The sequence below is a fragment of the Arvicola amphibius genome, chromosome X (assembly GCF_903992535.2).
Source record: "Arvicola amphibius chromosome X, mArvAmp1.2, whole genome shotgun sequence".
Classification (NCBI taxonomy): Eukaryota; Metazoa; Chordata; class Mammalia; order Rodentia; family Cricetidae; genus Arvicola; species Arvicola amphibius.
In genome coordinates, this window is record NC_052065.1 from 24,390,177 (window position 1) to 24,534,355 (window position 144,179).

The 144,179-nt window shown below is 40.8% G+C and overlaps 1 protein-coding gene across 1 annotated transcript; it reads left to right on the forward strand.

Moving 5' to 3' along the window:
- The first annotated feature begins 11,434 nt into the window (after positions 1-11,434).
- Tspan7 (tetraspanin 7) lies at positions 11,435-115,336 on the forward strand. Its single transcript, XM_038317451.2, has 8 exons — positions 11,435-11,560; positions 93,361-93,549; positions 99,107-99,181; positions 100,853-100,948; positions 102,251-102,406; positions 107,943-108,026; positions 114,009-114,084; positions 114,337-115,336. Exons 1-7 carry the CDS (start codon positions 11,480-11,482, stop codon positions 114,075-114,077), a joined length of 750 nt encoding a protein of 249 aa, XP_038173379.1. The 5' UTR covers positions 11,435-11,479; the 3' UTR covers positions 114,078-114,084; positions 114,337-115,336.
- Positions 115,337-144,179: the final 28,843 nt, after the last annotated feature.

The following is a 144,179-nucleotide window of genomic DNA, read 5'->3' on the forward strand; positions in this document are numbered from 1 at the left end:
CATCTACTTTATCAAAGCCACACCTCCCAATAGTGCTACTTTCTATGAGCTTATGGGGGCCAATTATATTCAAACTACCACAATTATTTATGTATTTCATGTCAAAGAAATATAATATTTATGTTAAGTAGTGTAGTCTATGTTCAGACATAACATGGTTTTAACAAAAGATCCCCAGTAATCCAAGATTCATATGCCTTTCGAGTGAATTAGCTGGAATTGGATACAAATAAGATATATACATCCAGAGGATGTTTATCTGGTTGTTGTCTAGTAAGGAGACAAGGTGGCTCAAAAGAGAGCGGACCAAGAAATATGTTGGAGGTTCCACTTCAGATGGTAGTACCTTGAATTACGGGGTGATAATAGGAAGGGCTGCACCCCAGCCAGGAATACTATTAGTAAAGATCAAGCCAACTTCTCAGGTCAGTTACTTGTTGAAAAAGAAACTGTGCTTTTAAAAATGTTGCTTGAAACAGAGTTACAGAGTGTTTTATGGCTTCCCCAAGTCAAATAACAGTCCTGAGGATAAGCACCAAAAAACAGATCTTTCCTGATTCTAATAGAATCACACGCTCAAAAAATCATTTAGAAAAATGTAAAAAAGGTTGATAATAAAAGACAAAAATCACACAATGGTGAAGTATTGAATCATAAAGCAATGATTATTAGTAACCATGTTTGTCCCCAAATGCATGCACGCACGCGCACGCACACGCACACACTGAGAGAGACACACACACTAGGGCATACTCTAGATACATCTGTCATTTCATGCTTCACTTATAAGCACAATTTGGGGAATTTCAGATCTTAAAAGAAAATCTATTATGCCATGCATTTAGTGTTTGTATAGAATTCCATTCTGTGGACATAATATGTGTGAATGAGTTTCCAGTCGGCCAAGCAGAAACTGCTTTATGGATTTGATGCAGGAGAGGGCTTGATGTTAGCGATTTGCCACAAAGATATAAAGTCTCAGCAAATTAGACCAGCGTTCATATCAGTTAGTTATTAGCTTGTAACAAACCATCCTAAACTTACTGAGGTAGAACAAACTTACTTAAAACCAATAGGTTTCTCTAAGAGACAATTCTGCAGTCCACAGTGTCAGTGGCGTGCTTCCGGCTAGTTCTCTCCTCTCCCTCGGGAGCTCTCCTTCATCTGTGCTTGATGATATGTTGGTTTTGCTGATCTTGGCTGGGATCCCTTCCATATCTGAAGCATCACTGGGGACAAGTGGGCTGGCTAGACACTGATGCACACAGTTAACTCATTCTCTACAAAGCTATTCTGTGCTTCTTCTCACAGGGCTGTGAGACAGTGAGCAGAAAAACACGATTTTTCTGAAGGCCTTAGCTTGGCACTCCCACAATGTCATTTTCATTGCATTCAATGAGTTGAAATAAGGAACAAAGCCAGCCCAGATTCAAAGAAAGAAAAAAAATAGATTTCACTTTTTGTGGAAATGGCTTGATCATCATCATGAAAACTCAGCAAGAAAGCAAATGGGGGGTATAATTTGGGAGGCAGAAGGGAACCGATAAGCACAGGTCAAAGGGGCTACAGGAAGACAGGGAAGGGAAGTGAAGGAGGAAAAAGTAAGATGATATACATGTAAAAACGAAGAATGAACGCCATTATTTTGTGTGCCAACTTGAAATTGGTTTTAAAGGACACAGAGAGGAATAATTTTCTAGTTTTGCAAACAGTGGGCCACAGTGTATATTGCCTAGCGAGCAGAACGCTACCACTACAGGGCTGGGGCCCACGAGGCTGTCTTAACTGCAGCTCTGCAAACGGTGCTGTGGCTACTCCTTTTAGAGGCACTGGTAGCGCTGAGTAGGAGCCCAGGGAGCTAAAGGCTTCACTGTTGTTAAAACTGCCACAGATGCTGTTGAGAATAAAGACTTCCCTGTAGTTTTGCTGTTGCTTCTGCTGGAAGGACCCCAGAGATGGGAGAAAAGGCTTCTCTTTCTCCCCATACTATAGTCTGTCTACCAGCGCTTCGCATTGGCAAACCTAACAGGAAGCCAGTTGGGAAGAGAGCCAGAAAAATGTACTTTGTAGGTCTCTTTATCTCTGTAATACCAAAAGGAGTATCAAAACTAATAGTCAAGAGCCAACTAAGATTTGACTATGAAATAATATCATTTTTAAATTGATCCTCTATTGCTAGATGTTTAGATGGTTTCTTGAGAGATACAATATAAATACATGCAGTAAACACATCAGTGGGAGTTCCCAAACGCAATGAACAATGACACCTCAGTTCCAAGAAATGCATTTAAGCATAGTTATGTCCTCCTAAAGCTTAGCAAGAAAAGGCTAATGGAAAAAGCGGGGCAGCCCTAGGGCTGTATACTCTGCCCTTCCACCAGTGGATTCGGGCTCCTTTTCAAAGCCAAAGCACTGGCATTCTGCCTGCTTGGGGTTTCAAATGCTCAGGATTTACCTCAGAAACTCTAGCCACACTTCCTTTGTTTCATAAGCCATGCTTGAAAGAAAAGATATCTGTAATCATTTTTCAAGAAGGAAAAATAATTTTATTACAAATGAAATACAACTTGAAAACTATCAAGTGAGTATTTTACAGAGGTAAACTTTCCTCCTAAGAACATTGACTTATGCACACTAATTAAATTCATGATTGTAGTTACTGAAGTATGATTTATATTTTTCTACTCGAACATCTGTAGGAATTATTTATGGTATATTTCATCTTAATAAGCCTTTTGATTTAATATAGTTAAATATATCTAATAATTGGGGCTTGCATTATACATTATATAGTATGTATAATTAAAATTTACTCCACTGTTTTTTCTTCTCAAGTGGAAGGTAAGTTCACCAAGGATAGAGATCTTGTTTGTTTGGTTCGCAGCTGTAATCTCTAGTAGTTAGTTTCTTGCAGATAGCACATACTTTTGTAGAATGGATAAATGTCCCTAAAATCATCATTGATGGATATTTTTTAAAGATAGTGTTGGCTTATATAGCCCTAGCTGATTCCAACTGAATATCCCCCTGCCTCGGCCTCCTGAGTCCTGAGATTATGGGCATGCATCACAACACTTGGCTTATGGGTTGTTAGTTCCAGTATTTCAACAGCAAACTCTGCAATTCGAATTCTTATAAATACATTTTATACATGTGTTTATTTTTTACCACAAAATTATAGGAGAGTTGATGGATCAAGAATCAAAAATAAGGGCTGGCAAGATGGCTGAGCAGTTGTTGCTCTTCCAGAGGATCAAGGTTCTATTCCCAGCCCCCAAATGGTGGCTCACAGCCATCTGTAACTCTTGTTCCAGGAGGTCTAACACCCTCCCCTGACCTAGAAGGTTCCCAGTCACATACATGGTGCGCATTCACTTATTTGGGCAAAACACTCACTCACACACACACACACACACACACACACACACACAAAAATCAAAAACAAAATTGAAAAACTACTTTCTCAAATCCCTCCCAAATTGTCTCAAATCCCTCCAAAACTGTTCAGGGATTCCTTGGTGTTCAGGGCGGTGACTCTTCTATTTACAACCCTGTGTCCCTAGCTATCGGTGACTGCTCTCATTCTGAGTCTCAAGATTACAGTCCTGTTAATGTTGTTGGCCTTTTACTTCTGTTAGGTTTGTTCAGTTTTGAAAGGTTGAGTCTCTTACATTCCCACCCCATGTCTAAGCCATTCAACTGTCACTCTGATAAAATAAAAACAGTACCTTTTGTCCCACTATTTGTTGTCAAGTAGGCTATATTAGGTACAACCCTTTTTTATGCTTCCAGTATTTTCATGACTTTTTTTAATGTAGGCTTTCAAATATTTCCTTTCTCTTCAAAGCTCATGGGAAGCCTGTAAAGGAATGGGGAGGACCTGCATTCCATGTCTATCTGTGTCAAGCTGTCTGAAGAACCCTATCCTCTGATATGTTGATCACATCCCTTTGAGCCAAGTTTCCCAAGCTTCATCTCCTATGCTCTCTGGTTGGCTGTTTTCCTGGGTGCTTTGTGTAAGCAGATCCAGTATGGACTGAAGATATTTCTTAAGTCCAGGGTAAAAGTTCATTTGGGAAGCCCAGGTAGGATGACCCTGGAGACACACAGATACAGTAATATAGAAATGTCAATAAATGAACATATATTGGTAATTTGTGTGTGTGAACTTGACCCAAGCTAGAGTCAGCTTTGAAGGGGGTCTCAGTTTAGAAAATGCTTCCATTAGATTGGCCTGTAGGGGTACTTTTTAAATTACTGATTGATGTGGGAGGACCCAACCCACTGTGGGCAGTACTACTCCAGGGAAAGTGGTGTTTAGGGATGTATAAGAATAGAGGACATGAGTCCGAGGGCAAGCCAGTAAGCAGTGTTCCTCCATGCCCTCTGATTCAGTTCCTGACTTCAGGTTTCTGCCTCGAGTTCTTGCCTTGACTTCCCTCAGTAAAGGATTGGAACCTATAAGAAAAAAAAACTCTCTTCTTCCTTAGTTGTTTTGGTTAACATCTTATCACAGCAATAGAAAGGAAACTAAAACAGAATCTATGTTCAAAGTTCACATAAGAAACTTTGCAAAACAGTTCAAAGATTTCTCCCTTTAAGCCTGAAACTGTAAAGCTGTAATCTATTGGGCAGAGGCTTCTTTTATAAAATATTATTTTCTGATTACATATATAAAATTTGGGAAACAAAAAAAATTTTAATGTATCATACTTTGTTTTAGAAACTGTTTTGCTGCATAGTCTAGACTTGCCTTAAACTCACTATGTAGTCCAGGCTGGCCTCAAATATAGGGCGATCCTCCTGCCTCAACACCTCAAGTGCTGAGATTAATGGGCATGCATCACCATGCTTAGCTCATACATAACTTTCTTCCAGTATCCTTCTAACAAGTCTTTATAGAGATAGTTGAGATGATATTGCATGTTCTTTACTGTTGTTTCTCAGTAGTATGCCAACAATTTCTCATTAAGTCTAAAAAAGTTCATTTGTGTATTTCCAAATGACTGCTAATATCTATGATATGCTATGGTTGCCCACCAGCCAGCTCCCAAATAAATACACGGAGACTTATTTTTACTAATGAATGCCTGGCCTTAGCTTGACTTGTTTCTAGCCAGCTTTTCTTTTTTTTTTCTTTTTTCTTTTTTTGGTTTTTCGAGACAGGGTTTCCCTGTAGTTTCTAGAGCCTGTCCTGGAACTAGCTCTTGTAGACCAGGCTGGCCTCGAACTCAGAGATCCGCCTGCCTCTGCCTCCCGAGTGCTGGGATTAAAGGCGTGCGCCACCACTGCCCGGCTCTAGCCAGCTTTTCTTAGTCAAATTATCCTGTTTCTCTTTAACTACATTTTGCCTCTGGGCCTTTTACTTTTCTTTATTCTATATTTCTTCCTTTTTTTCTTACTCTGTGGCTTGTTGTGGGGCTGGCTGGCTGTCCCTCACTCCTGCCTAGCTATTGGTCATCCAGCTCTTTATTAGCCCAATCAGGTGTTTTATACAGACAAAGTAACACAGCTTCACAGAGCTAAACAAATGCAACATAAAAGAATGCAGCACATGTTTGCATCATTAAACAAATGCTCCACAGCATAAACGAATGCAACACATCTTTAGCTAATATCCACAACAGTCTAGTGCAGGTGGAATGGAGAAAATGCTCCAACCTGTTCTTCCCAGCCGTGTTGCCATTTCCATAGGTCCAGACCTTCTCTTTCAGTTAGACTGTTAAAATTACCTCCCTACTCCTCTTCTGCTTCTGCACTTTTCTTCACATCCTTTGTACTGCTTCCCAAATTACTTCCCTAAACTTTGTAGGTTAAGTCATGTCACTAAAGAGGGATGCTCCATCATCAGATTAAGTCACACCACTAAGCGGGATTGCTCTGCTGTTCCAATTGCCTTGCACTAGACCTAATTTAGGGCCTTGGCCAGCATGAGGTCCACTGCCATCAGAGCAAAGCCAACTTGTTTCCCTTCCTTGGGTCTCCTAGCTAGCTACCTTGTTACTTTTCTGTGTGAGCTTTTTGCTTTTGTTCAAGCTGCCTTTGGTCATGCTCTTTCTAGCCTGTATTGAGGTGCTTCTGTAACCCTCAAAGACCATCATGATCTAATTTCTACTTCAAGGCCCATTTGAAATGTCACCCCCTTATCCAACCAGTTAGCAATCATCTATTGAGTCACTACTGGGCGTCATTCATTTGTTCAGATCTTTCTTTGTATCCCGACTGTATCTATGGGCTGAGGATACAACAGTGAACAAAACAGACAAAATACCCATCTTCTGTGTAGAATTTGCATTTTAGTGAGGGATCTGGTGGTGCTGGTGGTGGCAGTGGGGGAATCAACAAAAAAAAAAAAAAAAAAAAAAAACGTTTAAAGCACACACAAATTCAGAACCAAAACCAAAATCAAGTATATAAACAAGAAAATGTTAGAGAAATGCTGTCAGGAAATAGAACAGACAATGACTAGGTGACTGTGTTGAGGGTGACTGTGTTGAGTGGGTGACTGGTGTAAACCAGAATGGACTCTCTGAGGGGGCGACATCCTGCTTTGTCTATGCGAAAGCAGCTGAAACACAGGGCGGAGCAGATAAAGTTGGAGCCTGCTCAGGTGATCAGGGGTGCTTTCTAAGCTGAGGCAGTTGAAATTTGATTCCAAGGCAGTGATAGAAAGCCTTTTGAGGCTAGGGATTGAGCTTGAAGATTCTGCTAAGATGTTAGCCAACAGATTGGAGAGAGGACAGGTCGGGATTTTGATGGTGGTGCTCTTGATCTTCAAGAGATAACAAAAAGTAAATGCTTCCCTCACTTTAAGAGAAATTTCTTATCATCACTGGAAAAGGCCTGGAGAGCTGACTCCTCTCTAGCCTCCCACACTGGACTCCTCTTTGCCTCCAGGAAGGTCTTTCTGTTCACCAAACACACCCTTTCTTCAGGTGGCAGAACCTTTGGACTTGCTGTGGTTATATATTATTTCTGTACATGGTAAAGTAAATACAGTATAAACGTTACCATTTTACCTAGCTTAAAGTACAATTTAGGATAGCGCACATGAGTCGGGTAATTAAATCTGTGGCCTTTGTGTTTGGTTTCTTTCACCTAGCATAAAGTTTTCAAGGTTCATCCACATTCCCACATATAATAGGTTATCTATTCCATTTTATGAGTGAATAACATTCCATTGCAAACATATGCTACATTTGTTTATCCATGCATGATCTGACAAAACACTTGGGCTATTGTAAATAGTGGTAATGTAAACGTCCATATGCGAATCTTTTTTACATGCCTGTTTTCAATTCTTTCTTGATATATACATAAGAGTGGGTTATATTTTCAGTGGCTGCCACCAAAAAGCATGACAAACTGTGTATCTTTTAAAAATATTATTTTATGTTTAATTATGTGTATGCCTGTATAACTATGTGAATGTAGGTGCCCAGACGAGGGCATTGAATACCATGGAGTTAGAGTTACAATGAGCTGTGAACTACCCAATGTAGGTACTGGGAATCGAACTCCCTTCCTCTGCCAGAGCAGTAGGCACTCTCAACCACTGAGCTTTCTCTCCAACCCCCAAACTGGGTGCCTTAAAGCAAGAGAAATACTTTCTCTCCCAGGTGTGAAGGCTAGAAGCATGAGATCAAAGGGGCAGAAGAGCCTGCTCTTAACTCATACTCTGGGATGAGTTCTTCCTGCCCTCCTTAAGGCTTCTGCAGAGGACCATTGATCCTTAATGCTCTTTGTCTAGACGTTGCATTACTCTGATGTTTGCTTTTGCTGCCAGATGGCCTTTTCCCTGTGCAACTCAGTCTTCACAAAGACTAACTTACTAATCACTGTTTTAAAGGACCCAATCATTGTAGTTTAAGGGCCCCCAAAAGTCTACTATGATCCCATATTGACTTAATAATTGTGTTTGCCGCAAACTTATTTGAAATAAAGTCCATTCAGAGGTACTGGGGTTAAAACTTCAATTCATCAGTGACCTCCTGCCAGATATTTATCTGCAGCTAAATCCTAGCAATTTGAACACAGAATTGCAGTGTGATCTTGAGGTTTCACAACTTCAACAGACTCTCCTAATGGGTGCCAATGCTACTAGTTCACAACAGATGACATGATCTGACATTGGGCCATAGTTTGCAAACAAGACAGGCAAAGCTTTATTAGGACATTGGTCCAAGCTGACCAACATCACCTGGAACTGGAGGAAGACCACAGTGATCAAGAGGAGAGCCATATTGCTGCTTGTTGGACAAACTAGAACAGCAACTTTCATCTATTTGGCAGGGAATGGACTAGAATTTGGTAACTGTTCATTAGTCTCATGGGCAAAGTTTCAAGAGCTATTTCCCTGCTTGGGCATTGAAATCCTAGATTTGTACTTGGTGGGCTAAGGGGCCAGGAGGCTCACTCAGAAAGAATTGAGCTACTAGTGGCGTCATCGTGCCACATAAATATTCTTGGTTTACACAGAACTGAAGGATTCTCAGCGCTTGCGCTGCTGAGAAATCACAAGGGCAGAGCAGAAAAAGTGTATCTGCCCCAAGAGTCAATAGGCTGAGTTATCTCTGTAGTACAGTTTTGAGCCAAAAGTTTCTCAGTTAGTCATCACGTCACATGCAGAACCCAGCAGAGGCTGATGCCGAGGTTGAGGCAGCAAAGGTGAGAAAGTACTATGAAGACAGTTACCAAGTGTATCATCCCACTCCCATGGGATACCCGTCGACTCTCTTAAGGAAGCAGATTTTTAGCAAAGACCCTCTTTCAGGATTTGTGTATTAGCCTAGCCAACTGTTGTAATTCACATGGCAGATGCATGATCTCCAGCAAGCCAGTGGAAGCTTTTATATTGAAAACATGTATTCAACTTCGGAAATCAGTGCTATTTAGAGCAACGAAGAAGAAATGAAGCCAGAGGGCTTAGTTCAATTTGTCTTCAGTGACAGTTCCTTCTTATCTTTGTTTTTTTACTTGTGTTGCTTATCTCAGACCGCACTAATTTTAGCTTGGTTCAGTCTTAAGGGGCTCCTAGTCCGTAAACATTCTGGCCTTCTGGCCTTTGACAGAACAAAGCTGTTGACAACTTAGGAGGAAAAAGGCAGAAGAGAAGTTAATGGCCCTGAGGCTGTTTGCCTTCTGTCCCTTTGCAATGGTCCCTATCTTGTCTCATCAAGATCAATTTTGTCCTCTTTGGGGCAAGACTTTTTTGGATTTAGCAACGAAACTTGTGGATGCAAGGAAATTCCTCAGTCCTTACTGTAAAACTAGAATGATTTTTTTTAACCCCGAATCACAGATCACAATTTGTTAGCAAGGCTGTCTACAAAATATTTTAATTTACTTATTAGTTATGGTACTTAAGATAAGTACATATTTATCTCTGCATTTAAATAGTTTATTTGGGGTAGAATAATCTAAGTTTTCAAGAAATTAGACTTAATTAGACATTCCAAAATAAAGCTCAAAATTGAAATGATGAGCTGGTTTAAGCTGATGCTTTTCATCCGTAAATATCCTCTAGTCTGTATAAACTCATCAAATTATCTTTGAGGGGATGTTAAAATTTTTGACTTTACAGAGTCACTTATACACGGCCAAGGTATTTCTCAGCTTTGACCTTGAAGTCATTAGAAGCTTTTTCCCATTCCTCCAGGGAGTTGTAGGAATCAGTCTGCAACCTCTCAAGGTAAAGGAGGAATCTCTTTTGTAGAGACAAATTTAATTTCGTCACAGAAGGAAAACTGGCCCTCAGCTCTCACTTAGTGTTAGAACCACCTGAAGGGCTTTAAAGACTCCCGAGCCTTCAATTCGTACCAGATGATTGAGACTAGCCTGGACCAGGCAGGGGCATTGACTGTTGCCTTTCAGCTCTGAGCAGCAATCATTGAGAATCACTGCGAAGTCTCCCTTTCTTTGACACTATTTCTTATGATTGGTCATTTTCTTCACCAGGTCTTCTTTCTCATATGCTTCTTGTTTGTACAATGACCTTACTGACCTGCAACCATGTCTAATTCATTGCAGGTAATAATTATACTAGCTGCAACCAATCTTGAAAGGCTTTGCCAAGCTGTATTGACTCTATGATTGTACTCTTTCACAGAATGTATTCTTAACAACGTCCACATGGAGTTAGCCTATGATGCTGTTGCTTCCTACTCTACTTTTCCTGGGGAAGAAGATTCAATCTCTGGTAGACTCTATAGTATGAGTTCCTCTTTGAATTAGCCGCAGGAAATCTAGGTATAGAGTATATTATTTTCTATTCTGAAATAAATCACATGCCATAAAGGTCATTCTTGAAAATTATGCCGTTCATTAGTTTTTATTTTCTGGCTAAATCATGCAACCACCACCATTATGTAATTCCACAACCCTTTCGTCACTCCAAATATCAAAGCAAGCACCCAACCCATCAATAGTTACTTATTCCTTGTTTCTGTCCCCTACCAACCACTCAGTTCTTTTTTTCTCCATGGGTTTGTTTATTTTAGACGTGGCTCATTCGGTGTGTGATCTTTCTGTGTCCGGCTTCTTCCACTCTGCTTACTTTGGAAGCTCATCCACTTGGAAGCACGTCCCAGCAGCGCAGATGCACAGTTTTCTGTTGTATATGAACGAGGTCGCCATCCATTTGTCAGGCGGTTCCACTTATCACCTGTATGAGCTGGTGTTCACATCCCACACTAGTTTTCACACGGCCTTGTGCCTTCATTTCTCTTGGGTAGAGTCTAGGGTTGAATTCCTACGGTGCCTCTACAGCCCACTTTTGGAGGAACTACCAAGTTGCTTTCCTTTGTGCTTCCTTGTTGCAGTGTGGCTTCAGAGGCCTGAGAGATTCTCTTCCCTAGGGGAGGCAAGTGATTCTCTCTGGTAGTTTATTTAATCATTTTTTTATTGTTTTCTGTTAAACATCTTGTATATATGAATGTTGTTACATCTTGTGATTTAGTTTTGACATTTCCAAATGTGGGGAAATCTCGAAGTACGGAGTTCAAAGGGAACCTTCAAATTCCAGCGAAGTAGCAAGGATTTTGGGGTCTCTGAACTCCCTGGTTCCTTACTATCTTCCAGCTGTCTCTCTGGCTATCACAGTCTGTTGCTGGCACAAACAGGTGTGCTTATCGCCAAGGACATGACTCCTGAGTGTCCAAACTCACGAACACACTACACAGTCTTTATGTAGCCAGGGGCAGGCCCTGCTTTGTACAAAGCCGAAATCTTAATGCTGGAGTGGTCTGAGAAAGGTTGCCCTGACCTACGACCCAGCCTCCAATCAGTCGCCAGTCAGCCTGCTCCTTCTGCCAAAGTCCCGCAGGGTGCGCGCTCATGCACGCGCTTCTCCCAGCCTGCGCGCGCCCGGAAAACTTGGGCAGCACGCGCCCCGCGCCCCGCCTCCCTTGGCCCCGCCTCCTCCCCCTCCCGCGCGCCGCCCCACCGCCCGCCGCCTCTGCCGCCGCCGGAGCTCTGTAGTATGGCATCGAGGAGAATGGAGACCAAACCTGTGATAACCTGTCTCAAAACCCTCCTCATCATCTACTCCTTCGTCTTCTGGGTGAGTGCCCAAGCCTGGCTGCTGGCCGGTCCACGGTCCAGCAGACCGTGTGGTGATGCTCTTAGAAAGAAAGGTGGAAGGAAAAACCCAAACCCGAAAGCCAATCTTAGCCAGTGGATAAGGAGACAGGCGCAGGGTGCTGAGTCGGGGCTGCGGGAAGGTAGGGTGCAGGTCTGGGCTGCTTGGACCCTCGATTTTGCCTGACGAAAGCTGTAGTGAGCTACGTGGTGGCGGTGGTTGCAGATTTTTGACCCTTCCAAAAAATATGTTTATTTTTAATGCATTGATTTCTTAAGCTCCCAGGACAGGGTCAGCCCCTGGGGAAAGTTGGGGATTTGTCTGTTTTCTCTTCTGGACTCCTCTCTCTACCTTACCAGCCAGTTTTGGAGGACTGTTGGATCTAACCTGTGGCGGGCTGGGAGCGGGCGCAGGACGGCGGGGTTTGATCCCAGATTCCGACTCAGTCCCGACCCGGTGGGGCTGCGGGAGACAGTCGCCGGCAGCCTTCTGCCTGCCTGGACAAGGGCGATCAGTCTCTCAAGCGCACTAATGCGGGACAGGCGCCGCCACCGCGTGGAGGCGCACGGAGAGGGTCTTACATAAGCAAGGGGTTATCTATCTTTGAGCGTACAAAGTGAGTTGGTCTTACGACCCCTTTCTGGTTCCGTTCCACCATTTACTGTTTCCATTTGGTCATTGTGTTTACTGTGTGAACCCAATCTACAGTACCTAAGAGGAGGACCCCTACTACCTGGTGACTGCGGTAGCTCCCCAACTCTGTTCCCCACCTAATTGGTACTGCTACTAGTCCTTGAGCTCAATGCAGAAAGGTGACGTCAGCCGTTTAGCCCCGGCCGGCGACGGGCTGCTTGGTGCACCTCGCTGAGGGATGCTTCTGTGCGCAGGAGGAGGGGAAAAAAGGGGAGGAGGGGGCTCCGGGCTTATGCCTTACCTCATCCTGTTTGGCAATTCATGGAATCAGTGCAGCGTTGACACTGCAGTGATTCATTTGCAGAGGTGGGTGGTACCTAAAGACCATTCCCAGTTCTTTCACCATGTAGATGCCCCCCACCCCCAGTTCCCTCTTCCCACCTCAAGCCACAGCCACCCTGCAAAGGAATGAATATCTGCATCCCCCCATAATCTGGGTCATTCTAGCTTCCAACCTAGTCATTTTGAAACATGAAGCTCTTTTTTAAAAAAAAGACAAAAACTTGCCTCTGGTTGTTTTTTTCTTGCCTTTCCCACCCCAATATTAGCCCTGTTTTTTATTCAAATGTGGAGCACAGTATTGAATGAGGTACCTATACTCGGACTGATGGTAAACTGAATTGTTTGCAGTAGCCAAGACAAGAGCTGAGATTTATTATATATTTTTAGAAAAATCCCTAATGTGTCTAGGCTTTTCGTTGCTACTGATGTTGGCGATACTTCAGGTCTGGAAAGCCATGGAGTGTGGCAACAACGCATACCAGGGGCTCTGCAATGACACAGAGTAGCATGATCGAGACAGCCCACCACATGAGAGAAACATGGGAGTTGACTTTTTTTAGACTGGATTCAACACAGGTTGAATCATCTCAGTAGTGGGACCGTGGGCTAGCTATACATTCAAGGATCTTGCTATGTATGCCTGAAAAAAAGCAGTCATGCTTGATGACTATCCAACTTCGCAGTAGCCATTGCTGGGAAATGCTATAGCTCTTATATATCTCCTTCAATCTCTTTTGTTTTGCCCTTTGTTATATACACTTCCCATTTGTTACTGGAGTAAATCTATGAGTGATTATCTTAGGGTCCTGAAAAAGAAGGCTTATGCTTCATAGGGAGGAAGGAGGGTTGTTTTCTGAGCGGCTCTGAAGCCTGGTAAAGGAGGGGTTGTTCCAGGCTCCCGATTTTCATATGGATTATTTAACTCTTTGTTTCACAGCCTTCCCCCTCCCCAAAACATTTGAAATGATCACTGTGTTCTATGCCCCTGAAAGTTCCTCATGCTGGCATTTAAATTTAATTTTTGTACTTTCAAGATTTTTATATTCTTAAATATTTACCCAAAGTATTTTCAGGAGTTTAAATAGGATTTAATGATTTTTTTCACACTTTCCATACTTTACAATAAAAAAATGAGCTCTCCTTAGACAATAGGACATATTAAAGATGTTTTTAATAAGCCATAGTTCAACTGCTGAGTTTTTTTTTTAATGTACCGTGAATGTTGTTTTGAACAAAGCTGCTGTAGTCAGACATAATTCATATGATATATGTCATCCATTTAAAGTATGCTATATAAATATATTCTAAGCATATAAATAGTTTGCATTTTAGTGTGTTGTCATTTTAGTGTATTCATGGATACAATCATCACTACACTCCATTTGTGGTTGTCTCATCATCGAAAATAATGATAAGAAACCTTGTCCTGTCCTTAAGATCCCATTTTCTCTCCCACTTGTCCCTCTCCTGGTGCCAGCCGTAGGAAACCACAACTCTACTTTCAATTCCTATAGATTTTACTGTTCTGAACGTTTCATATATGAAATCACATATTTGCCCTTTTGTGACTGATTGGTTTCATTTGGCATGAGATCTTCATGATTCATCCATGTTGTTGGTGTGCGTCAGGACTTCATTTGGTTTTATGGTCAAATAGAATTCCGTTTTGTGAATATACTATAGTTCATCCACTGATGGATAGATAGTTGAGCATTTTGACTGTTATGGATGAGGAGGTTATAATGACTTATGTGCTATTTGTTTGGGTATGTGTCTGTGTCTCTGTGAGTGCCTATATTTTCATTTTTCTTGGCTATATACCTGGGGGTCTGCGTGAAATTACTAGGTCAAATAACTCTATGGTTAATTTTTGGAAGAATGGTCATTCAGAGAAAGTGTTCCATTTTTATATTACCTTCAACAGTTAGGGTTCCACTTTCTCTTTATGCTTGCCAGAATTTGTCACTATCTGGCTATTTAATTGTAGCCATCCTAATACCTGTGCATTTATACATCTTACTGCGATTCTTCTTTGAATTTCCTTAATAATTGTTAATGTTGAATATTTTAAAATGCTTAATGATTGTTGGTCATCTTTTAAAGAGATACCTATTCATATTGTTTGACCATTTCATTTGGGCTATTTATCTTTTTATTATTGCATTATTAATCAATCGTATATTCTAGGTACAAGCTCCATTTTTCCATTCTGTGGGTTCCCTTCCTCTTAGTGGTCTTTTGAACTATGAACATATATATGAAAAAATATGCATGTATGTTTGTCTCTCTCTCTCTATATATATATATGTACATATATATATATATATATATATATAGTGCAAATGGATTGGCTTCTCATGTGTTGCATTGTTCATGCTTTTGATCTTATATGGAAGAATCTTTTGCCAAAGATCACAAGAATGACCCTTTAAAAACTGTAAGAGTTATTTCTCAGTTCAGTAAATATATTTGATATATGACTATTTCTTGAATACCAAGTATTATGTCTGGCACATGGTAAGTACTCCAATTTTTTTACATTTCTGGAATTATGCCCTGTAATATAAAAAGGATGACTTTTCACTCTTTTAAGGGGAATATGGAAAGATGATTAGTCAGAATTATTTACATCGTGTTCTTTGTGAGTTGTCTTAATCAGACTTCTTTTACTTGAATTTAGGTTTAGGTGTGGAAGGTGTTTTATCTTAAAATTGGTTTTAAGTTAGTAGCATCAACAAGTACTTTGGCCTATACCAAACCAGAAGACTACTGTTATGAAAAAGAGATAATTGTTTTTATCTGTATTCTTTTGTTTGCAGTCACTCTCCCTGGCTGCCATATTTTGCTAAAGTTTTGATTCTCAACAGGGCACCATCTCTCCATATTTGGCCATGTCTAAAGACTTTTTTGTTATATCTGGGATGGGTTCCACAGGCATTTAGTGGATAGAGACCACAGGTGTTGCTAAGCCGCTACCTGATGACTCCTTATAGGGGTTGAGCCCTGCCCAATATCTGGCTCAAAAGGTTAATAGTGCCCATAAGAGTAGTAAGCGCTGTGAAGAAAAGAAGAGGCCTAAGGAGAAAGTCACTGTATTTTCCCTACCACAGCATGTTCCACACAATTACCTGTCAGAAGAAAAGCATTCCCTATGATGTGCCATAATGGTTTGTTTGAAGACTAAAGGTAAGTGACTCTTTACAGACTGTGAGTTCGTGGATAGGACGGTTTTCCTTCCAGTTCAATGACATCACCTGGGTGCTGATAACATCATCTTACTTTCCTTGATTTCTATGTTTTATTTTCAGGTTTGGCGTTAGAGGGAGAAAAACACCTAGGAGTAAGTTCTCCTGTGCTTTAAAAACTAGAAACAGTATTATATGGGAGTTTACTTGGGGAATATTTACATTCTTAATAAATGAATGAAAACTGAAACAGCAACACTCCTGGCTTAGTTCTAGAACACACCACAGCTGGGTAGAGCTATCCATGCGGCATTAAATGTGTTCTTTTTCTTCACATGTTGACAATGACTAGGGAACTTTACAAGGACTTGCTTACAATAAAGACTGTTAAATCACTATATCTTTGTGGTCTCTTTTATCAGATATTTTAGTGAATTGTTATTTAACTTAACTTTGGATAAAAATATCTGTCTTGCTCTAAATAAAAAGAAGTTTCTAATTTCCATGAGAAATGTAATTCAGAAGCAAACAAGAAAACTTTCTAAATATGTACTTACCAGAAAACTGTTTTGATTTATAAATTTTTATGGACTTGAAGTACTCATCTGAGTTCTGAGGTAAGATTTATGTTGACTATATCCGAGCAGTCTTTTGAAGAGAAATGTCCTTTGCTTCATTCTAGTGAATATTGCATTTGTTTATTTTATCATCTATGAATGTAATTAGCTTGCTAATGGTATTGTTAAGTTTTTTACTGGTGAAATATCAGTGATCTCTCTTTTTCTTTATAAAATATCATTAATTATTTGGGGGTCGTTAAAAATGATATGATTTTTCTCTCTTCTAGAAACTTTCAGTGATTAGATTTAATAAAGAGGGGAAATCTTAAAGAGAAGGCCCTAATATTTACAGAGTGTTTGAGATTGACACATATTCCTGGCAAAATTTTCGCATATCAGTTCACTTCAGCCAACATTGACTGAATGTCTGTCATGTACCAGATATCATCTATTCTATACGAATGTTTTCTGTTCACTGTGTGCTGCATTTGGCATGTTTGTTGGGTTTATCAGTGATACGATCACTTCCAAATTGTTCATTATTAGGTATTATCTAGTTGTTGTCACACTATAGAAGATAGAAATTTAGTTCCTTTGAACCCCTCCTTTTCTCTCACAGTCACATCTTGCAAAGATGTTATCAGTTTATCACACATCCTTTTGTTTAAGCAGTGGGCTGTGATGAGGTGACAAGAAAAATCTCTTTAGAGTGGAGCCAGCCGTGTAGTATAGATATTATGAATACTTATACAACTTTTGATTTTCCCTGTAATTAGCAGCCACCTTGATTTTTTTCCCCTTGCATTTAGAATATTTACTAAAATTTATTTCCATATTCTTTTCAAGAATTATATATCTTTGCTCAGGGTGTTCAAGCACTGCATGTATCATTTGTGTGGCCTAGTGTTTCATTTTGGCTTTCAACGTGAACTAATGTTCTCTGGACTTCTGCTATGTTGAATCCTCAAAGTTCCTAGATGTTTGTTTGTTCTATTTCTTGATTTTTTAAAATCTCTTCATTTTGGTAGAGCAAGCTTTCATTTAGTTTTCTTTCTAAAAATATATATGGGAAATCATATAGTGAATCCTTTGCAGAACTCCTACTTGATGCTTTTATTTGGCTTGATAGTTAGGCTGAATATATAATTGTAGTTTAAAAAACACTTACCCTCAAATTTTTACTATCTACTTTCTACCAAAGTCCCCTTATTATTAATGTTGAAAAATTAGTTATTATTATGATTCTTCTTGAATCCTGTTTTTCCCCTCTGGGAGCTTTTTGCACATTTCCAATGCTCTGAAATTTATCTCTGAAGATATTAGAATTTTTTTATTTTAAAAAATGTTTTTCTTTATGTCTTCTTTGTTTCTTCCAAACTATTTTGTTTTAGACCATGTTATAATCACAGATTTCTGGGGGATTCTGCTAATTGTTTCATGTTTGTTTAAGAGGGGGTCATTTAAAACACATGTGGAAGCTGTTAGCATGAATCTATTCCTGTTTGTTTTTAAGTTGTGTGGCTTTGTTGGATCGGGTGAGTTTTAGAACTAAGATCAGTATTTTCATGCCTTTGTTTTTTCTGTTGGTCTGATCATATGGCCTACAGGAGAATCCTTTCATTTCTGTCTGAATAAGAAGGTAGGGATATGAGAGACACCACATGCAGTAAACAAATGTCCATTGTTCTTCTGTTTCTGGCTCAGAGCCTTTCTGATATAGTCTCCAAAGAATACATCTCTGAACCTGTGGTAGAATGAAAGAGGGACCAGAGACAGGAAGTTGGAGATTTCCGAATTGCTCTTCAAAAAGTGTTTTACTAGATCCTTCTAATGTCAGCCTCTTCTCCTCCCTAACGTCAGCTGTCTATGTCTTCTGGAGGTGCTTGGGTATAAATATTTTACTCTAGGCTGTCCAAAGATACTGCCATATTTTTGTTAGCTCTCAGGATATCAGTATGGTTGTCTCTTCCACTCTTTTTATTTACTGTGGGTTTTTTAAAAGATCCTTTTTGTGTCATGTCAGTGGAATTTTGGGAGTTAGCCAAGATAAATGGATATGTTCAATACATCATCTTTAACAAGAAGTCTTTTCTATCTATATTTCTACTTTGCATGCTATTAATTACATGAGTTGTTGATTCTGATTGATCGTATAGAACATCTAAAATGGTAATAGTTGGATTATCATAGTAAGTATTGGTACACATACACACACAGGGTTAAAATGAACCAAGAGACTTAGGTGTCATAGGCCAGCAGTTTATCATATTAATATATTTTGAAAAAAAAAACCCTTTTGGATGAAAAGGAAAATATTCGGTGTTGGAATAGGCTTACTAAAGTCCATCCCCTAAAAGATCGTCAGGTTATCAGGGAGAGAACAAATAGGAACGAAGCCCTGAAGGTTTCTGGTACTTTGTCTTCACTTCTCATTTCTTTCTACTAGGAAATGGCCCGATGAAGTGTTTTCTGACTTAATTCAGACTCTACTGGACTAACTTAATGTAGTTGCATAAGAGTTTAGCATATGATATGTATGTGGTGGGAGAGTTGATGTTAAATCACTATTTTAATGCTATTATGGTTATGGGGCATGCATATGATAATCTGGAATCTTCTCTTTTTTTAGTCAATTTAATTCCCATATACAATGTGAAATTAGGACATGCATACTATCTTCTATACCATTTGGGGAACATTAAGCCCTATCTTACCTAGTAGTTGCTTAGAAACTAGCTGAATTTTTAATCAAAATCAAATGAAATTCATTCATCTTAATGCCAGGAAGAGTTATTGATTTGGCATCACTGTGTGATACATTATGATGACTCATTGGCTCTTCAGCATTATATCTTGTTTTAAGTATCTCAGAAGGTACTGAGAACTGGAAGTCATTTGTGACTGTTGCTTTGTTTAAACATACTAAATCCTTGAGATCGATGACTAATGTACTGCCAAATGTACTGGAAATACGCCTTAAAAATATATTCTTGAATTTTTCTACTTTGGTTCCGTTATGGCAGCTTCTGAGCTTTTCTACCACATGGTAGAAAGCAGATCAGTGGATTGATGTGTAAACTCCTTCTGTTGGCTGTTATCCCCCTTGCTGAGATAGATGCTTTTCATTCTTGGCAGAGCACTTGATTCTTCTCTATATTGTGCCTCAATATTCATTAAGAAAGGGATGAGTGTAGTAGGAAGCTGCTTGTTTGTTTCCAAGCTGCCCAGACTCCTGAGATAACCGCAGAGAAACTGTATTAATTATATCACTGCTTGGCCTATTAGCTCTAATTTCTTATTGGCTAGCTTTTACATCTTAATTTAACCCATTTCCATTAATCTGTGTATCACCATGTGGTTGTGGCTTACTGACAAGGTTTGGCATCTGTCTCTGGTGGCTGCTCCATGGCTTCTGTCTGACTCTACCTCCTTTCTCCCAGCATTCAGCTTAGTTTTCCCCACCTAACAAACTTCTACCTTGCTATAGGCCAAGCCAGTTTCTTTATTCATCAACCAATAAAAGCAACACATAGACAGAAGGACCTCCCACAGCAGATGAAGGGGGGAATAAAAGAGGAGTTTTTCCTTTCATTGTTTTCCAGTTTTGCTCAGTTGAATATGTAAGCATTTTAAACAATCTAATGTTAAAATCAAGGAACCTATTCTGCCTTAAAATATTTTCTGTAATGACTTTTGAGGGTGAACATTTCCCATCATCTATTTTAGAAGAAGACTGTAAGTATCTGTATTAAGAGATGATTGGTTGAGTTTGGAATAGATACCAATTGAACAACTTAAATCGGTGATTCTTAACCCAATTTGTTAAGCAGAAGAATTGCCTGAAGTTTCCTAAAATAATGTCTAAACTACATTCTAAGACACCATGATTCAGTTTGTCCAGATGGGGTTCTAGCATTCATAATTTTGAAATAAATATCTAGAGATTCAACTGTGCAATTAGGATTGGATTGTAAACCCGTGATCCTGAGAACACATAGTAGCTAACAGCAGGCCATTTCATCTTGAGTCTCCAGGATTGATGTGGAATTTCCCTCTGTATGCTGTGATTACCATTAATGAATAAAGAAACTGCTTTGAACCTATAGCAGGGCAGAACTTAGGTAGGCAAGAAAAACTAAACTGAATGCTGGGAGAAAGAAGAAGGACTTAGAGAGAAGCCATGTAGCCCCGCCAGAGTGTTGGTGATCATCAAGATATTCATGAATTTGTAAATGACGTGTAATATCTAGAGTTGGGCAGTGGTGGTGCATACCTTTAATCCCAGCACTTGGGAGGCAGACACAGGAGGATCTCTGTGAATTTCAAGCCAGCCTGGTGTACATGGTGTGTTCTAGGACAATCAGAGCTACACAGTGAGACCCTGTCTTAAAAACGAAAGAAAGTAAGAAGGAAAGAAAAGAAAAAAAGCAAAGCAAAACCAAACCAAATGTGTTATCTATTTCTTTTAGCAACAATATAACTTAGCATATTTAGTGTTACCCAAAGTTTCACACATGAAAATCATATTTCAAAAATGGAAAGTAATCTCATAATACCAAGAATTAGACTCTCAAGGCAACTGAAATATCTCTACAGCCCTATTGGGAGACAAAGATTGATTATTTAATAGATATGATGAGCAGCAGTAACCACCAACCTCAACAGTTAAACCATCATAATGGATGACAATTCAATTCAATTATGATGGCCAGTTTGTTTTGGAGAACATGCTCAGAATTATAAGGAAAAACCTCATTCAATTCAATACCAACCAATCATCAGCAGACAAACACACTTGACACAATCAAGAACAGCCTTGCACAATGACATGGTTCAATGCTCAAGGGCACTTGGCATCCAGTGATGTAAACCTGAACCTCCTATATGCACACTGTGTGTACCCAAGCACACCAAGGATACTGATGATGACTAACAATCTCATCAACGTGTGATGTTTGTAAGGTCAAGGGCAACAACTCATATCCCCATAGTGAAAACCTTTCAAATACCATGATACCCTCAAAAGATATGCTTTAGTTATAAACTATGATTTAGTTTAGTACCACCACTGCCCAGCTCTAGATATTACATGTCATTTACTAATTCATGAATATCTTGATGATCACCAACACTTGATTATGGTGGGTAAGCACAGATATTTTAAACTCTTAAGAGAGGACAGAGTGTCACAAAGATTATGTGATTCACCTAATATTATAAAACACATGTCCAAATCAAGACTTTACGATTGTCAAAAGAATAGCAAGTGTATGATATAGTAGAATATGAAGAAGAAATTGGGAGGGATAAGGAATTCTCCAAAGCTTCATCAGAGTTGGAGCTTGAATTCAAGTACAGACAGGGAATATGGATTCCCATTCAATCTCAGTTTTAGTATATGCTGGGTTCACTTCCAAGCCAAAGGAAGTCCGTGTCCAATCACTGGAAACAGGAAGCTCTCAAATGGTGTTTGTGGGCAAAGTTCTAGCTCTGTATTCTTGAGGAAGTACACCAATGTACTAACAGGAACATGTTAACATAATTTTAGTCAATCAGGAATTAGAAAAGAATTTTTTTTTTTTTTTTGGTTTTTCGAGACAGGGTTTCTCTGCAGCTTTAGAGCCTGTCCTGGAGCTAGCTCTTGTAGACCAGGCTGATTAAATGTATTTATTTTCTGACGTTGGATTTGGGAGACATGGTTTCACTGGCCTGAAACCCCATTGGACCAGCTGCAAACTTGTGTCTCGAAAGTGCTGGGACTACAGAAGCAAGTCACCATGTATCTGTGATTAGATTTATCTTTCAAATGCAGAAATGCAAAACATTAAGATAGAAAAAAGATAAAATTGTCTTTTTCTAAGTATAGTTTTTGTATACCGAAACTTCCTGGAGAGTCTCTTACAAAGCTAAGAATTTGATATGCTAGCTAGATAAAAGGTAAGGATAAAATATTAACTGTCTATCATTAGTTCATCATGCAAGCTTTATAAGAGAAAATTTGTTCATTTGCAGTACCATCAAGAATCATGACTGCTGCATAATAAAGTTAATAAGAAATGCAAAGAAGTCTCTGATATGATGGAATGGAACAGAAATTTCATTGAAAATATGACCTAAACAGATTAAAAGACACCTATATATTCTGTAGTTGGGAGATATAATATCATAAAATTACCAATTATCTGAAGATTTGTTTGATATGTATTTTCATATAGAACCCTGGTAGAATTTGGGGGAGCGATTAAATTATATTGCTAATGTAGGAAACAAATAACTGAGAATTTGGTAGGAAATTGGGAAGTGTGTACCTTACATGATAACAGAATATACTGTTTAAGGGGAGATAAAGACAGACCTATGTAATCCTCAATTCCTGGCACCCATGCCTGTGTGCCACCCCTTCTGTTCAGTGTCAGGAGCATCTATGGCTCGCTTCTCATAGAATATAATAAAAGTGATCAAATGTGCCATACAATTGCGTTATATAGGATTTTTACAGTCAGTCTTGTTGAGAGGGTCTGTCTCTTTCTGGCTTTGAAACCTTAAGCTGACTTGTTGAGAGCTTCTTTAGAGAGGACCATATAGTGAGGAATTCTGTGTTGGCAACCAGCAGGAAAAGGAAGCCTCCAGTTTGGCAATATGTAAGCAACTGCCAACAATTGGACGATCTTGGAAATGGATTCTTTTACCCACTTGAGCCTCCCAGGAGACTACAGTCCTACATGATTCTTTAATCATGGAAACCAAAGGCAGATGATATCAGTTAGACTTTACAAAAATCTATGGAATAATAAATGTATTTTGTTTCCTGCGTCTGTATTTTGGCATTATTAATATTATTATGAAATAATAAACAACTAGAAAGTCACTAAGTAATTCAGTATAATGTTGGTTTAGAAAGAGGTCAATAAATTAATAGGACACTGAAGAGTCCAGAAATAAGGGCGTGTGTATATTACTTAAAAAATGAAACGGTATGTTTTACTAGTTTTAAATGCTGCTGGCACTACTAGATTGGGAAAATTATTGGAGGTTTTGCTTAAATTACACAAAAATTTTCAGTTAGTTTAAGTGTTGAAATATAAAATAAAGCAAAATCATATTTTTATATATTTACAATAAAATATTTTTATCTAGAAGTAATAGATAGAGCCAGGCTAGTTGGTGCAAGCCTTTAATCTCAGCATCCAGGAGGCAGAGACAGTTGGATTTCTGAGTTCAAGGCCAGCCTGGTCTATACATTGGGTTCCAGGACAGGTAGGGCTACACAGAGAAACCCTGTCTTGGAAAACAAGCAAACAAAAAGTCATAGTTATAATATAGGTGTGAGAGAGACATCTTACTAAATTAGACACTCAACTCCAAAGCACGTAAAATATTGATGTATTTGGGTATTAATTTCTTAAAGGATGTAATAAAAGTTGCACTAAAGTCAACTAAATTATAGTGAGGCAAAGAACTTGTGTCATACTGCTTTCTTCATTGGACATCCACACAAAAGCTCTTATTTACCTTCTATTGGAAGTCTTCTCTCAATGCAGACCAATGACTCCGTTTTTCTGACCAGCACTAAGTATACTTGCGGAATCGCTACTTTAGAGAAACAGTTGGCACAGCTCTTCTGTACAGGGCCAAACACTAAATACTTTCAGTTTCATGGGCCATGCATCTTATTAGCAGCAGCAGTGTTAAATGAAGCCTGTGCAGCATAGATGTGAGTATGGATAAGTGAGTAACGCTCTATCCCAACCAAACTGTATGTACCCAACCAGATGGCCAGCCCGATTTGACTCATGGGCTGAAACTGATTGGCTCCTGCTCTATAGGATGCAGATATAAGGGAGGTCCAATCCTTTCCTCCAATAATTATAGTGTAAAATTTGCTATGGATGTATGGGAGTGGGAATGAAGCAAGCCTCACATTTTCTACCTTGAAGAGGCTACTTATTCTGTATCCAACAAAGTAACCACTAAATTACTTCAGATATGCATATTTCCAAGTAAAATTCACACCAAATTTTGAAGATTTAGTATAAAGTGTAAAAAAAACCAACCTCATTTTGTATTAATTGTATATTCAATTGGTAATATTGTAGATATATTGGCTAAAGAAAAACTTATTATTAAGATTAATTTTCTATGTTTTTTTATTGAGTGTCATTCAGATATTTAAAGTTATAAATGTTATCTGGGTGTGGTGGTTTATATCTATAGTGCATGTGCTCAGGAGCCCAGAGCAGCATTACTATGAATACAAGGCCAGCCTAGGCTACATAGGGAGTTCCAGGCTAACCTGGGCTACAATGTGAGACCCTGCCTTAAAAACATATGGCTTGCCATTCTATCTCTTTCGGATAGCTCTGGGTTAGAACTGTGGTATAGGTGTCCTCCTGTTTCGTGGGACCAGAATAAGGTGAGCTGTACTAAAGAGAAAGGTGTACGGTGGATCAGTCAGGCATAGGCTTTATCATGGGTCAGCTGGGACTGTTTGGATGGCACAAGGAAGACTCATTCATAGTTTGGAGCCTACAGATGAGAGCTGCACTTTACACGTCTAGCCTAGAAGTAGTAAGTTGTAATACAAAGGCAAGAGGAAGTGAGACCAGATTAGCTAGCTAGGAACTGAGATCTAATAATAGAGGGTGACAAGAATGAGCAGTGGAGAGCAGAAGACGGCTTCGTTAGGATTGGCAAGGACATTAGCAAGAATGAATGCCAGTGTTCTGTACTTCAAGAGCCTGACTGATGGTGATACCCTCATGACAATGCAGAACCCGAAGGAACTGTTTGGAGCCTGATAGGCTGGTCTACGTTTTGTATGTATTTAGTTTGAGATAGGTTGAGTCTCAGGAGTTTGCTGTATTTTCTGGCTGATAGGTTTTGGCCATCTCTGTACTGTGTGGCACTACCCCTCTCCCACCCTCCATGGTCACAGTTGGTTGACTGTGCATTGACTGGTCAGTGAAACATTTGATCAAGAGAGCAAAACCAAACAGCCTTTTTATGCTTTCGAGTGTGCAATAGAATAGAGAAAGCTTTGCGGCTGTTGGGCAAGGTAATAGCGGACGCACGCACGCTGGAGAGCTGGAATGGAACTCACGAAGTCTCAATTAGGAACTTGTGTAGGTTCCTGGACAGCCCAGGCATGCCCTTCCAGCCTGCAAGTGGCTTTTCACTTTTCTGGGGAGGCCTGTCCAACTTGGGAGTGACTCCTAGGCTCCTCGGCTCCTTTGCTCTAAAATTGCTTATCTGATGACGGAAGGTGATGAGAGGCGGATGTTTGAAGTGGTTAGAAAGACAGGGGCGGAATTTCAAGCGCACTACAAGAGCAGTGTGGAGTTGTCAGACAAGGTTGGGGAAAGCCCATAAGGTCATTTAAGAGGCATGAGATAGTAAAGTTATCCTTTACACAAATGTGCAGTACGCCCAGCATTCTAAGCACAGTTAATGCTACATTGCTTGCTGATAATAGGTGTAGCAACGCATTGCGCCACCCATTGCTAAAGGAAGCCTGTGTTTCCAGTAAGTCCTGTCTAAGGGATAAAGGTCCTCCTTCATGTAGCAAATTATTTGAGCAAGTTACTCATTAAGCTCCTTAATAGCAGCTGCTCTTTTGGGGGAGTGAGCTTTGCCGCTCTTTGAGTTTGTATTCTCCAAAGATGTTTCAAGGACAAACAAGTAACTGCTTTGTGTGGTGTGTTCTTCAAAACATGCAGGCCTAGAATACAATGGGGTGACCCACCCTGATGGCTTTATAAACGGTTTCAAAGGGCAACTTTGAGTGGTGCCTCAGTGGCTCCTCCTTGCGCTCTGGGGTGGCAGGTGGTAGGTGGATCTCATTAAAGTCTAAATAACCAATGGAGAAGAAAGGCACGTCTCCATATTCTCAGGAACACAGGTCAGAGCGTGAGATGTGGGAAGTGACTCTGGGTGCAGAGCATCTCAGATATCTTTTAGATAAATATAGACAAAGAGGGCCTCATAAATGAGTACTCTATTTAAGAAGCTATTCGAATGAGGTGTCTAAAGAAACAACATGTGATATGATTTGCCATGGAGCAAATACTGAACAGATCTCCACACAAAATGTTAACAGCTGTGGTTAAGAGGCAGAAGAATTTGTGAGTTCCTGTTTGGTGTATTTTCCAAGGCTTTAACGCTAAGTACAGGTAGAGTGTGTTACTTTTATAATGAAGGAAACAGGAAATGCTTCAAGAAGACACTACACGTTGTGTCGTATATGATTTTATTTCTCAAATACTGAAGAGTTTTAAATATGCATCATCTTGTTTATCCTGGAGCAGCTCATCAGCCCAGCCTGCGTTTGTGATTGGATTAAGTTAATGCACATCAAAACCAAATTTAACTTGATTTTTACTTTTTTTTAAAAAGATTTTTTTATTACGTATACAGTGTTCATCTGCATGTATGTCTACACGCCAGAAGAGGACACCAGATCTCATTGCAGATGGTTGTGAGCCACCATGTGAGTGCTGGGAATTGAACTCAGGACCTCTGGAAGAGCAACCAGTGCTCTTAACCACTGAGCCATCTCTCCAGCCCAATTTTTAAGTCTCACCTCTTCAAAATAAAGGCAAATGCCTGTTCCTATGGGACATTAAATTTCTGGGTTGGGAATAATACTATAATTGCTTGTTTGTCTATTAACCAATTGTATCAGATCGTACCATTATGCTGTGTTTGCCTTAAGCAATTAGTCCTCAAAGAAATATAAAAAAAATGCAGTTGGTGCTCTTTCCTGTCTACTATATCTTAAATACAATTCATCAGTTGAGTCCATTTTTACATACTTAATCATAGTAAATAGCCATGATTACTATAAGACATTATCTTTACATCTTTTAAACTCCACATGAATGAATCATTCTAAGTGTAGTGTCTTGAAACTTGGCGTTTTCTGGTGAGTTTCCATGTTGATAGACATGGGTCAGCCATAGGGAATTTTAAGCTACCCCCTGTGGGCCAAATCTACAACCACCTCTTTTGGAAACAAGCTTTATGTATTGTTTAATGGATGTTTTCATGCCATCACAGTTATCACAGAAGACTGTAGTAGGGAAGGCTGAAGAACAACAACTTAGCCCATCCTACTTCAGTAATGTGGTCTTTGGCTGAGACTAAGAACTCAGTCAAGTTGACACAAGGCAGATTAACAGGAGAATATATACACATTTGTACTGATTTTAAATATATGTAGGAACCTTCACAAGAGAGCAACAATCTAAGACATGACCAAAGCAAGCAGGAAGCTTTTAGACTTTTAAACCAAATACCAATAAATATTTGAATACATGATGGAACAAAGGAATCTAGACAAGGGATAGTGAATCCTGGTGATGTCATTGGAAGACATAAGGGGGTGTAAAGATGGTAGAAGGTAAGGGTTATTTCACTAAGTTTATCTGTATGAGTCCATTGTGGCATCAATTCCCAATATCTAGTGATTATGGGTTATTTCTTATTCTGGTTTGGGAATACTTCCCCCACCCTCCGCAAAGGAATCTTTATGGTTTGTTAGTTGTACAAAGAGGCAGACAGACAGATCTTCTGAAGCTACAGTTTCTCAGATTTTTCCAGACTGAGATGATTAATATAACCAGTGAGCAACTTTGGGATGATAGAGCCCCAACTTTTTCATTGTGTGCCATGAAAAATATTTCCTATCTGTCCCTTTACAGAGGTCTTTCAAGTCTTAGTTCAGTCTTTATATGGACATGCCATTGTTTCTTCTCTCCATTATTTATGAAAAAGTTATTTAGATGAAATTTGAGATACACACATGTACATGTATGTGCATATAGTGCATCTCCTGACTGTGAGAGTGTGAGGGTCTCCAAAGTAGCATGTTGAACATTAACATCAACCAACCCAAGTTTCATGCATTTTCATCCTATTTTTCAAAGTCAGAAATAGTAAATCCAAGATAGATATTGCTCTGTTAGCGTCTCGGTGTTTTATTTAGCTGTTTGGAAGGAGATAGTACCTTATTGTTGATTAGATTATTTTTGTCACCAAGTGAATCATTGTCATTTGAAGAGAGAAGAGGGTTGTTTTGTCCATAAGGTACAAGCATGAGAATCATGACTGGTTCTGGCAGCAACACGGAAATATCTGCTGTATAGAGTTCACTGGATTAGACCGAGCTGATATTATTGATCCGGATCAACACTGCTTCTGTATGATTATTGAACATTTAGTAAAGTCAAGGATAAGGTTGACCAATTCAATGTGAATTACTGCTCCTCATTTTGAGAGGAGCCTCCTGAGGTCCATCGTGTGGCCTACAGTCACGTCTGAAATGGGGTTTTGGTGTAGACGTTTTCACCCCAGCTGGGCCTAATGCCCAGCGTCCAGAAGCACATTTCTCCAGGGAAAGCCTTTGGAGATGGTTAAAGGGTACTCTGAGAATCCTTGCTACTCTTAGTCACCAATTCTTTTGCCCACAGCCTTGGCTCTTACGAACTGGCCGAGGCTTCCTGCACAAGAGAGGATCCTCCAATTTCCAGAATGGTCCAAGTTTACACTTCTAGTGGCTCTAGTATTTTAATTTATGTTTTCATAGAAATATTCACATTGTTTTCTGTCCCTTTAGCTCTAAGTTTCAGATTTCCTAGTAATAATAAATGATTTATAGTTTGGGGATATAGGCTAAGGGACTCTAATACCAGCAACCTAGCAACAGCTCCTGGTTCTCTTTCAAAAGTTTGAATATATAATGAACCTTTCTTTTTCCTTTTTAATTTCCTCTTTAATAGATAGGTAAGACATAAAAAGTCCTGAGAATTTCCATGGGGATAAATGATATTCCCACTCTGTCATTCAAGACAAAATTATCTTATGCCTATAAGATTCTAAACTGTTGCCCCAAAGTACATGAGTATTATTTATCCTGTTGCTATGAAACATGGTTCACATGTGAACATGACTACTATGGCAACAAGCCCCAGTCCACTTTGAACAAGCCCGAAGACAAAGCATTAAAAACTGCTAGAGATGCAAGTTTTCTCTGTGTCGTTGCCCTGAAGAATTCTAAAAGCATCAGGAACCATTGGGCATTTTCCTTTGGAGTTGACACTAGCTAAATGCTTATCTAATGCACACATGGACACGCAGATAAGGCTCATCTGCACAGTTGCCAACTCGGGGTTTGTCGGTTAATGTGATCTTGTTTCCTCTCCCTGAATCTTTTAAGGGAAAAAAAATCTGGCCATTCATAACTTCTGTGGATATTTATGGGAAGTTTTGCCTGTATAAAGTTCATTAGCTGTATTATCTCTGGGAAGAAGAATTTAAGGCACTACAGAACATTGGAGAAAGTCTAGTTCAAAAACAGAAATTTCCCAAGACTGCAAAAGTGCAGTTTCAAAAAAAAAATGACATTTGTAGATAGACCTTTCCATTTTCCGCTTGTAAGAGCAACTCCACAGTAGCAACAATGTTAATAACTCAGTATGATTTATAAACACAAAGCTTGATAGTATGAATTATTCTTTTAAATAATAGTAATGTAAATATGTTCATCACAGAATACTGGGACATTACCTTCCTTCTCCAGTTCCCACTTCATAGATAGTAAAAGGAAGTTCTGAAGACCTTAGGACTTGTCAGCTTGGGCCAAGCTTTAAAAGATCTGGCTTGAGGCAAATGTTCCAATGGAATCATGGAAATTGTATGTATATATATGTGTGTACTATATAAAACTTATATGTAATATGTGTTAGTATATATATTAAACATTCCTTTGTGCTTTGATCCCCCTGACTTCCCTCTGCATCAAGTCTCTATAATTTTAAAGGTTTCCTTAATATGGATTTTGGAATATGTGTATTTTTTAAAAATTCATTGTAGAGTCAGCTGAATGGCTCATCCAGTAAATGATCTGAATTCGATTTCCATGACCTATAAGGAATAGAGCTCTCTCTCAAAAGTTGTCCTCTGACTCATGCTTGGCATGTCCCCACCACCACCCAAAATAAATATGTGTAAATTAAAGCATCTGAAACTATTTGTAGACTGGGGTCATGGGCCAGATGGGACACTACATTCAGATTAAGCCTGAATTGAGCAGAGTATATGGAGTTGTGTTGCTTTTTTTATGTATACTAGTTCCCTGCACTTCGAGCAATAAAAAAAATGGAGTTTGTATTTATTTTTTCCCCATCTCATTTCTAGGGTCACCAAATCTCTCTTGTGTCTTTTGTATCCAGTTGCCTTAAACCAGCAGTTCTCAACCTGTGGGTCATGATCCTGCATATCAGATATTTATATTATGATTCATAACAGTAGCAAAATTACAGTTATGAAGTAGCAACAAAATAAATTTATGGTTGGGATAAGTACTAAAGAGTCTCAGCATTAGGAAGGTTGAGAACTAATGTTTTTTTTTCTTCTTTTTTCACATTTTTTTATTTTATTTTTTTAAAAAGCAAACGAACTTTTTTTTTATTTTACATACCAATCCCAGTTCCTACTCCCTCCCCTCCTCCCATTCCCTCAGCTCTCCCTACTCCCCCACCCCCCATCCACTCCTCAGAGAGAGTAAGTCACATTGATTTGTGGAAGATCCAAAACCCTCCCTACTATATCTAGGCCGAGCAAGCTATCCAAATAAAGAGAATGGAGAACCACTGCCTTAAATCCTAAACTTTAGTGTGGGTGTCCTCTCGTTCATATAACACAAATCACCAAGCCCTATTGAGTCTCAATCTCCCTCTCCCTCTCCCTCTCCCTCTCCCTCTCCCTCTCCCTCTCCCTCTCCCTCTCCCTCTCTCCCTCTCCCTCTCCCTCTCCCTCTCCCTCTCCCTCTCCCTCTCCCTCTCCCTCTCCCTCTCTCTCTCTCTCTCTCTCTCTCTCTCTCTCTCTCTCTCTCTCTCTCTCTCATATATTTGAGAGATTTCAATTATTTCTGCCCAAAGCAAACGGACTGAATTTTATCTGGTAGTGATCTCAGAAAATCTTTGCATCACATCCCTTCTCTCCTTCTCATTGCCACTAGCTTTAAATTTTTTTATTATTAATTTTCAATTCATTTCATTGTACAATGAACATGATATGTTGTATAACAATAAAATCAGTGCTCCCAACTTTTCTCTTGCTCTTGGACCATTCCAAGCAACTTGTATTCCCTACCCCAAGCCCCTCCTTTTACTGCTGTCTATTCTGCTGTGACTTATTCTAAACAAAGCAGCCTGATATTTTTCAAAAGCCAGAACCAAAAGAGCTACCATTTTTTTAACCTAGAAAAACATCTTCACATAGTTTTGTGTGCTGATAAAACATCAGGAGCCCTCCACACCCTCCCTCTCCTATTTTAGCTTCCATTCAGGTCACTGTTCCCAGTTCTCTGGTTACTAAAACTAACTAGTCTTCAGGATCTCTTTCAGCTGTCACAATCCCTGGGAAGCCATTTGTAACCTTTCCCTCCACGTGGCAGCAGTCTGTTCTTTTGAACTTTGCCCAGCTATAATAGTATTCTTGTTGTATAGTAATCATTTATTTACTTACCTGTCAGTGTTCCTCATTCACCCTCCGCTTTTATGCAGGAAATTCGATCAGAATACCGAGTGTCTGCTAATGCCGGGATTCAATTGAACAAAATGAGCAAGATGATCCCTTACAAAGGGAGGAAATAGACAATAAACAAGAAAATAAAGAAGATAATTTCAAGCAGCGAGAAGTGCTGTGAATGAGTAGTTCGGGAAGTAATGGTATAGGGTTGTACTTAATAGAGATATCATAAAGGAGGTGGCATTTAAGATGAAACCAGAGGGATACAGAGGCTCAGAATGTAGATTTAGATGTTTCAGAACCCAGTGTGATTTTTGTTATTTGCTATCCATTGTTAAGCTGATTACTCCAGTTATCTGAGCTGAAGCAAGTAATTTAGAAGTCAATTTACGGTTTGAATTGCTATTACTTGACTCCTATTGACAGCTGGGCTAGATTTGCCCTCCTAAAGATTAATTCTTATAACGTGAAAAACAAAACAGAACATATGAACCTAATTTTGGGTAATTGGTATCCTGCTTTGTAATGACAAGAAAAACATTTTGCTATGAAATAGAGTTGTCACTCAGTGAATGTTTATGGCTAATGCTTTTCATTTGTAGATCTGGCCCACATGGAGGCTTATGTACACAATCTTAAGTCTCTCAAATCCACCTTGCCTGTTTGCCATCTGAAATTGCCTATTAAACATCAGTTCAGGCTTTAATTATTCTAAACCCATTGTCAATTGAATCTCTTCTGTATATTGATTTTTTAATACCACCAGCTCTAGAGTTAATCTGTTATGTGACACCAGTCAAATTGTTTTGAAATTATGAACTTGAGCACTCCTACAGGAAAAAACACATTGTGATCTTGACCACCAAAGCACTTCCAATTCTCTTGTGGTCTTTGTTCTCATACCTTCCTAGTAGTACAGTTAGAACCATCCTGAACACATGGAATTCTGCTTTTCCCAGCTAGTGCTATTCAGGTGTGCATGTGGGTGTGACTAGATGGTTGGGTGTCTTGTTTTGTGTCTAAGATGAAGTCTTTATTTTGTGGGAGAAATGTAAAATATTTATGCCTCCTTAAAAATCAAGTAATAATGTAGTTAAATTATTGGCGCTTCCAGAAGTCAGCTAAGTTCCTGTGATATATACTTCTCTTCCCTCTCTCCAGTGTCTCAGGAGATTCTATGAAGTTGTTTTACCTTCTTCTTGATTTTCTCTAGAACTGGACCTTTTGTGAGATTAGAAGGCATGGAATGCTATTTAGTTTTCTTAGTGTTCAAAAATACACCAAGAGGATGGAAGAACAAAGAAGGAATCAAGAAAAAGAAAAGAAAGCGAAAAAAAAAAACCAATCCTGATTTTGAACGTAATATATATTGGTGATAATTGTAGCTCTTCACATGTTCTTGTTAATCTGTTCAGTATTAGTTCAGTCCAGCAGATATATAAGTCTTGTAGTGCTTTGGTTGTGTATCTTTCTGGTTGATAATGAAGTATACTTTTCATATCTTTGCTATCCATTCTTATATCAATTTGGGTCATATTTCATTTTTCCCTAAGGGACATCTTATTTTCCCTAATTACTATGATTGGAAAGATTTTTCAATAAGAAGCTATATTTTTAAGAAGGATTTTTTTGAACTGGAGATGGAGGTATACAGCTGCGATCTTGGGTGAGATGAAAGGATCGTGAGTTCAAGGCCAGTCTGTCCTTAGTGAGAACCTGTTCTCAAAACAAACAAGCAAGCAACCACCAAGCCAAAAAGGGCCGGTGATTCTACTATTCTAATTGTATTTGTATGCGGTGCTTGTTTAAATGCAGCTGTGGCGTGTGTCAACTGCAGTATCGGTATGACTAGACAACTGTTCATTAGGTCATCATCTGACTCAACCTATTACACTTGCAGCTGAGCCCCATTACCTAGAGTGTTGGCCTATGCATTTTTTTAAAGTCCTAAGAGCATGCTGTGTTGTCTTCTACTCCTTCAGATCTGCTCAGTGGCACAGAGACCTATGATGGGATAACATGGGTTGTTCAGATTCCTTCCAACCACCATTTTGTGTTGTCTCCATCTGCAGATCTGGGACTCATAGAGTATGTGACAAGCAGCAGTGCTTTGAACATTTTCGGTCTTGTTTTGAGGGAAGGTTATTTCCTTAAATAAATTTCCAAATGTGAAGTTATGTAACAGTTTATTTCTTTAAAGCTGGTATGGCATATGTAAAGAAAGAAAAGATCAGATTAGCTATTTATACAGAGTATGTGTCACAGGAAGCCTATTTAGTAGGCGTTTTGTGGCACAATTAGTTGGTAAGAGTACTATGGTTTTTAATTGGAATCTTGAAATTAGAGATTAAAAATTTAAAGAGCCAATTTCTTGAAAGTATATTTATTAGAAGTCTAAAATTCTCTCGTCAGTGTAGGGGATAGGATCACTTCTTTGAATTCCTGTGTGTTCTGCTAGAAAAAAAAAATGACCCATCTATGAAGGTACTTGGGAGAGGTGGTCAATGACAGTGATTAATGATTGTAAAATTTATCACACAAGCTTCGTGACAGCTCTTGGAAAGTATACTTGAGGCGTTTCCAGACTTGTGTGTTCGCATTAGCTAGAGGAGAAGCAGTGACTGCATTGATTGCCTGCCTTTGATGGTGTCCCAAATGACTGTTCAGCCATCCTCACTCTTCATTTATCTCCCTTTCTCAGAAATTGTTACCTTTCACCTTGGTCTTTAGCAAAGTTTACATAATATACGTTGCAGTGGGTGTCTAATGCATGTTTTTTTTTTTTTTTGGTTTTTCGAGACAGGGTTTCTCTGTGGCTTTGGAGCCTGTCCTGGAACTAGCTCTTGTAGACCAGGCTGGTCTCGAACTCACAGAGATCCACCTGCCTCTGCCTCCCGAGTGCTGGGATTAAAGGCGTAATGCATGGGTTTTTGAAGGGTGTTAGTTATGTCCCCATTCCGCTCCCATAGTCATTTGGCAGTGTCTGGAGAGTTTTGTTTCTCATGATTGGCGGAGGAAAGTATGAATAGCATCTAGTGAGTTCACACTAGGAATGCTCTGAATGCATGGATAGCAGCACACAGTGGCCATCACCTTTGTATGACAAAGAATTAAGTAACTCCAAATATTAGGAATGCTGAGACTGAGAAACTCCTCTCGAATGTAATAAGTTTCTCTCTTTGCTTTTGTTTTATTCCAGGTGTTATTTCCATGTTTTTGTGAGTTAATTATCAGTTCATAAGTCATGTTCTATGAGATGCTAATGAATATTGTTCAGTCACCTTTTTGTAGATTTTATGTATATATACATGCCCACAATCATATGATTTGGTAAATGAATTTTGACACAAACTCACATACACATGCATATAGCTATATTTCTCTCTCTCTCTCTCTTTATATATATATATATATATATATATATATATATAACACTAAATAAACATGTAATTGTGTGTACAGAGGTAAAACTTAAACACAGTGGTGGTTCCCTTGCCCGACACACTTAAGGCCTTGAACTCAATTCCTAGTTCTGAACAATCACAATATCAATATGTTTACATTTTAGTTCTGTAGTTTAAAGTGTATTTAAATGGCATTACATTCTAGATGAAAAGGATACTTATAGTCCAGGTACTGACTGATAGCTTATGAATAATTGGTATCATACGTATGGTAATTAATGAAAACACCTAGGAGGCAGTGTGGCATTTTCGCTCTCTCTTAATAGTAACTGGATGCTGTTTTATTTTACTAAAGGGTCCCATTTTGACATCGGGGTGATTAGCAGAGAAGATGTGTTTCACATTATAAAATAGAAACTCTACATTTAGCCTACCTCAGTAAATGCCAAATATTATGACCATGACCACAAGTTTCTGGGTTCTCATTGTATTTTCTAGATCCAAATGTCTTTCATGCAAGTATAAAATAGAACTAGGTATCTGATGCAGAAATCAGAGTGTCTAGTTCTTTCGGGAAGGTTAATTTCCAGAATGTTGGCTGTTTGGGCGGCTGAATTGGCTTTGCTAGGAAGTAGCAGCTAGTTGTCTGCGCTGGAGCAGATGGGAGTTCATGTTCCTCTAGTTGAACTACTTTCTTAGAGTGAGAGATTTTCCTTGACCACTAAGCACCGTAAATACAGTTGGGGAGGTGGGCTTAGATGAATCTTGAACTGTTAAGAGAGTTAAGTGAGTCTGCTTGTTTGGCAGGTGTTTCCTCATTCCCGTTCCCCCCCCCTCCCCGCAGTCAATGTGGAATTTACTTTCAGGGTTCTGGGGTAAGATTGATTGCTAATGTATCTGTAGAAGAAGATACAGAAAATTTAGAAGAAAGGTGGCTGGCAGTTATTCTTGATTTATGTTCTTCTATTTGTGCTGTAATGAGAATACACCAGTTCTCGTATGGTGGCAAAAAATGAGCTGCATGTTGGAGCACTGAAACGCTTAGAGGTATTTAACTGCATGTTAACACGGTTCTATACCTTGCAGTCATCGTGATGATGTTTCTGGTTTTATTTGGGCGACTTACTGTAGGCCAACTATCAACAGCACTAAACGGTACTGTGTGAAAAAGAAAAGAGAATGTACACAAGAGAAAATATGCTTGCTGTTTTCCCCCTCTTGAACTTACCCAGCAATTAAGAACTGCTGGAGAAAGAAGTCATACTGGAGTAATCCTGCCAAATCCACTCTGTAATCTTGGGATTGTTTGTGTGGCTCTACATGGTACTTTAGTATTTCAGAACATTCCTGATGAAAATAACCTAACTTGACAAAATCAGGACTACTGTGGCACAGTGTTTCAAATTGGTAAGAAAAGACTTTTGAGGGAGGGTCTGGGATTAAGAGCTTCTGTTACTCTTTCAAAGGAGCCAAGTTCATTTCCCAGCACCCACATTGGCGTTTCCCAGCTATTTGTATGGAACTCCGCTTTCAGGGGATCCAATACCATCTTCTGACCTCCATGAACACCACACATACATACGTGTATGCTGAAAAACACTTAAACATTAAGTAAATAAACTTAACAATTTTTTATAAGAAGAGACTTTGGGGACTAATGTTTGCTCTTAGTCCCATTTTCCTTGGACTCTGAGCCCCAGGTGTCATTTTTTTCCCTAGGCAGTTGAATTCCAAGAATGAATGTGTTATTCAGAGGAAGTGATCGTTTGAAATGAACTTCTTAAAAAAATAAACTCCAAACAAAATGATTTCAATTGTTTTACTGATAAGAAGAGGAAGTGGTCACAAAGTCCCATACTGAACCAAGAAACTATTTGTAATGGAAAGCTGCCAAGAGAGGGAAAAAAATCAGTTTTATTCAATGGGGTGACACTGGGTATATCAGCCATACTCCAGAACAGGCCTCATGTTCAAGAATCGTTTCCCAATACAAAATGCACTTCATGTTTGAGTGTGATTTCTTTTGTTACGGATTAGTGGGGTTTTGCCTTTGGGGGATTTTGTTTGTTTGTCTTGTTTTCTTGTTGGATTTTTTTTTTGGTGGGGGTAAAGAGAAAGAACATGAAGATGGATTGTGGAAGGAGTTGATTGGATTTGAAGATTTGGTTGGAGGAGGAGAAAAACATGATCAAAATATATTGTATGAAATTTTTAAAAATTAAAGAAATATTTTTAAGTTATAGTCTATGTTTCTGTAGTTGAAGTTCACTTACTTAGCCATTTCCCTGTTGTGAGTGACCCTGTGGGTGCTGGGAACCCAGCTCCGGTTCTCAGCAAGAGCGATACAGGCTCTTAACCATTGAGCCGTCTCTCCAGCTCCTTGTGGGAAGTCTTAGCAGTCAGCCTCCTGAGAAAAATAGCTCTTTATGGCCCTCAGATTCCTTGAAGACTTTTTTTATTTGTATCAGAAAATGGAAGGTTCCTCCCATAATTCCGAGTTAAGCAAAACCAAATTTGTATGGGGCTATAAGTAGGATTCTTGTAGTACTCTTCCTAATATCTAACATTTTCCTTTGAGTGTTAGATTTTAAATTATTTTCCCCTCCTTTTAATTATCACTTTTCATATAATTCTCTCACATTATGATATGTTTTTAGTTGTAGCTTGACCTGAGATTTACTCACAATTATCAACATTTTGTTTTTTTTTTTTTTAAATCGTGCCAAATGAAAACATAGAACACCAACAATGTTCCATTCTTGAGATATAGTCAGACGCAGACTGTTGCTTTTGTGGAACCACGTGTGCTGAAAGAAACTTGGTGTAAGGGAAAAAGACAGCTGCGGAGAGTTCAAACTGGCTCAAATGGTGGATTAGCCTATGTTTGATCTCTAGTTGAACTTTGAGTTTTTCAATTATTAAACACAAGCTATCAAGGTGAAGTCACTGATGTTAAAGGAAGAGTGTTAAGCATCCTGAAGGCCCTTCCTGGCCTCAGCCTCCCTCAGATGTCTGCCCATTTGTAGTTTCCATGAACACACCGTTCTTTTTGGCTGCATTGGGCTTGTTTTTGTAGCTCTACAAACCTTTGTGTTCTTCTGAATTGTATCTTATAGATCAAATTTCCACTGGGGGTTTGCTTCAAACTGCCCTTCTCCCAGGCTCTTTGGTGCCAGACTTCCTTGTGAAATGACAGGTTGCCTGAGCTGCACTTTACTGCGCTCATTTCCCCAAGTTGTCTTTGATTTACTATGTGTGTCTCAGGGTAAGAGCACCAAAGCAGTGAGAAGCAATGTCTTTATCTGCAGATAAGGGCTTTCTAATAACCCTAACCCTTATCTGCATCTTAAAACAGACAAGGGGTGTTTTTGCCTGTTAGTGTCAGCTGCCTGCACAACTAAGCATTCTGGGCCATTCAGATGGTTGTGCCTTGGCGCGCGCTCTCCCTCCCTCCCTCCCTCCCTCCCCTTCCCCCTCCCCCCTCCCCCTCCTTCCCTCCCCCTCCTCCTCCCCCCTCCCCCCTCCCCCCTTCCTCCCTCCTTCCGTCTTTCCCTCCCTCCCTCCTTCCTTCCTTCATTTCTTTTTGCTTTTTTTTTTTTGAGACAAGGTTTCTCTGTGTAATAGCCCTGGCTGTTCTGGAACTGCCTTTGTTGACCAGACTGGCCTCGAACTCACAGAGATCCTCCTGCCTATACCTCTTGAGTGCTGAGATTACGCATGTTGGCTTTCTAAATGCTAGTAAATGTCTGTTGTGAGAAGGAGGAGGAGAAGGAGAAGAAGGAGAAGGAGGAGGAGGAGGAGGAGGAGGAGGAGGAGGAGGAGGAGGAGGAGGAGGAGGAGGAAGAGGAGGAGGAGGAGAAGGAGGAGGAGGAGGAGGAGGAGGAGGAAGAGGAGGAGGAGGAGGAGAAGAAGAAGAAGGAGGAGGAGGAGGAGGAGGAGGAAGAGGAGGAGGAGGAGGAAGAGGAGGAGGAGGAGGAGGAGGAGGAGGAGAAGAAGAAGAAGAAGAAGAAGAAGAAGAAGAAGAAGAAGAAGAAGAAGAAGAAGAAGAAGAAGAAGAAGAAGAAGAAGAAGAAGAAGAAGAAGAAGAGGAAGAAGAAGAAGACTCTACATGGGACATGCTATTTTGAAAGCAATAATGAGATCCTACTGTACATTGTTATATTTTCTTTACAACATGGATAGATTTAGACAGATATCATTGTCTATTAAAGAATATTTTACTTGTATATCTGTTGATATTCTAAAAGCTTATTTTCAAAGTATATATCATGTTCTCATGAGCAGAAGAGATTTTTGTTTTCCCCAAGCAATTATTGTTAGTGGGACATATGCCCATGCTGGCACCGATAAATTTCTTGAGGGAGCTTGTGATATCCACACCTATTTCTCAAAGCATGTGCACCATCAGCATTTTCTGGGAGTGGGGTAGGAAGGCAGCTCCTCAGACATCACTTCAGACCTCCTGAGTTGGAAGTTAAAGAAGTTACAACATCCCCAAGGGAATGAGCTTAGCACAGTTCGAGAAAAACTCTCTCTCTCTCTCTCTCTCTCTCTCTCTCTCTCTCTCTCTCTCTCTCTCTCTCTCTCTCTCCAAACAGCATATTTCATAATTTTCTAGAGTTTTGATTTTTTTTATTTAAGTATCAACTGTAAGCTATTTTTTTCAGGCACATGGGACAAGAGTGAAGGACTCGGGTTCATGAGATCCACTGTGGACTCACTCAAGGAGAGCATATACCTAAAGAACTGATATAACAGCAGTTACTTTGCTCTGTGTGTCTACTAAAGCATATTTAGATACCTCAAGGCAGGCCATGATTTCTTGAAATGGAGTCAATCCTCACTGTTCACAGAGAGGAGAATTTGCCTACTTGCCGGAATTTTATTTATATCCCCCAATCAATATCTGCAATACACGTCGTTGTCACTCACAGACGTACATAGAGGTGAACAAAAATTGAATCACCTAATAAACGCATATTTGGGTATGGTCATATAAGACAGGACCTGCCTTATTGTTCTACCTCTCATTATGTAACACACGCCCTTTTCACAGCCTGTGTAGTACCCAGTTCCCAATCGTTTTCTTTGTGGCTTTTGCTATTTTCAGTAGCCTCAAAGCATAATGCTAAAGAGCTGTTTATTGTTTCTGAGTCTAAAGGGGTGGTGATATGCTTTACAGGGAAAAGATGTGTGTTGCATAAGCTTCCTTCAGGCCTACGTGATAATAGTAATGTCTGTGAGTTAATGCCAAGGAGCTAACAATATAAACAACATATTAAATAAGGCATGTTTAAACAGAAACATACATACAGGGTCAGGTATTGATCATTTAATGTGGTGACCACAGGTTTGCAGGACCCTAACTGAACGTTTTCCCAAGGAACAATGCCTTCATAGACACTTCAATATTTGCAATGACCTTGGAGAACCTAAGTGCTGCAAGCAATGACAGGGAACTTTATAGAAAGCAACTGGACTAGAATTTCAGTGCACAATCTTTTTCTCTTTGGTTCTTGATGTTGAGAAGGTTTTGCACAGTGACAACTAAATAAACTTTGTAATTTACAAGAGCATATTTTAGTATTTGTAGACGTTCTTGTGATAAAGCAGTATTTCAGCGAGGATCTTATTGTCCTGTGGATAAAATGACATTCTTATGGGCATGGTACTTGAGACAATTATATTGCTAGTATCCCATAATAACCAGTTTCTATGTTAAGCCCATTTTTTTAAAATTAGGATTTGTGTTTAGAAAGGTGTATATCAGCTTTGGTACATAAATATCACAGATCCCTCTACTTTCTTTCCTGTACCATGATCCTTACAGCTGCTTTAGTTCGGGTTCACATCGCTGCTTAACAGAACCCTAGACTAGTGTCCCAGCCACTCTTACTATGGTACACTCTGCACGGCCACTCATTTCCTGGTACATATTATCTTACCCTCTTCTACATGAAATGGGAGTACCCCTGTGGGATGATATTACCTTGGAGTAAAGTCCTAGATGATCTGAGATTTGACCTCAAGCTTGCTGCTATGCTTGAAGGTCTCTGACTGCTTAAGACATCTTCTAACTGTGTCATTTTGAACAATCTGTCCCTCCACGTGGTGCATCATTTCTAATTGCCGTCCTGCATTAGTCAGTGAGAGCGTTGAGGTACAGGAATGGTTTTGTTCGCCTTGCTTTCAACAGTCCCCTTTATTTTGTGTAGGCGTGTCTGTCTATAACATCGTAGGAGCTGCTTAGTAAATCAGAATTTAGGGATAAGTCTAACTTCAGTAATATTGAACTTCCTGTATTAGCAGCTTGTGTCTGCTGCGTAGTATAGAGCATATACCCATTTGCTATTGGGCAATGTAAAAACAGCTGAGGTTGAGGACATTCGCTATGAAGGACAGAGAAAGGAGTGATAACTTGTTTTCTATGGCCCATTATTTTCCAACTAAGGATATATACAGAGAGAGTGTGTGACACTTGTTAAGAAGCAGAGAGCATAGAGTAAACTGGTGTAGGAAAGTCTTGATCTCTTTTGCTGTTTATTTCGAGACAGGTTCTCACTGTATAGCTATGGCCGGCCTAAAACCATTACAATAGGCAAAACTATAGCCAAATGAAAAGTAAACCATCAGTGTTACATAACTGGATTGTATGAAAGACACACACATGATTCCTGATAGCAGCGTCTTAGGATGAAGGTAGGGTGATGAGACAGAAAGAATTACATAGAAGAAGGTGAGGTATTGCCCATGATCTAGTCTCTGCTGAACACTGGGTTTGCGCGTATGTATATATTAACATAATAACCACAAGTAATCAAGGTTATTGTGAGTGGATTATGCATCAGGGATTTAAGTCAATATGGTTTATTCAGTTCTCATCACCAGAACACCACATTTCGAAATCTCCCTCTCAGGGACTCTTAATGGGGTCTCCACCCGTTTACCCTACTGGGATGTTGAATTAATCACAGCCACAAGAAATTTGTGTGTTTTGTGTGTGGAGTGGGGAAGAAACAAAATGACCCAATATAAAATGTAATGTTAGTAGTGAATTCAAAGACAATGGGCATAATAAGAAAATAATGGGGGTACTACACAAAGAGCCGGCCTTTTTGTGTCAATCAGGGACTGGGGGATGGAGATGAATTGCAATCAACTGTAATGGAGTCCCATTTTGTGCTGCTCGTATTAGCTTGTCCTACATTTTCTTGGCAGCAGGGAGGAAGAAAAGAACACTATTCAAAGGAAAGCAACTGTGCGAGGCTTATAAGGAGAATATTCATCCTATTCTACATTCCGCATCATAAAAAGAAGCCCTTGCCTCCTAATTTTATGAGAAATATCCTTTATTGGGAAGCTGTTCTCCTTGCCATTTCTTCCAGCATTGCTCATTCTCTGCTTTTTCAATTCCTTGTCAATCATACATTCTCTTTCCATCTTGCATCCTTGAAATTGCTTTTTAGTATCAGTTTGTACAAGACAATGTGCATTTATTTTAGTGACAGCTTTTTCCAGTTGCCATGCCAGAGTGTCTGCCTTCACAATGAGCTGGGTTTAAGGCACTTCAGGTTTCTACTGATTCCCAGCATCAGCTAGGAATGGACAAAATTCTGTCTGGGAATAAACTCTCTCATTATGAATCAGGCATTTTAGTTAATCTCTTGACAGAACCAGAGAACCAGAGAGAGGAACTGGGTATTGTTTGGAGTCCCAGGTCACTAAAGACTATCATGGGGGTCTTCCTGTCTCTGTGGTGATGTGCAGCCGTTTTCTCTCTAGAACAGCTAACTCGTGTTTTTTTAGTAACAGCGGGGAGGATGGCTATTTGGGTGAGCTATCTACCCAGCTGGAAAATCTAAACATACAAAGGGTCTTAAGTTTCCCTTGATCTTGTTTTCCTCATCCTTTACTTTTTTTTTTCCAGAAAAGTACAGAAATGGCTGGTGCTTCTAAGTGGCGCCCTCCAGGCTTACTGGCTAGAGTTCTCTGCCCCTTTGTTCTGTTTCTTCTGTCACTGAAAGAAGCACATAAGCTCTGCCAGCTGTTCGTCACTTTCAGAGATATTATGCTGTTTCTGTCACGTCTGTCTGGCCAAGCGAAGAGGAGAATCTTATGATTTGACCAGCTATAAATAGCCTGAGCAGGGCATAATTTCACTTGGCTTTTATGTTTTCCAAACTTCTTTCTTCGTGCTTAGTTGTAATAGTTTTTTAATTAAAAGTGGTGGTTTTATTTATATCTTTTTCTTCTGATAAATAGAAAAGCCGCTTTGTTATTCCTTCTAATTACACCTGGGTGTGATGTTAGCACCTCTCCAGAACACATTCAGGACTTGGAGTAAACTTGATTTTTTTTATTTGTTTGTTTTGGAGGGATGGGTTTGTTTTTTGTTATGTTTTGTTTTGTTTTTGCTCTTGTTGTTGTTTTAATTTAAAGATGCTAGCAAGAGTATTTTTGTTTCTGGCACCTTCCTGATGTAGGAATGATGTTGTCCATTTGGGGCCACATTGAACATCACCATCAATGGATTCAGCATCAAGTTGTACTATTTGAATTTCCCTTCGCTGAGGACAGGGAGATATGCCCTGAGTAGATCTTTGGTTTGTCATTCTCATATCTCTTTTGCAGAGGGTGACATCCCATGAACACCCTAGGAACAGGGTCAGGAATAGTAAGTAAAAAATGCAGAAGAACATGCTATTCTTCAGCAGATTTGGAAATTGGAAGTGAATAATCTATGCAGTTGTTAATTATTAAAGCAGAGCTATTTCTCTATCTGGAGGTATACAGGATATGTCATGTAAATGAACTCACTTCACTTTGAGCATCTTTAATAATAAAAGTCTGCTTAAATAAGAATTGCCGGGTTCATTCCTGAGGCTACATTAGTTGAGATGATGCCCCTGCCATAAAATAAAGTATGGTTACAGGAAAAGCCACAGATTACAAGCGCTGCAAATCTGCCTTAAAGTTTTTCCCCCTGAAAGAATTTCAGTGTACAAACTGCAGGGGCATTTTATGAAAATTATCATAAACATATAGGCTAGTTAGTTCTGTGTAGTCTTTGGAAGACAAGGCACAAAGGTAATGAATACATTTAAAGATAAACACACATACTAACTAAGAAATATTATAAAGCAAACACCCTGACATGAATAAACAAGGAAGACAGAAACTGGGAAGGTATTGATGGCAGACAAATGAGCAATATTCTTAAAAATTATTGCCAGCGAGAAGGCAAAGAATATGAACAGATACTGCGCTGAAGTGTGTCTGCAAAAGCCAACCAACACATGAACAGTCCTTAATATTATTATATTAGTAATCATTAGGAAAATGCAAATCAAAACAATATGATTCAAATGTCCATAACAAACACAGTGTTTCTAGCAAGGATATGAAAAAAAAAATTCTGGATGGAACTTACAGTTGTGCAGATGCTTTGGAACCCAGTCTGGCATTTCTTTAAATGAATGACAGAGTTGCTCTGTGCCAACAGTTCTGCTGTTAGATATAGATTCAAGAGAATTGAAAACACTCTGGTGGAAATAGAGAGATAGCGCAGTGATTAAGAGCCTGTGCTGTTCTTCCAGAGGACTGTTGGGTGGGCACCCACACATATATGAACATGCACACAGACAAACATGCATATAAATAAGTCTTTTAAAACACTTTTTGTGGATGCAGTTAAGAAAGAGTTTACATGTTCAGATCATAGTTCTTCATAAAGGGAAATCCAGGCAAGAGTATTAGAAGCCTGTTCTTCTTTTTTAATTTTTTTTCATTTTATGTGTATGGTTATTTTGCTTGCATGTATGTCTGAATCATATACATGCAGTACCCGTGGAGTCTAGAAGAAGGCATTAGATCCCCCCCCCCATTGACTGGGGTTACAGATGGTTGTTAGCAATCATGTGGGTACTGGGAATTGAACCCAGGTCCTCTGCGAGAAGAACACATTTTCTTAACCCCTGAGCTAACTCTCCAGCTCTCAAAGACTATTCTTTTCTAATGAGAGACAGAAAGGGAGGAGGTCCAGAGGGGGTGAGGAGGTGGAGAGGAACGATTAAAACACTTTTATACAATCATTTGTATAGAAATGTTTATAGAATCATTATTTACAATAGCCCCAGAGTGGAAACAATCCAAACATTCACCAACTGATTATTAATAAAATTTACTGTATTTGACGGTTTAAAAGAATGGAATATTGACCTATGCTACATCATGGATGAACCTTGAAAACAGGCTCTAAACACTAGTCAGAAACCAGGAACCAGAAGAGCCAGAGCTACGTCATCTTGAGTGGATTAGGTCAGAGTTTCTGGGCTGCTAAGTGGTAGGCTGACTGTGCTCTCTTGGTCTTAAATCCTGAATCTTAAGTTCAGTAGTATCTGTGCTCTCCAACCTGGAGGCTATGCACGTAACAGAGTGTGCCTTCCCCACCCCCCCATCTCTGTCCTCTTAGTTACTGCTGTGATCCCATACCTAGCGTATGCCCTGGAGAAGCTGTGCCTTATCTGGAACTTGAGCATTTTCCCTAAGAAACTACATTTTTAAAAATGATTTAGATTGGTTAACATGAAAGTTTATTCCAAATCTAGTGTGATTTCAGATCATCTGTTACGTGGTATAAAGAATGTGTCTAGGCTTCAAATAAATGTCTCACATAGACTCCTCTTGGTGAGATGGAACCGCCTATATTCAGGGGAGATAATTTACAAAACTAAGACGAGGAACTTAGGTTATTTAGGTAAAAGCATAGTCACTGTCAAGTTCCCATTCCTACCTTTCTGGGAGTTGTAGAGATGTGCACCATAGCTTGTTAGATGTGATTTGCATACAATATTCTGTCTGTGTGCATGTCTGAAGGCCAGAAGAGGACACCAGAACTCTTTACAGATGGTTGTGAGCCACCATATGGTTGCCGGGAATTGAACTCAGGACCTTTGGAAGAACAGGCAGTGCTCTTAACCAATGAGCCATCTCTCCAGCCCCCTCGATGTGATTTGCATGCAGCTGACATCCAAGAACATCCATGCGTAATGAATTTCATGAATCCAGTGATTTGCTCCAGAGACCGCATTGAGGCGCCTGGGATTGGTCACCAGTTTCTCCAAATACAGTGAAAAGCTGAAGTGAAATGGCAGCTAGGGATGCAAGATGACTCAGAGATGTGGGCATGGCATTGCAGATCGTGGAACAGGGAAAAGAACTGTAACTTCATGTAGCTGTCCCATTTAGAATATCTGCTTTTGTAGTTAGCGTTTATGAGATAAAAAGTTATGCCCTCACTTGACTTCCGTTTCTTCTCCTGAGGCAATAATTCTTACAGATGCAGAACCCAAGCTCCCGGAAAGCTTGTATTCATGCAGATGCACAGACCCAACACTTGGTCCTGTGGTGAGGCCATAAAATGGGCATTTTAAATAAATGCCCAAGCAACGCTGTGGCTGATCCTCCTGCAGCTGCTAAACCAGCTGCTCATCTCTAAAATTTAGAAAGTTACTTTTAGCTCTAGGGTCCTTTAGTTTGTGGTTTCATGTTTGGGTATCTGAGGCACATGCTCGAGACTAAAGATGAGCGCTGAACATTTATCTTGCTCTTAGGAGTCATTGTCTTTCTAACCCAAAGTAGGACCATGGGTAATGTGGCAGAAAGGCTGCTCTCTGGTCTAATTTGGGTGATGACTGGTGAAAAAATAGGTGGGACCCAAGAGAAACTGGTTTTGAACAGAAATTAAGATTCTCGAGTGAATTTTGAATATCTTCCAAGGCGCTATCATTTTTCTTCTTTGGCATCATCTGGAATCTCCTGAAACATCCCTCATGTAGCTGGATCTCGGATAGGGAAGTACGGAAGCCATTAGGGAATGTGGGGAAATTAGGAGAGAAAATAAAGCAAATGCTAAGGTTACAGGCAGGGCTGGGAACTGTCATCCAGGTCACTGGGGCGGGCTTGTAAACGTGGGTTTCCTTTCATTTGAGTGTGCAGTGGCTTTCTGGAGATGGTGCTGTGTAAAAAGAACACAGGGAGGTAGTGCGCCTGATGACCTCAGTTGTGATCCAGGTGAACAGACATACCGAATAGTGTGTCTGCCCACCTGCACGGCAGCAGGCTCGAACCATGGTGGGTGCCTGTCCTTCCAGGAGACATAGTTTGTTTTGAAATGCTCAGTACTTCTGTTCTGGCCACTTCTCAGTGGATGAGCGCTAACACAACAACTTTATAAGATGCTACTCTTTGAGTTTGTTGCAGATAATTCCTGAGAAATGTGGGGGAAGTGTAGGAGTGCTCCCCTCCCTCCTCTTGTGACATTCCATATTAGTCAATGTATCTGTTATAATTAACCTAACATCTTGTTACATTTAACATTTTGCTGCACACTCATTTTCTTCAGTGCTTACAAAATGGAGCCCTGCTACTCAAATCATGTAACCACTCTTTCCTGAAAAGAATATTATATGCTTGTATTTCTTGCATTATTATGTTGACATGCATGGAGACCATTGCATAAACATATTTTCCTCTAGGTAATCAATGCTCTATGATATTCTTGCTCCCATTTTTTGCCATTTATGCTGAGTTGGAATGACCCTCCCTGGAAGTGCATTTTTCCAGGAGTGCCTCCTTATTTCTGCAGGAGAGCGCTCTTGAAGCTGAATCTTCAGGTAGAGAAATACATACTTTAAAATGATTTTGGTGCCCAGTGCCGCATTGCCCTGTAGAAGTGCGAGTCTTTTCATAAGCTCTTAGTACTGTCTGAAGCAGCCTGTGTGCTATAAAATGAGCGGCTGTTATTTTGAAGACGGGATGCCACAGCAGTAGAGAGCCCTGGGGTTGGTTTTTTGAATGAAAGTGTTAAGAAGCAGAATGTGTCTGAAGAGGTTCTGGGGGATATTATTGGAACTTTCTGTCGTCATCCAACCCCCTTGCATTTGTGTACTGCTGGGATAAGGAACAGGTTCTATTCTTAGTGGAAGCCAGTGTGAGAGACACCAAATGTTTCCCATCGGGGTTCTGCTGTGTTTAGAGCTTCGCCTGTGGAAATAGTTTTCCTTAAAGATGGTTTTATATTTGTCTGTTGTTGAAAAGCTTATGCAGCCAAGTATCTGCTCACACATTCATTTCAAGACTGCCTTCAGTTTTGATCACTAACTTTGATATCATTTAGAATTAATGAATTTCTGTACGCTGTGCCTGCAGGTTTTTTTTGGGGGGGGGGCGGGGAGGAAACAATTACAGTAAAAAAAATCCAGAGAACTCTGCTTCTTACAAGGATGCAGAGAACACTTTGAGGGGAAAACGTTCCTTTATTTTCCAAGTGAGGCTGTGGCATACACCTTTGAAAATAAAGCTCATGATTCTAAAGCTTGCCAATCCTTGCAACTGCCGTGCTCAGATTTCACGGCAAATTATTAACAAAGACATGGATGCCCGAAATGAGGAAGAGAAGGGTGGAGACAGCAAGAATGTCTCTGTGTGATGTTAAATTCCCATCTTGGTTCTCAAAAATACCCCCTTTGCCAGAGCTAAAATTCTTTTACATGAGGTTGTTCAAGAAGTTGGAGAGATTTTTATTCCCCGTGTGTGCATATTGTCTCTAAGACAATTCCATTTGATTCCATGATTTGCTGTTAATTCAATTGCTGGGTTTTTTTTGCAAATATTTTTATGTGTCTTAGTATCTGCCTGCATGTATATACCCATGTACATGTCTGGTGATCACGAAGGCTAGACGATGGCATTAGATGCCTGGAACTGGAGTTACATATGGGTGTGAGCCACAGTGTAGATTCTGGGAACCAATCCTGGTTCCTCTGCAAGAACAGCAAGTGCTCGTAGCTACTGAGCTATCTCTAGCCCCAAGCTACTTTTTTTAATAGTTTCTTATTGGCAGAAAGTAATGGTCACTCATTTAACAAACATGTCTGAGGTATATTACAGATCTTAGTCATTTTTTGAGAAGTTTGTATGTAATTATCAACCAACTTAACACTTCCTCCTATTAGCCCATTTCACTTATGAGGAGGCAGAGGCACAGGGTCCTTGACAAAGGGTTCAGAATCACCCAGCCAATGAATGGCAAAGCTGGTAATCTAAATTGTATGACAACCTGAACTGTCTGGCATCTATAGAGTTTACTACAACCATGCCAGGTTTAAAAAAAATCATAATTTACAATTTTTAATATATATATATGTATATTAATTTTGTTAACACATTCATAATATAAAGTACTGAATTTCATAATAACATTTTCATTCAGGCATAGCTTGTACTTTGACCATATTCACCCCATTACCCTCCCTGCTCCTCTTACTTCTACTAGTTTCCTTCCCTTGTTCCATGTGCATGGAACATGGAATACATGGAACTCCCCTGTAGACTTTCATGTCCTATACATGACATATTATCTAGCTTCCACATGAGAGAAAAGTGTGATATTTGTGTTCTAAGTCTGGCTTATTTTGCTTGACAGGATGGTCTCCAATTCCAGCAACTGTTTTCTTGCAAATTATGTTGTGGTAAGAGGAAAATGGTCACTCTTATTCCAAAAAAAAAAAAAAGAATCCTTGTTTTTCGCCTTGATTGGTTATTAGGTTTACCTTTGAAAAATTAGAAGAAAAAAGAAAGTAAAAGAAGGAAGAAAGGAAGAAGGGAAGAAAGAAAGACTCAAGTATCCTAAGCTGGCCACCGGCCTCCTATTGGGCCATTCATTCCAAGAAGGTAAAATCCAGACACTAAAAGTTTTGAAAGCTCCCTGGATGATTCTAGTGGCAGCCAAGATTAAGAATCTCCGATCTCCGTGAAGAGACATTTTCTGATGGCCTATCCTTGTCAGAATTTTCGATAAAAATTATAACTGGACTTTTGTCTTGGTGTATTTCACTGTGGAGTCTAAGAGGGGAAAAACAGGTTCTCAAAGGACAAGGCTTCTTCAAGCACAGGTGGGAGAACGTTGGGAAAACCATTCCTTCTGAAGATCCTGTTTCTGGCCGCATTGCAGAAAAGCCCGAATGTGGATCTCTTTGTGTTAGCAAACATCAGCCAGCACTTTCCATTTCTTATTTCGGTGACTGGATTAGGTTGCTTTTATTGATTTGAGTTTTCCATACCTGAACTTAGAGATGAATCTAAAAAGAAGAGAGCCTACCGATGGCGGTAGGACATGCAGGCCGTATTTCAGCTAGTCGAGGAGTGCTCTGAGGCACGGGCGTTTTCAGCCCTCTGCCAGTGCTCTACAGTTGACTGGCCAAGCTTTCAACACATGAACATTTTGGAAAGGAGTTTTCTACTAGAGCAACGAAGTAAACTGAAACAGCAAAATACCCCTGAGAAATGTAGTTCTTGCTCACGATGTGAGCACAGGATGTATAGCATTTAAAGAAGCCCTTCGAGCATGGTTCATTAGTTAATGCAAGGCATTCTTTTTCTCGACTCATCTCAATCATGCTGGGAAAGTGAATTTGTTGATTGGCGAATTTATCTTGGAATTACCTCTTGTTCAAACGAGGCTAAGTCGTGTTGAAGAAAATGGTAAGAGCAGTCCCCTTTGAACAGACAGACACTGATCTGTTGTTCTTAGAAGCCTGTCAGCCTGCAGGAGTCCTCCGGGTTAAAGAGCGTGAAGGCATTTTTATCATTATGGCCGTCCATGAAAGCTAATTACAGAGAACCCTGTTTTTGTTTGTTCCTGCCCAAAGTGTCCTCTAGACGTGTGTTTTGGTGACTGCTGTCTCTGAATTTGTGGCGATAAAAATATACTCCCACTGCTGTTTGTGGGGAGAATGGAGACAAACAGCACAGATTGTGATACACTTTGTGACATAATCTCTGGCTCAATTTGTATTTAAATTGTGAAATGTACTGGAAATATAAAAACATTAACAGAGATGCAGTATAAAGAATAATAAAATGCATGCTTGTGCAGCCAGTCCCCGTTTTAAGAAATGAAGCAAGGATTGGTTATTTAAAGGTGTCTGGTCTGTGTCTTTGCCCACTTGCAATACCCTCCCTTCCACCGCAGTTAATCCGGAGCTTGATTTATATTACTTGTTTTCTTGCGTTTTTATTTTAGCTTCTGCTAAACAGTATGGTGTTTGATTTTGAAAACAGCATCCGAGATAAATTCAGCTTTGTGAGGAAGGGGAGACATTGCATTCAATAAAAAGCCCCAAAGGGAAGGTGAAGTAAACCCAGTCTCCTAGAGACCCGCGACTTCAGTTTCCATGAGTTTATGTGTGGGGAAACTGCTGTGTGAAACTCTGGGTGCATCTGGGGAAGATAGGGTTCGGCACAGTCAGGACATCTGACCACCATGTAGAGTGGGCTGCGTATTGAGTGTCAGCAAGAATGCGGTCCCAGGCACAGGTCATTTCCCATTGCCTACTCCTGAGCTCTGAGACAACCCTTTCAGCTCTCAGGAATGGGTTAAAGCAGAACACTGAAGTGAAGGAAAAAGAGGACCCTCGCTGCTCCCAACAGCACAAAAGAACCGGAAATCACATCAGCCTAGAGCATAGAAAAGCCAAACAGAAAAATCTGGATCCAGTTTGCTGGGTCACCGTTTTACACTTCAAAGACAGCAGACTGGCTGCTTGTGATAACAGGCCTCGGGGCGCATATCCTTTGAGTGGCAAAGCTTCACTTAGAATTGACTTCCCTACTTTTGGTGCAGGTGTCCAGCCTTTACTCGTACGCATTGGTCCCCTCAACCTCTGCCTTGTGTCCAAGCTTATTTTATTGTGTGTTATTCATTTTACATTTTACTGGAATACATCCTCCAGGAACTTTCTGAGAAAGTATACATGGGAAATACATTTTTGAGTCTTTTACTTACTTCAAAAGATCTGGTCTTCTATCGTTTCCTGAGGGGTTGGGAGAATTCTAAAGTAGAAACCTGGGGATTGATGTTCAGGCATAGAGCATGTCCTTATCCTGTGCGAGCCCTGTGTTCGTCCCTAGCATCAAAAATGAAGTAGAAACCACATTTCTAGTAAAAGTTCACACATTGTTCTCTGGTATTTTCTGTTTTTATTTTTGTTAGTTGTAGGGGAATATGAAGGCATTTGGGTCCTTATGGGCTACATACGACCTGACTTCTTTTTCTTTGTCTGAGCATGTGACACCTTTTACTACCAAGGCTCTTAAATACCACATGGAAGGGCCATGGTCTGGGTCTGTTTTCATCCACTGTTTGGAGTTTTCTGTCATCTACTCTATGTTCTTTCATTCTCACACCTCAATTCCAGAAGGATTAGGAAAAAAACTCTCAAATTATTTTCCCCCTTTTCTCTTTCATCCTGAAGCTCACATCCAGAGGCTGAAGTCTCCATAGCACGTCTACTTTGTAATCTAGGCTGCTCTTAAACCCCTAATTCTCATGCTTCTCCTTCCCATATGCTAAGACCATAAACCTGTGCTCCCATGTTCAGCTTTTTCTCATATTTTTAATATCTTATATTTGCTCTAGCATTCTCATAGGGGTAGCTGTTATTATTTCTGTTGTTTTTGATTTCTTGGTATTTTTCATTTCTAAACATATATAGGTTTTTAAATTTTGTTTATTATGTTATGGATGCCATATATTATCTCTTTTAGACTGTAATGGATTTATATTTGTTTGTTTTTGTTCTAGCTGTGTAGTTCCTATTCCATTTAAGTTGCTCCCTTGTGAGCTTGTTTTGATTTGTCTTCCTTGGCAGAAACTTTTCTCAGATATCTGATAATCCTTGGTTGCTTAGAAACCAGATATCTGCTGAAGCTCTAAATAGAGGGGTGGAACTTTTAAAATTTGATCTGGGTTAGGCACTTATTGAGAAACTTGATGGTTAGTATCTTTAGGTCATTCTTTTACCTTAGGTCGCTTACGTGCCCCAGAGAAGCTGATGGAAGTTAGGTCTGCTCTCTGGTCTGGGAGACTCTTGGGACGAGAGGACTTGGCGAGTATCTCTCCATTCAGAAGTTGGCATGCACCTGATCACTTCATGCCCATTGTTCTAGCAGCGTGCTCATGGCCTGCCTCTGCCTCCCAGGCCTGGATGCTTTCCTTGGTGGGGATGGGCAGCCCCTCCATGGAATAAAATGGGGAAGTAGGTGGAATTGGCTTTCTTTTCAGCCCTTTTGCTTTGTCATCCTCTTCATCCCAGTTTCAGTTTCCCTCCCCTCTGGTGGGAGGTCGTTTTTTCCACACTGCCTGCTGGGCTGCTCATGGTTTGCCGTTTAGCTTCTAAACGGTGTTGCTGTCATGACCCGCTTCCACCTCCCGAGTTTATCTTGTTAAAAAAAAAAAAGACAAATAATTTCTCTTGGTGATCTCGGTGTAGTTTCAAGGGAATGAATTTATAAATATGTGTTCTGTCCATCTTGGTAGCTGGAGTTTTGTTTTCCTTTTTGTATTATGTGAATCCTGTTCAGATTTGGTGACTCAAAGTCAGGCTTCTGGGCCTTTGGGTGTGTAGAGAGTTCTGTTGAATGAATGCCATCCTTATCTTACAAAAGACAGCATTCACCATGGAATTTCAAATAAAGCGCTGCCCAAGGGTGGATCAAAATGTAATTCGATGGGCTGGAGAGATGTCTCAGATATTAAGAGCATCTCCCAGAGGACCCAAGGTCACCAACATGGCAGCTCACAATCATCTGTTACTTCCATCCCAGAGGAGCTGATGCCCTACTCTAGCCTCTGTATGTTCCAGGTACCCAATTGGTGCACAGGCATACACGCAGGCAGAACACGTATACATGTAGAAAAAAATAATAACGAAAGTTTTTAAAATGAATGTAGAGCTGTGTATGATGGCAGGTAGATCTCTTGAGTTCAAGGACAGTCTGGTCTACAAAGCGAGTTCCAGGATAGTCAAAGCTGGTAGAGAGACCCTGTCTCAAAAATCCAAAAGAAGAAAGAAAGAAAACAAGAAGGAAGGAAGGAAGGAAGGAAGGAAGGAAGGAAGGAAGGAAAGATGGAAGGAAGGAAAATGTATCTAAGATGTGGTTCAAACCCTGTGAAAGCAGCTTTGGCCTAGTCTGCTTCCTTTACCAGGGGCTGATTTGTAATCATGCCTGTCAATCCCATCAGTATCAGCGTGAGTTAACTAGGCCTTGAAGGAGAACCATTCCGATATGTTTTGAGTTGACCAACCTTGATTCCCCTTTCTGGAAGCAAAAAGGTTCCCCGGAAAGCACGAGAGGCATCTGCTTCGCCCAGCTGCAGGAACTCTCTCCCAGCTAGCTTGCCATGTGTCAATGTCATTGTAAGGCGATCTGTGCAGAAAACAAAACACACGATGTTCTGGCCCACCCAGTGGAGTACATGCCCTATAAGTGAGATCGTGTTCTCATGAAGGACTTGTTTTCTATATGAGTACAAGGCTAGGCAACTCATTATCTAGTCAATGTCATGGGTATCAGCATCTCAGTTCCCTGGTGAGGCTTTTGCTTTCTTTGTGCAGAAGTAGGAAACCATTGATGTCTAAAATAAATATAGCTATTCATGTGATCTTCAGAGGTTTTACAGATTTAATTACTTGCTATTAGGTATGTTGTGCAGACCTTTGTAAAACCGACCAAATGATGTATCAAAGCTACTTCGGCACTGAAGAGCCTTAAGTAGGGGCAAGATAAGTTTGTGTGTTAGAGTAGCAGAACTATTGACAGATGCATTTTTCTGAGTACCATGGATTTAATTCTTAGCTTTCAAACAACAGACATTTTTTCTATTCATGACTGCTTAGTTATTAACAATAAGATTCTGTATTCTTTCCCATGCCTATATTTGCTTAGAATAATATAGTATAAAATACCTACAAATAGCTGAAAATATAAACTATTATCGCCCTGCTGCTGCCTGTGAACCCTGGACATGAGCTGGGATTCCATTTCAAAACCAAGTCTTGAGCCAAGTTATTTTTAGTACCTATAGAGAGAACCCTTTTCAGTTAAAGGGATTAACCAAGTGCTGGACCAGTTTGAGCTGTTCTAAGATACACATTTGGGTCAAGTTCTAACAAAAACATTATAAGGACATGTGGTAAAGAGCCTTACTCTATTTAACTAGACCTTGGGGAGACAATGATGGAGAATGTGTGGTTTGAGTTTTTCTTTTTTGATAGCTATAACTTGACCTTGTATTTTAGTTTGTTGTTATTGTGGGGATGATCGCATTCATTCTTACCCAAAAGAAAAACAATAAGTCTTTCAGACTAGAAAAATTTGCTGTCTCAAAAGCAGATTTTGAATTCCAGAGAACATAGAAGATGCACGCCTGCAAGCCTGAGAGTTTTGGGGATATGATTATTTCAAATCGCTCAGGAGAGAGTGTGGATTAGACTTAGGAGTTAGACTTAGGTTTTGAGTCTACCTTTATTTTATAGTCTAAAAAAAATTCTTTGACCTCTCTAGGCTTATTCTATATCATAAAATGAGAGCAACTGGCAGTTTGAATGATTAATGTAAAATTTAGAAAAAAAACCCATGCCTGATGGGTATAGATGAACAACTATAGTGTAATGGGGGAGGCTCTAATCATAGGCTTGACACGGATCACCAGTGCTTTGTGCCTGTTAACCTGTGTTGTAAGAATGTTGTGTAGATTAACTTACCAGACCATCTCTGTGGTAGGCACTCTGCTAATATTCCCACTTACAGAGGAGAAAGCTGAAGCACCGGAAGTGTGGGTTACACTGCCTGGAAGCGGGAGAGCAGGTCTTTCCACTCAGAGAGTCTTCCTCCAGAACCTCTGTCTTTACTACTACACAGGAAGTGGCTAATAATGATGTGTTTGGTTGTGTTCATCAGCAGGACCGTGTTCCTGTCCTGTTCACTTGCCTACTCTAGGTGGTGACAAGCCCTCCCCAAGTATATAATGGATAAGTGGGGGAGGACATTTCCATAACCTACTGAGGCCGCTCCTGGTTCCCAAACCTGACCTGCTGTCTTCAACTTCCATGCACCTCTGCAAGCATCCTCTTAGTTCTGAGCGCTGAGTCAAACCTTGTGCTGATATTTTTACTAAGCATTCCAACCTAGCCGTAACTACCTTGTGGTGGTTGTGAAAGATTTGCTCGAAGACCTTTAGAAGCTATTTCCTAAGAGTGGTGGGGGGGGGTGGGGCAGGGGTTAGCCAGGTTCTCGAAAGTGCCAGATAGTAAATGTTTTAGGCTTTGCAAGACATGAGATCTCTGTACTACTCCACTTTAGCTGCAGAACAGCTGCAGGCAGGGTTTGTGACTTTGTGCCAGGAAAACTTTATTTACAAAGAGCCTGGCTTGCGGCCATCTGCCTGAGAGCTGTCTTTTGCTGACCCTGCCTCACAGTGCTGGCTTCCCTACTTTGTACTGCTGAAGAATCACCTTTTCAAAATAGACTTTCCTGAACTTGTCTGTGCTCAATGATAGTCGCCATAAAAAAAGCAAAGTCATTACTTTCATACAGATAAGACGACTTAAAGATTTCATTTTATTCATGTGAGGGAATCTGGCTGAAGCTACAAACAGTTCAGAGGGGGAGAAATCAGAATGCGCAAATTTATATTGAGTAAAAACCGAATTGCAAATGAAGGTAAAACTGATTTTTTCCCCCTTGCAGGGGAAAAATGGCAGTTTTTATATATTATAAAATTGTAATGAGGGCTTAGAACTTGGAAACATGGGTATATTCTTTGTAGAGATTGTCCAGTTTTCCGTTGAAGTGTGTGCTTTAGACAGCCCAGAGACTGCTTCATTATAATTGTTAACACATTGAGGAAGCAAGACTTGGTGAAGCAGGATGGCTCCATGCCGCACTTGGAGTAGCAGCGTCCCTCTCCCGCCATCAGGAGAGGTACGCCTCCTCGTACAGGGTCCTCTCCATCCTTTGTGCCCTGAAAACTTCTTCTCTGATTTTGGGAGAGCACCTCTTCATTGTGAAGCTTACCTTTCCATCTGACCGAATGGATGACAAGTAGTTTGTTCTTTTCTTTCTTCTTTGTTTGTAGGAAATAATGGAGACAGAGGAAGACCGGGTATTGGAGAAAAATCTCATCCTTTTATCTGTTTGCTCAAGTCAAAGATAAGGGCCAAAGAGATGGAAGGAGATGTAACTTGTATTGACTGATCAGAAAAATATTTTAGATAGACTAAGAAAAAAAATGTTTGCACTGGAGAGAAACTAACCCTTGTAAGTTCTTGGTGCAGTTATAAGAAGGAACAGAAGTGGAGGAGAAACAGTCTACCTCTGAACAGGACTGTCATGTTGTACAGTCTGGGATAGGAGCAAGCAGGGATTTGTAAATAGTACAGAAGACAGAGACTTCAGCAAATATGTCAAAGAATCAAGAACTCCTTTACTTGGCAGCCCCACATACATTTACGTTCTTGCAGAACTCTGATTGCAGCAGCTGTCCTGCAGTGTGAATACTATTCCTCCCTGGACAGAGCAGCAGATCTGACCTGTGCATTGCTGAGCAGATGGTGTTCAGAAAGCTCCTCCCTACCCACATTTTCCCTTCCTCACCTTGCTTCCCATGAACGTACAATGAACTTGACGGGTGGAGGAGTGGCTGTTTATGGCAGGAGTATTGGTAAATTATGGTTAAGCTAGGGTAGAGGGAGCAACATTTGCACCTCTGCTGTTATTCCCTGTGGAAACAACTCTCGTATGTGGGAATGCTGACAGAATAGTAGGGACGTTCAGTTCCCCCACAAACCTTTTGCTAAAGCCGTCTTCCTTCTCCAAGTCTACCCACTGTCATGGAGCTACCTGGAGAATGGTGTCATTTCATACTAGGCCAAGAACTTGGATGCGAGTCTCCTCGTCTGATGAGCTTACAGACTTCTAATACAGGCGTTTCCCCATCTTGTTCTGAAAGATATCACGCTGTGCTCAAGAGGTCCAGCCCAGACCGCGGGCTGGCGGGCTTGTGGGCTTGTAAGTGTAGAGTCTCTGTGGAGAGACATAAGAGGGGAGGTATGCCAGGGTGCCGAAGGCTGGGAGGCAAAGCCGTTGAAGCTTTACTGGAAGTTGGAGTGGGCAAGGGGGCTTTTCTTTCTGGAAGGAAACGTGACTCGAGCACATTGGGCTCCTATGTACCCGTATCTTGCTCAGGGTTCCATCCCAAGTGTGTCTTTTCCCCAACATGTGATCTTAGGCCCTGTCAGTTTTCCTGGAAATATCAATTCCCTATTCATTTTGAGTTCTTAGACAGGCCAGGCCAGACATGCAATTCTCAGTTAGGGTCAAGATCCTAAAGAATAAGGCTGCCCCTTCGCCACCACTGGCCACTGGTATTTCTTAAGCCTCTTGCTTAGTAAAAGGCAGAGGAAGCAGAAGCTGGAGCAGCTGTTTGCTCTCTTGGGGCATCAGGAATGGACACTGGAATCTGGCCTGCTGGGATTTGGTATGCAACCCTCCTGCTGGCTTCAGCCTGCTCTGAATACTTGGTGCTTCCTAAAAGAGCACAGCAAATGTCCGATATTCTTTTCCCACATGTTCTCATCTTGTTTAGATGCCAAAGTCTGTCCCAAGAACAGGATACTCATCAGTATTCCTTAGCTAAGGCACAGGCTTGTCCTTCAGTCCCTCTCTGAGCATGGCAGGAACGAACTTCTTGTCTCTGAAGCAGCCATTTGCTTTTAAAATGTTTTTCAAAACAGGATTTTAAAGTTGTGGCCACCGAGCCTGTAAGGGGACTTAGAGCTGGCATGCAAGAACCTGTTTTCAGGTGGTACTTGTAGCCACTTTCTACTCATAACCCCTAGTCCTAATTCAGACTGAGAATCTGAATGGCTCTGTGAACGCCATAGCCTTGACATTCCCAGTTTTGTGTCCGTGAGTTGCCCGCACAGAGCACGTTGAAACCAAACTGAATCTCTTTTTTGCTCTGTTTTTTAAATTTTGTTTTGTTTAAAATTGCAGATAATTGTGTGTGTGCATGTGCGTGTGCATGTGCATGTGCGTGTGTGTGTGTGTGTGTGTGTGTTATAGTGTAATCCTTTGCTATATGTGTGTATTTTGGAAGGATCGAGCCAGGTCAATTGGCATATCTATCACTTGGAGTATTTGTTGTGATAAGGGTAGAAAAGGTCCTCTGACCATTTGGAGATATGAAATACATTTTGTTAGCAATAGTGCCTGTTGTGTGCAATAGGACACAGGAACTCATTCCTCTTATCTAAGGAAACTTTGTTCCCATTAACCAATATGTCTCTCCTTATGCTGTCTATTCTCAGCCTCTAGAAACCTCCATTTTATTCTCTATTAATATAAATATGACTTTTTGATTCTATATCTGTATAAAAACATATGGTATCTGTCTATCTGTACCTACCTTACTTTACTTACCATGTCATAAGGAAACCCATCCTCAAACAGAGGCTAGATCTAGGGAAGCTGAGGTTGACTGCATTTTGGTACCCCATTTGGTAAAGAATAATGAATGTGGGAACATGTGTGGCTAGTCTCTGTCCCTTGACATTCAGAAATTGCTGACGCAAAGGGGCGGGGCATGTAGTTTTTACTGCTCTATTTCCAACACAATAGTTGCCACACAATAAACATACTTGGAACCTGCCAGAATTAGGGATGCTTTCCCATATGAATAGATTGGATCGTATGGATCCTCTTGACAGGTGTAACATAAGCAAAAACAACAACAAAACATATACTACTTCACTTTTCTTTTAGAGGCAAGACCTGCCCATGATACAGAATTTTGTTTTTAGTGATATCAACAGTGTTCTTTGTATGTTGTTTCATTTAAATATTTGTTTGACATAGTAGTTAATAATAAATTCTAAGTAGGAGCTGGAGATATGGCTCAGTGGTTTAGAGTCCTGTTTACTCTTGTAGAGGACTCAAGATCAATTCTCTTCACTATCTGTCTCCTTGTCTCTTTTACATGTTATATTGAACTTATTTCTGATCTTTCAGAAATAAATGAATTAAGAGCAAAACTGCCATGACTTCTTGATAAAAAGACAGAGTAGTGTCTATGTCGCGTTGCCTTTCAGAAAAATACGAGGCAAATTGCTGGTGGCTGTGCTGAACCACATCACTGGCTTTACTGATGTGGTTCCTGTTACTAAGGCTGGACCTAGAAACAGATAGATACGGAATTGGTTCAGTATATGCTGAAGTGATAAGGCACTTCTTCCTTTACAACCCACCACTTTCCTTCTCCACCCCCGCCCCCTTGAGTTTTCAACACAGGGTTTCTCTGTTGTAACAGCCCTGGCTGTTCTGAAACTTACTCTGTAGACCAGGCTGGCCTCGAACTCACAGAGATCCTCTTGCCTCTGCCTCTTGAGTGCTGGGATTAAAGACGCGTACCACCATTATCCACCTACCATTTGCCTCCTTATAGCTAATAGTTAGTCTCCAACCTAAACTAACTTAAGTCAAGAAGAACCCATTTAATGCAGTATGTTCATTAATTCCAGAGCCCTGAAGTGAGTCGGAAAATTTTCAGGTTTCTAGATCTTGGCCATGCAAATTATTGGCGTGGAACTTAGCTCTTTATGGCAACATGAAACTGTTGATGATTAGTTATCGTGTATAACATTCTTTGGTTTGTCCAGGCTTGAAAAGCTCAGAAGAACTGAGTTTCTTGGCTCTAGGTAAGTTTCTATGCCATTGATAAAGAGTCTGACTATCTGGCATGTGCTTTTTGATCCTAATTGGGCCGTGTTAAGAGTAGATTGATTATAAGCTTAGCCATTCCCCCTCCATGAAAGTAAAATAGGACCATGTAAGGCAAAGAAAATGGTGTGAGACCTAATGTCCACCATTAATTTTGGTTCTCCTAACTTGCTCAATTCAGACTTATTTTCCCCCTTTCCGTGATATTGACCATGCTGCTAATATGATCTGAAAGCGAGTATGCAAAATTCTTTATGACCAGCCATGGTGGCGTGTACTTGTAATTACAACATCCAGGAGACTGAAGCAGGAGAAGCATAAATTTGAGGCCAATCTAGGAATCATGCTGAAGCCTCTATGTCTCAGAAAAAAACAGAACAGGTTTTCACTGTGTGCTTATTTCCGTGTTTGACATGTTCTGGCTTGTCAAAGCTAAAAATCCGAGTTTTCATCATTTGTATAACAACTCTTCTGGTGTGAGTGGCAGGACCAAAGATCTAAGGTCAGAAGATCCAAGTGCTAGGCCATCTTTTCAACAGTCTGTGGTTGATCTTACCCATACACTGAGTTGTAGGTATTGAAGAATTTTCCGTCTTCACAACAGAAGCCAACCTTTCTCCAGCATGGGGAAGTTTCGCAGTTCCAAGGGAAGCTCTGTGAGGCCCTTTGTCTACACTGAAGTGTGGGCCTTGTCAGTTTTATTCACTCTCACTCTTGAGCTCTACCAGCAGCAGGCCCTTTGGTTTAGACGTGGTTTGATTACAATAATGAGACAGGCTGTTGAGGCTAATGTTATTGTATGGTAAGCTCAAAGGTTCCATTCCTCCAACCAAGCCAGAAACAGATGCAGCTTTAATCCCTGAAGCTTGTATGTGTCACCCTGTATTCTGGAGCTTTCTCTTCCTGACTTTGCAGAATATGTTGCTCCCTTCGTTTTCTTCTTACATCATTTGTTGTTCTTTCTCGGCCTCCTTACTAACTCTTCCCCTTTGCCCTAATTTCTCCCACTAGGGCAGCTCCCAGGCCTCGGCTCCTTGATGACCTCATCCAACCTTACGATTTTAAATACCATCTCCATCTTAAAAACTGACTTTCTCTTGATGTCGAGGCTTGTATTCCATGCTTTCCCGGCTTTGATATACGAAGCCAACATGTTCACAAACTCAAATGGTCCTTTTCCTACAAAACAAATCCACACCCAGCTCCTACCTACAGCTGTACCCTTCCTTAAACTGCCACTTCTTTCTCTTTCAAAACTATGCTCTCTATCCTCCTTCCTTCTTCTCACACCCTCATTCGGTGCCAAGGGCAAGACATTAGAACTGAAGCACAATACAGGTTGTGACCTCAGATTCTAAGGACGAAAAAACAGACCCAAGGCCATAGAGCCAAATTATGTAGATTCTTCTTCTCTCAGAAAAGAACTCTGTGATGATTTGGAGGATGATTTTGTGTTTCCTGAGCCATCCAGGATGATCCTTTATAAATATGAGATATCCCAGGCCGACTCCAAGCAAGAGAGATAATCAGTCCAGTGATATATAGCTATAATTTTCTTCTCAGCATTTTTCTTTCTACTTGGTAAGCTATAACCTCCAGCCCACAAAATTATATTATTAAAACACTGAATCATAGAGTTTAATCAGGCCAACCTATTGGAAAAATGCTGCCAGATTGGCTCTGAGGCCCTTGAGTCATGAGGAGAGGTGCCGTGGAACAGCAGATTTCTGTACTTAGGTGCAGCTCATCAAGTTATTCCGTTCGTATTTGAGAGGCTATTTTGATTTTTTTGGCCAATAAATGTCGTAGTCTCTTTGTTGGCTCCTTTTAGTCCTTAGTAATCTTATAGGGCACATAGAAATGGGATTCAGTTCTTGATGCTTATTTGGCTCAGAAGTATCACTTACAAATAGTTCCTAGAGCCTGAAGGATTAAGGAGCAAATGATTAAGGTAGGCTCACCTAGTCCAGTCATCAGTACCATATTTGACTTTTCTGCATGTTGCTCTCTTGAAGTAAAAGGCAAACATGTCAGATTGAATGTACTTATCTCTAAGAATGGGATTATCTACATTGGGTGCACATCCGCATCAGTGAAGGTACTTATGGAGGGTTGGTGCCTAGAGCTCACAACCAAAGAGTCTGATTTTATTGTCTTTGAATGTTGCACAGACACCTGAAGTTTCAAAGTTCCTCAGGTGATGCTAATATGGAATCAGTGGTGGAGAATCTCTACAGTAGTACCCTTATAAGTATGGGGCTCAAAAGGAGACCCAAGGGAGACGGTAGTTAGTGGTCACTGTCGGCGTTCTCGTCTACGGACAATGGGATTCACGGGAATTTGTCACTGCCAAGATGTTCTTGCCCAATGCTGTTTCTCCAGGGCTCTGTGTGATGCCAGTGAGTGGGCCGGCCATGAGTAGACAATTGACTGACTGATTAGTAAATATAGCGGCACTGAAGATGGGAGAGCTGGAACAAAACGGGGGAGGGCGACAATGGGCAAAAAGTGTGATTTTTTTTTAATTGGCTATTCTAGAAGTCAGCTAGTCTAGGTGCTCACAAATGATATGCTGTGGCCGTGGGACTAGCTGCCAGGGATGGAGTGGAGGTATAGATCATTGCCACTGGAGATCCTTTGGAGTGAGGCGCTGGAAAGAGGTGCCCTGGATGATAGGGATGGAGTTGTCAGTACTGACAAAATCATAAAGAGATTAGTAGTTGAAGCTAATAGAAACCCAGATAGATTGTGATAGATGGAATAGCCAGATGGTCTGAGCCTCGGGGGAGAAGGCTGGCTGTTAGGGAGTGGCAGGACAGTGGTCTAGAAGCTGCACCAGGGTACCAGAAAGAAGCCAACTGTATCTGATGGCAGTGCGTCTGCTGAGGCCAAGGGGAAATGGCATAGAAGACGCAGGACTCTCTGAGGAGAACTAACTGTGTTCTATAAAGTGCCAAGAAGTGAGTGACACTTTGAGAAGACAGGCACTTAGTCCTGAACAAAGGATCTGGTTTATGCTAGAACAAGGCCTTGGAGAGGGGATTCAGTATGGACCAGTATTTCTTGCCAGATGATTACTGCGTAACAAGAAACCATAAAACCTCCGGGGTGTACAACAGTAAGTGTTGATTGCATATTTATTGTCATATTTTTGTGTCAACTTTAGGAGTTGAATGGGAGTCACTTAAGCGGCTGTGGTGATTTTTTTGGCTGGGCTTAATCACATGCCTGGGAGTGAACTAGCTGTCCGGTGATCTCTGCTGGCTTGGCTTGGAGGCACTTGAATGTACTCTGCGTGCATGTCACCCACGCCCTGGGACCTGTGGACTTGTCTGGACGTGGCCTTATCAGAGTGAAGATGGGGGCAAGGTTAAGAACAAGTTCAAGTGCTCAATCCCTTGCAGGTTTCTGCTTGGGTTACGCTTACTAACATCCTGCTGTCTAAAATTGTAACTAGGCTCAGAGTAAATGATACGGGTGTGTGGCACAGGGTGGGGATGTTAGGCAGAGCAGAGAACTGCTGTCTGTCACATATTGGGAAAGAGGATAAGGAGAGAAGTTGAAGACTAGAAGTGGGGAAGTTCCCACCTTTGGATGAGCAACAGCTTCTATGGGAAGCAGGCATGCTGCTTGGCCTGCAGAAGCATCCGTTTCCATAGTCTTGGTTAATAGAGACAGACTGTCTGAGCCACTCACCAGATCAGGGGTCTTCTTACCCACTTGGCTTTTATTCTTCGCAGTAAATAGGGATTTTTACATTTTTCCCCAAACTGTTGGGTTACACCAAGATAATAACTTTACATATTATGAACTTAATACTAGGGGTAGAACATACCTCCCTCTCTTTTCCCGTATAGACAACTGACAGTTGGCTGACACCCAGGTATGTAAGCAGAGCCACTTGAAAGAATGCGGTGGCCAAATTACTACCTAATTTCTCTCTATCAAAGCCCTACTCATACTGCAGCGCCTCAAACCACAAATGTCTTGAAAAAAAAAAATCTTATTTCTAGGCCATCAAATTGAGTAGATTTTGTCCTTGGGGCAGATTACATTAATGGCTCTGTGTTAGTCTGTTCTATTTTATTGTAACAAAACTACTTGATGCTGAAGTTTTGTTTTGTTTTCTTTCAGAATAGAGGTTTAATTGGATCAGAGTTTTGGAGGGTGAAAGGCCTGAGCTGCTTGCCCTCTGGTGAGGCCCGTATGGCTCTGACCCAGCATGACTGATGGCCCCATAGTAGCATGTGTAGGTGAGAATAGAGCACGTGGGAAGAATTCCTATAATGAGAGAAGAGGCAAGACACCAGGCTAACTCTTTTACAATAGCACACTCGCAGTAGATTCACCTGGCCCTTTAAGCAATACATTAATGCCTTCTGAACGGGATAGCCCTGGATCCGAATCACCTTCTTGTAGGACCCTACCTCGTTTTTGATTTTTACTTTTATTTTATGTGAATTGCTGTTTTGCCTGCACATATGTCTATATGAGGGTGTTAGACACCACCCCCCCGGGAACTGTAGTCACAGATGATTGTGAGCTGTCATGTAGGTGCTGGGAATTGAACCCCGGTCCTTTGGAAGAGTAGCTAGTACTCTTAGTCACGGAACCCTCTTTCTACCCCAGGACCCACTTCTTGAACATCTGCTACTTTTCAAAATCATTCCATTGGCTTGTAATTACATGAACGTTTGAGGGACACACTCAAACTCATATCCGTAGACTACAGATTCTAAACCTTTAGTAACACCTATCTCTTCTAGAGGGCAGTGTTCTCTATACAGCCTCTGCTGGCCCATATGCCTCTAAATTAGTTTTCTCCAGAGAATCTACTCTTGAATATGGATAACAAATATATCTAACTAACTCCCAGAATGCTTGTTGGCTCAAAGACAACTTCCTTGCTGTCTAGACAGGAATTTCAGATGCAGAACGCCTGAGAGTTGTCCCGGAACAGGGTTCTGTTAGCATTCATAATAAGTGTTCTTATGCCTTGTCTCATGGCCCGCCATGTGTGAGAGGGCTGTGTTTGTAACTGGACACTGAGCCAGATGTTCCGATGATGCCTGGAGTCATCACAGTCATATCTGTGAACAAGGACATGCTTGTGACTATGAAGCACTGGGCCCAATCTGGGTTTTCCACCTGGGATACACTTAACGGTGGCCATTCTGATGGTTTGGTCTTACCTTCTTTCCTCTCTTGCTCAACAGGGAAAGAGACCTTTCCTGTGTGCTGTCTGCTTTGGTGCATGATATCCACTTGTGACAGCTTGCCAATGAATGGCATGCATTTTGCTTAACTGGCGTAGTAAAGATTGCACATGCTCACTTGTACTTTTTCTTCTGTGAGTCATCTCAGATCCATATTAGAGTTGGATGTTAAAGCTATGTGTTTTCTTCTCAGCTTGCAGCCAGCTGTTCTTGTAGTTCTTAATGTTTCTGATTTCTTGGTCATTCATTGATGAATTCTGAAAACTAGGTTACTGTAGTGAGGAGAGAGCAGGCCTGCTTATAGTCCCACACAGCTCCCGCATGGTTAGCTTTACACCCGAAATAACAACACACAAATTGTATTCATTTAAATACTGCCTGGCCGACTAGTTCCAGCCTCTTACTCACATCTTGATTAACCCATATCTAATAATCAGTGTAGCACCACGAAGTGGTGCCTTACCAGGAAGATTCTAGCTTACGTCCATCTTGGGCCGGAGCTTCATCGCGTCTGTCCCAGCGAGGAGAGAAGCGGGGCAATTGTCTGAGCCATCTAGCTCACTTCCTTCTTCCTGTTCTGTCTACTCCACCCACCTATGTTCTAACCTATTAGTCCAAGCAGTTTCTTTATTAATTAACCAATGAAATCATCAGATAGAAGACACACCTACATCAGGTTACTTCAAATATTCATATTTATCAAGTTGATTCTTCTTCATGACTACTAAACATTTGTTTTGGGGGGTTTTATGATATCATCCTAAAGAGGAGCTCTATATACTAGCTAATATGTGTTTACATTTGCCTTATGAAGCTGACATATGGGGTGTGTACATAAAAACTTGTATGAATTTCTACTGTGAGGCTTTACATTTTGGCTACAATCGAACCGATTTACAAATATACTAGAACAGAAACATATTATAGAAATATGGCAAACAATTCAGAAACTCAAAGTATAATTAGCCTATTTGCTGCTTGTGTGTTTAAGAAAATGTATCTGCCGTTGAGCGTTGTGGCCTAGAAGATTTCTGAGAATTAGGGCAGGAAGTATTGTCACTATGGTATCCCAAGAGATGGCTCAGTGCTTTCAGTCCCCCAGAGATATTGAAGTATTGTTCATGGCTTTCATGGTTGGAAGTCTACAGACCCTGGGAGGAGTTTGTCCTTGGTTTCTCTGTCACTCCGCCACCATGTTCTGCTAAGACTGATGGCTCTACTGTAGCCTGATTTTGGCCCTGGGCATTTTCTTCACAAGTCACGTAATACAAGCTAGTTCTGCCAGTCCTTTGTTTTTGCATCACCTACCTAGATGTTTTCATGTTTTAATGAGGAGTTGTATCGGGAGACACCAAGAGTGCTCCTTTGCTTATAAGTAAATCTGAGAAGCTCTGACATCAGGATAGTGCAATGCAGGGAGCTTTGCATTTGGACAGTTACTTAGAGTGGCCCGGACGTTTCAGGCCTCAAACAGTATGTGAGCTTGTGATAAGTAGCAGATATATGTATAGTCAAACATCATAGTATAAACTTCAGGTGTATGTGTTTCATATTTTTGTTTTCCCTTTAAGGAAATCTGAAGAAGTTTTAACTCAACAAGACTGTAATATATACTTAATGTTCTAGTACCCATATTCAAATATATAAAATAGGTAAGGGGGATTAGGTGTCTTGAATTCTTTATTTCTCATTCACTGGAATCCTATGTATGCCTTTCAGTTACAGTACATCCCGGTTTTCACCGGGCACGTTTGATGTGCTCAGTTGCCCCTATGGCGAATGGCAGGTTGTGGGTAGTACCGTGCTATGAAATTGAGACAGTGTGCATGTCCGGCACATTGGCACATAGCTGTAATCCTGTTTCTCGGAAAGCAGGGACAGAAGAATTTTTGGCTTCAAGGCCAACTTGAGCCACAGAGTGAGATCTTGTCTTTAAGAAGAAGAAAAAATCTGTGATACAATGTGGAGAGCCTTTGACCACAGTTCTTGTGGAGTATTATGGTATTGTTCTCTCATATTTTGGTTGTTAGCAGCAGCATCTTGATTAAGTTTGGGACAGTTCCCCTGAAGCACTTAAACTTCATCCAGAAGCGTCCCACCCTTCATCACCATGTTGCTTTTTGAATAACGTTTGAGAAAAATTGAGAACTAGTGATATCTGTAAAAAGGCTTTTCTAAAATTAGGATTTTATTAACATACACAATAATAAGTTTGATTATGGCACGATCATCCAGCTGTATCTTTATCCTTTGCTCTCAACACGCCCCATTGACCTCTCATGCCCTTTCCCCTCCTGCTGGTTCCGTTCCTACTCTCTCTGCTTTCATGCCATTTTTCAAATCTAAATTCCACATGAGAAAATACACATGTCTCCTCTTAATGGAAAAGTGAGGCTGAAAGTTTTAGGGCTAGCTGTAATAGGGGCAGCATAGACGTGATTGAAGTTTCTTAACATCAGCCACTCCCGAGGAGGAGGGCAGATGAGAGAAAGGCCGAAATGTCTAAGTACATTAGAGTTGGTTCAATTTCATGCTGATTTGGCTTGAGGCCCTCCAGCAAAAACCCGAGGGATGGCTACCACCACACATGTAATTAGGAGCAGATAGGGCTTTCAGACATTTGTGATGTCTCCTGACATCTACCCAACTCCAAACTTGTTTCATTTGAGGTCTGTTCAGTTTAGTATTTGCTATTCTTCAATGGTAGAGCTGCCTTCAGAGCCTCATCCGTCAACTCTGGAGACTAGTTACTTCTCGCCTCAACACCACTGGTTCCTTTGCATCAGCTCTGCCCAGTTGGATATTTGTGATGAGAATGTTTGGCTTCTATCACAATCTTATAGTATGGAAGATTTAAGACTCTTGTGGTTAGGCTTGAAAAGGAACAGTTTCAATATTTAGAATGTTACTAGGGGGAAGAGGGACAAATAGTGATAGTGCTAATTTATGAGTTTCATTTATTGTTATGTTAAGATATATTCCACAACATTTTAGGAAATGATCGTGTCCTTCACGTAGGCTCAAAAGTACTATCATACACTGCTCACTGTGATTTCTGGTTTTGATTTATTGCAAGATACGTAACCGTTGAGAGGAGATGATGTCTCTTTTTTCTCTCTTTTTTTTCTAGTTATCTTTATAGTAAAGTAACGCTTCTTGAAAATTAACAAGGCTTACAGAATAGGGACCACAGAGGCTTCTCGTAACAATGACTATTTTAATGGATTTACATTTAAAAATTTGAATTTAAATATTCCATTGTATGACTAAATTTATCTCTATCTAGATTCAAAGTTGGGCCTATTTGGTCTGGAGGTGACTAGTTTTTGGCAATTAGAGCATCCTTGCTGTAATGTCATTTTTAAAAATGCAAACATCCCGATGGGGCCAAATATATGTAGAGTGGCACTTTTGCATGTTCTGCTATTGCTACGCTTTATTTACTGTGTGCCTTCAGGGGATTTGGGGAGCTAGCAGGCCCTTTTTCATCTTCCTCCTGTTTTTTCTTCCACCTTTAGGAATTTCTTTTGGTTGCTTTTTATTGGTTTTGGGTTTGGGGTTTTGTGGTTGTTGTTTGATTTATTTGACTTTCGTTTTGGAGACCAGGTCTCTCTTGTAGCCCTGATTACTTCGAACTCCTGCTTTCCCTGGTGCTGAGCGGGATTACAGGTGTGCACCCCCATTCCCACCTAGGACTTTCCAGACGGTCTCCTTTTGTGTCTGAACTGCCGAATGAAGACTCCTGCAACAGAGCAACAAAATGGCATAGCAATATCCCATCTGTGAGTACAGATGCTGTTTACCGCTACCCATTGGGAGGGTGGAAACAGCACCAAGAACTGGACTGATATCAAAATCCTAGCCTTCTTGCTTGTGCTGCCCACTTAGACTTCTTTGGTGGGGTGGAAGGAAGAATACATGATTTTCCTCTTATATTAGACACTAAAAATTCAAAGAACTAAAGTTTTCTACTAACTAAAATATATTTTTAAAACTATGAACTGCTTTTAAATAAATTGCTTTCACATTTCTGTTCTATCTAACTGTAGGTACGTATTTTGTTTGCCTGTCAAGCTCTAGATTTGTTTTATTTCCTTATCTTCTTTCTCAGCACGAATTCACTATAGGAAGAATGGGCTTCAACATAGCATACGTGATGCATAAGAATAATGTACTTAGATCAGATGTACCTGCCCATTTACCTACCTTGACCCCCAATACCCTTTCCTCCTTCCTAAATAGCTCCCCTTTTACTTTTTAGCGTGCGTACACACACACACACACACACACACACACACACACACACTTTAAGTCTTGATAACACATAAGAATAGAACATTGGTACTTGTCTTTCAGAGTCTGGCTAATGGCCCTTAGCATGGTCATCAGCAGTTCTACTCAATTCCAAATGACACAATTTCCGCCGGGTGGTGGTGGCACACACCTGTAATCCCAGCACTTAGGAGGCAGAAGCAGGTGGATCTCTGAGTTAAAGGGCAGCCTTATCCTACAGAGTGAGTTCCAGGACAGCCAGAGCTACACAGAGAAACCCTGTCTTGAACCTTACCCCACCCCTCAAAAAATGATGCAATTTCCATTTTCTTTGTGGCTGAGTAAAATGTCATGTGTAGATGGCATGGTATCTTTATCTATTTATTTGTTTTCTTCATTTGAATCTTACAATGACTATGAATCAGATTTTAATTCTGACATACTAATAGGGATGCTTTCAGTACATTTTGGGATATTAAGTTCACAGAACACCTTAAAGCACTTGGGATTGGTGTAGTTGTGGTTTTGAATCACTCTGTTTCCTTGGAAATTTTACTTTGCCGCCTGTTTATATAAAGACTATTTCAGTAAGAATTGTTTTACTCTCTTATTTTTATATTTTTGTTTTTCCACCAGAATGTAAGGTTTAGAATAAAGTCATTGTTATTATCTGTTGCTCCCCTAATTTGAGGGATGTGGATTGACAAAAACAGTAATTGCTTCCGGACTGTTTTGCTTTCTTGGTGTGACACTATCCTATGAAAACATTTGTGTGTGTGTGTGTGTGTGTGTGTGTGTGTGTAAATTTTGAAAAGGTTTTCTCTACTATTCTCCAATTGAATATATAATTTGTGTTTATTTTTGTATTAATAGCTCTTATGTCCTGCCTCATGGTAAAGTATGAAGAAGACATATGACTTAGAGAACATCCTCTGGGGAATTGGGTCTAAATTTAAACCTTCTTTAATTGGTGTAAACTGCTCACCTTCTAATTGTGCTAATGCTATTGAAGTTTCAAGAACACTGAATTCCAACGCTGTCCCGGACTGTTAAGTAGCATTTTGTACCTATAGCAATGATTACACTAGTTAGTAAAATGCCCCTGGATTGGGCTATAAGATTCTTGGCAAGTGCATATTTTTTTTTCACTTTGCCTAAAATTCATGTTCTTTACTTAACTGCTCCAAAAATCCTCAGTATATACCAATCTGCTAACTTGGCTTTGTTATTGTATTCTTTCAGTGACTATTTTATTATAGTTAACATATTAATTGTGCTGATTAATGCCTCTCACTGTGATAGTTCCATAAATGTACATTTTCTGCTTGAATCATGCCCATCTTTTCCTTCTTGTGAGGAAATTCCCTTTGACACAGCTCTCACTCCAGTGTCCAGTGGTTCCTCTCCAGATCTCTTTCCCAGCCTCTCATAAACATGAGCCGCCAGAGACTTAGAGATGCAAGAGTGCTTGAACCTCAACCGGCTCATCCTCCTAAACTGCTTGAGTACAGAGACGGCGAAGAAGCCATGCTCAAGTGGGAAGCAGAAAGTGAACGCTCTGCGAAATACGAAGCTAGGACGTCTATCTAGGACAAGAGCCTCAGGGAAGCAGGATGAGGCACTCCGGGGAGAGGCCAAAGGTCTGGCTCCCAATCCATGCTGAACTTCCAGGCGGTGGCCTTGAGTGCTGCTCCTTCAGATTGTCCTTCCTGTCCGTGTCCTTTCACGGCTGTGCATTAGAGGAGGCGCTCTTAAGACTTACGACTTCCCTTAGCAGAAATAGATTACCTTTTCAACTGAAAGTTTGAAGATTATCCACCAGAAGGGCCAATCCATCCATCCTGAAATTAGTTTGAAATAAATTCTCAAGGAAACATTCACCATCACCATGATCAAGTTTGTATTTTCCACATTAGCTTGGGAGCATGGGATTCTAGAAGAGGCAAAGAAACCTGCCAAGGAAGAAAATGTTATGTAATGTCTCTTCTGTTAAATGTCGGTGAGACTTATGGGAACAGAGATGGTGTCATCAAAGGTTTTCTGTAAGAGTTTCATTTCTTTTTTTTTTTTTTTTTCCTCATGGTTTATTTTTTTTTATATTTAAAAATTTCCATCTCCTTCCCTCCTCCTCCCCCCTCCCTCCCCTCCTTCTCCCCTTTCTCTCCCCTCCTTCTCCCCCTTCCCTCCCCTCCCCTCCACCCATACCTCCCCTCATTTCTTGAGGAAGATTATGCAGACACTGGGTGACAGTTCTCAAGAAATAGATTCTATTTCCCATCTCTTTTGAGGAGTACTAATAATGTTTTGTTTTCAGAAAGATAAAGTTCACTCTGTAATAATCTAAAATAATGGTAGCGCTGTCTCTTGAATGTTTACCGTATGCCTCAGGGGACCTGGACATTCACTATGGAGTGAGAACATCTTTCTGGAGATCACAGTAATGGTAGTAATGCCATTCAATAGATGAGGACACTCAGGAAGAGACTAGGTCACTCGTGCTAGTTTCCACAGCAGCAGGCTGTGGAGTGAAACTTCTGTAGCTCTGTCTGTGCAGCTGTTAGCACAGCTGTGTGGGCTCCTTTGGTTGAGGTGGACGGTGGATCAACACGGACACTGCGTTTGGCACTTCAGAGATGCGATGTGGGCCTCCTTTTAGGAAGATGACCCTGTAAGTTTTGTTGCAAGCATCTCATTTCTACTAAAGTATTTAGTTATTCATGTTTAAACAGTACTTTGGAAATTCCATAATGGTAGCACCAATGAATTTCTTTATGCTCACTAATTAAGACTGACTGACTTTCCTTTCTTCCTTTCTTTTTCTTTCTTTCTCCCTCCCCCCTCTCTCTCTCTTTCATTTTTTCTTCCTGGAAATTTAAGTGAGTCACAAATGTAGACTCAAATGAGTGGACATGGATTTGTCCCCTATAACTTCTCCAATAAAGCTATAGTCCTATTGGGAAAAAAATGCAGGGCAGCTAGCCAAGGTACTACAAATCCTGTGGCTTTAAGATATAACCCCTTCATAATCCAGGCTCATTGGTTCATCCTGACTTTCTGGAAGGTGTTTCCTTACCCTGCCACACTGGAAGTTCCTGTGTCTGGCTAGGGTTTCAGCTTACTGCTGCATTTTGGTATCTTGAAAACTGCCCTTTGGGTGGCCTGATGGACCGATCTCCTTCCTGTAAAATTCCAAAAGTGTTGCTTCCATGTCATGTGACCTATGTATTCTTATGACTACAGTTATTCAAAAATCACTTTAGTCTTGTGACTTCTGGCAATGCTTGCTTATTTTAAGACTCCTTCCCGAGTTTGTGTCTGGCTTACATGCTTAAGGCTGGTCTACTCTGGTAATGTATAATCTGATGTCCTTAGTCTAAGACTTCGAAATGCCCTACCAGTTGTTGCTACAGTTCAATACCAGATTTCCTGGAGGGGTCAGGTCGACGGAGCTTCTCTTCCTTCATATGGTACTTATTGGTGAGGATGCTGAAGTCAGTTTTTCCTTCAAGCTGCCTCTTGAAATATAGCTGTCTTTCCCGAAAGAACAGAAAGCCCCTGCTGACAGGAAATCTTTCTGTGTGTGCACATGCACACAGCAGTTTGCCAGCATGGGTGGCCGTCAGCAGTTTTCTCCTAGTTGCAATGCCTTTATTTTCTCTGGACAGCAGTGCTATGCAGCCCAGGTGGCCAGCAACACACTAGCCTCCCATGGATAGAAGGTTCTTTACGGCGACGTGCCTGAAACATTCTTGGGGTTCCCACAGACATGTGTGACACTTGAGCGATGAAAAATATTTTCACATTGCAGTGGTGTTTGTTTGGTTTGGTTTTTGCTTATTCTGTGGCAAGGGATATGTCAGTATTACAATATGCTGCAGGTCTCTCAAGAGGTGATAGGTTGTCTAGTTCTGAAAACAGCCTTGGTGCCTCTGGAGAGGGCCAGGTACCTATGACAGATCTATTGAATGGTGCTGGTAAGAAAGTGGAAGGCATTGCTTGGCCAAATCTGTGAAGGGGAAAGAAGGAGCAACCCTAGACTCTGTCTTCTTCCCCCACCAACTGTCCAATTCAGGAAAATGTTACAACAACCTTCCTTCCATTGTTTTGAAGTAGCCTCTCAAGTAGCCCAGGATAGCCTAGAGATCCTTATGTAGCGCTAACTAGCTTGGAATTCCAGGATCTACCACCTTCAGCTTCCCAGTGCTTCAGTAGCAGGTGTGTGACTATACCTGGCTCTTCATGTTTCTATTAAGTGAACTTGTATTAACCTACCTTCTTTGCCTCTGGGATTACAGATCGGCCTCCTATGGTCTAATCCCAGGGGCTAACTGTAAGAAAGTTTATCAGACTCTGGAATACTAAAATGGATTTAGTAATCCATACCCATCCATTGAAAACTAAAATACATAAAGTAGAAAATACATACATGTTCACAGTGAAGCTAAGTATGGATTTAAGAAGCCTTCAATACATGCGTGTATATTAATGGATTCAGCATAAATCTCTATTTCTTTGTTGTTGTTTTTTTTATTCAACTAAGGTTTTCACACTCTAGCCCAGATTGACCTGCAACTGGCTAGTATCCCAGGCTCACCTGAGAACTCAGTGATCCTCCTGCCTTAGCTTCGTGAATGCTTATATCACAGACATATGCCAACATACCCAGCTAGACCATATTTCTTCTGTGGTTCACAGTCAAGTCTGAAAGCCCTAACTTTGAGGGCCCTGTCTTCTTTCTTTGTCTCAAATTATCTCCTTCGCCTAGCAGTTTGTTTTTGCAGTTGGTCCAGATCTTGATCTTCAAAGTGTCAATTATGTGGAATCTTCCTTAATTATCTGGACTAGCACTGCTTCGTCATCACAGATAGATGAAATTATGGCCACTCTGCATGTTATGAGGCAATGAGCATACACATGGACTTAAGGAATTTTTGAGTTAAGACAAATTTGTTTTATATTAATTTTTAGTTACTGTGAAAACTTAGCGAAACCCCTGTAAAGCATTTTTTTTTTTAAATTTTAGCTTCTCTCTAGAATATAAGTGTTTAAAATCAGGACCTTGCTAGAAAAGTGCTTGGTGCCTTTTGTTTGCCATGGTTTAATGGATAGGAGCTCTCTGGGATACATAGAGAAATAGCTTCTGCCATGAACGAACGGCATGGGTTACAGAATTATTGTAGCTAGCTTGTGTGTGTGTGTTTTGTGTACATGTATACAATCATATGGGTATGCACTTGCCTGTGTGCATACATGTGGAGGCCAGAGGCTGGTGTTGGAATGTCTTCCTTCATCCCTTCTCTACCTTATTTTTCTGAAATGAGATCTCTCACTGAACATGGTGCTCGTGGCTTTGGCTAGACTGTCTGATCATTGTGCCCATGGGATCTGCTTGTCTCCATGCTCCAGAACTAAGTTTATGGATGCACACTGCCATGCCCAGCTTTGATATTGGTGCTCGTGATTGAGGTGCTCATGAAATGTAAGTTATTTTTTAATAGGAACATTAAATGAGGAAGGTTTTGTCTAAGGTCACATGTGAGGGATTCTTGGGAGATGAGCTTTGTAGCTCCCAGTACTTGGCCTTTCTCTGAGGTAATAATGTTGTTTGTAAATTCCTCACCTTGGAGACTAAGGCACAGCCTCCCAGTGGGAGACCTCAGATGTGTCTGTACTATGACTGATGGTGACTGAGTACAGTACCCCAAGTATTTCTTGCTTCTGCCATTCTGAAGAAAGGCTTAAGACTTCTGCAAGTGAATGTTGGTTGGTCCTTTCCGATGTTTGTTTGTGGTTGAGGAACAAGGAAAATTATGTAAAATGAATAATGCCAGTTCCCTTTTCAGTTAACTTGCTGAACCCAGGTTCTCTCTTATCTTTACCTTCAAAGGGATGGTACCAGAGTTAACTGAGGAAATGAGTCCAAATGCCCTACCACCACCTCCAAAAGAAGCAGCTGTCCTCTGACCAGCTCCATGCAAAAGCAGGGCTCTGGTCATTATGTTTTCTAATGTTATCACAAGAAAAGGAAGAAACCATCCTGCCCTTCCATCGTTCCTTCTGTTTTCCCCTCTTACTTCGCCTTTTTATCCTTTCTTTAAATTTCTTTCACAGACTTCTTCAAGCTCCTATGAACAGCAAATTTTGAATGCTGTTAAAATTCAGGATGCCCTCCCATGTTGTCCCCCACGAAGCAAGTAGCTTCTTCATTTTACAGCTGGAAGGTTGAATCAGCAATGTTAGCCAGGATCACAGCAAGGAAGTGGCCAAGGGCAGATGAAAAGGAAACAGATAGGAGTCACAAGAAGAAGAAATACCTTTTTCCGTGACCTCTTCCTCTACACTAGGTTTTTGTCATCTTATCCCCACATTGTGAACTATCTCCACAGCTCAGCCTCACATTGTCATTGCCAGTTTAGTGTGCCTTACAAACTGTGAGCTAGTGACATCTCTCAGGTAGGAAAAAGTCTCCGTCCTTCATTTTCATTGAAAGAAGTTTTCATACAGTATATTCTGATCACTGTTTCCTCTTTTCCAACTCCTCCCCATCTCCCCGCCCATTCAAATGCATGCCCTTTCTCTCTCTCTCTCTCTCTCTCTCTCTCTCTCTCTCTCTCTCTCTCTCTCTCTCTCTCTCTCTCTCTCTCTCTCTCTGGCAAATAATTAGAATTAAAAAAAACTAGAAAAGAAACACACACTGTAAAAAATGGCAAACATAATATATAAACAAAAAACCATTTTTTTATCCTAGATGATTGTTATGTTTTCCTGGACGCCATCAGGTGTTTCTTTTGTTCTCTTCATGGGGAGCATTCGGTGTGGGGTGTGTTTTAAGAGTGGATCTGCAATTTATCTATAACTTTCTTGGTTATGATTCCCCAGGTTAAAAGGTACACACGTTAAATTTGCAAGTGCCATTCTATAAGACAGCTGTGGCTAGGGCATGTCAAGACTAAGTAGAACATTCTTGGTGGCTGTGGTTAACCGGGAGACTCAGAAACTGTATGCTGAATAGGGGAAAGTGGCTAAACACCATCCCATCTTCCAATGTGTATTCATAAAATACTTGGCTGCTCAGTGTGCTCACTACTGTGCTGGGGACTGGTGGGAGGTTATTTCTACCGGCCCCCTTTGCATGTCTAGGCCCAGAATGACATGATAGACTGAGGAAGAGTCTAGAACTGTTTGAATATTGTTGTGATGTCACATTTCAGTGTAAGACATTTAAGTCCTGTGAAAAATGTGACCCTGGTTAGACGTTAAAAGATTAGTGGAATAATAATCATTATTACTTCAGATTAGGGAGACTATATAAGCAAATAATTTTTTTAAAAAAGTATATCTGTACAGTAAAAAAGGTTGAGAATGGTTATATATTACTGCGTCTTTGATTGCTAAGACTCAGAGAAAATATTTAATACTATAACATGAAATTTGGCCTGTAATAAACTAGAGCTTCCTCTGTTCTGCTAAGAGAAGCAAAATTGCTGCCTAGGAAGCTGGATATGAGAGGGAAGGGGTTGTTTACAAAGGGACAAAGCCATGATTAAGGTTTTAAAGCAAGTTGGGAATTTATACCCATTTTCTTACGAAATGAGAGATGATGGGAATGAAGGACCGGGGACCTTGTGTATATTGTACAACTGCTCCCCCATTGAGTGACATGCTCGCCTATAGAGGCTATCTTTGCTGTAAAAGGCCAGGAGGAAACTCTGGAGTTCATGGGAGCCTATCAATAGGAACCTGTGCTTCTCTGGCTCTGATGTTGTAGGTGTTGCTCTCAGAATGGGACAATTAGCTCCAGTGGATATGAAAATTTAGCAGAGTCCAGCTCCCAGCCCTCAAGCCACACACTTGGCAGACTCTGCTGGCCTCTGTAAACTATGCTTCAGAGAGAGAGTTTACTTCCAGAGAATGAGCTATAGGCTAAAATTATTTCCAGCTGTCTGGTTGGAGGAATATTTTGCTGACAAGAACTGATGCTTCTGACCTCGTGTCAGTGTTGTTCTGATGGGATTTCCTGATATTAATTCTTATCTCAACATAGCATGACCACCAGATAGTGACTGAGAGTACGAGAAGGCACACTACTATGAAAATAAAATCTCAAAGCGACATATTTTAGTTTGTTTTCTTCAGTTATTTCATGTATCTTTTTGATTTCTAGTTTTTACATTTCCTTAATAAAGTGAATCTCAGATTATTTTCACGTGATGTTATGTGTTATCACCACCAGCAGTCCTGAGAACCCTGTCCAGGCAACCCAGAGAGTTTCTAATACAAGGCATCAGGAAACTTAAAAGCATCATTTTGATGGCATCTCCATGGACTCCTGAAAGGCTTGGGTTCTGGTTTTGGGAATGCCTCCAATTCACTGTGTCCTTGGGCAAGTACTTTGCTTCTCTGGACCCCGGTCTTCTCATTTGTAAAGTTGTAAGGATTCAACTAATGTTGATGTTGACAGAAAAATGGTGACTGGCATCAGGCAGACGCTTTCGATGCGCAAAGTATTATTTTGAATATTTGAGATGCATCAATGCATTTACTACTCCCACCGACACTATCAGGTAGATGCTTGATCCTAAGGTCAGCCTGCAGGTGAAGATGCTGACAAGGTCCCCTGCAAAGAGCTCATTTTTAAAACAGCTATCTATCCTTGATCAAGAAGAAATACTAGCAAGCGTTCTCCGGGGTAGTGAGCCAGAAGTGACTGTGCAGGAAATGGGGCCTTCAGTCTTCTCTCGCTCCAAAACAGGATGGATTATTTTCGCTGAAATCTGAAGCAGACCTCTGGATTCACAACTCCCTGTCTTCCTAAGGGAATAAAGACTTTTCTCCAGAAGCAATAGCATAGAAAAGGATTCTAGGTAGTACGGTTTCTCAGTAGTCAGCATAGCTATGGAAATATTCCGAAGTGCTCGATAATGTCAACAGGATAACAGTAAAATGACAATAGGAAAGCCACGGCTTCCATTTCAGATTTCCTGCTTCCCATGCCTGGCTGCCTGCTGAGTTTGTCAGCAGTTCTGTCTAGCTCAGCTGCTCGGCACTCATGGGAAAGAGACAGTCGAGCTAGTTTGCGCATGTGAAACTGAAACCCATAGGGCTATGGGGGTGGGGGGTTCTGGGTTGGTTTTGGTGTCTGCCTAACCTATATTTAAGTTGGTGTACTTCTTGCCAATCCCTGGTAATGAGTTACTGACCTGGAAAATTCCTGACTTCTGTTGGTCAAACAGACTTCAGCTTCTGTTTTTCATTAGTAACAGTTGGTGTGCTTTCTAACAAAGCCTGAAAAAGCAACGAGACATTGGGGAAAAGCGCCTCACGATGAATGCAGAGGCAATGGCTCCGAGCTTCTGCTCTTCTCCCTCTCCTGCATGAGTGCGGGCTGTGGCGATGCCTCTGTTCAACGTACTGTGTGGAAGCATGACTCGCGTATGTAATATGGATAGCTCTGGGATCGGGTAATGATGGTGGCTAGTTTTGCGCTTGCCTGGGTGTCAGCGCAATCAAATAGGAAGACGTAGAGGGATGAGTGGCTGTGAAATAGGAGATGTTTGAAAGCACAGTAGAGAGCTGGATATTCCGTGCCTAGATGATCTTCAAGGGGGAATGGAGCCATGATGTGTTTACAAGAGGAGAAGTTTGGAACTCAGAAGCCCTAGTTGTTTCTAGGTTCAAGGGCATAGATGCTACAAATATATGCAATTCCATGGGGTGAACTGATTCTGAATTTCACATTTTACATTAAGGTGATGAGATTTGAAGGTGTGGTTCAACTTTTAAGATTCAGCTTTTAAGAGAGAGGACAAGAGCTTAGGTAGCTTTACTGCTTTTCCCATTGACTTCTGGGATTTTTATGTCCTCATGATGCCAGGTATTGGTGGCCACAGGAGAGCAGATTGTTTTCTCCGTTCCCAGTCCCTCACTGAGCTCAGTGCTTGAATTCCCTAGTGTTCTACTTCGGAAGAACAGTGCTCACAAGGCTCTTGGAGGTAACTCAAGCTGAAAGCCACCTTGCTGCAGCGAGAACAGGTCTGTGCTGCAGGAGAAGGCCCACATCATAGTTGAGAAATCCTTGTTATGATGCTCAGTATGAAAGGCACCCATTTAAAACTGTTTCGAGTGTGCTCCAACACATTTCTGAAAGATAGTTTTGCTAATTGCACTACTTTAGTTAATATCTGTAAATGATTCCCCTACTTGGATGAAAGGGAAAGAGCCGACACAGTTAACTCATAAACCACTATAATAACATTGCCCTGAGTTTTACTGAAATCCTTTTTGTTCTATGATATCAAGTTTCATACCAGAGTACTATCTGCTTGACACTCATACTAAAAAGGTGCCAAATGTATTACAAAACAAGCATTTATTACTATATATATATATATATATATATATATATATATATATATACTCATATTCCTATATATATGGAAGGCACTATGCTGCATGTTCCCGGAAGTATAAAATGTTTGGTCTCTAACTTCAACTGATCACATGCTGTTAAGAGGACCAGATCAACATTCATGAAGCTATAACAAGTTGAAACTACAATCTACAAAGAGACACAATTGTGGTATTAATTTTTATTAATAGAATTTATTTTTAACCCATTGATTATCAGCTTTCAATACTGTAGCTTGATTACTGGATATGTAGTACTGAATGTTAGACCCAATGGAATGCAGTAATTTTTAGACTTGATCTATATATACTTAAGTAATGATGATGTTAATAAACTTATTGCTCAGGGACCTAGCCACTTAGAGAAAGACAGATCAGTGGAAATCAGATATACAAAATGCAGTGAGTTAAAGCAAGTAAGCAAACTGAATTTATAAATATTCCCAGCAGAGTGTAGTCCCAAGGACTTGGCCTAAGAGTCACGGTATTAACTTTTTATTCTTGGTCCCTTAGAGACTGTGGGACTTGGGTAGCATTTAATTCCCTGTGAGCTTGCTTCCTCGTCTTACAACCAGGCGTGCTAACTATGTGGACTTTGTGGGGGTCGTTGTGAGAAGTGGAATTTTGTGAGTGAAAATACTGTGCAAATTGTGGAGCACCTTAAAAATGCTACCGGATAGTTTAACGTGTTGCTGCGCATCCAGAGCCGCTTTCTCTCTCCTGTTGCCCGTGAGCATGTGCTAACATTTCTGCACTCGCTTTTCCTGCTTGCATGGTGAGGTCCCTTTCTCACAGCCCCACTTGAGCACATGCAGACTTTCTGCTTCAGCATTGTTTCATGAGCAATCGAGTACAATAGCTGTTGGCACCGCATTTGCTTTACATTAACTACTACAAATAGTCTGTGGATATTTCAGGCTCTTCAGGACAAGGTGTGCGGATTGTAAGGGACAACTACACCTTTTATAAAAGAAACTAGAACTTAGGAAACTTTTTTCCAAAAAAAAGCAATTGCAGTTCCAAATAAGTTATGTATAAACAGTATTCTGGAACACAACCCTGCTCTTCCATTGGAGCATGCTCAATAATGGAGAATGCCCAAGGAAAGGAGAAGGGACCAGATCAGTGTTCGGAACATCAGGCTGTAGAGGTATATCTCCCTACTCTGCCTTTCTTTTCCAGGATTAGCAGTTATAAACAGCCTAAGAAAATTCTCTATGGGAAATGGTTTAGAGGGCTGCCTTCCCCATAAATGACTCTTGGGAACACCTAAAAATGTGTGAAGAAACAGGGTTTACCTTTGTGGCTCTTCCTTAGCTGTTGGAGAGTGGGTGACTGGACAATATTGAATGAAGAGGAACTCAGCCCTCCACCCTGCCTGGATTTCCTTACCCAGCTACAGCAGGCAGAGGATCACAGTGGTTTGGAAGACTGCGTCCAGTTGGACAATGAATTTGACTCTAGGGTATACCATTCATTAGCTCCATGACTTTGAGCAAGTTATTGACCCTGGTGCCTCAGGTTTGCATCTGTGAGACAGAGATTGAGAGTACATGTGATGAGCCATAACAGGAACACAGTTTGCTCAATAAAAGCCATTTATCACACATGCACTCTGTGAAGCGTGTTTCTAGACTGTGGGCCCTCAGTTTGGAAAGAAATCAGATCCCACTCTAGGCCACAGGGAGCATAGATGTGATGGGACTCAACCCATTGCTTTGACTGAGAGCCTGACAGTTCTGCATGTTCAGGGTTTTCTTTCTCTCATTTTGCTATGAGTCCTTCTTTCTCTTCTCAGGGCTCAAACCAGGGGACTTTAGTTTAACATGTTTCCCCCCAGAATATGCTCGATGGAAAAAAGCACTCATGACACTTAGGTTTTTGTTTATATGTCCAACTGGACCGAATCTTCAGATTGATTATTCCATAGGTTTGCACCTGCTCCTTGTAATGTTTAACATCCCTAGTTTATCCCCACATATACACGAAGAAAATTATCCCTTGGCCTGGATTTTAAAAAATTGAACTATATATAGCTTGAAGTGGAATATATTTCCATTTCTGGAGATGTATGTACTAACAGACTAGTGCCCATGCCCGCAGATCGTAACTTTTAGTGGTAGCAGTCAAATTTTCAAGGATGTTTCATGATAAATCAGTACCAAGAGAGACCACACTGGCTTGTGAGTTCTTCACATAGGGATAAGGTGAAAGAGAGTCCTAGAGACAGGCTAAAGAATACATTAAGGATTGAGGGTCAGAAGATTTGTGTTCCTGTTTTCCTATTAGTGGTAAAGAGCCTGGGATAAAATTTTGGGCTTACTCAGTAGATTGACAAAATATTTGGCTTATCTAGCAGACTGGCACAGATGAAACACTGAAGCCATTAACATAGTGCCCAGCACCAGGTCCTGGTGATGCATTTTTAAGAAAAGAGAAATCTCACTCTTGCAAGCACTGTTTGTTCTCTAGGCTCCTGCCCATTAATTGCAGCCACTGTAGAGGATGAAAGATATTAGAGCTTCAAATGAGTTTTCCATGAGTGGGAATCAACTGTTGCCTTGCTTTCTCATTTAGGCCTCGTTGTGGCCGAAAGCAAACATTTAGAAAACATTGTGCTGGACTGGAAGCACAAGAACAAATTTGATATTTTTTTAGTTTTGTTGTTTTATTTTTATGGGAAAGTAGCTACATGGGTCATGGCAGTCAGTTGTCATATTTTGCTTTCTCAATATGGTGCTGGTGAAAGTATTATTCCTGGCCTCAGACCCTACCTACCATCTTGTATTCCAGCGTTTAACAAATACACACTGAACACTTCTTATAAACAGACATCTGTCTTGGGCCGGGGAAATAAACCGACAAATAAGATCAAATCCTGCCCTTGTGGAGCTTAGATTCGTTTCTGGAGATAAATCAAATAAATAGTGTTCAAATTAAGTCCAGCAGTATAAAATAAAACAGGAGCCTTAGTGTAAGGAAGAGCTCATAGAGAAAAACCTTGAAGGAACCGGAGATTTCAGAAGTCTTCCAGAAGGAACAGCAGATGTGGCGAGAAGGAAGTAGGGAGCTTGAGGGGCAGCGAAGATTGGATCAGGGAACGCAAGAGGAGAGCCACAAGAGGTCACACAGAACACCAGTGGAGGCTGCAGGTCAAAGGGCGCCAGCCCAGTTAGAGGAGAACGTTGGCTCTTTTTCTAGGAGATGAGACACTGGGCAAGAATCTTGACCAGAGGAGTGGTGCTGTTGAATGTAGGCTTTCCTGGAATCACCCTTGCTGCTTCGCTGGGAATGGAGTATGGGGACAGTGAAGGTTCAGAGAGCGACAGAGTCTTCTACCAGTGGAAGCTAGTGGCAGAGGTGCTGCTGCGCTCTATCACTTTTCTTCGGAAACAATATATTTCTTTTCTTTTTTTTTTTTCCTGTCTTTTTTTAGGGGCTGGAGAGACAGCCGTGGGTGCTGGGAACCGAACTCTTATATTTTTGGTTGTGAGCCTAGCCCTTAATGGCTGAGCCATCTCTCCAGCCCAATATTTCTTGTTTAATTTTTGTTTTATTTGTTTATTTAGTTGCCAAGAACATATTATCTTGGGATCCATTGTTTTCATAGTACTTTGTCAGCCTTAAATGTGTGCACTTTACCTGTATCACTCACGCTTACACATCACTTAACGGGGCTCTATCCTGAGAAATGCATTGCTGGGCAGTTTTCTAGTAAGCACTATCAGAGCAAGTGTATACAAACTTTAGATGTCCACATGTCATAGCAATATTATCTTGTGGGATCACCATGACGTAAGTGATTATTTGTTACTGAAATGTTGTCACCCAGTTCAAAACTATACATTTTACTTGGTGGTATTATCACAAATGTGTGCAAATGAACTTGTGAGTACTGAGGGAAACAATGAAATCGCCATTTTGTTGAGTTTTAAACTATCTCAGGAGAGAATTAAGGAAAAACTCTGCCTTGTTTTGTTTTGTTTTGTTTTTTATCAGGATCTTGCACTTGCATTTTCTTTGTCTGGTATTTCCTCATTTAATAGCTGATCCTCTTCTGAAAGTATGTCTCCCAGCCCCAGTTTCATTCAGAAGGAGACATGATGCTCCCATCCCACATACCGCCCATCACATTCCCAATATACCATCACAGAGAGTATGGGAACTGAATGACTACGGCTTGAGGTCTTCCTCTTATTTCCATATGTGTGTGTGTGTGTGTGTGTGTGTGTGTGTGTGTGTATACATACATATATATATATATATTCAGATAAAGTTTTATTTTTGTGACTTAGAGATGATAATCATGCCAAAAGACTATGCAAAATACAGTTTCCCTTTTGGAAATAATTAAACCCCAGAACAGGAATGTGTTTAATGATATAATCATAGCATGCATGATACGCTGTCACAGATTGTTGATTAGGTTCATATTTATGAGTAATTGTTAGGATGAGTTTATTCAGGTTTATTTCCATCTGATACCTCCGAAGGATACAACCCATGAAAGGAGCATTGCTAAGATTCATCCTGTATTTGTCAAATTTCCCATTATGGGCCCCAGAGGGACATTGCGCTATAGGCACAGTGACTGATTTTCACATTGAAAATTTGGACTGATAATCAAACAAGCAGCGCTTTTGCTGGACAGATATTAGGACAGAATGAATGGCATGTTGTCTTGGAAAATCAGACACAGGATGTGGCCGAGACATTGAGTGCTACAAAGAGGCAGAAGACTTTAGTTTCCTTCACATGACTCTTAAAACCTTGATGTGTATACAGTAATAAAACATGGGATAAACGTGGTTACAGGCATTTTCGACACACATTAATACCATTGTAGCTCTTGTTTATACACTTATTTGATGTGGTCTTTTTAAGAGGTCTCTTTTCCTTACTAATGTGGGATTCGAGCCATCTTCTGCTCACAGGGCTAGTCCCATGAGGAATGGAAGCCAGGGAAGTGGTTTCTCCCACAACTCGTCCTTCAGTGGTGGCTGGCTCCCCGCCAATGTCACTAAGCCTTTTAGTACTACTGACACTCATGTGGCCTCTTTGTGTGTTAAGCTGCACCAACAGATTTTAAAGACAAGTGATCGACTTAGGAGTTTCATGGGGGAGGCGTAGCATAGAGGGAATTCCCCCAACATTAAGCTTCTGCCACTTTAACCACTACAGCTGGTCGTGGATTCTAAGTACATAAATCTCCGTGTAAGTGGCTTTGTTAGCTCCAATTCCTAGTTCACCTGTATGGTTTCTATTTCCGTATCTGGGTCATCATGGAGCCACTCTGGTGTGAGCTCATTCTGGGTAGTCTCTTGCTCTGGTGTGCTTAGTTTTGTACTTCTGTTTCGGGGCAGTTAAAGAAGAGCAATACACTCTCTATGAGCTCAGGTCAAAAGCCTAAGGCTGCTCTTCAACTTTTGCAAGTAGTCAACAGTGCTTATTAGTATAAAACAATCATGCCACACAGCTCACAACGAGCTACCCTTGACATTCCTCCCTGGTGTTTCACGTCACCCTTCCAGGTGAAATACAGGGCTGGCTCAGTCTAGGTCCTTGGCCAATGCAGTTGCAGTTAGCAACTCAGAAAGCAATTGGCTTGTCCTTACCTCCCTTCCATCTTCCTCTCTCTCGCTCACACTCCCTCTCCTTTTACTGGACATAGATTTTTTTCTCACATAGTTTTTACTAATTGGTTTTCCCTCTTTTCACTCCTCCCAGTTCCTCCCCACCATCCCTCCCATCCAGATCCACCCCCTTCTGCCTCTCGTTAGCAAACAATGAAGCTTCTAAAGGGTAATAAATCATAAAATAAAAATTAACACATCGGTATAGGACAAAACAGAAGAAAAGGGGCCCAAAAAATGTACAAGAAATGAAGACCCACTCATTCACACACTCAAGAATCCCATTAAAAACACAGAATTAGAAGCCATTAATAGATACACAAAGTACCTATGGGGTAAAAGAGAGAGAAAAATATATATAAATAAAATAAAATTAATAAGATAAAATTAAAACCAAAAAAAGCTCCAATGCAACATTATGAGCCCAAGAAAGCGCCAAAGATGCCCCTGAGTTTGTTATGTGCTGACCCCAACTGCTGGGCATGCAGTCTAACTTTAAGAGTAGTTTCTTCCCCGAGTGAGCCCCCCTTGGCAGAAGCTAAACTTTCATTTGCAAGTGAGTATCAATAGGAAATGACTTCAGGATTAGAGATGAGGGCGTGTGTCTACTTTTTACAGCTCTGGGACTCCATCTCATGCAGATCCATGCAAGTCCTGTGCACACTGCCTCCATTTCTATGAGTTCATATGTGCTTTGAGGATTGGAGGAGAAGGTCTGTCTACATTATCCACTGGAGATGGGGGTGGGGGAGTATTGGTCAGAGAGGAAGGGGAGACCACACCAGGTGTTCTGCTGCAGAGCTGAAATGAACCTGGGTCAGTGGGTTTGGAGGAGGGGCGGGGGGGGGGGGGCGGACAAGTGAAGAGCTGCAGTTAATCTACCGACTTCTCTGACTGGGGTGACCTGAGAATTCCCATGGGACAGCTGATGGAGTTCAGTGCTACCATAAAGCAGTGAGCTGGGGAAGAAAATGTAAAGGCGAAATCTCTGTGATACACTGGAGGTGGGGTGGGAGGGGAGGGGGGCTCAGTAAGTGGTCTGGTACAGAACTGGGACGGAAACGGGTAAAGGATTTGGAGGAGTTGAGGAAGAGGTAACTAGCCTCCCTGTCTCCTTAGCTGGACTGGCCCGTGGTTCCCAGGGAATGCCGGCTAGAGTTGGGCACTGAGATAAAGCAATGGACGGCAGGAAGGTGGTTTCGAGGGAAAGATCCGTGCGACGCACTGGAAGTTGTAAGGTGAAGGGGGAGCTATAGCAGGTGTTCTGCTACGGAGCTGGGGATGAGACTGGGGGATTGCATTTGGAGGAGCTGTAGGAGAGGTGAAGATCTGCAATCAGCCTACCTGCTTCCTTGACCAGAGTGCAACCTTGGCCCCTTTGAGGACCTCTGGGCACCTCAAAGAAAAGGAAAACAACAGCAGCAGCAACAACAACACTCTAGTGCTATAAGGAGCCAGGTAGATGTCACTGGGTCCGGTTCTGTGACTTTATAGATGACAAAGTAAGGCAAATATGTGCATCCTGACTGATACAAGCTGATGGATTCAACTTAAAAAGATAATTGGAAAAAGAAGCCCAGTTTGCTAGTCTTACAACATGCCCAGAGCCATTTCCTGTGAAGTGGTCACCTGCTTCACGAAGCACATGGAAAGTCTATGCCGGACGCAGAGCCAGAGCTGAGTTTCTAACTCTTTGTAGTGTCTTTCAAAGCTCTTTCGGATCTTCAAAAGGATCCGTAACCTCTTACAAAATCTACGCTACAGAACTTGGCTGTATAGTCACAGATAAATTCAAAATAGTAGTTTGGATTTGTGACAAATTATTCTACACTTATGCTATAGCTCTGTAAATTTGAAGTCTATTGAATTGATATAAGATGAAGTGATATTTTAAGGCAAAGCATAGTCTTAGTGGGCTGTGGTGTTTTGAATGAGAATGGCCCCTGTGGGCTCATATATTTAAATACTTGGTCCCTAGTTGGTAGAACCATTTGGGACGGAATAGGAGGGTGCGCCCTCATGGACAGAAAAGTGTCACTTAGGGATGGGCTTTCTGATTTCAAAAGCCCATCCTTTCCCAGGTAGCGCTCTCTCTCTCTCTCTCTCTCTCTCTCTCTCTCTCTCCTACTTGTAGATGAGGATGTAAATTGCAGCTGCTGTTCCAGCACCATGCCTGCCTGCCTGCCTGTTGCCATGTTCCCCATCATGATAATCACAGACTCTAACCCTCTGGAACCGCAAGCTCCCACTCTTTCTTCTATAGGTTGCCTTTGTCGGAGTGCCTTTCACAACAATAAAAACGTAGCTAAGACGCAGGCTTTTCTGAATCTGTAAGTAAAGAATACCACAGCTGCTGATGAACATGGAACTATGGTGGTGTTTTGTTCCCCATAAGCCTGTAAAACGTGAGGCTTTTCCATAGCTCTTTCTCATATGTAGAGCCACCTTTATAGGTATGGCTACTTGGTTCTGTGTCTCTCACCATTTTCCGTCTTCTGGCATTTTCTTCTAGTGCTCTACTGCTCATCTACCTCAAGCCTTACCCTCTGGCCTTCTTACCATTCTCTTCTTCTGTTTCCAGGCAACATGATTCCCTCAGCTAGCCACAGCCCTGCAACCATTACTGACTCTTTACCTCAAGCCCCATGCTTGCAGCTGTCTTCTGAACATGGTACATATATGACCTTTGGTCCTATCCAAGCCCCACAGAAAACAGAGCCTGAGCTCTGGAGCTTTTGCTGGTCCTCTAACTCAGTTTGAGCAAAGCAATGATTAAGGTGCTCCCATTTCTCTTATTTCCCAGCTTCCCTTTCCTTTGTACTGATAATCTGTCAGCAGTGCAGCACATTCTGCCTTCCACATTTGTGCTGCTAAATACACATGCACGCGTGGGTGTGCATACACACTCACACACATACGCACATACACACATGTACACATGCATAGCTGTGCATGCACAAGATAAAGCTGAAGAATTGAATGGGCCAAAATAACTTATTTAGAAGGAAAGAGTTTGTAGTAGTGTGTTATTGCTGTTGAGATAACAACTATCTTCAAATAAAAGGAAAGGTGTGGTTATGCCAAGAAGCTCATGGATATTGGGATATCAGTATAAAAATGTAATTCCCTGGGCATTCTCCTTCTCTCTCTGATTGAAGAGCCTGGTGACTTCTAGAAAAGTGACAAAGCAGAGAGCTTTGCTTCTAGAAATGAACTGACTGGCTTGTCCTGTGCCTAATGGTTTGTCACGTGCAAATAGAACCTTGTAAACTTTCTTGTTTATTTTTCCAAAAATCACACCTAAAATTTATTACAGTTAGTAAACAATCGAAGTTTGAAGCTCAGGTCTCTCAAATCGGAACATTAGAGCTAGGTCCCTGGAAAGCCAGATTTGTCTCCCTCCTAGTTGTATTGGAGAGGGAACTGAGACCCTGAAAGCTTTGGTGATCTGCCCAAACTCACACAACTCTCTACAGAACTGCAAAGGCCTTGTCTCCTGACTTTCCAGTCTAGAACTCTGGCATATACCCGCCTTTTAAATACTCTGAGTCCCTTTCCTTTGCCTATCTTCCAGTGGGTTCCCAAGCCTACCAGAAACCCCATACATTCTAATTCCTAATCCATTTTAGTACTAGATACACAGATACATAACTCATAATAAGAAGCAAAGCTATGAATATAACGGGCATACTTCTCAAAGTTTAAAGAAAAAAGATATCTTAAGATAGTGGAGGCTTCTGGTTCTCTGCAAGTCTGGCTCCTATCAGTACTCTCCAGAGCCATGTCCCCAGTGTCTCCAGGGCTGCAGAAAATATGCAAACACATTCACCTAAGTACAGGAATACTTTATTGCCCAATTTTCCTCTTAAAATCTGACACCTGAGGGAACTGTATTTAAACCACTGATAATTGCCATAGACTTTCTGCATCCTGTATTTTTCTGAGTTACAGAGCCGTGGAGGTGGAAGAAGACTAGTCTAATATACCTCTATGTGTCGTCACCAAGAACAAACCAACCTGTGACATTCTGGGATGTTCGAGCCAAGGCTTTCACAAAGCATGTGATCGAGCTGACATTTCTGCCTGCTGTCTCTTTGGCATTTCCTTTTATTAGTGCTCAGATGCAGTGCCTTCTAATCCCACACAGCGTCTTAGGACGGGACTCTTAGTTATAGTGTATACCCCCATCACTTCATCCCCTGCTGCCTTTCAAAGTGTTCCTAAACTGTTGACATGCTAAATATGACCTCATGTCATCATTAAGGTGATTGGGCGTGTTCACTCCAAAGGTGGAGCTCCCAAGCTAGGTGTCAGGGAGTTGAGAGTGAAGTCAGTGGGGGACTTTACCCTTTCACAACCACATCGGTCAGATCTATGCTCTATGTAGTAACAGAGTGGGAAGGTGTCACATGGCTCTGGACTCCTGAGAAAGATCAAGATGGTACAGAATTGGCAAGGAGCCTGCCCAATATTACCTGGAATGACCTAATAGGAACAAGGAGAATCACTTACATCTGCTGCCTGTTCCCCAAATATCCAGTTTATGATGAAAATGAAGCCTAGTGAGTCTATTCCAGGAGCCTCTGGGAACACTGTGGCATATGGCCAAACTTCTCCATGACGCTTTTTCATTAGAAGTTTAAAGTAACATATGCTATTTTTTTTAAGTCTGATCTAATGTTTTGGGTTTTATTTTCTCCTATACTAGAGATTGCACTTAGATTTTCATTCATGCTGGGCTGTGTTGCGCTAACATTCCAGCACTGATATACCTTTTCTAATGCTAATGATTGTTTCCTTCAGCCTTGTTTCAGAACTATATTAATAGCAGCTAGTGGTATTCTGCTTCTGTTCGTCCTAATTCAGAGTTGTGCCCAGACTGTACTGACACTTCCCTCCCATTGCCCCCCGTCGTGTGTGTGTGTGTGTGTGTGTGTGTGTGTGTGTTGTCTGTGGCTACCACTGCAGCCATCCAACACACATGACAGCTGTCATATATACCCTACCTAGACCTTGCCCTTGCTATTGAACGTTTTAGAATCCAATTATTATGGAATTCTTTGTAGCTAATTTGAGAGTGGAAGGTTGGTGTCAGGCGTCTTATTTTACCAACCCGGTCTGTTTTTACCCCGGGTAACATAAGAGTTGATTCTAGTGGGTAAACATTGTTTTAGGTTTGTTCCTAATTGTCAGAGTACAGCTAAGCAAACTGTTTGGGGAAGGTGCTTTTTAAAAATGACCACCAGGTGTCAGCAGAGGATGTGAAACTCTTGACAACATCTGCAGTCTTGGTTTTAATTCAATGAAGCCATTCCCATAGGCAGTCAGCCTCCACTGGGCCCCCGCTCTTCAAAATTAGTGTCAAATTCTTTCTCCTCAAATCTGTATCCTATATTTACTCTTTTCTCATATAACATGTAATTCTGTCATGCACATTGATAGATCTATAAAAATAGGCTACTGGGACAAGACCGGGGAGTTATTACCATAACAAATCTCATATGCATTTTATGAAATTTCAAGCAAAACCTAATTATACAGCATGCATTGTTAACACTACTTTATGCCTTTTCTTCTTTCAAAAAGTAATGTGTGTGTGTGTGTGTGTGTGTGTGTACACACACGTGCGCACTTTGCTGGTTTTCTTGAAGTTCTCATCTTGTCTCTTCATTTGGCTAGACTGACAGAAATCTGAGATCTTTAATGTGGAGCATTACTTTAGCCTCGGTTGGAGAAGCAGTAGTAATTTGAAAACTGTCACTTTTGAATATGTCACCAAGCTATTAGTGAATTTAAGGATCTAGCAACTGTGGGATGGTGGGGACACAAAGCAACTCATGGCTTCACCAGCCCCAATTGCTAAGGCCTGGGATTTGCAGGGAATGGAAAGCAAGGCCTAACACACAGTCTTGAGCCTGCTACCCTAAGTAAAGGCCTTAAAAATACACAGGGCTAGAATTTAGACATGTTGTAAGGTTTCAGTCAAAATGGTTGATGATATTTGACAAATCACATTATAAACAATCTCAAAAGATCGATACTCAGACTCTTCTGTTGCTTTATAATGAATAAAGTATTGTGTGACAGTACTTCAATAGGGATTCAAAACTAGAATATTTTCTTCATAGAGATTTTGATGATAATGGACAAGAATGCCCTTGTTCTTCAAATGTTGTTCAGGATGGCCTTAAGACTTACTCTATCCTCATATGCCAATAAAGGGAGGAGCCAGCATTCTTTCTGGGATCATGCCTAGCTCAGTGCCAGACAGACACACGCTGGCAGAACACCTCTCACACGTGTCTTATGATATTCTTTAAGGGGCTTTTTTAAAATTGTCTTTATTGACTTGATTTCCAATTAATGTAAAAACTACATTTGGGATATGTAAGGGACAGGTCGGTCTAATTGCATACCAATCAATGTGCCTTTACTCTGTGACAGTTTTGGATAATGGCCTCTGACATTTCTTGCTCTTCAGGGAGACCTTCAACAAGTATGCCTTGCTCATATAAGCTTTATTCTTGAAGTGTAATCACATTGCTCTATATCTATGCTGGTTTGAATGAGAATGGCCCATGAATTTAGATGCTATGTTTATATATATATTCGTATTCCCTCTGTGGGTGAAACTGTTTGGGAAGGATTATGAGGTGTGGCCTTGTTAGAGGAGGCGTATTATTGGGGGCAGACTTTGAGATTTCAAAATCCCATGCCATTCTTAGTTCTTCCTTTTTGCCCGTGCTTATGGATCAGGATGTGAGCTCTTAGCTACTGCTGTAGCACTGTGCCTCCCTGCCTGATTCCATGCTCCCTGGAATGATGATCATGTCCTCCCTCTGGAACTTTAAGCACCAAGTAAACTCTTATGTAAGTTGCCTTGGTCGCGTCTCTCTTCACAGCAATAAAAGAGTAACAGAGACAATGTCCATTCTCACCTCTTTTGGCTATAGTTTCATGCTGTCTTCTCTTCCATTTGCAGATCACTGGGGTGATCCTGTTGGCTGTTGGAGTCTGGGGAAAGCTTACTTTGGGCACCTATATCTCCCTTATTGCTGAGAATTCCACAAATGCCCCCTATGTGCTCATCGGAACCGGCACAACTATTGTCGTTTTTGGCCTCTTTGGATGCTTTGCTACATGCCGTGGTAGCCCATGGATGCTGAAACTGGTAAGTTTATTTCAGCCTAATGTGCTTTCTCAGTTACTCTGTAAAACAATACATCCACATGATGGTTAAGTAGCCCTTCTTGGAGCCCCACACACTGACACAAAAGACTTTAATATTCATTGATTTTAATTTTACACCATACTTGTAACTAATCCACCTTTCAATCCTCCCATTGGGAAAAACAATCCCAGACACAGCCTGGCACAGGAAATATAGTCCCCGTTTCCTGAGGTAGATTGCCAAAGCACTGGCCATTGATTCCAGTGAACGATTAATGTCTTCTTGGCAAGATGCCCTGTACTAGTCTTGAACTGTGGCTTGGAAATCTCCTCAGGCATTCAATGTGTGACTTTGGTGAGCAGGAGATCATCCTGAGCCCAAGCACCCTTACATGCCCACGTTCCCATTGGAGCAGGCCTCCCTGTGTCCTTGAGTCTTGTCGTGCAAGGAGGCCTGTGTTTGCTTTTCTCTCCCCTCACACTCTCTGGCCCGCTGTTGTGGGAGTTCAGCTAAGGTAGACCCTCTCACTCAGAGGACTGATGCAATGACAAGAACCGGCCTGTGCACTCATAGAGCAGACAGAGTAGTGATAGTAACGAACGGATCCCCAAAGGTAGTTCGCCAAAAGGCTCTTACTATGCCTTTAATGGTCATTAGAATCTTAGGGCCCTCTGTTAGCGTTAGCCTTAAGAAATGAAAAACCACAAACAATAACAACTTGTCCTATATGGAGGCCCAAAGAGGATATCTGAACACAGCAGTATATGCTCTCTTTCCCCCTTGCCTTCTTAGAGTTATCTTCCCAGAGAGCTTTCAGGAAGATGGTAGGCCTTGTATGCACAGAGTAATGATACTTCTGATCATATTTTCTATGGGGTCTAAAGAGAAATTATATACATAGGCGTAGGGAATAATAACCTCATGCTTCATATTTTAGGGATTGTGCTGTTTGTAGAGAATTTCATTAATATTTAGAAAACATAAATATTAAAACCCAGTGCTTGCTTAAAATATGTGTCACTAAGAAGAGTTATATATGACTCTATGTGTAGTTGTATTTGACTTATATACTTATAAGTCATATGTACACATTTATAGGTAAGTTAGGTGACATTGTGTAGTCCATCCAGATCGCCATTTAGGGTGTAGTGTGAAGCGGCGGGGCTGCGTCCCGCCACCCGCCGCTGGCTAGCTTTACACCCGAAATAATTACACGGAAACTGTATTCTTTTAAACACTGCCTGGCCCATAGTTTCAGCCTCTTATTGGTTAATTCTTTCATCTTCCTTTAACCCATATTTAGTAATCTGGGTAGCACCACGAGGTGTGCCTTACCAGGAGAGATCTTAACCTGCGTCCATCTCGGAGAGGAGCAGCATGGAGACTCACTATGGCGACTGCCTGAAGCGTCTCCCCAACTCTGCTTCCTTGTTCCCACAATTCTGTTCTGTCTACTCCACCTACCTAATTTTCTGTTCTCTTAAAGGGCCAAGGCAGTTTTCTTTATTAATTAACCAATGAAAGAAACATAGACAGATAACTCTCCTCCATCATTTCCCCTTTTTCTGTTTAAACAAAAAAGAAAGGCTTCAACTTTAACATAGCAAAATTACATATAACAAAACAGTTATCAAGCAAGTATTACAGTTACAATATTTAAATCTATTTTATCTTTTATCATAACTAAGGAAAGCTATAACTATCTATTTATTCTTCAACTCCATCAAAGACTCCAGAAGGATATAATGCTACCTAAGTAAACAAGAAATAAGTAACTTATAAAACTCTAGAAATGACAGAGACAACTCGCTGCCTGGACAGTCACCCAAAGTTCCTCTGTACCGTTGAGGCATCCATCTTCAGCCTTCAGGCCCATAGTGTCCAGCAGACTTTTTCATGAAGCAGGAAATTCCAAAGACAGTTCAGTTACTTTCTGCTGTGTCCTGCAGAACGTCTCGCAGACTCTTTCACGAATCAGGAACCCTGAGAGACCATCTCACCTTTAGGCAAGTTTAGCAGTCCTCTTTCTGTGGGTTCCTTGTGTCCAGTTTATGCAACAGTCCAGGCATGAGCAGTTTCTTGCCCAAATGGCTAACAAACTCCATAAGTAGCCTCTTCGATGCCCATCTTCCTCTTGAAGTAGATTGGTGCTGCCAGGAGCAGACGTGTCTCATTGTCATGAAAAACCCTAAGTTATTAAAACATTAAATGCCATATTCTGCAGTCTTTGAAAGATATGAAGAATGCCTATCTGAAATATATCTATGCACATCTAGAAAATGACTAACATGACTACAAGCTTGACTATTAATCGATGATTATCCATTAACAACCTATATTTCCTAATTATACATTACATTCTTTAAAATGAACTACAATCACAATAGCTTAATCAAAATCAGAAATACATATACATATAACAAATTGACCTTAAAATCTATACCAATGCAAATTCATATCTATATCATCTCCCCCTTTAAATGTAAAAGAACATTTATAAGCAATATTTGGGAAAATGGGCGCAGTTTTTTCTCTCCAAACTGCTTCCTGCTGAATGGGGGCGCTGTTATTTAGGTCTTTCATGGTGTAACCTGTGTGCTAGGTTCCTCTCAGTTGGCAGTTGAGTGAAGTAATTTTTTGAAGATGTTCACAGCAACCTTTCAGGAGGGCGTGGTCTATCATACCATATTGGGATAGAAGCAATCCACAGAGTCTCGTCCTCTGTGAAAACAAAAGAAGAAACTCTTTTCCAAAGCATCATGTTCTTAGATCCAAATCCTGAAGTCATACCGTTAAGATGTCCATTCTGGTCTAGCCTGGCAGCCCATATAATGAAATGTCTCTCTGTACTTAGCTCCTTTACAGTCAAAAAAATCAAAGAAAACACAACAAAATACATAATCCAGACTCTCTGTGAATTTTCCATTTTTATGCGGCTTATTTTCATTCTATCACTTTACTTTATTCTGTCTCTTTAAAGACTTTAGCCTTTTTTTAGGCATTAACTTTATTTTTTTATATTTTCTTCTTCTCTCTCTCAAGCCTACATACATTCATCCAACACTGTGACTCATTTAAAAGTCCTTTATGTCTGAATCTGTCCTATTGTGAATCTGTAATTTTTTTTTTTTTTACTATCCAGGAGCACTTTTGTTTTGTGCTTTTAAATCGCTACACACTTAAGAATCTAAGCTGTGACATTCCTAGGTCAAAAATCAGGTACTGCGGCTTGCTACGCCCAGTCCAACATAGCTGAGCCGCTTGTGACTCTGAATCGGTTGCAGCTCTGAGCTGCAGAGCTGCGGGCTGCTCTGGATGTTGGCTCCACCTCTCTCCAATTTCAAAATGGAGGATGTACCATTTTTTACTAGCTCTGGGGCCGCCAGGTAGGAGCCGCACTCAGCACTTTAACTCTGAGACTGAGCGTGCAGCACAAAAACTCTTTTCATCCAAGTTACAGCCAAATCTGACATGCAGAGCACTGCGCAGTCTGAAAACATCTCTCTGTATTGTGGCAGGAATCCGCCATGCTCTTCCACCTGCCTAAGCCTGATTCCGCCATCTGCCCAGGTGCAGGCAGGGATCTCTGAGCCTTTGGACCGGTCTCAGTGCACTCTCCTTCCGATCCCACGCGGGAACACAAATATCCAGTCCTATAAAAGTCATTGAAATGAGGTTTTTACGTGGATTTGGTCACCACGTTGGAGCGCCAATCTGTAGTGTGAAGCGGCGGGGCTGCGTCCCGCCACCCGCCGCTGGCTAGCTTTACACCCGAAATAATTACACGGAAACTGTATTCTTTTAAACACTGCCTGGCCCATAGTTTCAGCCTCTTATTGGTTAATTCTTTCATCTTCCTTTAACCCATATTTAGTAATCTGGGTAGCACCACGAGGTGTGCCTTACCAGGAGAGATCTTAACCTGCGTCCATCTCGGAGAGGAGCAGCATGGAGACTCCCTATGGCGAAACCCTGAAGCGTCTCCCTCACTCTACTTCCTTGTTCCCACAATTCTGTTCTGTCTACTCCACCTACCTAATTTTCTGTTCTCTTAAAGGGCCAAGGCAGTTTTCTTTATTAATTAACCAATGAAAGAAACATAGACAGATAACTCTCCTCCATCATTAGGGTCATTACAAACAATCAGAACTGCTATATTTCATTTGGAGAGGAGAAGAAGCAGGTCATAAGACATATGGCTTGTTGGTAAGGAATTAATTCCTCTTCCTTTTGTCTATTTTTCAAAGTCAGAAAATGGGGAAAGCCTTCCTAACTCCTAAGTGCTGTGTAACGTCTTTGAACTTGGATGTTTGCCTGCGTGTGTACAGAGAGAGGGAGAGAAACAGAGACCCAGAGAAAGAGTGTGTGTATGTTTCCAAATGGAAAGCGCAGGTAGAATGAGATGAGAAACACTTGGGATTATTATTAGTAGTGCCTGTACTTGTAGAGGCTATAACTGAATTTGAATTTGTAGAGGCTATAAATTCCATTCTGTTCTCAGCCCAGAGGAAAGCATCTCTACAAGAGCCTGCTGAGGGTACAATGTTCAGGGGTAGCCAAAATAGTGAAGAAGCACATCCTACTATACACATCCTGGTCTTTGACAACAGATAAGAAGGTGCACTTCCAAATAAAGTGGGTTTGTAGTCATTTTACTCTGAGATGTGGCCAAGAAGATGGAGAAGTTTGCCCAAATGGCTGATGTGCATACTAAGTCTTAAAGCAGGAACAATATCAGCAAATGGACGTAGGTAGACCAGGCCGGGGGCAAAGAAGTCTTTCCAGTAACTGGAACAGTTACAAAATAGAATAGGCAGGGCTGTGGTGGCAGTTCAGTGGTATAACTGGAGGTCCTAAGTTTCACTGCAAAAAGAGTGTAAAAAAGAAATGAAAGTTACCTACATAGATTGACTTTATAGGTGCTCTCTCGCCATTAAGAAGAAGTTGGTTGACGAGTCTCCCAAACACTACAGAACTATGTCTTGTGACCTGACCTGTAGAGCAGATTTTTTTCTAGCTTGAATATTTTCATATTGAAAGTAGATGACACTTTGGAGTGGGTGGCCCTTTTAGGTTTCCCCTGATTGGTCTGAGCGGAAGGGCACAGTGTCAATGTTAGCTGAGGTCTCCCCAGCATCCATGCCCCAAAATGTTTGTGCATATTTAAAAGGCAGTTTTCTATGTTGATACTCATGTGTGCAATTCCAAGAAGGCTATTTCCATTTCTGAACTTTCTCTAGGATAATAAGGACTTGTCTAATTGCCCCTAGCAGAAAGGTTTACCCCGAAAAAGCACGCTTTTTAAATTAAATGTCTGTCTGTTCTCTCTCTCTCTCTCTCTCTCTCTCTCTCTCTCTCTCTCTCTCTCTCTCTCTCTCTCTCTGTGTGTGTGTGTGTGTGTGTGCAGGGGTCTGTGTCTGAGTGTTGGCATATGCACCCGAGTACAGGTCAGGTCCCTTCAGAGGCCAGAGGGATGGGATGACCTATTTTTCCAACCCTTCAAAGCCTTCTTCTTAATCCTGCCTTGTGACTTTGTCCCTGTTTGTTTCATTTTTAGTATGCCATGTTCCTGTCCCTGGTGTTTCTGGCTGAGCTTGTAGCTGGCATTTCTGGATTTGTCTTTCGTCATGAGGTGAGTATATTCATGGTAGAAAACTCAGTTCAAGAGGCTTTGTGAAGAGGAGTTTTGAAAATGAACGAAATGTGTAAAGGGTGCATAAAGGCTAGCCGGGAACGTCCTCCAAACTTTAGACCCTTCACTGTGGATCCTTCCTTGAGCTTTCTCTCTGGCTCTTTCATAAAATGAGTCTCCTCTATGTTTTAAAGCATTAGCTTCCAATATGGATTCCTTTGAGAGCAGCTATTTGCACAAAGCACATGTATTTCTCTGTAAGATTTCTGGCGCTAGAAGCAAGCTGAGATAATTGGTTTGCTTATAAATCCATTATTCTACCACAGAAAGAGCAGGAACACTGTAGCAGATAGGCGCATGGGAATGGAAACCTAGCACTGGGGTCGAGTGCTCCGAGGAATAGTGTAGCTGCGGTTGAATTCTAGCAGCATGCCTTGCTGGGCTCTGTTTTTGCGTGCTGAGTTCTATTCCCCGGGGAGCGTGCCTTGTGTATGTTCTCTTACTTTCCCTGTTATCCTGATTTTGACGTGGACTGTAGGTAGCATCCCAAATGCCAAAGCTACGTTCCAGGACTGGTTTCCTATGATGCAGCGACTTGAGGTAGACTGCCCACTCCTTACTGTCAGCTGAAGAGAGAAGGGGGGCAAAAGCATGACCTCAAAAGCAAGGATACATGACCTAAGTGCGTGTGGGAAAAAGAGAAGTTCTCTTCTCCCTTTTCCACGCAGTCACTAGGGATTTCAGTCTCGCCTTGATCACAAATAAAGGTTGACTTTGACTAAGTGGTGCAACTCATGGGGTGACAGTTGCTCACATTGGTACCATTTGCTTGGACTAATGCTGTCAAGAAGCCTGGATTGCCTAGAGGGCAGCCACAGCCTTGTTTCTTGAGCATATGTCCTCAGGGTGACACAAGGCCTATTCTGTATACAATTCCCCACCCTGAGATACAACACAGGAGTGAAATGAGGTGACAGAGTTGGATCTGGTAGACACTTTGGCTTGTAGCTAAATGTCCCACAGCTGGTGTCTCTTAACTAGCCCCTGGACTTAAAAATGATCCCAAAGGCAAATGTGTTCATTGACAAGGAGAAAAGACTTCGTTAGCTTTCTCCTAACCAGAAAAGCTTTTGTCCTTTGGCCTCTTGTGGCCTTTGGTAATCAGAGTTAAAGTGAGGGATGGCTTTTGTCCCACTCCAGCAAGGTAGAATAGAGGTCAATTTGGAGCCAAAACCTCAGTCTTCCCATCCTGCTGGTGGCCTATCTGCTACAATTCAGACTGCAGAAAGCCAACAAAGGTCGTAGGAAAAGAAGTTTGGTGTGAATCAAGTCAAAGAAAAATAACTAGCAAAATCATGCCTGAGGTTTGGCCAGTCACCCAGCCCTTCCAGAACCGGCCTAGCCTCCTCAGTAAGCCATCTGACGGTGGGAGTGCTTCCTTCCAAATTGTTGGTTGAAGCCAACTTTTTTTTCTTTAAATCCCTCAGCTAGTTAACCCTTTGGTGATTTATCTGAGCACCTTTGTCTCAGAAAACAACAGGGCTTGCCCTCCATAGACAGCACTTCCTGAGAAAATTTCAGAAGAAATGGTGCTTGGGTAGAAGCTGGGAGGAATCAGAGCCTGTTAAGGCTACAGTGACCTGGAACCGCATTCCCCTTTGCCTTCCATAGATCAAGGACACCTTCCTGAGGACTTACACGGAGGCCATGCAAAACTACAACGGCAATGATGAGAGGAGCCGGGCCGTGGACCACGTGCAGCGCAGCGTAAGTTCCCCGAAAACAGATGAGAATGGAGCTTGCGTATAAAGTTCCGGGCTTAGACCTCTAGGCCTGGTATCGGTAGCTTAGATTAGTTGCTTATGCTGTTCATTCTCATTCTCTAACTCTTGGTCCAGTTCCGTTCTGAAGAGTTGGTTCCAAACATTTGTCCAGGTTTCGGTTTTCCAGAAAGTTAGCGCCAAGAAGGCATCCTCTCTCCAGTGTGTCTTGTATTGGTAAAAAGTGCTGAACATGCCAAGAACACCCCCATTTGTCCTGAAAAGCTTCACCGTGGGAAAGGGGCTAAGGTGGTGGATACGTGTCAGTCTAGCTACCAGCTGATGCCTGAAGGCTGGCTCTCTGGAATTGGCATCTCCAGGGTAGACAGAGAAGTCAGGGGAGCAGCATCCACTTGTTGGGGTCCTGTAGTAAGGGTAGAGAGTACACAAAAAGGGAACTGAGAATCTGTTAGGTGTGATCTGCAAAGGGGGAAATGATGTAATTGTATTTAAACTTCAAAAAAATTAAAAATTTGAAACAGTAAGATTTTAAATTTTATTTTGACAACATTTCAGACTTCTAAAAGTCAAAACTGTAAGGAACTATATGCTCACATTTACAAATCAGTAACATTTTTGTTTCATTTGCTTTCAAAGTCTACATGAGAGATCAGAAAACCTTTTTTTCAGAAGGGGGAAATAGAAGATACTTTAGGCTATAGGGGAGGGCCTTATACTCTGTCACAACCAACTCTGCCACCACAGCACAAAAGAAACCATGGGCAAGGATAGACAATACATAAACAAACAAGCATGGCCAGTTCTCAAAACAGCTTTACCAAACCAAGTCAGTAGTAGACTATAGCTTACTAACAGTGGCTTTCTATCCCATATATCAACCGTTCTCTCTAAGCTATTTATTTACTTATTATTGCACATCCAGTGGAAAACTTTGAGAAACCATTGCCTGCCCATCAGTGTTCTGGGTGTAATTAATATATGCATTTGCATGTTTAAGAGCAAGCACTCTTACACAGTTGTAATGTTTAGCAAGGGCAGAGACATACTACTCCGCTGTGGAGAGGGTAAGAAAAGCAGCATAATGTAGATTCAGCTTCCTTCTCTGAGCTCAGATGGGCACCAAAAGCAAGACGATCGGGAGAAGAGCTTGAGTTCATTTCTTCCGCACCGAAGGTGGGCACGCTATATCCGAAGCCTGGCTGCTCCTTTTCTTCTAAAAGTTTCAGGGCGGAAAGGGAGGAGGCCACACTCAAGCGCGCTTGGATTCTTTTTATTTCCCTGTTACCAGCTGAGCTGCTGTGGCGTGCAGAACTTCACCAACTGGAGCAGCAGCCCCTACTTCCAGGATCACGGCATCCCCCCCAGCTGCTGCATGAATGAAACTGATTGTAATCCCCTGGATCTGCACAATCTGACTGTGGCTGCCACCAAAGTGAACCAGAAGGTACCTCTTTCTCCCCCGCGCTAGTGGGACAGGCTGGTGCTGGCAGGCTCGCGACGAGGGCTCCTTTCGTGAAATTAAGACAAATAGGTTAGAAAGGATAGTCTCGGTGGGAGTCGAGCTTCTTCCTTTGTGGTGCTTGCTTGTCTAGGAGAAGCACTTGAGGCTGCTCACTTCTGAAAGAGGAAGCTGTGCCTCCAATTGGTCTCACGTGGCTCTCCCACAGCAAGCAGCTACCAGGCACAGCTATGAAGGGTTAGCAAATGGTTTCTGTTAACCTTGATGCCCGTGTCAGACAGAGACGGTTTGCTTTCTTCTTTCTGGGTGCCTTTCTTCTACTTAATATACCATCGAAACATGAAATTATTCACAGCTGGGTGCCAGTCTTTGGCAGGAAGAAGGGGAGTAGAGTTGACAGACAGCGTCTGCTTCTGCTAGGAGGGTGGCCTTTATTTTAGGGAGTTCACTGTTGTAGGAAAAGAAATGAACAGCTCCAGTTCAGCTCACTGTCAACATCCTGATTCCCAAAGAAGCAAGAGAGAAAAAAGGATGGTGGGAAGAGATGGGAAGTCTGCTCATAGCGCAAAGGAGAGCAATGAACTTCCAGGAGTCAGAGAGAAGGGAAACCAATCCTGGATTACTCTTTATAGGGAATGCAGTGAGCACACGGCACGACTGTGTGTGAATATGCTATCAGCAGTCTCAAACATTCCCAGAAATGCCCTATATAAACTACGATTTGAGAAACAAAAGAGCAGAAAGTACGGTTGAATTTGCCGATAGTTAATCAGCCATGGGGCGAATTTTCTTCTCTTACCAAGAAAACATCCTGTTCTTCTAATGTCGTCAGAGTCCTGTGTTATCTGGGCCACCTATTGAATAATTCATAAAGCGATGATAGCCTTTCTCTCAAGATTAGAACATGATGAGGTCATTTCTGTATCTTACCCATTTTATATTGGGCTCTGTAACAGGAATGCTGCAAGGCCTTGTTGCTGCCCTGGGCGCTCATTTTGTCATTCTGAAATTTTGACTCTGCTCTTGAAATTCAGGAAGACTGGGTACTGACTATCTCAGCTTCAAGAACACCGACTGTTATTGGAATATTCTTATGAACTCAAACTTTGAGGTTTCCTTTGCCTCTCATAGACTATGTCTGCCTTTTGGATGGGCAATCGCCCCTGATTAGAGGGCCGTGTGTATCATTTTGCTGCCATTTTATGGAGTGTGCATACACACCTACTAGCGTATGAGAGACTCTTGATTGATAGATGACAAGAAGTAACCTATGGGCATGAGTGCTTTGGTTCATGTGGCTTGTAAAAGCACCAACCAAATTTTGGTAAATTTCTTTTTTCACATAAATACCCTCCTTTGTGAAAATTAAGAATCTAGAAATCTGAATTCAGAGGCTAGAGTCAGTTTAAATTCTAAATCAGGCACTTTCTGGTTGTGGGATCTTAGTGAAGTTATTTAACCTTTCTCGGGTTTGTTTTTCCCATATGTAAACTGTAGATTATAATAGTTCTTGCTCCTTAGAGTTAATATGAGGAATGAATGAAATAAATTATCTAAAGCATAATGCCAGGCACAGAATGAGGATACTCTAGGTATTATCTGTGATGCAAATGTGATCTCAGCAATGTTGAAATTAACTTTACTTTCTCACAATGATCCTTATAGGGAATATTTTCTGTTAGCATCTGAAAGAAAGGCTAGGGGCTGGAGAGATGGCTCAGAGGTTAAGAGAGCATGTTGCTCTTGCACAGGGCAGGAATTCACTTCTCAGCACTGAGGTTGGCTGGCCCACAACTGCCTTTAATTCCAGCTCCAAGGAATCTGATGCTGTCTTCTGGCCTCCACAGGCATGTGTTATTGTGAATACACACACACACACACACACACACACACACACACACACACACACATTAAAAGATAAAATGCATCTTGAAAACATAAAAGAAGACTTGGGGCCTATGGTGTATCTGTAATTTATAAAATTATTCCTAGAAGAAAAAATAGGTATCCATTTTTTGCCATTTTGGTGACAGCCTAAACTTTGACCTCACTCCCTCTCCCTACTATAATCCTATTTATTGTTCCCTGCATACCTCAAAGACTTGGGGAAATTACATAAATACTCTGTCACCACATTCATACTCTCTCTAACCTGGATCCTGGAGAGGAAGGAGAACACAGATGAAAATTTCCTGCTGAATTTCATTAGACTTTCTGATTTAGTGTCTATATGAACCTCTGGTACAAATTCTTCTTTCCACGTCTTACAGATAGCCACACAGAGTGGAATGGAGACAGTAATAATAGGTGTTCATAAATATCAGCATCCACCCCTTTAGAAGGGCTTGATTACAGCCATATTCTAGATCGATAGGACCCTGCAGTTTAGAATAAGCAGATCATTTCTCTAGATCCTTTGGTGTTTGGAAACCTACTCTCTGATAACACATAAGGATGGACTTTAACTTGGTAACTTGGGGCCCTCTATTATACAGAGTCTGGGTGGGGAGCAGGGAGGAGGAGGTTCGAACCATTACACAGGGTATTGTTTGTTTCGTTTAGGGCACAGGATTTATTTTTCTTTTGCTAGCATGATGATGAAATGTCTGCAGGTTCCGTTAGCTAATTGCACTGGCTGAGCCCCTAGCATAGGGATTTCTTGCTGATTTCTAAGAACAAGAGGAAGAAAGACTAACTCTGCTTGGCAGCTACAGAGATACCTCCAGAACCTTTCTGGAACTTGCCTTCTCTAAATAGTAAAAGTCTTCCACAGGCAGATGCTTTTCTCTTGTCGACTGTTGGTTTAGACACAGTACAAGGACGAGGGAATTAATTGTTCTGCTTCTCAGTGTTTCCTAGGAGTCTTAGCAGGTCTCTGGATTTATCTCATGCTTGAAAACCAGGCTTTCATATTAGGAAATTGAGAGAGATGGCTGTGGGGAGATAAGCTCATGCCCTAGTGCAGGACTTCAGGTTGAACGCAAACATGACCTGTGGTTGTAGGACAAAGCAATCCTTACATCTACAGAGCTGTGCTACTTGGAGAATGGGCCTTAGGACTTGATGATAAATCATAGAAAAACGCCATTAAGGGGTGGAAAACATTTTTAAAATCATTCTTGTTTTCTCATTTTGGTTTACTCTATTACTGATAGGATGTATTAATCTGTTTTCTTCTTTGTTTTTTTTTTTTTTTACGGAACAGTAGTTTTTTTTCAAGCTTTAATGGGAATATGAAAACAGCTGGAGAGCTTGTTAAAAATGCATTCAGATCCACTAAAAATGTTTTAGAAGGGAATATCCCAAGCACCCAGCAGATGCTGGTTCTACAGGTCTGGGTAGGACCTCCAGTTTGGCATTCCTCCCAAGTTCCATGCTGCTCATTCAGGAAATGCACAAGATATAACAGGGAGAACTATTCTTGCCACAGGTGAACGCATACCATGCAGTTACTTGTGTTTGTGACTTCTCCCACTGGTTGGCAATGAGCATATCAGAAATAAAGTTACTCTCGAAATGTACAAAACCAAACCTGGGATGTGCCTCAGTGAGAGGGCTTACCTAGTGTGTTTGAAGCCCGGTGTTAAAGCCCCCTCACAGGAGAAACAAAAACAAGCAAACCCCCCGCCCAATAAATCACTCTTGTAGAAACACAGATTGGGTTTAAGTACGGAATTAAAGCCGTGATGGAGGGAGCAGAGGCGTCTCTGTCAACTAGTTTCCAGAATAAGAAGATGGCCCCTGTTGCTTCTATTAGATTATCAGGCTAGTGTTTTCATATTTTGGAGCAATCCAATGCTGATGATCTGGAGGTCACTTCCAAACTTGGGACATCACTAAGTGAAGGGAGGTTGTGGTGACGGCCAGCTTGGAGAAACATCATTTGGGAAAGGGTTAGAATAGCTGCTTATCTTCCTGCCTGTGGAAGCCTTCCTAACCCGCGTGTTTCTCCTTCCTGTTCCCTTTTGGAAGGTAATGTGATGTATCATATCGCTAATAAGAGTGAAATCAGCAGGCTTCACCAGAAAGAATCAAACTGTACAACTCCCCATGAGCCAGCAAGCACTTCCTTTGATAGTTACATCAGAGAGTGAGGAGTATGTTTTGTCAATTGCATTGAATCCATGTTATAGCACTGCTCTAAGCTAATGGAACCTCTCTCTGTAAAGATGCGCTGGATATGATAGGCAATATAGAGCAGAAAGCATTAGGAGAACTTCCACACGCTATGAGCTTTGTTACACAAAATTGCAATTTAAAAATGAAAGACAGTGGGGGTGGTTGTTGTGGTCATTCAGATGTTATTATGTCTTAGTATGATCTTCCAGAAAAACAAGAACCACTTTGATTCTGTTCGTTAAATGTCTTTATTTACTTTTTTACGCAATTTGTATATTCAAGTCATAGTCCTTTATTGGAAGACTGGATATTCTTTGCTGAACAAGTTCACTCGGAAATAGGTAGATTTGGTTAGTTGTACATGAATGAACATTTAAACACACGTATCCATGCACACATATGTACATGCACACTTCGAGTCCCACTGTTTGATCTAAAAACCTTTCTTTATATTATGGAGGATGCAAAACAAGTGGGTATTTCCTACCTGGACTAATTTGATAAAATATAATCTACCTCAACAACATTTTAATTTTAACATTAAAATGCTGTCGATTGCTCTATTTGGTTATTAATATTTGAAGATTATAGACGAAGAGGAAATTTACTTGGTCTTATGGATAAGGTTAATGAAATTCTGAAAGGTGAAGTGACTTATTCAAGGTTACATAGTAAATGTTGACAAAGCTAATTCTAGAATGTAGAGTTTTGTTATTAAGAAAAAATCTTAAGGGATTCCCTAGGAGTAACTTAAACTTTGTAAAATTTGTAGTTATTTGGACACTTTCCTCTGACCAAATGATTTCTCTTTATCCAAGAGTTCATCATTCCCTGACAAAATCCTAATGGCGGTGTTTGTTTTTGTTTTGAGACAATATTTCATTTTCCAGCCCTGACTGGCCTAGAACTTGCTACATAAAACAAGCATGTGTCAAACTCACAAAATTCACCTGCCTCTGCCTCCAAAATGCTGGGATTAAAGGCATGCACCTCAGTGACCAGCCTAATGACTGTTCGTGAAATTTTCAGCTTGAAGTTTTGGAATAACTTTTGATCTTTGAATGTTTCCACTTGTGTCTCTACAGAGTATACGTCATAGAACTTTTATATTTCTTGATGAATTTAGTTCTACTAATGATAACTCCATGGGTGGCATTATGTCTGGAATTTGCCAGGGAATGTGTGTTGGAGAAGTCTCAGTGAAACAAGATTGACTATATATATATTAATTATAATATTAGGGAAGTGTCCTGTGTGGGTTCGTTTTGCTATCCTCTATACTTTTTGTATGCTTGAATTCTTTGGTTGGTTGGATGGATGGCTGACTGGTTGGTTGGTGGGCAGGTGGGTTGGCTGGCTGGTTGGCAGGTTGGTTTTTTGACTACCTGTATTCTCTTTGTAGGGCTGTTATGATTTGGTCACCAGTTTCATGGAAACTAACATGGGGATCATCGCAGGAGTGGCGTTTGGAATCGCATTCTCCCAGGTACTCAGTTGATGGTGCCTTTCCCAGTCTCCCGGTCTTATTTGCCTCCCTGACCTCCAGATTCTCAGCCTGTCTTCCCGTGCTCTGGGGAATGCTGATAGACGGGGGTCAGAGATCCTTGCTCATTAGGCCTCAGGTCATCTGTTTATTGATTTTTCTTTTTCAACTTAAATGAAGTTTTGCTGTCAAGGGAATATTGGCAACAGTTCAACTAATGACTACCTCCAGTAAAACAACTTGCTTCCTCACAGGTCAGATGGAGGGTAACAGGGCAAGGTCCTGGCTTTATTGGACTGTAAACAACTCCAAACATCAACTGGCTGCTCAAGATTGGAGGGAGGCCCTTTCCCTGCTTGACCTGTTTTTTGTTGTTGTTGTTGTTGTTCTCTTAGTTTCTGTGTGTTACATATGGCATTGCTCCCTTTAAAGGAAGCTCATATTTAACAATCTTCATCTTATAAGCATTATTTGAATCTTTGGGTTTGACTCTTCTGTTTCTTAGGAGGGAACTTAATTATTTGTGTATTAAACTGTCCATCTCCTCATCTCCATTCACATTTTATATACCAGTGGGAGATATAATTATGCCAATTAAGTAAGCCATACATACTAAAGGATAAACTACATTTAAGCTAATTCTGAAATTTAGCCTTCTTCTAGCCAGTAAGGTCCTGTTTTACTGGCTTCTGATCCCTTGAAAAAAACGGTATATCCTTGTTACAACATTGCTATGGGTACAAGGACTGACATGTATACTTAGAAGCTTAATAAGAACTTTATGTTTAACTCAGATTTTTTTTTTCACACTGCCAGATCATTTTTCACAGAGAGCCCCGCTGATAGCTTAGTAGTGACTGCAGAATTCCATGTCTCTAGAGGCTATCGCAAAGTCTAACTTTCTCCCTCTGCATCTGTTGTTCTGCTTAGCAATGCAAATGCAGTTTTGCTTTATTCAAGCTTGTTCCAGAGATGTTTTTATTGAAATATGAAGTTCAAAGAAAAGTAGCTACATTGCCATTTTATAGTTTAGTAAATTATTACTTACGTGGCCCTTCCTTAGACCAAGGAGTACTTATTAGTATGACTCTGCCGGGCAGGACTTAGCATTAGAGAAAGTGAAATGCTTTTCTTCCTAACCTGTGTGACATGTCAGCTCCCAAGGGTATGTAAGTCACTTGTGAGTGTCTCTTGGGTTGCAATTTCAAAATCCTCCCGAAACATACTTCATTGTTTTTGCACTCATGGAGTGAATTAAACCCCCAACATACCAACACACAGACAAACCAGAGTGGGATCACAAACAGTGCAATTAACTCAGTCTCCGGAGACATTTCAAAGGCCGTTACTGCCCTGAACTTTCTCCCAATTGCTGTAACATTTCAGTAATAACACTTAGCAACATTCGTAATGGCCTAGGGACAATTTCAAGGATCCCAAACCTGGTGACTCATGCAAATGTTAGGATACAATTGGCAGCCTTGAGCATGTAGTTTCAACACAGGTTGTTAACACCAGAAATGTAGAAGTGGTTAGCATGGGAGCATGCACATGCGCGCGCGCACACACACACACACACACACACACACACACACCCCTGAAGTCTTCCTTCATGGCTTCCATAAAGAAATAAAGTGACATGATGCAAATACACTACATAAGGAGAAGTGATCCTCAGAGCTTGTTGATGAAGCTTCTTATCTAAGAACATGCCTATGTAGTTATATGTGTGGAAGCGAAAGGGTAGGAAGATCCTGTTTTCATCAGTGGGACATATCAAGTGTTGTCCGTGCTTCTCTCGAGCATCCCTGTAAAGGACTAATGCTTAGACAAGTAGGTAGCTACCATGATGATCATTAGTCTAACTGTGCTGTCTTTAAGAAATATGTGACTTGGGGATGCTTGAAGATGCTTGGTGGCACACCAGAACAATGAAAGAGGAGCTTTGACTCTGAGGATCATGAAAAGAGGCTCACCAGAGAGCAACACATATGTTGAGATAAGAAGAGAAATCACAAAGCCCACTAGCATTGTGTATTCCCTACCATTCACTCACATGGCCAGGCCGATCAGACTTGACAATTGTGTTCAACTTGTGTCTGGGAGGGGAATGGTTATGGCTGGCTCTTCCCAGCTGGGAGGGAAGGGGGTGGATGGTCATGGCTGGTCTTCCTGGCTAGAGATACTAGGAACTGCAGTTGTTTGCTATATCTCCATCAACCAAATTCCTGGAGGATAAGGGATGGCTTCCAGATACCAGTAGATCCAGGACCTCCCTGGGGCAATGGTAGCTAACCACATACAAGATGCCTGTTCAGGAAGTATCACCCCATAGAGCCTAGTCAGTATCCCAGAGGCCAGGCTTTGCAAATTTCATTCACATATTGTAAAGCCAAACCTCACGAATGCTGGTTGTTATGAATCAAAGTGTTCTGCCTTGGTTTCCCGCTACTGAATAGAGGCCAAAGTGTGTGGGAAAGATCCGCGGCACCCACCTCCTGCTTTTCTCTCCTCTTTCCCCACTTCTTTGTGTCTGTCTCTCCCTCTTGCTTTTCTTCATCTACTTCCTGTCTTCTCCTTGCCCTTTCTCTATATGCTGTGCTGAGAAACTGGCCTATTGCACACCTGTTGTGCCACGTGGGAGAGGAGGTGTAAAGGTGCAAGGAAATCTGCGCTGAGTCCAGTTTTCTGGCTGAATTGTAAGCACCACATCCCTTGTTAGCTAAGTTGGTTTCGATCTGTGTGGATGGCAGAGTTTGAGCTAGCGCTCCCCAGAGCTCCTATTACCTTTGTCCTCTCCAGGAAAAGCACATTTGTCTGAGCTCAATGAGCACATCCTGCCCGCCCTATCAGTTTACAGGAAGAACTGAGTGTGCTTCGATGGGATGTGTCTTTCCTTTTCTTTGGGAGGAGACAGTCTCACAGCTTATCCAAGATTCTTAGAAGTCACTGTGTAACCCAGGTGAAACTCAGTTCAAAGAATTCCTCCTACATGGGCCTGGTCTCCCTAAAGCTGAGGTTATAGGCATGAGCCACCACATTTCTGTCTTTCCCTATGATTTTGATTGCTGCCATCTTCAGAGAGAGAACTTGGGCAGGAAGAGAAGAGAGGATGGGAGGAGAAGGTGGGAGAGAGGGAGGGAGAGGTGATATATGTGTACTCTTTCCATCTCTCCTCCCCTCTCCCTTCCTCTGTCTTTCCCTTCTTTTATTAGAAAAGTCTCCTAATTCAAAGACAAAAGGTATTTACCAAGAAATACAGAATTTATTTCCACCAATTCATCTCCTGGCTTCTCCCCTCCTTGCAGGACCTTCCTTGTGGCCTACAGTTTGATGGGATGATTTATTCTGTGTCAGTAATTCTTTTTTATTTATTTTTAATTAAAAATTCCACCTCCTCCCCTTCTCCCATTTCCCTCCTCCTCCCCCATACCCCTCCCCCTCCCTCTCCAGTCCAAAGAGCAGTCAAGGTTGCCTGCCCTGTGGGAAGTCCAAGGTCCTCCCCCCTCCATCCAGGTCTAGGAAGGTGAGCATCCTAACAGACTAGGCTCCCACAAAGCCAGTACACGCAATAGGATCAAAACCCAGTGCCATTGTCCTTGGCTTCTCAGTCAGCCACGTTCAGAGAGTCCAGTTAGATCACATGCTATATCAGTCCCAGTTTAGGTAGCCTTGGTGAGCTTCCAGTAGATCAGCTCTACCGTCTCAGTGGGTGGGCGCACCCCTCGCAGTCCTGACTTCCTTGCTCATGTTCTCCCTCCTTCTCTGCTCCTCATTTGGACCTTGGGAGCTCAGTCCAGTGCTCCAATGTGAGTCTCTGTCTCTAGCTTCGTCTATTGCCAGATGAAGGTTCTATGGTGATATGCAAGATATTCATCAGTATGGCTATTGGATCGGGCCATTTCAGGTTCCCTCTCCTCAGCTGTCCAAGGATCTAGCTGGGGACATCTCCATGGACATCTGGGAACCCCTCTAGAGTCAAGTCTCTTGCCAACCCTAAAATGGCTCCCTTAATTAAGATATATACTTCCCTGCTCCCATATCCACCCTTTCTCCATCCCAACTGTCCCATTCCCCCAATCTCTCCCCATCTTCCCCTTCACACTTTTTTCTCCTCATCTCTCCTTACCCCCACCTCACCTCCACCCCCAAGTTTTCAATTTTTGCCTGGCAATCTTGTCTCCTTCCAATATCCAGGAGGATGACTATATGATTTTCTTTGGGTTCACCTTCTTATTTAGCTTCTCTAGGATCATGAATTATAGGCTCACTGTCCTTTATTTATGATTAGAATCCACTTATGAGTGAGTACATACCATATTCATCTTTTTGGGTCTGGGTTGTCTCACTCAGGATAGTGTTCTCTATTTCCATCCATTTGCATGCAAAGTTCAAGATGTCATTGTTTTTTACCGCTGAGTAGTATTCTAATGTGTATATATTCCACACTTTCTTCATCCATTCAGGAGTCACTTAACAAGGACCTGTTCCCTTTTCTATGTACAGGGCAGAAAGGAGCTGGGGCTAGTCCCAGCTACAGAAGGGGCTGCAACATGAATCTTTATGAAGACTACCTGTGTAGTTTGAGGAAGATAGTTGAACCTATTAAACCCATTCTCTTATCTGGAGGGCTGAAATTAAAATATTACAAAGAGTTGTGGTAAAGAATCAAAATTTTATTATATCTGAATGTGTTATACACTTTCAATACTTACCTAGTTTTTTATTAGAATATTTTTTCACGCTGTAAAATATATTCTGGAAGTTGTTGGGCTCGGAAAATGTCAGTCTATATATATATGTTATATACATAGACTGCTAGTTTCAAAGTCCTTGAGCTCCTGGAGGAATTTAGGTTCTCATTCAACAACATAACCTGAAAGTTGTAGCCACGATACCTTTGACAACTCCACAGTAAGTGCATAATATTTATTTTGTGGATGGAATAATGCAGTTGTATTTTCAGAAGTCACTGCTACCTATACAGCAACAAAACATAGCCAGTTTCTTAAAGGAAAGGCATTATTACCAAAGGAAAATGGCCTCTGGACTCAAGTGTACCGTTGGGCTCCTCTCCATGAATGCCAGTCCTCGAGGTTTATGACTCTTGGTTACTAAACATGTGACTAAGGGTGTCTTCATACTGCCAGAATCGTTTTTCATCAGATTCACCTGTGCCACAGGCTCATCCAAAGCACAAAGAAGGATAGGGGCCAGGGTTCTCTCTGGAAGTGCTAAGATACTCTGTGAGTGGATTTTGTGTGTCCCCTGAAAAACTAGGAGATGGCCCCTGAACGAATGTGGGCCTGTTTAGGCCAGTAATAGCTACGTGATTGAGAGACAAACAGAATTTAAAGCTCTGCTTTCCCATTTACCCTCTTCCCCACCCACCTCTTACAAGTGATAACTTTGTTATCTCACTGGCAAGTGGACCCAGTCAAGAATTAAGTCTCTGTTCTTGTCTCAAGGGGAAAAAAAACCACTATTCTGTCAGCCAAGTATAACCAGAGTATCATACTATGTTGAAAAATCTGCCAAATATATTTAGACTTGCAAATAATTCAAAGCTTATGTCTTTGAATTAAAATTTAGCCTTTCCGTTAATATCACACCAACTCTGTGTCGTTTAATTATTTTTTTGTGTTAATCTCACAGCATGATCATTTTTTATTACTAGTTGGTATCAGAGTTGTTCTGAAATGATCAAAGTGAGCTGCTTCTGGACCTTGTAGTTCAAAACTTCCCACTAGTACTTAGACTACCTCAAGCTTAGGTACCACAAGTCAAATCCATTTGTTCTTCACTTCTGATCTTTGTCCTTTTCACATAAGGAAACCTCCATTTACTAAAAGTGTTATCTACGGATACCTGTGGATCATGTCAACTCTTTGTATTGACAGATAGATATATGCAGTTATTATGTATCAAAGCTAAATACATCTATTTGTGACTTGATTCTTTTTCATTTGTTTTCCTTGGCAACAGTTGATTGGCATGTTGCTGGCTTGCTGTCTGTCCCGGTTCATCACTGCCAATCAGTATGAGATGGTGTAAAGAGAAGGTAAGTGGCAAGTGGGGAGTATTGCATGTGGGTATTTTTCCCTTTGGTGCCCGTACTACCCTTCAAGTGGTCAGGAAGAGGGCCCAGCCACCCAACTACCTGGTGTTATACATGTATGGAAATCTCATCTCCTTGTGCTGGGGAGGAGACGGGGCGGGTGCTGAAAACGTGGGCATGCTTACTCTTCACCTTGGGCCTCTGGGTGCAGGCTGTTTGTGCTGGTGTATCACTAACATATTCTCTCTCTCTCAGTCTTTCAGAACTATGGAAAAGAGGCCTGTTTTTTAAAAGGAACTGCGCAATCTCTGAAAGACTTCCAAAGAACATTAGAGCACAGTACATAATAGCCCTCCCTGCTCCCCCCACCTGTTCCCTACCACCCCACCCCCTATGTGCAACTGACACACCTGCCCAGGCTATGCCCTGCCTTTCAGCCCACATCATGTGTAGTGTCCATCTTGTGAAGCCCTGTAATGCCACACAGTGTAGCCAGGCCCCCTGCAGCTAGTCATAGTGAACCCCGCCCTAAGGCCCTGTGAGTGCCAGCTCTCTCACATGTACTTGGTCCAACTGTAGGTGACTGGTTAGCACATCATCACTGGCCCCTTGTGGCCCTGCATGTAGTAGGGGAGGCTTCAGTCAGCCCCTCGCTGTGGTCCATGAATGCCATGCACCTTTCCGTAAATAAGCAGATGGTAGTTCTCTTTTCTTTTGGCTTAATCTGATTTGCTGTGGTTTTCCCTTTACTGGGATTCTTTCCTACCTTCTTTAGGCTGCCTAGGACATGTGGAGAGACACAGTGGGAGTTCTTCGTGAGGAGAAAATGGCATGTGGCATGCATGGTGGAAACTGGTGTTAACATTGGGTGACCTCCTTGCTCAGAATTGTTTCCACACGTGGTTTTGGAGAAACAGCTTAGTGTAGGATTTCCTCTCAGAGGAAACCTGTATAACCCTGTTACAAGGCTATGTTGTTACTCCCCTTGAAGGCACGGATGCTCCTTTTGATTTGCCCCAACTAATTTCTATCATTTTACTTTTTCTTGCTCTCTATTTTCTTTCCTTGCACTGACATTATAGACTTTGAGGACCTCATCAGATCAATTTAAAAGTGAGTGTAGAGGGGAAATGAAAGTCACAATATTTTTTAAAGATCTTAAAAAAATAATGCCTCTGTCTAGCATGCCAACAAGAATGCATTGATATTGTGAACATTTGTGATAATATGTATTAATAAATAGAGCAATTACAAATGGCTGTGTTCTGGTTCTTTCCTTTGACTGTGATTACAATCTTTAACACACCTTCCCATTCCATCCTGCTCTTCCCGGCATTGGGGGAAAGCCCCATTTTATAGATGGATAGCTATCCACGTGTATTCCACCTAACCAAAATTCTGGAGGGTTGGGCTTTTATCATGGGTATTTCAGAATCGTGAGTGGGCTATCATGAATAAGAGAGACTGTTGGGCCACAGAGTTAAAGCCTTTGTAGCACTTCGTGCCTCTGCAATTCTTGAAAGCAGTACAAAGATTTCATCAGAGTTTTTTAAGTCTGAATTCCATTTTAGAATAAAATGAATATCTGTCGCTTCTTTCATCATTTCTATAAACACATATTCTTTTCTCTTCACTTTCTCCTCCAGATCTGATTGAGTATGCATGATGTCAGGAACAATTCAATGTTCCAGTGCCCTAATCTGAATTAAAGTACGAAATGCTCACATTTGATTTAAATGCCATTTTAATAACAGGTACAATATGATGCATTAATTGTAATCATTGGGTTTTTTTTTCTTCCAGCAGCTTCTGCTGGCATGTGCCGGCACAACCAGCACCGATCATTGCTTTTTGATGAGTTGTCAAAAAGAGAAGTGTGAGTGAAAGCATAAATTTATTAATTAGCAAAGTAGTGGATCTGAAAAAGCTTCATCCCCCATAGGACAACCTGTAATTAGGGCAATAGTGGCTTTCCAGCTCGGTGCATTTGTGAGTCTGAACACTGCACATTATAAACCCTACAAGATGTACAAAGGCAGTGCCCCAGCATGCACTCACATGTCCCCTTTGGAAGGTCACTGTCTTAGAAACATGTGCCTCTCAAAATCTTTTCACTATTTCACTTTTAAGTTTGCAGTGTATATTAAAATGGGGCTTCTCTGTAAATTCTTAAATATATCTGAGCCCTTGGTTCACCCTCTTGAGGACTCGAGGTTTGTTTGGTCTTTTTTAGTGTATTTCGGTAATAAATCTCTCTAAATTGAATTCAGATCTCCGCATTCCATATTTTAATATGAAACATTTGGACGGAGGTTGCTTTTACTTCAAAATTTAAAGTAGCCACATTTTAACTCTGAATAGCCTGTATACAATGCATAGTCCTCCTTTGCGTAAAATGTAAAAGACCCAAATTTTAAAATCTTCCTTGAATCATTAGAAATAAAATGGCAGACAAGTTGCTAAATATATACCTCAAACTTATTATACGTAGTGGAAGCCAGTACACGAAATATTCTTAGCACTCCTGAAGTTTCCTATTCTCCATTAGCAACCACACCCCATTTCCCCACCTAGGAGTAGCCAATGCTCTGTACTCTATTGCCAAATGTTGGTTTTGTCTGTTTTTAAACTTCATGCAAATAGAATTGTATATATATATATGGGCTGTTTCATATACATTCTCTCATCTCCATTGCCATATAGGATTCCACTCCATAAATATGGCACAATTTGTCTGTTTTATTATTGCTGTGCACTGACCTTGTTTTCAGGTTTCGGATCATATGAATGGAACTGGAATGAATACTATGGGACATCCTTCTTTATGGCCATAAACACGTGTGTAGAATTACTTGAAAATAATATATATTCCAAGTCAGAAGGTACTGCTTAACATTTTTTTCTAAAATAAATGTAATAATTTCTAGTAGAAAGGCCACTTGGTCATTCCAGCCATTTAGACCCAAAATAATCACACAGAAACCATATTATTTAAATCACTGCTTGGCCCATTACCTCTAGTTTCTTATTGGCTAACTCTTACATCTTAATTTAATCCATTTCCGGTATTTTATATTTTACCACGAGGCTTGTGGCCTACCAGCAAGACTGCAGCATGTCTGTCTCTGGAGGTGGCTCCTTGGATTCTCTTTGACTCTGCCCTTCTTTCTCCCAGCATTCAGCTTAGTTTTCCCCACCTACCTAAGTTCTGTCTTATCAACAGGCCAAGGCATTTTTTTTTATTCACCAGTGGTATTCACAGCATACAGAAGGGAATCCCATATCAATGATTTATACTCCAACCAGAAGTACAAAAAGCTCTCTAATTCCATATCCTCCCTAGAACTTACTATTCTCGATGTATTATTTTAACCATCCAGTGAATATATAGTGGAATCTTACTTTAATTTTTCTTCTTCTTGTGACTAACAGTACTGACTACTTATTTTCTCCCCCACTGGCCATTTTGATATCCCCTTGGCAGGTGTTCAAGTAATTTTTGGTTGTCAACAATTCAGCAGTCTTTATCGATTTGTAATAATTCTTCATATATTCTAGATACAGGTCCTCTCTTGGATGTATGCGTGGCAAATCTCTTCTGTAGTGTGTGTAACATGTCTTCCTTTGGACTGCCTGTTCCCAAATAATGACATGGAAGCTTATTATCAAGTATGAAATCTTGGCCTTAGCTTAGACTTGTTTTCAACTAGCTCTTAAAACTTTATAATAAACTATACTGTTAGGGACATGCAAATTTAATGTCTCCTTGGTGACCTTGTTCCCTTTTCCCACTGACACTGATTTCTCTCGAATGTTCACTTTGTGTGAAATTACAGTTTGTCTAGTCATTTTCTTTTGACTAGTATTTACTAAAAGAATTGTTCTCTATGTCTCTCTTTTTAGTGTTTTTCTGTGTAGTTCAGATATGCTTCTCAGTGGCGTATGACTACATCTTTAGATCAGTCTGAGGCAGCCTTCATTGACAGCTGAGTCTAGTTACATGTTATTGTTGCTAACACATTTGATTTTATTTCTACCATGTTACTTTTTTATAACATTGTGTATCTTTTTCTTTGTCTTCTCTTGAATTGTGGTGTCATCCTATTTATTTTTTCAAAAAAATATGCATGATATATTTATAGTATAAGATAATTTACATTTCAGTGATCAACATTAATTTCTTAATGTGCATACTTGAAATTTAAAGTTAATCAGAATCTCCATCTTCCTCCAAAATGACACCAAGACTGTAGAGTAATTTGATCCCAATCAACTGTCAAAGGCATGCTTTTGTTGCCAGACAGTTTTTTTTCTACAATCACCTAAACTTAATCCTATTAGTGGCTTTAAAATTTAAATTTGCCGAAATGTGTATCAGTCTCCTTTTCTTCATTGCTTCTTACATCTCAGTCCTTTGGGTTTTCGGAATGTGTGTGTGTGTGTGATTAATTACTTTGAGAATGCTCGCTACTCTTGCAAAGGACCAGAGTGGTTCACAGCCATCCTTAATTCCAGTTCCAAGGATCCAATGCCATTGTCTGGCCTCTTCAGCCATCTTACACACACTTAAAAAAATAGGTAGATAGATGGCTAGACGGCTAAGTAGATAGATTAAAATATTTTTACATGAAGGAGATGGATCATTGTCTAAGTGGTTAAATACACATAACTGCTCTTAAGGAAGACCAGAGTTTGATTCTTAGGACCTACATAAATCAGCTTACAACCACCAATAACCGCAGCTCTGAGAAATCCAGTGCCTCTACTTTCCTGCATCAGTACACACACACACACACACACACACACACACACACACACACACAGTGCTCGCATCATTGAGAAAGTGTCCTCGTTTTAAAATCTAGTTTGACATGGGTGACTCCATTCTATTTTGGTTTCACCTTTTAATGCCTAATACAAAGAAGGGTTCAGTCCAAAACAGTGACCTGCTTTAGGTTTTATTTATCAATGTATATTGAATGAGGTTCAACATATTTTTATCCAGATCGTAAAGTTCTGCTTGTATAAGTAGCTCCATAATCCTTCAGGTTGTCATGTTACCAGGACCTATTATTTACATTAGTTTTAATGTATCATAGTCTTCTTTCAAGTTTCCTTAATTGTTTCTCATGCAATTTCCCTGACATTTGATGGAGAAATTTGAATAGTGTTCTTAAGAACAAAGACAGTCTAACACTGTCTTTATATCCCTACAATGACATTCAGAATTGATCACTTTTGGGGTTCTCAGATTCCTTTATGAATAATGAATGAATGCACTCCCAATCTTTAGCTGTGTGCCAGAAAAGTAACTTATGTGGATATATTTTCTTTGTTTCATTTCCTCCTTGAGTTTTATTTGTGGATTTAACTCTAGAATTCTGAATTTTGTAGTATTCCATTTTTGTGCCATGTCCTGTTTGCTAATTAATGAACCATATCTTTATCTCATGGGTATGCCTTTTCAATAAAGAGTTACATGTCTTGAGTAATAATGGTATGATCCCATCTGGATTTTTATGTAGATTTGGAGTGTATCCCTAGATATTACTTTTTCGGTTTTGTTTCTCGAGTGAAGAAATGTGGTAGGTTGTGCCCTCTAACAGAACCTGGTAAGAGTAAAATTGGCTAATGGATAAGAAGAAAAGGATCAAAGACTTGACAAATGAGCTAGTGATAGTGGTTCTCTGCAGAAAATAGCACTATGCAATATATGCACAGAAATTTTAGACTATATACTTTCCAAGGACTCATAAGATCTAATTTAAAATGATTATTTGAAGACGTCCTGAATTTAGACTGCGAGCCATGTGAAAAAAAAATGCATGCACCTTCAAGCAATGTTGATTCATTGTTGTGTATAGTATAGCTTGTGAAAGTGCTTGCTACTAGAATAGTTCAGAACTGTAGAGTTAAGTGAAAAAAATCTAATACAATCCCATCTGTGTGTACAACTGCATTAGGTGTCTATTGCTATTTTCAACTGATAAATGATGGGATATGCATCACTTATCAGTTTAAAATAGCAACTACTTATTATTATAGACTTGAGGGAATCACCGTCCCAAGATGGCTTAACTAGAGGTTTCTGGTCCTAGGGTTCTTTGATGAGTTAATAGTGAAGCCATTGATTGGGACTGTAACCTACTGTGAAAATTCGACTTGAGATGGTCACTCCAGCTTCTAAGTTCAGTCACTTGTTGACAGCCCCTGGTCCCTTGCCACATGTGATTCTCCACAGGGTATCCTTTTGACTAAAGAGTTGCTTTACCCCAGGATGAGTGATCAAAGCAAGAGTATCTGAGACAGAAGCCACAATTTTCTATCCTAATATCATTTCAGTAGTACCCAGTTGTTAGAAGTCTCTGAATAAATGTAGCTCATGAAAAAGGAAGAGGTTGATACACAGTTGGAGTTACTGGGAGGTTGGGATCACTGGGAATCATCCTTAGAGCCAACCTACACCAATTCTACGGGTTTGCTTCCCCTTGGGACTTGCTGAAAAACTCACATAGATCCTAGGTAATGGCAGCTAAACTAAGCAAGAAGCATGATTTGCACTAACTTTATACTCATGGATCTTAATGTTTTCTGTTTCTTTTATGTTGAGCCAAGCCTTTTTTAAATTATCTCATATAATCTCCCCAGGAATTATAAGTTCTGGTAAACAAATAAAATGCTACAAGTTCCCAAAAAATATCAAACTATCTTTCTCTTGTCTTCTTTTAATTTCTGGATATCTATCTATGTTCTCTTTTTTTAAAAAAAATATACATAGTAATGATCACAGTTCCATATTCCCACATATGTCATGATAAAAAAAATAACCCCCAAAAGAAATCATTGAAAGTAAATTATTTGGTATTTGATTTTATTCTTTCTTCTGTGAATTTTATTTATTAGGACTAGTCCTCTTACATGATTCAAATAAGCTTTGTGGTCATCTTCTCTGTAAGATCTTTATGGAAAGAGAACATTGGCAAGCTAGTAAATGATGTCAAAAGTACTCTTCAGACTAGTAAGGGTCATCTTTGAGTTGTAGGAATTTGTGAAGCTCATTGTATAGGTCTGAATGTATGGCAATGGGGGCACATTAAGGAAGAAAACCATTGTCTTCTTTAAACACTGAGTTCATGGTGGATCAAACTTGGGCCATCATCTCAATCCTCTCCTTCTGGGCAATTGTATCCATTCAGGTTGTTTCAATTACTATATAGATGGCAGTGTATTCCATTTTCACTTACCCAACTCACACTCTTCTTGGACACTACACATGTGTATAGTTTAGCTGACAACAGCTCCAATGCAGAAAAGAGCCTAGAAATCCGGAGTGCTGGTAGTGATGTGACTAACAGGCTCAAACCCAGGAGAGGTCCAGATCAGTGTGATTTGAACTAAAAGAAATGAGAATTTGGGCAGGTTCTCTTTATGTAATAATTCTGAACTCAAATGCTATGTGCTAACCACCACTTTCAGTGTTAGACTACAGTGCTGACAAGACAGATCAGGCCATTGTTTGTTGGGGGAGGCTGCTTGTTTGTTTCCCAGCCACCCAGACTCCTGAAATAATCACTCAGAAACTATCATTTAAATCACTTCTTGGCCAATAGCTTAAGCATATTTCTGGATAACTCTTACATTTTAAATTTACCCATTTCTATTATTTTATATTTTACCATGAGGTTTGTGACCTATTGGCAAGGTTCCAGCTGGCAGCTCGCATCTTTTCCCTCTGGCACCTACATGGCGTCTCACAGTGTTGCCTTCTTTCTCCCAGCATTCAGTTTAGTCTTCCCTGCCTAGCTCTGCTCTGCCCTATCACAGGGTAAGGCAGCTTCTTTATTCATTAACCAATAAAAGAAACACACAGACAGAAGGACTGCCTGTATCATCTATCCATATGGAATTTTTGTTTTAAGAGAAGATGGAAAAGAACTGGAGAGATGGCTCAGTGGTTAAGAGAACTGGCTGCTCTTTCAGAGGACCTGGGTTCAAGTCTCAGCACCCACATGGCAGCTCACAACTATCTGTAACTCCAGTTCCAGGGAATCTGACACCCTCACACAGACATACATGCAGGCCAAATACCAATGCACATAAATTTTTTAAAAGGTATTTGTTTTAAGAGAAGATGGCAAACAATGTTTTTCTCAATAAGACTAGTGATAGGGGGACTGGAGAGATGGCTCAGAGGTTAAGAGCATTGCCTGCCCTTCCAAAGGTCCTGAGTTCAATTCCCAGCAACCACATGGTGGCTTACAACCATCTGTAATGGGGTCTGGTGTCCTCTTCTGGCCTGCAGGCATACACGTAGACAGGATATTGTGTACATAATAAATAAATAAATAAATAAATAAATAAATAAATAAATATTTTTGAAAAGACTAGTGATAGACTTTAAAAATAAATGTAAATGGACTGGAGAGATGTCTCAGAGGTTAAGAGCACTGACTGCTCTTCCAGAGGACCTGAGTTCAACTCCCAGCAACCACATGGTAGCTATTAACCACCAATAATGAGATTTGGTGCCCTCTTCTGACATGCAGGTACATTTGCAGGCAGAATACTGTATACATAATAAATAAATCGTTAAAAAATAGTAAATGTAAATGAGTGACATTGGTGACCCCACTTTAGCAGTTGAACTTTCAGTTTCATTCAGGAACCTGGACATCCAAGCTCTGTAACCTCATCTAAGTTCACTTAAAAGTGGCCTAGAATCAGATGGTATATGCTTAAGGTTTGGGCGCAGGCACTGTGGCTGTGAGAGAATCCGAGTATTAAAGCTAGCCCTTTACAATAATATAAACAAAGCCAACAACTTCCCCAAATGTGGGCCCTGAACAATTTGCCAGAAAGACAGGACATCAGTATTTACATATCCTCTTACAGAAAAGAATGTGTTTATGCGAGAATATTAACTAAAGGGGTGTATTGTGATCCTGCTTGATTAGCTTAGTGCGCTAGCCCTGGTCCTTCGCCCTTGTCACCCACATCTGTCCTTTTTCATATACAAGGCTGTGTTGTAAGGGAGGATTTAAAGACAGGATGCCAATAGCCTTAAGAAAAGGTGTTTTTTCCAAACCACTGTGCTAGATTACCATACTAATGAGAGGATTCAGAGCTACACAAAGGTGATCTTGATCCGCACTGTGTGCAGTGTGTGCAGTGTGTGCAGTGTGCGTGTGACCTGAGAGCCTGGTTAGAAGAGCAGAATTTCAAGGCCCACTCAGGACCAGCATCTATATTTTCTGGCAAGACCTTACAGGATTCATATTCCCACAAAGTTGAGAAGTACTTCTTTAGGACTTAGACCACTGTTTTCCCAATTTAGCTGTAATTCTGAATGACCTGAGAGTCGAGTAATTGGCGAGGCATGGTTTTGTTTTTGTTTTGTTTTGTTTGTTTGTTTGCTTGGCTCTCCAGAGAATTCTGATGTGCGTCCAAGTTTGTGGACACTGATTTAGACCACAAATTGAGCCCTAATGTGATTGGTGTCTAAAAATGTGGGCTGTGTGGCTACCCAAAGAAGCAGATTTATAGTGTGAGTCTATCAGCTACAACTCTCTACCAGTAAAGCAAAATAAGAGCCCCTCGCCCAACCCCATTCTTTCACGTGAAAGCTGGTAAGTAATGGAGAATGGCTATTCTGGTAACTGGGTGGGACAAGTGTCAAGGGCATTGAGAATTCCTTTCCAGCAGATGGAATCATTTATCAGCTGGATTCGACAGCAGCGATATCTCATTTATATGCAGTGATTTTTTTCCCCCTCTTCGCTAGGGATTAACTCCACAGAAACACTCAGAAAAACTAGCCTGCCTGCTCCTCACCCTATTCAGTTTAAATTTATTTTATGTAATTGTATGCAATAATTTATCTGTGAAATTCCTAGAGGGAAACAAGCCACATGGGTAGCTCCAACTGCTGAAGACAGTAAATAGAAAGGTCTTATGCATTCATTCAACCATAAAGCAAACTGCAGAGGATTGGTGGACAAGGGAAAGTAGTTTCTAACCATTCATAAAAGGATACCTTGGGATCTGAGCACCCTTCTTCCATCTCTGTCCGTCTCCCAGAAATGTGATTTGAACACTTAAATCTATATGAGTACTTCCAGGTTTTTAAATGAATATCAAATCATGGAAACATGCAAGCTATACACTACTTTAAGAATTCTAATATATTAAATTCCCCATGGTCCTAAAGCTACATTAACTGAGACATTGTTAGAAGGAGGCGTGCGTGAAGTGAAGTTTTAGCTTGATGCTCAGAAGGCAGGTAGCAGTGAGCTTTTCATTATGATTCAAGCATGCACACTTGTAATAGCAAGTGAAAACTGGTATTCTGAGAGCCAATGTTCTTTATGTTACACATATGATAGTACTAACACCTCTGAGTCCTGTGCTCTTCCAAACTGAATGTCCATGGTAGATGAAAATGCCAAAATGTGCTTATACTGCAACTATGGGATTCATAATTCAGATATGTGTTCCATTTTTATACAAGTTTACCATGGAAATACCCACTACTAGTCTACCACTACACATGGGATCCATAAGTAAATGTAGCATAGATGATCCACTGGAAATAGGTTATTACAAGTAATTTCATCTCCACCCACTTTCTCCACAATCTTAGCATTCATTCTCACGTCTGTGACTCTCGTCTAGAGGCAGGTGCTGGGACTTTTCATAAGCTGGAGACCAAAAGTCTCAACCCCGACACTTGTCTCTCAAGTAACATGTATTCTATGAGAATGTTTTTAATGAAGGTGTTTTAAATGGGCTTGGAGAGATTGCTCACTGGTTAAGAAGGCGTTCTATTCTTTCTGAGGACCCAAATTTGGTTCCCAGCAGCCAGTGTGTGTGTCTCACAATAATCTTTAACTCCTTCTCCAGGGGATCCAATTCCCAATTCCCTTGCCTAACTTCCGTGGGTGAACACGTGTGTGTGTGTGTGTGTGTGTGTGTGTGTGTGTGTGTGTGTCACACAGCACAATTAAAACAATCTTTTAAAAATAAAAATAAAACAAGAATTTATAAAAATAATTTTAGTTTCCCCAGTAACCTTTGTTTTACTTAATCCCTTCTAGACAATGTATATAGCATAGAAATCTTCTATGAACTAGTGAACTGAATGGAAGATTTTTCATTTTTTGTCTTCTTGATTCTAGTGCCTCTTTATATCTTCACTGTTTCAAGGAATCTATGCTTTCAAATGATCAAACATGGTGGTGGGGAGAAGGGGAGATGGAAACACCATTTTTTGTATCACTGAAAAGAAAATTATGCATGTTAATTATCAAAATTTGTATTGTGTAAGCATTGCTTACTGATTTTTCATATATTCCTTTCCTGATACTGAATGACAGAATTGGAAAGAGGAAGCAAATGGCTCTGGTGTATAAAGCACTTGCCATGCAAGCATGAGGACCAGAGTTTAGATCCCTAGCATCCATATAAAAAGATGAGTGGCATCTTTTTTTATAGCATGGAGGCCTGCCTGTAATCTCAGTGCCCCAGAGAGGTGGAGGCAGAATTTCTGAGGCAAGCTGGCTAGGTAGACAAGTCAAATCCACGAGCTTCAGGTTCAGTGAAAGATCCTGTCTCAGTCAAGAGTGATGGAGGATAACACCTGACATGAATCTCTGGCTTTCACATATACATGCATGTGAACCCACACAAATGTGCACCCACATTCTTGTGAACACATGCAAAAAATTAAGAAGTTTTGGGTGATAAGCAGGGGTGAGGAGAGATGCATCAGAGGTAGGGAACCTGACCACTGAGGCAGACAGATAAAAAGTTAGGCTCTTTGTATCCTTGTTCATATTTTAACATTAAAAATAAATTGCAAAATGTTTTTTGGACAATTTAATATACCAAATGTCCTAGCCTAGGTTGTGGTCAATATGGGTAAAAAGAAAAATAAAGCCAAAGCTAGCAAAGTTCATCAGAAAGAGTCAGCTGTTTTTGGAATCAAAGCAGTTAATCAATGAGAAAGGAGTTTGAAAACCCCCACCATATAGAATATTATGGACTGTGTTCCAGGTCACCATTACCATTTCCTCATGAGTTTTAGGTTAATTGCAGTTCTACTAGCAACCTGGAGGATGTAATTGTGCAAGTGAACCATTTTGTAGACTATTCCAGATGCCAAAATGTTTCTCTGAGGCAATAATCCACTGAAGCCTGATTTCCGGCCCACAGTTGAAATACAGAAGTGGAGTCTGAGCTGTCAGCCCAAGACTCAGCAATTTGTTTCCAGTCTAGCATCAATTCCACTTTTGTACTGGTGTCCTAAAAACAAACAAACAAACAAACAAACAAAAATGATTCTTCAACCAGGAAAGCCCAAATGTGGCTCCATAGTCCTTTCTCCTAAGCCCATCCACACTCTATTTCTTACATTGAAGCCATCACACTGCTGGTAGAAGAGACTACCAAAAAGTACACTGGGAAGAAGAAGGGAGGCAATGGAAGCACTTAAGGTACATGATTGCTTCCCAGAGAGTCCTGAAATCTAGGGGAAAGATAATTCCCTAGGGTGTGGGATAATTGTCTGTATTCTGTCAATCATGTTTTAAATAAACGCTGATTGGCCAGGCAGGAAGTATAGGCGGGTCAACCAGACAGGAAGTAGAGGCGGGGAGATGAGAACAGGAGTATTCTGGGGAGAAGGAAGTGCTTCCCCCATTCCAGCCCAGACCACCGAGAAGCAAGATGTAATCTGCCCAGTTTAGAAAGGTACCGAGCATGTGGCTAACATAGATAAGAATAATGGGTTAATATAAGTGACAAGAGCTAATAAGAAGACTGAGCAAATGGGCCAGTCAGTTTATAATTAATGCAGACTCTCTGTGTGATTTTCTTTGGGGCTTGCCAGCTGTGGGGTACCGGGTGGGACAGAAACCCCAACAAGCAGGCCCCTCATTACTGCAAGCCAGCCCTCATGTTACAGGAAAGAACATTTAAAGTTCAAAATAGCTACATATGAAAATTAACCAAGATAAGCAAGAGAGTGTTGTAAATTTTACACAGATGAGCAGTCTAGCCACAGCAACGATATTAATCCGAATTCAGTACTGTCTTCTGACCAGTGCTTGATGAATAAATGTGGGACACACTCTGAAATAGAATCAGCAGCTGGAGACCCAGCCCTGAGTGCTTCGTGTTTTCAGATAGGAAAACAATTGTAATCAGGAGGCCAAAGTTCCTCGGGTCCCACAACTTATGACAAGGTGGTCTCCCTACAGAGAGTAGATAATCATGCTGATGAGCATGTATGTTTGGCTTGCTGTTTCTCTATATCTGGTTTAGCTGAAGAAAATCGAGCATTTCCATTTTCCCTGCTGATTATGAAATAGTTTTGTTCGCTGGCATATTTTGAAGATCTTCTGTCATCTATCCCATTCATGTGAAAACAAAAAACAGAAATTCATTTTAAAACCTCCAAGGCTGTTTGGGGGCTATAAGGAATTAGCATAGTTGTGGGGGACACTACACAGGCCCAAATATAACCTTGAAAATTGTAAAATATTCAACATGTATTTTTACTAAAGTTTTGTGGCAAGGATAATCATAGCAGCTTCCTTTACAATAGGTTCACACTAGAATCAACTCAAGTGTCCATTAACGGAAAAATGGATATTGAAACTATACTATATGAATTAAATTCTAAACAACATTAACAAAAAACAAACCTTCACACAATGATATTAATGAATATCTTAGACAAAATATAAAGTGAAAGACTATACAAAAGAGGATGTTATTCTACTAATATGAAATTCAAGAGCAGATAAAACTACGCAATGCTCAGAAGTCGCAAGAGTGGTTACAGAGAGCCAGAAAAAAATTAGAACTGCCTATGATCCAGCAATCCCACTTCTGAGTATATATCCAGAGGAAATGAAATATGTATCTCAGACAGACATCTAGACTTTCATGCTCATTGCAGTACTATCCATAAAACCAAGATATGGAAACCACATATGTGTCCATCAACAAATGGATGGATAAGAAAATATGTGTGTATTGGAATATTAAATCTTTGTAAAGAAAGAAATCCTAACGTTTGATAACACAGATGAACCTGGAAGGCATGCTAAGCGAAAAAAGCCAGACATCACATGACAACTCCTGATTGCATGATTTTACTTTACAGATAGAGTTTTACAAAAGACAAATTCTGTGGAAACAGAACAGAGTGATAGGAGGCAGGGATTAGGGGTTTTCTTGTTAGAACAAGCTCAGTTTCAATACGTTCTGGATTGAATGTACAGCGTGGCGATTATAATTGTTAATGTATACTTCAAATATGCTAAGATGGTGGATCTTAATGTTCTTATCACATACACAAAAGTAGCTGAAGGGCTGGAAATGATAACTACCTTGATTGTGGTAATCATTTCACAATGTATGCATATATAAAAGAGCATACGGTATACCTCAAATATATAAACTTTATTGACAATTATATATCATTAAGTGAGACATGGGGAGGAAGGGTTTTTAAAATCTTATCTTGAGAACCACTACTTCCCAAATTAACTCCCCAGAATTATCCCTGATTCAGTTATCGCTAATGTCTAATTTTTAGACCCCTCTGCTGCAGTATTGGGAAAATGCCTCATTCTGCTCTCAGGCCAAAACATACCTATGCGAGAATCTAGGGTCTTGATTACTCACAAGCAAGGAGTGAAGTAACACTAAAAAGGAGGTTGGATTACATGTCAGTCAGCAGGTCACAATGTGTCTGAACTGTCATTACTGCACACTAACATTCTTATGGTTAGCGAGGGGAGCTATGGCACCTTCTCACCAGGACGTGGCCAGAAACGAGCTGAGGGAAACACGAGTCTCAGCTTACGCCAGAGAGTTTTCTGAGGCTCTTTTAAGTGTTTTACACTTCTAGTTCTTTATCTACAAAATGAATGTGGAAATAGATGGTTCTAAACACCCGGAACTAATGACTGACTACTCGAGTTCTTTGAGAATTCTTTGTTTTCTTTGTTCCTAAGACAAGTGGGAACCAAACGAGGCCTCCTTGACCAGAAAGTGAACACAATACAGACTGAGCCTTCATTTATACAGGTTTTCAAAACCACCATTTATACAATCTTTCATAGCCACGCAATTATAGGCAGGGTTCCCAGTGAAGCGCCTCTCTACAGGGAAAGACATCTTTGGAGTGTTTTCTTTTTCCATGAATTCCTGTCTGATAGGGAAGCACACAGTGTAAAATCATTAATTAAAATACTACATCACTTATAAAACACAAGACTCAGAATAAAAGCAGCACAAAGGAAATAGGACAATGTAATAGGAAGAATTAGGAAAAAGATTTCTTCTACTTTAAAAGAACTATAGAAAAGAAATGATCGATTTCAACAAGATGATTTGCCCCTCATACCTGAAACAATGGCAGCCCTTGCCCGCTCCAGCTGCATGAAACAACGTTGTTCGAGACTTTGAAATCAAGTGATGAGGAACAGAAATACATTAGGTAACGTTACTTTATCTGCCATTTTTAATAGGAACAGAAATTCCAGAATCAGGAATCAGAGGAGATGAACCTTTTGATATCCTCAGCTTTACTTTCTTGAGAGTTTTGATGGCATCATGTTGGAAGAAGGAACTCTCTGAGGTCAAGACCCTGAATTGAACAGACAGTTCATGATTCCAGGCGACCAAAGCAGCTAGAGTTCCCCAGACAGAGTAGCTAGTCTTTTCATCTCCTTATCTATAACTTATTTAAGAAAACTTCATGTGACCTATGGCACCTATACTTCTCTTGCATATATACAAGAGTAGAATACGCATATACATATGGTACGCATGTACAATAAATGAACCTATCTGAAGGGTATAAATTGATAAGTTGTGATAGGTATATATGCACTTGAAGCCATCACAGTCATGAATAAACAAATCTTCTCAAAAAAAAAAAAAACAACCAAAGGCATCTTCTATAGAGATAGGAAATCTGATGAAATCCCAAAAGTTGTGAACTAATAAATGAGTTGCCAATGCGTAATCTGAAATTAAAATCTTAAAAATGTCTCTTAAAATTAAATTTTTCCTCCACCCCACCAGTAGACTAGAGCTGACCTTGTTGGCAGTGGTGCATATCAGCTGGCCCTCAGGGGCGAGAGAACAGCAGCACTGACCCAGTCCCGTCCCCTCCCCCATATGCCACCCTTTCAGCAAGAAAGGGAGAGGGAAGGAGGGAGGGAGGGAGGGAGAGAGGGAGAGAGGGAGAGAGAGAGAGAGAGAGAGAGAGAGAGAGAGAGAGAGAGAGAGAGAGAGAGAGAGAGAGAGAGAACGCACCACTATGCACCTTGCCTGGGCAAGACAATGGAATTGGTCCTGGTTGTGTGAGTGTGGCGATCGCCACCGCAGAGCAGAAGCAGAACTAGCTCTGCTCGGGGCTGGGGAGCTCACCTGGGTAGAGACTATTGGAGAGAGCTGGCAGGCTAACCAACCCAGCTATTCACCTCCCCCCACACACATCTACTTCATCTATGAACTGTTGGAGCATGTGAAGAGGACAGACCTACAGATCCAAAGCTTCAGGATCCCCACAGGACGATAAAAGGATATGGAAGAGAAGCCCCAGTGAGAGTCCATTTTTTGTTTGCTTGGGTTTTTGTTGTTGTTTTATTTGTTTTGGTTGGTTTGGGGGTTTTCTTTTCAATTTTGGGTGGGAAGGTTGCAAGAACAGAGGGAGGGTGTGAGGGGATGGGGAGAGGTGTGGGCTCAGAATGCATGATTGTGAAATCTTCAAAGAATCAATAAAAGTAGAAAAAATATTCAAAAAATAAATAAAATTAAATTCTTAATGATAAAATTGACAAAAGATTACAAAACTTATAAGTTGAAAACTAAAAAATCATTGCTGACAAATTATGGAAGATATATATATATATATATATATATATATATATACCATTTTAATTGTTCAGAAAACTCCAAAGTGATGTCAGTTCCTATAAATTAACAAATTCAATATAGTCTCAATAAAAACTCTGGAAGGCTTATTATCTTAGTAAAAATTTATGCTTGACATTAAAACTCCATATGGAAATATGAAAGACTCAGAATAGCCAAAATAATTCTAACAAAATTGAAGAGATTTGGAAGTCTAAATAATAGAGTAACACAGATGTCATATGGCTGCCTTTTCAAAGGTTCCAAAGCAAAGAGGCAAATAACAGCCTTTTTATCGAACAGTGTGGAAAGGTTTGAGTGGCTGCACGCACAAAGAACTTGTAGTCACACTTGCGTAAACAATTAATTATACATTTACTATAAAACCCAAAACTATAGTAGCTCTGTGGGGAGCCGAGGAAGTCTTGAGTGATGTGTAAGGAATTGATAAAGTCCTAAGTGAATATCTATTATTGACAAGGACCAATAGACCTCGGATCCATGGGAACTGGAAAAGCTTTCCTACCTATGAGGCTCAGGGGCATAGCAAAGCCTTTCTCTGGTCCAAATTCAACTGTTTACAAATGATGAGGCCAGGCGGTGGTGGCGCACGCCTTTAAGCCCAGCACTTGGGAGGCAGAGGCAGGCAGATCTCTGTGAGTTCAAGGCCAGCCTGGTCTACAACAGGGGCAGGCTCCAAAGCTACAGAGAAACCCTGTCTCAAAAAACCAAAACTCAACCACCAACAACAACAAAAATACAAATGATGGACAAGTGTGTACAAATCATAGCCTCCTCCTCGTGTGTGACTGCAACCTAAGATGACTTTCCTACAGAGGTCTCCTACAAGACTAGCCAACTCCTTCTCATGCTGTACATGATAAATGCCCCAGATTTTGGTTCTTGCGTAGTTGGTGCTGATCTATCAGAGTGAACACAGCCCTCCTGCTCCCTGCTGTATGTATGTCTGTCCTTTTTCCATTGCTCCTTCTTCCTAGTCAAATTTCCAGGACCAAGCCATGCTGGGTGTGGCAAAATTCTAGAAAAATAAAGGATTATATGTCACACAAAAATTTCTTAGATAAAACACCAATAAAGAAGTGAAAAGATAAACTACAGGTTGGAATAAAGTCTTTGCAAATCATGTAAAATAAATGGCGTGTTATTGAATACATTTTAAAATGTCACAAAACCAAATAAGAAATCAATCCTAGTAACATAGGCGAAATAGTTGAACAGATATTTCCCTAAAGAAGACACAAAGATGCTACATAAGTGCATACAACTATGATTGACAACTTTAGTCATTAGGAAAATGGAAATTTAAATCATAATTGTATAAATCAATACCTAATAGTGTAGTTTGCCTTTCTCTGTCTCACCAGCCAGCTCACAATCATAACACAGAGACTTCTTATTAATTATGAAAGATCAGCCAATAGCTTAGACTTCTTCCTAACTAGCTCTTATTACTTCAATTAATCCATATTTTTATTAACCTAGTTCTACCATGTGGCTTTGACCTCTTTTATTTTGTGTTTCTGACTCATTCTGCAACTGTGTGGCTTCTCTGTCCTTCTTCCCAGAGTTCTTTCTGCCTTGACAATCCTTCCTAGCTATTGGCAGTTTATCTTTTTATTAAACCAATCATGGTGGCTTATGTTCACGCAGTGTAAAGGAATATTCCACAACATAATACTTAACTATGTAAAACATAATTACCTATGTATTTATGACAACAACCCAAATTGACTTGATTTACTATATAATGCTGATTACCATACCCACAATATCATAGGTAGAATTGTCTGTCAGCAGGTAAATGGGTGAACAAATTATAGAATAATTTATACAGTGGACAATAAAAATGGGATGGTGAACTAATACAGAAAGGAACATGGGTTACTATCATAATATCAAGTGAAAGAAGCCAGCCAAAAGAAGAGTATGTATTTTATGATTCCATTTATATAAAACTATGGAAAGTCCAAATCCCCTCAGTGATGAAAGTCAGATTAAAGGTTTTCTGAGGGCAGTGCTGGTGATAAAGAGTGATGAAAGCGAATGAGGAGATTGGGGAGGAGACATGATAGATGTGTTCATGACCATGATTCTGATGGTTTCCGGTGTATGTATTTAATACATCATCATTTCCCAATTTCTATGTTATGGTGGATTCATTTGTTGTATGTCAAATATGTCTATGTATATTCTACTCAAGAGAAATGAAACCATCTCTTCTCCAAACTTAAAGGGTCACCACAGCAGTTTTCATAATACCCAAAATGTTGAAATAACTTACATGTCCATCCACTGAAAAGTGAATCAAATGTCCATAGAATATTTTCCCAGCCACTGGAAGAAGTGAAATACTGGTACATGCTCTAACATGGATGAACCTTGAAGCATCCTGCTTTAAGTAAAGGATGGCAGACTCAGAAAGGTAAGTACTGTATAATTCTACTTGTTTCTAAATAATAATATAAACTCAGAAAGTAGAAGTTTTGCCTCGATTGAGTGCGTGGTGGTGAACACGGGAGAGAAATGAAGAACGCCGGCTGCAGAGCGTGGGGTTTCTTCACGAGATTATCAACGTGGTCTACAGTTAGTTGTTTCAAAAGTTCTCCAACTTTAAGAAATTACTAAAATCATGAATTATAGTCTTTATATAGTTTATAACATAGAACTATAAAGTAAAACTATTATAAAATAGTGTGTCAACTATTTCAATAATAACAAATAGTAATATTAATTATTTTAAAGAAAATCTTTTGTCACTGAATTCTCCTGAGTCTTCCCCTAAAAGTGATTGGTTTTTAGAAAGTAAATGAACCAAGCGGTAGTTTCATATGCCTTTAATCCTAGCACTCAGGAGGCAGAGGCAAATGGATCTTTGTGAGTTCAAGGCAGTCTGGTCTACAGAGTGAGTTTCAGGACAGCCAGGGCTACATGGAAAAACCATGTTTCGAATAACCAGAAGAAGAAGCAGAAAGAGGAAGAGGAAGAAAGGAAGGAAGGAAGGAAGAAAGGAAGGAAGGAAGGAAGGAAGGAAGGAAGGAAGGAAGGAAGGGGAGAAAGTATATAAAACTCTTGTGCATACTGAGTAAGAATTCTATCTCCACGGTACTGCCACGTTTTCCTCAGTTTATTGGAATATTATGTGACGGGTGTAGAATTTCTTACATTCTGAGCACACCTGCTGACTCTGCATGATCATTTCTGCATGGAAATACATTGAAAATTATTTCTACAAACAGTTGTATGTTTGTCCTGGCTGCATGGCTGCACGCTTCAGTCAATGAAGAAAGTAAATTCCTTTCTTTGAAACCCTTTCATTAGTGTAAAAGACATATAGGAATTACTTTTTTTTCAAGACAGGGTTTCTCTGTAGCTTTGGGGCCTGTCCTAGAACTAGCTCTTGTAGACCAGGCTGGCCTCGAACTCACAGAGATCCGCCTGCCTCTGCCTCCCGAGTGCTGGGATTAAAGGCGTGCACCACCACCGCCTGGCTTACTTTTAAAAAAAATTAAAAACATGTTTTGACAAAATTTCACCACCCACAATACCTAAAACTTTTACCAAGGTCAAGAACAGAATAATTACAGTTTCCCAGAAACTCCCAGATTTTCAGAACAAAATGCTTTTTTTTCTATTGTTGGTAAAACTACACACATACACACACACACACACACACACACACACACACACACACACATATATATATATATATATATATATATATATATATATATATATACCACCTTAGCCATTATTAGTGTAAGCTTAGCAGTGTTGCGTATAACCACATCATCTTGGGGACCTGAAATTCCAAACCCATTAACCAATTCCCTCCCTCCCCTCCCTGGAAGCCCTGTGAAGCATCACTCCACTGTCTATAAGAATTTGATTAGAGATCTTGTGTAAGTCCAATCATGTAGCACTGTGTCTTGTGGCTTATTTCACTTAGTGTAATTCCCTTCAGGAGGTTTATCTGTATTGTCACAGACACATGGCTTCTTTTGTGTTAAATATAAATGATATTCCACATTGTGTGCTTCACTTGGTTTGATACGTTTTGTTTGTCCAGGGACCTCCTACCTGTTTTTGTTTTGGGTTTTTTTGGTGTGTGTGTGGGGGGGGTGGCGGTTGAAACAGGGTTTCTCTGTGTTGCTTTGGAGCCTTTTCTGGAACTAGCTCTTATAGACCAGGCAGATGCACCTGCTTCTGCCTCCCGAGTGCTGGGATTAAAGGCGTGCACCACCACGGCCCGGCCTCTACCTGTTGACTATAGTGAATAACACTGCTATGAATAGAAGCATTCTTCTACTATTAACAATAGCAAAAATTGTTGGTCCTAATATCTGCTAGGGTTTTCAAGGATTTATAAATCTCATTTACTCTTCACAACAAGGATAAGAATTAGGGAGTGTTTTTCTTCCCATTTTACAGATTAATAAACCAAGTAATGGACCACTTTCCATAAGGTTACACCAGTAGAGCTGGTCCCACTGAATCAGTGGGAACAGCCAGGGATGGACTCTTACCCAGAACGCACTACTTCCTCATCTTTATTTTCTAGAAAGGGTCTCCTATGAAGCATTGTTCATGAATGCAATCACAAATGTTCAGGTTACCCCATTACAGTTCCCTTTAATTAAAAACATGAGTATTTCCTCTTAAGGCCCGAAATTTCACTCAATTTTGACTCATTTACAAACTGCAATACCATAAAGCGTGTTTATTAAACACTCAGCTTTCAAAACCTCCTTTTCTTATTTTGGACAAGCATTTCAGATACTCTGTACATTGGATAGAAGAAATCGAAATTAGCTTCATGTACTCAATTCTATAAAAAGTTATTAGCAATTAGTACAGACTTAAGGGGGAGGGGAGTAATTAGCCTTCCTGCTCTGAAAATTAATGGGTCCCTTTCATTATACCCCTAAGGGGTATTTCACCCAATAACATTCCATTTCAGATTAATGTAAAACAAAATGTACATCATTTGAGAATGCTAGTTACATAACGATTACAAATCACAAATCTCGCCAAGATTAACCGAGAAGAGAGATCAAGCCGCATAACACACCATTAATAATTCTAGACAGGATGAAAGTAATGAAACCAGTGTGTCAATCATTTCTTCAGAATCAAGAAACCAGAATATGTTTTTGAAAGCGTGGCCAGGCCGTGTAAAGTAAGAGGTGAAATAGTTCTCTTTAGGTTAAGCTAAGCTTTTAGGAGTGAGTCGGTATGGGGGCGATAGCCAAATAAATGAAATGTACTCCATCAATTCCAAGAAAACATTCAAAGCAGCTCAAGTTACATATCAAGCGCTCCAAATGAACCACTAGGGGGCAGAAACAAACAAGCTGGCTACCAGGTTCCTCAAATCCTTTTGTCACCCGTGGCTTCAAACTGCTGTAATTGCCCCCATAGAATTCGAATAGACTTTGTGTCTTATTTTTCTGTAAAACACCAAGATCCAGCTGGGGAGATAATGGTTCAGTGAGCAAAATGCTTAGTGTGCAAACACGAGTTCAAATCTCTAGCACTCATGTAAATTTGGACATGATGGAGCACATCTACAATTCTTAGTACTGCTTCACGGATATAGGAAGCAAAGACAGGAGGATGTCCAGAAGTTTGCAGACCAGCTACCCTATTTCCAGAAGTTTGCAGACCAGCTCCCTTTGGCGTATGGAGCTACAAACAATAAGAGACCCTATCTCCAACAAGGTGGAAGGTGAGGTCTGATGCTGAAATGTGTCCCGTGACCTTACATGTACTCTGACATATGCATACCTACACCCATACACATAAGAAAGTGTGCACACACATGCATCATAGACTCACACAAGTGTCACATCACACATACCATAGACTTACACAAGTCTCACACATATGTGCACACACGCACATAAGAAAATGAAAATAAATACCAGGAGTCAACATACAATTGACAAATCTCTTCTACCTGATAGGATGCTTAAGCAACTGTTGGCAGGACATATTGGCCCAGCAGTCACAGCAGTTTTAATGTGAAGGCACAGACAATCCTGACTTATCTTCTGTTTTTCTCCACCTCCAGCTTTATATTCTTCTTCATCCCTATTGTAATATTGCCATTTTTAAAAAGCCAATCATTGTTGGCTTACTCTTGTAGCTCCCTGTACCATTGGGAGACTTTTGGTCTGACTGCAGAAGTAATATCCAAGTGAATCTTACTTTGTAAGAGAGTACATTGCTATATGTAACCTATATCATGATCATTGCCTAATAAGTATAGAGTTCACTTCTCCTCTGTGGCATGCTAATATTTAGGCAAAAAAAAGTTATGAAAGATCAGGCCCCTAGATTCTTTGTCTTAACCAACTCAGAACAATTAAGACTTTAAAAAAAAAAAAGACAGCAAATGCTAGTGTGGATGCTGACTAAGAGAGTGCTTATTCGCTTTCGGTGGGAGCGCCAATTGATACAGCCACTGTGGAAATCAGTGTGATGGGCCCTCCAGAAAAAAAAAAAAAAAGACTAGATGTTGTTCTACTATAAGATCTATACCACTCCTGGACAGACTCCCAAAGCAATTCCATATACTACCACAGACATAGCCGCTCGTCCATGTTTGTCATCTTCCGTTCACTATAGTCAAGAAATAGATGTAGCCCAGATGTTCACAAACTGATGAAATAATGAAAATATGGGTACGCTTACACCAATAGAGTATTATTCCGGTGTAAAGATCAATGAAGGTTCACTGGTCAACAGATAAAACCAGGAAATATTGTGCTGAGTGCAGCAACCAAGGCCCAGAAAGACAGACATTTCATGGTCTCTCTCACATGTGGGTAGTAGATTTAAATCTTTAGATACATGCATTTAAACTGGAGTACTCATAGGGAGTACGAAAACTGGTAATGAGGCAGGATGGGGATTTCAATAGAATGGGGATGGAACACAGGCCGTGTGGGGGAGAAAGGGGAATAATGAACCAGGAAGGGTTAAACATGTTGGAGGATAGAAGGCGGAGTCCAGGAAGGAGTATAAGGAGGGGAAACTAACACTAAAGACCTTTGAAGTGACATATGGAAACCTTCTGTAGAAGCTTCCTAAAATAAATACATATATAAAAGGAGTTTATATGAAAGTATCTTTTATCAAGGAACTGGAGACAATTCTTCTCTCATACCCCAGTGTCTATCAAATCCAAAGACCAGTACTAGCAATAGGTTACCTCTTTTAGAGTGATGGTCAGTGGGGTCCCACAGACCACCAGACATTACAGACTGCTTCCAGTGCTCTTAATTACCCTCCGTACCTTGACAGTAAGACTCTGCTGCTAAAGATATCACAAACTTGGGTCATAAGATATGGAGAAATCAAACTAGTACAGATCCGAAAGCACCATGCCTCGGTGGGCTAGCTGTCATAGAGCTGGGAGTCTGTGCACACTACCAGGAAGGGCAGTAGCCAACATCTCACCCATTTGGAAATCATTTGAGTGATGACAATGACAGCCTGGCAAGACTTGCCCACTGGTGCAGTCATTGGACGAATGTTATGATAGCATTGAAGCATTCTGATTAGATTTAAGGTCTGTTCCCCAAGACGGAACTCATGTCTGGTAGGGCCAAATCCTGTGGGCAGCTAGAGCATAGGCCCTAGAGAAGACCTTACTACTATTATTCTGCCAAATGGACATAGTAATAAACTGCCCACAAGTCCTTATCTTTATACCCATAGATTAATGCATCCCTCCCATCAGAGAAGCTTCTTTTTGCCCTGAGTGGTGATTAATGAAAGGGACCCACAACTGGTCAAGGTGCAGAGAATAAGAATGTGGTATACCCAGTCCCAGGTAGGATATTGGTACCATATCCTCTCCCCTCAAGGGTCATCATGTAGAAGGTAGGGTAGAAAGAGTATCTACGCCAGAAGTAGCAGACATCTTCTGTGAAACAGTACCTACTGAATATGACAGAATCATTTCACACACGAGCTCACAGCAGCTATGCCTGCATGCACAAGGCTTATGACAGATTAGGCCAGCCAAACTCCCAGCGTGGATGAGGGAGGGCTCACAAAATTCCACTCCTGGATTGCTGAGGAGCTATTGGCAATTGATGGATGCTGGGGGGAAAAAAGAATCAGTTTTCTACAGGGATACAGCCCCAGGGAAGCGACTGATACTCCAGTGGGTGGTTTTGTGCCTATGCCCTGAGAAGCAACGCTGAGTGGATTCGGTGGGGTTTTAGAAAAGCACACAAAGTCGGAAGGAAAAGTGGTTAGGAGAATAAAAGAGAAATTTCAAGGGAGGCAATGGGTAGTGGATTCTACCAAAACACATGTGCGTTATGGAATTCTCAAATCATGAAAAGTTTATAAAAATTTAAAAGATCAGACTCAGTGACAAACACAAGACATAAATCATGGAATTAGTGCCAGTTTCTGAAAATTTTATTCCAAGAAAACCTACAACAACGTATGGTTTTATAAGGTAATATGAACAGAAGCCATATTATGAAACATAGCTATCTCTTCCATACATCACGGTTGTGTGTATGTGTGTTTTGAAGAATGACACTGGCGGGTTTTTCACTCAGAAAGCTAAACACTTGTGCATCTATTTAAAAATATGTGTGTCCTGTTCTTGTGAGGCTCTCACCCTGTGTCAAATCAGATTCAGAAATGGAGAAATATAAGTGATTTTTCCCATGGCTGTGGCAAAACATCTAATAAAAGCAACTTAGGAAGGGAAAGGGTTTATTTTGGCTTAGAACTTAAGGGTTCTTCACTACATTGTGTGTGGGGGAATCCTGGTGTTAGGACAGTGAAGCCACTGGTCACATGATGTCCACAGTCAGGAAGCAGGAAGTGATGAAGTTGGTGCTTGGCTTGCTTTTTCTTTTTTATTCCTTCTGCGATCCCAGCCCATGGAATGCTACCTTTTCCACCTCAATTATCCCATTCTAGATACTTCCATAAACATGCCCAGATCTTTTCCTCCTATGTGATTATAGATCCTAACGACTTGACATCACAATAGACAGACAGAGATAGAAAAATGATAGATAGATAGATAGATAGATAGATAGATAGATAGATAGATAGATAGATAAAAAGAAAATTGCATTCTGTGTGAGATCACAGGGACTTGGATAAGGTATTGTTTAGCTGGGAGTGAGGGAGGAAAGTGGGAAGAATCATATTTTAGAAAATGCTTTGCTGGGCTGGAAAGATGGCTCAGAAGTTAAGAGCACTGGCTGCTCTTCCAGAGGTCCTGAGTTCAATTCCCAACAACTGCATGGTGGCTCACAGCCATCTGTAATGAGATCTTGTGCTCTCTTCTGGCTTGTAGGAATACATGCAGGCAGAACACTGTATAAATAATGAATAAATAAATAAATAAATAAATAAATAAATAAATAAATAAGAAGGCACCACCGCAGTTCTGTGTTGCTACTATGTTCGGTGTGGGCTGGGTATAAGAGACAGAACAAGAGGAGAAAACAAGGAGCAAATTGCAAGATTTGTATGCTAGACTGAGCACTAGGGACTTCATCCTTTAAGCAGTCAATGGGGTATTTTTAGCAGGGGAAAACCAACCATTCTGAAAGGTTTTGAGGAGAATGAGATTAAAGTTAGAAATACTAGCTCGAAAGAGGCTGTGCTTGTTACAGAAATTCTACAAGCCCAGAACACTGACAGTTAAGAAAAGGCAATATTTAGGGGTTCGAGTTGGCAGGTCTTTTTAACTGCCTGAATATGCACATGGACTAAGAGTAAAGGTATGTGCAAGAATGACACTTGGAGCTCTAGCTTGGATGACTGGGAAGACTAAGGGGACCCAGTGGACATGGTGAATACAGGGATAGGAGCAGGCCTGGGGTATAGTATGGAATCCAGTTTTAAATGTATGAGTGTTTATGTTTTCCAGCAATATCGATGACTAACGGTCTAGCATCCGTGTTTGTTTCAGCCACATAAACCTACGAATGGCTCCAGACAGGTTTCGGCTTTGCTCTTGGGTCTCTCACAGCCAAATATATGAGGGAGGTGATCCAGAAAATGGGGCAGAAACAAAAAGATAGGACTGTTGTAGAACATTTAAGAGTCCTCATGTCACACTGGAGCAAATGCATTGTGAGACCTCGTGCGGCTGTAGAAGAGACACGAATATATCCAATACAGAATTCTTGACCTTAAGAGCCGTACACTACAGTGTGGGGACAAAGCACAGTCTTCAAAGAAATTAGGTGGAACCCTAAGGACAAGTCAAATGGTGAGGGAGGGCAAGCTCTCCTGGACTCAGGATGAACTAAAGTATCAGAGATTTCAAGGACTCGGATGACCTTGAGAGTCACAAGTGGCAGATTCACTAAGGCCAGGGCACACAGGCTGAGAGGTGGACAACCCAGCATCATCTACTGTGAATGAGGCAGCCACTTCTCACTAGAGAATACACAAGGCTCCTGGGAAAGTGGGTCTAAGCAGTGATGCTCATCTGCCGAGTTTGGATCCAGTACGAGGGGAAATGGAAAGTTCAGTGTGGAAAAGGATCAAAGGATTTTCATCCAGAAGAGGTGAGTGGGTCTTCTTCAAAAGGGACTGAGAAGAAACATGACTCAGTCTCAAAGAGAAATCAAAGCATTGTTTCAGAGAAATTAAGACAATGGGCATCTCTGCTATTTTCTCCTTTTGAAATGGTCTTCATTATTAAATTTTTATTTCCTTCTCAGAAAGTGCATGTTTTCTGATCTTTCTGTTGTCAGTTCTCCAAGATACTGTTTTTTTTTTTCATCTTAACTCTCAAACGTCACAGAATAAAACACTACCTAGCCCATGAGAATCTATAAACTTGGTATTTCATAGTCACTTTTCTTCTTCACTGAGGTTCTGAGAAGCCTCTGTCCAGACTCTTCAGAAATATGAGCACATTAGCCAAGTGAATGATAAACTGCAATATCAACGTGCGGCAATAAAGCAGAAGAAAATGCGATTGAATTTCTCCCTTATTTAAAATCCTTCAGTCTTACAATTCAATAAAAGAAGGGCTAGGGAGTTAATGGAAAAATGGGCAAAGGGCACAAAGAGGCCTTTCTAAGTGAAAGAATTGCATATGGGTATCAGCACATGAAAAATGCTTCCCACGATCCTTATACCTCACTAACATCTAAGGAAATGCATATAAAACAGATGAATCGCTGCTTTGCCCATCTGAAAATGTGTGTGATCATCCACTCTTGGTGACGGCATAGGGATTCTTGTCCTATGTTAATGGGAGTATAAACTAGTGTGTCCTCTGGCTTCGAAGGACAAGTCAACACTGCCTTTTACATGGTAAATGTCCGCATTTTTTAACCTAGCCATTCTACTTCTAGAAATTTTTCCTACACATAATTTTGCACAAGTGCTTTATGATGTGTGTATGCGGCTATCTGGTACTGCGCTTTCTGTTGTGGATTCCTCCTGCCCCTTTTCCTATTTGGAAAACAAAAGCTTCCTCCTGTGATTAGAGGTGAGGGGTTAGAGTTGCTGTGGTAGCCACACACACACTGAACAGTGCAAAGTTGGGAGCAGAATGGTGGAAATGGAAGAGCGCAGTTGTGATCTTGTCTGGAATGCACAACCTTCGAGAGCCTTCTACACCTTCCCTCAGAGACAGGGGCTTCTCGCTGAAAAAAAATCTTCCCACTATACAAAAAGCTGTTTCATGAAAACCCGAGCAAATTAATTTAACTGGGGAACATTGTATTGCACTGCAACCCAACCCCAAATACCCCAAAACGGTTTGCAAGTAGAATAATAAATCAATTGAACTGTGAAAGCAAGTTTGTATAAGGAATAAAAATCAATTTGCAAGTGTGTACAAAAATAAAGCTCATTGTTGTTGCCCCAAGGAGCAGAGACTTAGTAGTTCCTTGAAAGGTGAATTCTGCTTTCTGAGCATTTCTTCATCTTAATATGGGCTTTTTGCCTATCTTGCCCTGAAACGGTACTTGAAAATAAATGTGTAGCATATAACACTGTGGGGGCACAGTGTAAGCTCAACATGGGTGGGTTTGATCACATGGAAACAAAGCATGTTATACAGACTACAGATGTGACGCTGCCATTCCTCGGATTTGGCTTGGCCCACATATGAAAAGCAAAACAGTTTCATTCACCCAGTGCACACCTCAAATTAGCTCTGCATCCTAACATCTGAATAGACATCATTATTTGAGTAAATTAGCACATATATCTTGCTCTGAAAGCTCGGTGTCAATGCATAGTTAGCATATTTTGCAGAGAAAAATCCACCATAACCAGTTTTTAAAAGGAGTCCTTCCTCTAAATGGCAAGCCTTTTCAGAAGCAGCTATAGCAAAGATTAGTAATTAACTAGAAAATAAATGTGGCAAGTTACATTGCAACATAGTAAGCTTCCTTTTTAAAAGGACATGTACCCATAGTGCACATATATTCCTGGGAAGAGAATTCTGAAAAGGCACAAAAGATGTGGTGGTGACAGGGAATGGAAATGAAGATATGGATATTAATTAACTTTTCACTGGGTAGAAGCAAGATTATTTTTAATGCCACAAACAAGGGGCTGGAGACATGGCTCAGTGGATAAGAGCATTTGCTGCTCTTCCAAAGGTTCAGGGTTCGATTCCCAGTGCCCATATCTGATGACTAACAAGTGCCTGTGACACCAGTTCCACGGGCTCCGATGCTCTCTGGCCTCCCCAGGAACCTTCATGCACACGATGTACATAAGCTCACACAGGCACAGACATGTACATAGAAATAAAAAAGAATAAATATTTTTTTAAATGGCACAAAGCAGGCAAAATAAAGAATTCTTCAGTGGCTAGTGATTTTGTTAAAGTCTAGAGAAAGGGGTTAGATATGATTCTCTGCTGGTATAGGGAGGACTGCAGGATCTGATTACCCATGTATTCATGGCACCCTGGGCTTAATTATGCCTTTTGTTAGTTAGGGTTACTACTGCTATGATGGAGCACTATGACCAAAGCAACTCATGGAGGAAAGGATTTACTTGCTTTGCAATTCAACATTACTGTTCAACATCGAAGGCAGAAACCTAGAGATAAGAGCTGATATAGAGGCCATGGAGGGATGCTACTTACTGAGTTGCTCCTCATGGTTTATGCAACCTGC

What these genes read in the sequence shown, in the direction of transcription:
- Tspan7 (XM_038317451.2), top strand. Translation starts at nt 11,480, where the DNA reads ATGGCATCGAGGAGAATGGAGACCAAACCTGTGATAACCTGTCTCAAA. An exon ending in TCTACTCCTTCGTCTTCTGG is followed by an intron (nt 11,561 to 93,360) that starts GTGAGTGCCCAA and finishes TTCCATTTGCAG; the next exon opens with ATCACTGGGGTGATCCTGTT. An exon ending in GCCCATGGATGCTGAAACTG is followed by an intron (nt 93,550 to 99,106) that starts GTAAGTTTATTT and finishes TTTCATTTTTAG; the next exon opens with TATGCCATGTTCCTGTCCCT.